Raw genomic sequence first — 124,015 nt, 5'->3', positions numbered from 1 at the left:
AGACAGACATACGCAGCATTTACCGTGAATGCAGTCTCCGCGACAGCGGGAACGTTGCCTTTAATTGTCAATCACGCTACGGATTGAATAGAGCCCTAAGGAATGCTTAGCGAGCTCAGAATGAAGAGCTGGTTCTCTGTTGTTCCATCTTGTTGTTAACAAGCTATTGTTTACAGCTTACCAGGGGGCATGGATAAAGAAGAGAGGAGAGGAGAACCTAGTTGAACCTGGGAGGGTGTTTTGGACATGGCTGGAGTCATGAGCCCCGGGAATGGAGAAGTGGAAAAAGTGATGGAATGATCACGTTTTTCTTAGTGCAGTGTTCCAACTGAGTTCTATTAACGCCATCTGGAATTCTTAAAACATCTGAGCCTCCAGCCCCAACCCAGCAGGAGGGAGGGAGGGAGGGAGGGAGAGTATACGTTCATTTAAGAGTGAGGTGTCCAGTAAAGCTGAAATGATACGAAACATTTTCTAAAACGTATACTAAGAAACAGTCTAAACTTGTTACCACCCTCCCCCTCTCCCTTCCACTCTCTCTCACACCCCTATCCCTCCCTCTCTCACCCCTAGCATTTCCTCCTCCGCTCTCTCTCTCTCTCTCAGCCATATTTCCTCACCCACTGCAAAGTAGTTATTTTGATGAGGTCTCTAACAGAAACCATTCTTTCTCCTCCTCCACCACCCCTCACCAAGTATCTCTGCTCTGTTCTCTCCTCTCTTCCCATTCCCCCATCCCCTTTCTCTATTTCTCCTCTCTTCTTTCTCCACATCCTTTAACTGTTTATGTGCCCTCTTGCAGGAGATTCTTCAGAATCTAGCTCTGTTTGGATTGGAATCCATTCAACAGACATTTCTGATCTCTCTAACTTTACAAAATGTAATCATTTTCGCTCCATTAAACACTTGTTCATAACTTTCTCAAGCTTCACTCTAGTGGCTTCTAATGTGGATCTTCTTTCGGACTTTCCATTCCCTCGCTCTCCCTCGTCCCACATCTGTTCCTCTCTTCTCCATGTCACCTGGTATTTCCATCTCATACTGTAACTCATTTCTCCCACTAGGCAGTATTACAAACATTTATCTTCTCAAAATGATTTCCATTCCGACACTCCATCTGTATCTATTAGTATCTATCCTGCTTCCTAGTCATTTTATCCCTACCTATATCTACATATTTACTTCAATTACATCATACTGCACATCGACTCAGCTATATACACAGGGTACCAGTACTGAGTCAATGATAACTAAGCTATTTACACGGGGTACCAGTACTGAGTCAACAATAACTTAGCTATATACACAGTGTACCAGTACTGACTGAGTCAACGATAACTTAGCTATATACACAGTGTACCAGTACTGAGTCAACGATAACTTAGCTATATACACAGTGTACCAGTACTGAGTCAACAATAACTTAGCTATATACACAGTGTACCAGTACTGAGTCAACGATAACTTAGCTATATACACAGTGTACCAGTACCGAGTCAATGATAACTTAGCTATATACACAGTGAACCAGTACCGAGTCAATGATAACTTAGCTATATACACAGTGTACCAGTACCGAGTCAACGATAACTTAGCTATATACACAGTGTACCAGTACCGAGTCAATGATAACTTGACTCGGTACTGAATAATAAGCTATATACAAGGGGTACCAGTACTAAGTTATCATTGACTCAGTACTGGTACCCCGTGTATATAGCCAAGTTATCGCTACGCATTGTGTTAATATTTCTCTATTACAACAACAAAAATCTCTCTCTGCATTGTTGGGAAGGGCCCATAAGTAAGCATTTCACTGTTATTCTACACCTGCTGTTCACCAAGCATGTAAAATACAGTGGCTGGGATGAACAGATAAGAGAAGAGGGAGAATGTATGGTAAACATATGACAAAGGGCTCAGAGAGGAGGAATGTTTAGTGACGGGAGAGCATCTCACACACGCTCATATAGATTTGTGCTCCGGAGAAATAGAGCAGGCAGCGATGTTAGTCAGCCTAGATGGGCGCCCCGCCCCAACAACATTCAGACCTCAGCCTCAGCACTCCTAACCCAGCCAGGAAGTGGGCTGGCCAGCTGCTTGCAATTCAACCTTTGGGTAACCTACATTGAGGCACACTCTAAAGTATCTCTCTCACACACACACACAAGTACGGACTAACACACATGAACACACATACACACACACACCCAAAGACACAGCCATGGAAGTTTGTATGGCAGAAAGGGGGAGAAGAACATTCCTTTGCAGTCTGAGTGTCTGTTTATCCCATCTGGAAAAACAAGAAGTGGAAAACCACAACCTCTCCAGTATATCGAGCACAGCACTATCAACAGGACAGTTGGCTGACAAGTACAACAGCGAGAGACTGAGATTTCATGTAACTCAACTCAGAGGTCACACACTTGTCAGGAGGTGACACCCTCACCAGGACTTGCTGAATCAGGCCCTCCACAAACCACAACCCACCTCTCAATCCACACAGGCTCCCTCACCCTGGCCCAGTCATATCTGTCAGGAAACCTCTCTGCTTCGTCTCAAGCCTGTGGGCATAGGGCCGCAGTAACTTTTTAGCTGAATCTAAAACACTACCCCACCACATCAGGGGGATGAGAACTCTTGACCCTCTTCTCCTCCTTGCTCGTCTTTTCCTTCATCCATTCTTTCCTCTCTACCACCGTGTGCTGCTGTTCACTACAGCAGACTGACCTCACCCCACCTCCTCTCCCCCTCAGTGACTTCTGCACAATAAGCAACATCTGGTTCTCATTTCCCAAACAACACGAGTATGGGAGGAGAGAGAGGTATGAGTGGAGAGGAGGGGAAGTTGGAGAACAGGGGGAGAACAGAGGGAGAAGAGAAATACAGTAAGAAGTAGAAGTGAGAATAGAGGAATCAAGAGGAAAAGAGTTCTACTTTTTCCTCTCCAGAAGACACGTCCTGGCTGTTTCACACACACCTCTGGGTTCTTCCAAAGGACATGTTAAGTTGGATTAAATGTGTAGTAGAACAATGTGAATACGGGTGTGAAGTTCATGCCAAGCCATTGTTCCAATGCTTTACAAATCTCACTTGGGAGGGAGCGAATAAGTGAGAGAATCAGTCTGAGAGACTTTGTATTCGGCAACAAAATACACTTGAGTGTATAAAACATTAAGAACACCTGCTCTTTCCATAACAGACTGACCAGGTGAATCCAGGTGAAAGTTATGATCCCTTATTGGTGTCACTTGTTAAATCCACTTCAATCAGTGTAGATGAAAGGGAGGTGACAGGTTAAAGAAGGATTTTTAAGCCTTGAGACAATTGAGACATGGATTGTGTATGTGTGTTGTTCAGAAAGTGAATGGGCAAGACAAAATATTTCAGTGCCTTTGAACGGGGTATGGTAGTAGGTGCCAGGCGCACCTTTCACGCTCAACAGTTTTGAGACGAATTGAGGCTGTTCTGATGGCAAAAAGGGGATGTGCAACTCAATATTAGGAAGGTGTTCCTCATGTCTGGTATACTCTGTGTACATGGTTCTAACACATTAAAGAACATGTCCTCTGTTATTAATGCTCATTGTTCATCCTACAGAATTTAGAATCGTTCTATTCCAATTCTATTGTTCACCCATTGACACCACAAACAGTTAACACAAAAAACAATAAAAAATCTGCAACTTAGTGGCTAGCACGCCTTAATTACAGTGGTGCTCTGCTGAGATTGGCAAGAAGACCTGAGAGAGGGAGAGAATGAGAGAGAAAGAGAGAGGGAAGGCAAGAGGGAGAGCAAGAAAAAGATAGATGAGGGAGAGATAAAGAGAGATGAAAGGGAGGGAGATGGAGAGAAAAAGAGGGAGGGAGAGGAGAGAATGAGGGAGGAGAGGTAGAAAGGTTGTGTGAGAGAGCGAGAGAGAGACTGGGAGCTTAAGTGCCTTACCTCACTTTGTAAACACAGACTGTTGGTTAGTCAAAGTCACTCTAAATTACAGCTGACGCTACATATACAAAGTGAGCTCAAGGTTAATGAGGGCAGTCTACGGTACCCCTTTAGTACTCAAAATTACCATACGCTTGTGACAGAAAGAGCAAGAAAAAATATGAAATTAGAACTGGACTTCGTATCACTTAGCTTAGTTTAGCCTAGCTTCTAGTCTATTGTATAAGAGCAGCATTGGTGGGACGTGAACTGGGAAACTGTGTTAGAGTGGCACACACAAAGCAGAGGTTTAACACCGGGAGATGCCATTGGGATCACTTCAGAGATGGTTAAACTGCCATTTCTTCAGGAACAGCCTCTTAATCATCTTACCAGACAGCAGCATGGCACACAGTCTCATAACACACTTTCCCTGTGTCTAAAGTGTCACCTACAGTAGGCTACACAGGAATGCACACTTTGATTGCAGCCTTACACTGCACTTCATTAGGAGACTGATTCACACCCACAATGGAACTCTTTATAACACCGCCAAGTGGCAAGAGGGCAGTCTGAAGGCAGGCTACCCGAAGTAATACCACATATTCATATTTTAACATTAGTTTCTATCACATTAACCCTAAAACAGTGTATCAACATTAGCTTCTAACACATTAACTCTAAAACGTTGTGTCTAGTTAAACGGAGCAGCCGCTCATAGCTTAGGCCTACATGTGATGTGAAGATACAAAAACACACAGCTGCACAACGTCACGTTTCTGTCTGACAACCCCTTCCTCTTTTCACCAGCCCCCACAGCACTCCCTCTAGACCAGTGGTTCCCAACCCTTTAGTTACTGTACCACCAACTGAATTTTATTCTACCCGGAGTACCCCTGAAGTACCCCCTCATGTGCATTTTACCAGTAGGACTATGGCCTCATGAGTCTTCTCAAGTACCCCCCTTGTGGATAGGCCAAGTACCCCCAGGAGTCCTAGTACCCCTGGTTGGGAACCACTGCTCTAGACTAGAGACTGCTGGAGACAAAATGGCGGCGAAGCACTGCTATTGACCTAAACTGGTAAAATGCTGCATTCTAGTGGGGAAAGGAGGACATGGAGTAGGGAAATAAATATATTACTCAAACTATTGTTAATAACTAAGCCACAGTAATAAGGGAAAGGGCATGTTCCTAATATATTTTCATAAAGAAGTTCAAGAACAAGTAAGACAGTAGATTAACAGTAGGCAGTGGATTTACATTCAAGTTTAATTTCAGAAAACATTGAAAAGGGCTAAATAAGCACAAACATAAATGGAAAGACAATGCCATACACCAACTGCGCAAATCTCCTCCATTTTGTCAATAACTCAAGTGGGCTAGAACAGAAAATGTGATGATTACTTATTTTTCTTCAATAAAAGGTTTCCTTTGGGTTTAAGCAGAAGAGATTTATTGCGTTCCTGCATTCTTTTGGCTTCTTCCTGTTTCTCCCTCCACACCTCCATCCCCTTATCCACCTCCGAGCTGAGATTCACTACACGTCTCTGGAGGAGACCGAGAAAAAGATGAGAAAAGAAGATGAGGAAGTGAAAAGGAGAAGAAATATAAAGGAGGTGGAAAGGACATCATATGTGAACTGTATTGAAATTAAATATTCAACTTTATGGAGGTAATATAAAAGGTTAACATAAGATACTGACTGCTAACGTCTCTCTCTCCTGCTTTCTCCTCAGCTGTCCTTTCAGGGGGGGTGCAGGCCGGCCATCTGTGTGTAAAACACAAATACAAACAATCATATCATGTAGGCCTAAATCATATTCCCAACCCAACCACACACACACATAGGTACCTGACACATTAACCCTTGTGTTGTCTTAAGGGTCAAAAATGACCCACCACTATATTTAACAGCAGAGAAAACCCCCTAAATGATCTCGTTGCTGAAGTCATGAGTGCACGTTTCAGTGCCCAAAAGGTCATAGATCTGATTTTTCAGTTGTCCAAGGAGGAACAAGAGCACAATGATTTAGAAGAGGAATCTGAAGAAGATGGGGAAGAATACAACCCAGAGCACAATGTATTATCTTCAGATAAAGAAATTCCCCCAAGCTGAAAGAGAGACATTTTTGTCAAAGAACAGCAAAATAACATGGTCCTTGCCACCATATGACAACCAGGGCAGGATGGCAGCACAAAATATCTTAAGGACGACCCCAGGACCCACAAGACATGCAGTTGCACAGGACATCACCTCAACATTGTACATGTTCATCACACCAGCCATCGAAAAAAAATCATCCTGGAGATGCACATTTGGAGGTGTCATGACATTGGCCTGGGGGTAGGTTTATGACAGTCCTAAATACCTCTTCCCCCCTTTTTCCTCTCTCTACCCTACTGATGTGAAATTTGAAAAACCCTTGGTTAACATGGAGATTCTGGGAACATCAGAAGGTGGGGGGAAATGAACTATATTCTGGTAATCCGACCAATTGAACATATGCGGTGGTACTTAATGAATATGATGTCAGTTTGTTTGTCATCTGGGACATTCTCATCAATGATAGGATGACAAACTCTACAGTGGAAAGTCTACACATCAGAGTTATCGGATTCACATGGAATTGTTGTTCAATTGAAATGTTTGAATATAAAATTATTGGTGAAGAGATTAAACGTAATTTTAGCTTCCAAATGAGAGATTTGGGTTTTCATAAGGTTAAGGCTCTGCTCAATCAGTGGCCCGCCCCTTTGAAGAGACATGGGTTATAAAACTTTTCAGACACACCCTTCTCGCTCCACTATATAAAGCCTTGACGAAAATGTAAACTCCTGTTCTGAGGAAGTGAGGACGACGTGAGGACGTCAGAATGGTTCAGATAATAACTACAGAACGAAGCCAACATCAGCGTGAGCTTTAGTTGCGAATGGTATGAACTTTGAACTCTTATTCACTACAGCAGTGATACCTCCTAGCCGTTGAGTTAGCAACAGCAGCTGCAAACGAGGGTTAGGAAGGAACAGACAGAGTATCCCGTCTATCACACAACAACGTATTCAATTGACCAGCAGAGACATTCTTCAAAAGGACAAAGGACTCGGTTTGGCAACACGGCCTTCCATCTACCACCAACCTACCGAAGCGCAGCGGTAATTTAGAATGCATAAAATACTGTATTTACGATAGCACAGCTTCTTCCTTTGGTCCTCAGTCTTCCCGCTCTTTCACTCAAACCCAGCCCTTTTCCACCCGCTAGGGACATTTTCCTTTTACTTTATCTTTATTTAACCAGGCAAGTCAGTTAAGAACAAATTCTTATTTTCAATGACGGCCTAGGAACAGTGGGTTAACTGCCTGTTCAGGGGCAGAACGACAGATTTGTACCTTGTCAGCTCAGGGGTTTGAACTTGCAACCTTCCGCCTAACCACTAGGCTACCCTGCCGCCCCTTTATGACATAATTTGTAAACAAGGTATGATTAATTCTGTGTATATGTAATTCTTGTGATTAGTTTGGTATTTAGTAATTAAATAATGAAACTCAATTTTGTATTGCGGATTCAACTTGGTTATCTTCATGAACCCTGGCTAACAAGAATTTACAACTTTCAGATGAGACTGAATTAAGGTGACGATTAATATTGACTTCTATTGATGTAAAATATTATTAGGTCTTTAAGAGTTTATTCGGAAGATAACAGCTCTATAAATATTTGTGGTGGCCCGACTCTCTAGTTAATTACATTTACATGATTAGCTAAATCGGGTAATATTAATTACGGAGAAATTATTTTATAGAATAGCATGTCATATCACTTAATCCGGCATAGCCAAAGACACGACAGAGGGTTTCTGTAAATATGGAGACAACTGGAAAAGGATGGATGAGATTGACCTGCGTGCCAACATAGGGCTGATAATCTTAGCGGGTGTTTACAGGTCCTGAGGCGAGGCTACATGTAGTCTCTGGGATGCAGAGAGTGGAAGGGCGATTTTCCGTGCCACGATGCCACTGAAAGTCTTTCACACTTTCTCAAGAATGCTACGATTTAATAACCGTGAGTCAAGACCTGCAGGACTTGTGAGAGACAAACTGGCTGCCATAAGAGAGGTCTGGGAGAAGTGGGTGGGGCGTCTGCCATACCTCTACAACTCTGGGCCTGAAGTAACAGAGATTGAGCAACTGGTTCCATTCAGAGGTACATTTTTGTTTTCATTTCTGTAATGTAAGTGATTTTCATTTTAATTGTATTATGTATTGCTGTAATATCATTGATTTATGTGATTACTATCAGTATCACAGAAAACAATCTCTTTTGTCAAAAGGTCACGGTCCTTTCTGGCAGTATATGCCCAGCAAGCCAGCAAAGTATGGCATCAAGATATAGTTGGCCTGTGACGCACAATCCAGCTACGCATAGAAGATGCAAGTCTACACAGGGAAGCCGACCAGTGGAGGCCCGGGGAAGAACCAGGGGATACGGGTTGTACTTGATGTGACAGCTGGACTGAGGGGACACAATGTCACGTGTGACAATTTCTTCACCTCTTATGAACTCAGCCAGCAGCTCCTGAAGAGGAAGATCATCATGGTTAACACAGTTACAAAGAACAAGCCTGACCCCCCCCCCCCCCCCTCCCCCCTGCATTCCTCACAACAAGGGGGAGAGAGGCATTCTCATAAAAGTTTGTCTTCACCCCCACCACCACTCTAGTTTCTTACCTCCCAAAGAGGAACAAGAATGTGGTCCTCCTGAGCACACTTCACAAAACGGCTGAGATCGTTGTTCGTGAGGACAGGAAGAGCCATCATCCTGGACTACAACCACATCAAAGGAGGCTTGGACAACCTGGACAAGGCGATTGGAACTTACAGCTGCAGGAGGATGACTGCCCACTGGCCCCTGGTCATCTTCCATAACATCATTGGATGTGTCCTCATACAATGCCTTCGTAATATGGAACAATATCAATCCTACTTGGATGCCTAATAAGCGGAACAAGAGGAGGGTGTGCCTGGAGCAGCTGGGAAAGGCACTTGTAACCCCACACATTCAAGGAAGGGAGCGCCTCCCCCGCACAGCAGCGCTTGTGAAAGTTGTTCAGGGGGCTGAATTTTGTCCAGATCCACCTGAGGCTGCAGCAGGCAAGAGGAGGAGATGCCAATTCTGCTCCCAAAAGAAGGACTGTAAACCAAATACTATCTGCTGTGCATGTGAGAAATACATCTGCAAAGTCCATGCACACATACATGTCCTAATTAAAGTCGATTGATTTATGTCCTTCACATTTTTGGTTTTGTATTGGTCATCTTATTTTATTATTTATACACCTTGTGTGTGCAGGCAATGGTTTAAAAAAAAATGGGAGAAGACTAGTATTTTGAAGTTGAATTCCTCATTGTACAGTATATATCACTATGTTGCCAAAAAAGTTCAAGACTGTTAGTTTCCCTTCAACAAAATGCAATTAAAAACTACTTTCTGCACATTTCGAACTAGTTTCTTAGGCTATACAAGTGCCATCTCTTACGAAAAAAGTAATGTTTACACTTATGCAGTACCTTTAGCAATAATAATCCTCTACTTTAGTAAAGGAAACAATTATGACAGGTGCGTCGTAATAAAAACAAGTGGGGTCCACGGATTTTAAATGCGGGTCATTTTTTACCCTTAGGACAGGGGGAGTATACAGAATGTTAAGACTACACAAGAGGCTGTTTTCGCACTTGGTCCCTTTCAGCCAATTTTGGGGAACTTAGTGTGGTTCGTTAATATTTTTTGGGCAGTGTGAACACTCCAAAGAAACTCGGACCCCTCAGAAGAGCCCCCGAAGTGAGACGATCTTGAGAGGTGGTCTGAATTTGGTTCGCTTGAATTCCGCGGTCCGGTTCCCATTTTTAGGGCAATGTAAACACAAAGCTTCCAAAATTCGCTTGTCATTATTCACACACCACACTACTGCAACACCGTTCGCCCTGCAATAAACCCAAATGTGCCACAAAAAGGAGGAAGATTATGATGTGCATGTTCGTGGAAAAAAAAGTGCTGTTTTGGGATATTGATTAACAATTGTCAAGGATGCATAGAAATTCCAAATATCTGTAGAGTTTTTAGTTCAGATTATTTGTTTGCAATATGTGACTAAGCTAAGAGAGCTTCATAAACTGTTTATTGATTGTGGGGTTTGAATAGTGAGAGAAGACAACATAATGGTGAAAATCACAACATAGGGTACAAAAATCAGTCCTAGCTCTTAAAGGGGCAGTAACGTACATTGGGAGTACAATTTTCAATTAAAGCATTATTTAATCTGCAGTTATTATTCTGCTATTTATTCTGTTACATAACATTAACTTGTAAATATTATTGGCATCATATTTTAACTAAATGCAATCTATTGGCTTCCAAAATGTACTGCATGATTTTGTCTCAACTAGGCACCACTACTGAGCTATTTAAGTACATTGATCAGCTCAGTGATAGCCTCAATTCAACACACCTGGTTTTCCAGGTTGGTTAAATCAAAAACATGAAGTGGCTGCAGCACTCCAGGACCAGGGTTTGCCTACCCCTTTATCTAGATAATAAACCACAGGGGAGCTAAAGTTGATCCTTGAGGCACACCTGAGCGCAGCTCTACGACGTAGGACCATCTGCCTTAACACACTGGGTTCTATTTGACAGTTCACAAACCACTCCAGAGCATGACCAGTAGTCCCAACAAACCTCAATCTCTGCACCAAGACAGTATGATCCAGCATTTGACAATGCCTTTGACAAGTCTGAATACATATACACAATGCCGCTTCCTATCCAGGGCACAGTGAACATCATTCAGTGTTGCTGTGGCTTGACCTGAAAGCCGATTTCATACCACTCAAAATATTGTTTTACTGGAGGTACGACTTAAGCTTCTTACTGACTAGGCACTCCAATACCTTTGTCAGAATAGACAAGTTAGCTATGAGCCTATAGTTAGTTATTCAGTAGAGGGGGATCACCTCCTTTCGAAAGAGGTAGGCCAAATGCTGATTTCCACAACCTGGGACTTTCATTACATTCTAGGGTGATATTAAATATGCATGTTAAATTTAAAGGGAGAGCAATGATGTCTGCATCTAATTGCAGTAGGTGAGGGTCTAGATCATCCAGGGGAATTCTTTCTTTTTTTCATCAATTGCCTTCGGGGAACTACGCACCTGAGCCAGAGAAGGGAAAGAAGGAGAACTCGGGAGTGTCTGGTAATTTCACATGGGGCTCATGTAACCCTATCAAATAATCTGCCTGCATCAAGACATTTTTTATTAAAATAGTTCAGAATAGGGGTTCTCTCATTAGGGAGCTGTGCATTTTTTGGGGCACACTAAACCTTCACTACTTAACCAAATTTGGAAGGATTATTCAGATTACCAGCAGTAGTATATAACCACTGCTGTACACACCTTTTCTATTCATATACTGTCTTTAAAACACTATTATATGTTTGTATACATTATAAGTATACAGTACCAGTCAAAAGTTTGGACAAACCTACTCATTCCAGGTTCTCTTTATATTGACTATTTTCTACATCGTAGAATAGTGAAGATATCAAAACTATGAAATAACACATGTGGAATCATGTGATAACCCAAAAAGTGTTAAACAAATAAATCAAAATATATTTAAATGAGATTCTTCAAAGTAGCCACCCTTTGCCTTGATGACATCTTTGTGCACTCTTGGCATTCTCTCAACCAGCTTCATGAGGTAGTCACCTGGAATGCATGTCAATTAACAGGTGTGCCTTGTTAAAATTTAATTTGTGCAATTTCTTTCCTTAATGCATTTGAGCCCATCAGTTGTGTTGTGACAAGGTAGGGTTGGTATTCAGAAGATAGCCCTACTTGGTAAAAGACCAAGTCCATATTATGTCAGGAAGAGCTCATATAAGCAAAGAGAAATGACAGTCTATCATTACTTTAAGACATGAAGGTCAGTCAATCCGGAACTTTTCAAGAACTTTGAAAGTTTCTTCAAGTGCAGTGGCAAAAGAAAACCATCAAGCTCTATGATGAAACTGGCTCTCATGAGGACCGTCACAGGAAAGGAAGACTCAGAGTTACCTCTGATGCAGAAGATAAGTTCATTAGAGTTACCAGCCTCAGAAATTGCAGCTCAAATAAATGCTTCACAGAGTTCAAGTATCAGACACATCTCAACATCAACTGTTCAGAGGAGACTGCCTGAATCAGTTCTTCATGGTCGAATTGCTGCAAAGAAACCACTAAAGGACACAAATAATAAGAAGAGACTTGCTTGGGCCAAGAAACACGAGCAATGGACATTAGACCGGTGGAAATCTGTCCTTTGGTCTAATGAGTCCAAATTTGAGATTTTTGGTTCCAACCTCCATGTCTTTGTGAGATGCAGAGTAGGTAAACAGATGTGCATGTGTGGTTCCCACCGTGAAGCATGGAGGAGGAGGTGTGATGGTGTGGGGGTGCTTTGCTGGTGACACCATCAGTCATATATTTAGAATTCCAGGCACACTTAACCAGCATGGTTACCACAGCATTCTGCAGCGATACGCCATCCCATCTGGTTTGCGATTAGTGGGTCTATCGTTTGTTTTTCAACAGGACAATGACCCAACACACCTCCAGGCTGTGTAAGGGCTATTTGACCAAGAAGGAGAGTGATGGAGTGCTGCATCAGATGACCTGGCCTCCACAATCCCCCAACATCAACCCAATTGAGAAGGTTTGGGATGGACCACAGTGTTATTTCATAGTTTTGATGTCTTCACTATTATTCTACAATGTAGAAAACAGTAAAAATGAAGAAAAACCCTTAAATGAGTCGGTGTGTCCAAACTTTTGATTGACTGGTACTATGTGTAATATATACACACACTGATCTCTGACATTGCCCGTTCTGATATTATGTGTGTTTTATTGCTAGGTGTTACTGCACTGTTGAAGCTAGAAACCCAAACATTTCGCCGCACCTGCGATAACATCTGCAAATCTGTGTACGTGACCAATAGTTTCATTTGAGTAATTTAGCAGACAATCCCCCCCAAAAAAAGTTTCAAATGTTCTTGTTTGCATACACCTATTTAGCAGATGTTATTACAGGTGTAGTGAAATGCTTGTGTTCCTAGCTTCAACAGTGAAGTAATATCTCACACAACAAAACACACATAATATTAGGATGACCAACGTCGGAGTCCGGAGTGTGTGAGATACATACCCAAAAGTATGTACACCGGCTTGTCGAACATCTCACTCCAAAATTATGGGCATTAATTTGGAGTTGGTCCCCCCTTTGCTGCTATAACAGCTAACACTCTTCTGGGAAAGCTTTCCACTAGATGTTGAAACATTGCAACGGGGCCTTGCTTCCATTCAGTCACAAGAGCATTAGTGAGGTCGGGCACTGATGTTGGAGGATCAGGCCTGACTTGCAATCAGCGTTCCAATTCATCCCAAAGGTGTTCAATGGGGTTGAGGTCAGGGCTCTGTGCAGGCCAGTCATGTTCTTCCACACTAATCTTGACAAATAATTTCTGCATGGACCTCACTTTGTGCAAGGGGTCATTGTCATGCTGAAACAGGAAGGGACATCCCCAAACTGTTGCCACAAAGTTGAAAGCACACAATCGCCTAGAAAGTCATTGTTTGCTGTACCATTCAGATTTCCCCTCACTGGAACTAAGGGGCCTAGTCCGAATCATGAAAAACAGCACCAGACCATTATTCCTCTTCCACCAAACATTAGTTGCTACAGTGGTAGCGTTTTCCTGGCATCTGCCAAACCCAGATTCCTCCGCCAGATGGTGAAGCGTTTTGTTGCGCCTTTTCATCACACTGTTTGTGTGGGTGGACCATTTCAGATTGTCAGGGATGTGTATGTCGAGGAACTTGAAGCTTTTCACCTTCTCCACTCCGGCCTTGTTAATGTGGATGCAGGCGTGCGCTCTCTGCTGTCTCCAGAGCGATGGGGGGGGTGCTCTCTCTGCTGTCTCCAGAGCGACTTAAAGGAGCATTTGACTTGCAAGTATCTAGCGGTCCGATAACACGTTCTGCTGAGAATGGCTTGTCCTTAACTTTGTAATAACCCAGAGTGCATTGAGTGAATGTTGCAAAAATATTGTGGTTCCTTTCTAAACATAGCAACTTGAATGCAAAGAGGACTAGGACCACAAAGTGAAGTGAACTGCCAAAATAGTTGAGTCCTCATTCAAAAGGCAAGGGCAGTGTGAATACAAAAGATACGTTATTGTTGTTGTTTTTTTTTTCTTCTAGGAGTTCACTTTAAAGAGGACTGAGAGCAGTTATTTTAAATAGGACAATATGTGAAAACAACCTAAAAATGCATGCTCCTACATGTGAACTTGCCTGCAAAGGACCAGTCAGGGAGATCTGTCATGGGGCCATACTCTGTTCCACTGCGGGCCAGACCATTTCTATGGAAAAACCCATGTGAAATTGTAAAAAACAAAGCATATCAAAATAGAGCTGTAATAGCTACAATTGTGTGTGTCTCATTTTGTTCTGACAGTTGTTTGTCTGTGTCGTTTAGAACTTACTCGGTCCTCCACTTGATTCCAGCCTGTGTCCCACACGTCGTAGTAAAACAACGACTGGAATGCCTCAAAGCTGAAAACAGACCATCAGGAATTCAGTTCATTTAGGCTCTCTAGTTTTTTTTTGCTTTGCTAGCTAACGTTAGCTAGTTGCCTAAACATTTTATCAAACCTAGCGATCTGTCTAGCTCAATATATATATATTTTTTTAAAGATTGTAAACTGGGAGCCGACTGATATTCATATTTACAGCAGAAAATTACCATTAGATCTTATGAAAATGATAAGTAATTGACTTGTAAATAACCTCACCTGTACAGCACAATGTCCTTAAGGGCGCCGCCATTTTGGATTTTTATGTAAGAACTATATATACCACTAGATGGTGGTCAAAATACGCCAAATAAATTGTGGAGTTGAAACCAAGTAGCAACATGCAGCAACGTGTGTTATATTGTAACACTGTTAATTAATCACGTTATGTTACAGTAGCCAATGATGAGCTGGACTTCAGGTTATAATGATGATACATTTACAAAATACAATTTAGCCAGATAAGGGTTTGAAGTATGAATTGGTTGTGGTGTAGTCTTATTTTATCATCGTAAAATTACACACTTTCTTAAAATGTTACTATCCCCCCCCAAAAAGTAGTTAAATGTATGTAGTACACTTGAATTATTTTTAAAGTATTAATTACACACACAAACACACATACACCATTTGAGTTTGTCATCATATAACGTTTTGTCCCACAAAGTTGATAAGCCATGATTTTGAACCATCTTCTCCCATGCTCCAGCTGCTCTTTCTATACTGAGTAAGCCATGAAGTATTTTTTCTGTTAAACTTTACAGACAAGTCCTCACTCGCATTCAGTGAATGCTCCAGTCAACTCAAGGGAGCATAGCGGGGAGGGGAGAGGCAGCCAGGCACACACCGACGGTCGCGCGTTTCATTTTAGGCTACCGTTAAGGGCAATGAAAGACTAGGGAGCGAGCAGGGGGGCTTCGGGGTAGGCTAAATGAGCCTACCCGAAGTACAAAAAAATGGTTTCATAAATATTTGATTCATGTTAGGGTTAACGTCACCAAAACGAAACAGAGTGCATTGAAGCGTATGGCTGTAGCAAGCAAAAAGGCACTGAAATAATAGCGAGATATTTACTTTGTATCGTCCTTGGAGAACACATACACTCCGGAAAAATCTCAGAACCGTGTCACTAGAGAATGTTCTTCCACACATTCCACAGACTGGGAGCATAATAAAGTAGTCCCCTAAATAGGTCTACTGCCATTTGAACCATGTTATTCTAGGCACGTAGGCCTGCCAAAACCATATTTCAACTGTGTCAGGAATTGGAAACAAGCAACGGACCCTTTGATATAGCTTTCAGCCTTAGGGCACAACATATAGGTGTGCTGTTGATAAGGCCTGGGGCAATTAACATACCTGAGACTGGGAGGTATTTAAGAGAGGTCATAATTGTGTAATAAATCAGTACCCACCCATGTGAAAAATGTGAGAACACAATGATGTACGTCCTACGTAAAGATTGTACTTGAGTATAACATATATGCTCTTTATCCACAATCCCACATGTATTCATATTTTATAAGCACCTAATTGAATAAAAAGTATACCCTCTAATTCGTTTTACAGATCATAATTAAGAAAAATACAGTTTATGTCTTTTGGTGTCTCCCCAAACTAGTGGACTGCGTATGAATTACGAGATGTGGTGGGATGTTATCCATCCGCGATTGCTGTCAGAAAGGTGTTCCGGCGTTAAGGAAAAGCAACGAGCCAGTGGCTGATAAAGGAACGAGAGGGGGAGGTAAGGCATTTTGGGGAAGAAAGAAACCAAGTTGGTGGAGCTATGTGATACATTCACGGAGTGGATTAATTGTAGACTTTTTTTTCTCCTGTGAACATGGTTTGGCAATGGTCAGTAGAGTTAACGGCACCATGCGTCCCGTTCTCAAATGTGTTCGCTGAATTTTTGGAGTAAAATGATTTAAAAACGGGAATGATAGCGTAACGCATTCTCGAAACATCGAATGGTTTATGTTTTCTTTCAGTCCGCTTTTTGATCATCTGTTTTTTTTAATTTTCTTCTCCCTTTTCAATATCGTTTTAATGTCATAAAAAAAAGTGAATAGAAAAGTTTAGACAGGCAACATTTACTACAAAAACGGACTTATTTTCCTCCTTCCACTGGACCCCACGAGCGCGACGAGTGATTTTTCAAAAAAGCTTTTGCTCTGGAACATCCTGAAGAAAGGATAACTTCACACACTGGACTACATTTGCCTTTAAAAAACATTGTAACGGGGAATATATATCACAAACAAGAGTAGAAAAGTTATACTGGTGCCAGCTGCGTGCGAAACAACACATAGCAGAAACGCAACTCGTCTTTACGTGACCGCTAGGCAACAAGTCTACCCTAATGTAAAGGACCATTCGTTCACACTAATGCAGGTGTGGAGCCACCTAGAATCATACGAGACCAACAACTTCAACTTATTGAACCTGTCCTAATTAGCCCTATTTCTTTGTTTTTATTTTCAACATTAGAAGTATTCCACTTCTAACTCGATGGATTCACATGCGTTACCATCTACCTGTCTGCCTGTAGTCTCCACAGCCAAGACAAGATGACTGTGAACACCGTTGTTCAAACATGAATACGTCGTCATGTGATCCTCCCAAAATGTCTTAATCGTCTTATTTAACGTCTGTTTTTATTTATTGTCTGTGTACATATAGCCTGTCTGTCTGTCTGTTGGTTGTTCTCATTTGGGGCTTATTTGTTGGTTTTTGCAATAATATTGCAGGGTCTCTGTCATTCAACTACTGTAGTTCAACTGTACTGTAGACATACTTGAGACTTAATTTGTTTCCAACTCACACGCTGTATTTATTGAGAACGTTAACTTATACCATAGTGGTTCATTAACAGCATTTCTTTTTACTTGATTATTCAGAGTTTTAGACGACCAGGTTAGACATTACGATGGACCGACTTGGAACTAAGTTATTGGAGAAGTTGAAACTGACTGACTCAGGAAGTGTGAAATTTGCCAGTTCTAAAAAGAAAAATGAGTTGGTCAACAACAGCAACAGCAATGGGAACAACAGTAGTGGACTACCACCAAGCCAGAACACTGCCACTTCCTCACCTTCAAGACCTGGTCAGTTCTCTCTCACCTCTCCAACTTCAACGGAGGCGTGTGGGCTGGCTAGTAGCGGGAAGGGATTGGGAGAAAGAGTCTCCTCTACCCAGCACCTCTCAACCTCCATCATCCCCCAACCTACTGACTGCGAACATCAACCCTACTCTCCCTCGACTCTCGCCCCCCTACGGCGCCGGTCGACCCAGCAGCGTGCCTCCTACTACCTGGGGGAGGGCGTTGACATCCAGATGAGGCGTGAGTCAGGCCTGGGGGACTGTGATCCAGCTGGGTCCAAGGCCTCTCTGAACCAGCGCCGCTACTCTCTGGAGCTCCAGCAGCTGGTCCGACGCCAGCAGCTCCTCTCCCAGCCTCCTCTGTCCCACTCCTCTGGCCCCCCTCCGGCGTACCCCGTCCCCTCCTCGGGTTATGGCTCTGCTCCCCGCAGTGGGGCCATGGCTGAGCAACACTACCTTCCCGAGCCTGAGCGTCACAAACGCCTCTCCCTGCAGGAGGCGATGTTCTACAAGAGGCTGAGCACGGGAGGGGAACTCTGGGAGAGCACCAGACCGGCCTCGCTCTCTCACTCCCCACACCGGCCCTCTGAGATGGGTGGAGGAGGAGGGTTCTTCTTCCCCCCAGGCCCAGCACTGAGCCCCTGCTCCTCCTTCAGCCTACAGGAGTCGGTGCTGGTCAGTCCCAGGTCCAGCTTTGCCTCCAGTACAGCCAGCGGTGGAGGGGGAGGGAGCCCTATGGGCAGCCGCTGTAGCAGCAACCGCACCAGTGGAATCAGCCTGGGCTATGACACGCGCTACTCAGCCTCCTCCACCATGGCACAGCAGCTGCAGTTCTCCCTGCACACAGGGGGCTCCACCAGCGGACAGGGATACACAGTCTCAAGCAGGGCCGGGACGCCCTCTGGGGCTGGAGGCTGGCAGGACTACCTGGACGGGGTCTTCTCACCTGGAGGAGCAGGGGTTCAGGATGGCCGGCACTCCTACCCACCTGCGTTGGGGAGCCCGGCGGCTGCCTGTTACCGGGCTGGGCCCGAGTGGTGGGATGAGAAGGGAGCAGGGGCAGCCCAAGGAGAAGAGACTGGCATGAGTGCTGCCGGGGAGCGGACGCGTTACTCTGACCTCCCGGGTACTCACTACCAGGAGGAGCTGACACGCCTGTTGCTAAGAGATGCAGCGCTGGAGGGTGAGGGGCTACACATGGGTGGGCTGATGCTCAAAGAACAGGTCAATCCTCCAATCAATGCCCTCGCCAAGCTGGCAACACTCATCAATACGGCTACGGCTTCCAGACCAATCAAAGCCCAGGAGGAGCCGGGAACAGGGAGGGAGCCGTCGTCCGAGAATCGGCAGGAGTTCTTTGGTGAGATCATCAAACCTCTTCATCGCTGTCATCTTTATCACTTTGTTTTGTTAGTGTCGCGTGCATGTCTTTTTACATTTTTTATGAAAGGATTGGATGGGTGAATAGATGGATAGTCAGATTTTGATAGATGAAAGAGAGAAAATTGGATGGATCGTGTCTCGAGACCTGCATGAACTTGTAGGGCGGCCTAGCTATCACACAAGCAAAGGGAAAGAGAAACGTTTGGCCCTCAGGGAGCTAGCTAAGTCAGAGGCCTATCCAGACAAGTAGAGCTGCTAGGCTGGGCACATCAGACAGAAAGGAGAAGAGAGACGCAGAGAAAAACAAATGAGGAGGAATTATCATAGCTGACATGCATTTATACACGCACCAAAGAGTCTCTGTGCAACAAAGTCACTCAGCCACAACTTAGAGCACTGAATCACATTCTCCAAGAGACTCTTGGTATAGAACAGTTTTAGGCTGGGTTAAGCACAGACCAAGACGTTGCACATAGAGGGCTGATGAAAGGTAGCTATGCATACACTGAACTGCAAACCTTAGCTCAGCTGTAGTGTTCAGACACAAATGACATGTTAGTGATGAACACAGCACTGACCATTAGTATGAGTCATCGAGAAGATTACAGCTTTGGACCAGCACTGTGTGTATATGTCTTGCGTATGTGTGTAGTGTGGCAGGATGTGTGTGTGTATTGTGTGGCAGGGTGTTTGTGTGTTCGGAGTGACTCCAGGCCATAATAATATAGTGGGTGTGTGCAGGGCCGGACTACCCCATTTGGGGCACCTATTTCCAGGGCCCCCCAAAATATAATTATTATAGCTTATAGTTTCTTTAAAAAATATAACTTCCTGCAGTTCAACATATTTTATGAGGCGCAGAGAAAAATTAGCAGTTTTATAGTGCTATTCTACACATTTAGTGATGAGGCTGAGAGAAAAATCAGTTTTAAAGCAAATTTCATGCAATTCTACACATTTTGTCGTAGCATATGAACACGTCATAAGCAATCTGTTTTTTGGGGGGTTGGGGGCCCAAGGGCATGTGTAAGCCGGCCCTGGGTGTGTCTGTAGGGCGTGAGTCATGCGTGTGCTGGTTTGTGTCACCCTGCCTTGGCGTGTGCAGGGGCGGTGTGCTGCAGCCTGTTTTTCTTCTGCCCAGGTATGTGAGCCCTCGGGGGATGGGAACTGTGTCAACTCGGCTAGGCTCAGAGCTGTTAACACTACAAAGAACTCCTCCTTTACAGGAGCTCAGACAGAGGCTGTGAAAATACTGTGTTTTTAGTAGGACCAGGAGTTGCCTAATAAGTCAGACTAGCTAGGTTTCCGTTCAGTTGCCGACAGATGTAATGTGAATATTCTAAAATCTGCATAAAAACAATGTGCACATTTCCCACCAGATATGTTTCCATCAAATTGACTTGTTGCGGATAATTGAGTCTGATATGACGTAGTGCACATGAAAAAATAACTTTTGCAGTTAAATTCCCATGTACCCAAGAAAACTAGTTAAATGGGTTTCCATTGCATTTTCAACTCCACTGATGGTTTTGTCACCAAAAAATTGTTAATGTGTTTATACGCATGTGATCTAGCCAACAGCTGGCAGATGCAGTGAGGGTAGGCTACCTACATGATGAGATTATTATGGACAAAAACTAGATTAATGTTATTAGTCAAACGGCAGTATCGCTCATCATGGAACCAGAATCGTTCTTTTATTTAACTAGGCACCAGAATGAGAGACCCTCCATATTTATTGGAAGGGAGGATCAAGTTCGTCACCTTGTACTTTCACCACCCTGTGAAGTTCAACTTATTTCATCTGTAGTCTAATAAACTTGTTCCCCGAGTCGTAGTGGGAGGACCACACAACATGTCACCGCGTGACTCCCAAGTTTACTTTGATATGACGGTTATTATATCAATATTTGCCCATAAAGGTGTTTCCACCTCCAGTCATTGTACAGACACAAAAAGATCCAACCTTGTCTAGTGTATTTTGTTTGGTCAATCTTTGCTGTTTCCATCACACCTGTCGTTACATTTTTTATCAGATATGTACTGGACTCGCATAGAAAGGTTGGATGGAAAGCTGGTTAGTGATCAATTTATTGGATACAGTCTGAAACGAAGCACTGCAACAACTTGGAATGTTGGAATAAAATACCAGTTGAACTTACTCTACCAGTTGTCAGTGCGGTTGGTCCTTCAGTGGGACAAAATAACCACAGGAAAGTATAATATACCTGACTTTTAGAGTTCCTGTACTGCCATTGAAATTGAATTTACCTGGCACATGTGCAAAACCATGTAAACACCTGCAAGACTGTGGTTAATATGTATGCATCACGTGCATGTACGTCTCGTCCATGTAAATGCCACACACGGAGACCCGTGTTTTGAAGTCTGTTTAATAATACCTTCCTGTGGATATTTTGCCTCAAATTTCGACCCACTGAAGGACCAACTCCATGGACAATCGGCAGAGAAGTTCAAGTATATACTGAAACAAAAGTACACAGCTCAAAAAAATAAAGGGAACACTAAAATAACACATCCTAGATCTGAATGAATGAAATATTCTTATTAAATACTTTTTTCTTTACATAGTTGAATGTGCTGACAACAAAATCACACAAAAATGATCAATGGAAATCAAATTTATCAACCCATGGAGGTCTGGATTTGGAGTCACACTCAAAATTAAAGTGGAAAACCACACTACAGGCTGATCCAACTTTGATGTAATGTCCCTAAAACAAGTCAAAATGAGGCTCAGTAGTGTGTGTGGCCTCCACGTGCCTGTATGACCTCCCTCCAACGCCTGGGCATGCTACTGATGAGGTGGCGGATGGTCTCCTGAGGGATCTCCTCCCAGACCTGGACTAAAGCATCCGCCAACTCCTGGACAGTCTGTGGTGCAACGTGGCGTTGGTGGATGGAGCGAGACATGATGTCCCAGATGTGCTCAATTGGATTCAGGTCTGGGGAACGGGCGGGCCAGTCCATAGCATCAATGCCTTCCTCTTGCAGGAACTGCTGACACACTCCAGCCACATGAGGTCTAGCATTGTCTTGCATTAGGAGGAACCCAGGGCCAACCGCACCAGCATATGGTCTCACAAGGGGTCTGAGGATCTCATCTCGGTACCTAATGGCAGTCAGGCTACCTCTGCCGAGCACATGGAGGGCTGTGCGGCCCCCCAAAGAAATGCCACCCCACACCATGACTGACCCACCGCCAAACCGGTCATGCTGGAGGATGTTGCAGGCAGCAGAACGTTCTCCACGGCGTCTCCAGACTGTCATGTCTGTCACATGTGCTCAGTGTGAACCTGCTTTAATCTGTGAAGAGCACAGGGCGCCAGTGGCAAATTTGCCAATCTTGGTGTTCTCTGACAAATGCCGTCCCCCACCTGTGGACGTCGGGCCACATACCACCCCCATGGAGTCTGTTTCTGACCGTTTGAGCAGACCCATGCACATTTGTGGCCTGCTTGAGGTCATTTTGCAGGGCTCTGGCAGTGCTCCTCCTGATCCTCCTTGCACAAAGGCGGAGGTAGCGGTCCTGCTGCTGGGTTGTTGCCCTCCTGATGTACTGGCCTGTTTACTGGTAGGGCCTCCATGCTCTGGACACTACGCTGACAGACACAGCAAACCTTCTTGCCACAGCTCGCATTGATGTGCCATCCTGGATGAGCTGCACTACCTGAGCCACTTGTGTGGGTTGTAGACTCCGTCTCATGCTACCACTAGAGTGAAAGCACCGCCAGCATTCAAAAGTGACCAAAACATCAGCCAGGAAGCATAGGAACTGAGAAGTGGTCTGTGGTTATCACCTGCAGAACCACTCCTTTATTGGGGGTGTCTTGCTAATTGCCTAAAATTTCCACCTGTTGTCTATTCCATTTGCACAACAGCATGTGAAATGTATTGTCAATCAGTGTTGCTTCCTAAGTGGACAGTTGGATTTCACAGAAGTGTGATTGACTTGGAGTTACATTGTGTTGTTTAAGTGTTCCCTTTATTTTTTTGAGCAGTGTATAAAGCAACATGTAAAGTTTTGGTTTCATGAGCTGAAATAAAAGATCACAGACATTTTCCATATGCACAAAAAGCTTATTTCTCTAAAATGTTGTGCACACATTTTGTTTTCATTCCTGTTAGTGAGCATTTCTCCTTTTCCAAGATAATTGATACACCTAACGGGTGTAGAATATCAAGAAGCTGATTAAACAGCACGATCATTACACAGGTGCATCTTGTGCTGAGGACAATGAAAGGCCACTCTAAAATGTGCAGTTTTTTCACACAATGCCACAGATGGCTCAAGTCTTGAGGGAGCTTGCAATTGGCATGCTGACTGCAGGAATGTCCACCGGAGCTATTTTCAGAGGATTGAATGTTCATTTCTCTGCCATAAGCCGCCTGCAACGTTGTTTTAGATAATTTGGCAGTACGTCCAACTGGCCTCACAACCACAGACCACATGTAACCACACCAGCCCAGGACCTCCGCATCTGGCATCTTCGCCTGTGAGATCGTCTGAGACCAGCCACCCGGGCAGCTAATTAAACTGGGTTTGCACAATCAACTCTATGCAAAGGAAATGGTTCCCTAGTGCATGAGGAAAATGGTGGTCACATGGTTTTCTGATCCATTCGTAGTCCTGGGCCTGTATTCACAAAGCATCTCGGAGTAGGAGTACTGATCTAGGATCAGGTTCCCTCTGTCCATGTAATCTTATTCATTATGATCTAAAAGGCCTAATGATATGTTCTAAGTAGTTAGGTTTGTCAAATGTACCTGACCAGGAAAAAGTACCAGGCATTTTTTGTTGTTGACTTTGGCTTGTGCTGTTTGACTCGGCAGACCAAGACATGTTCTTGATGAAGTGACCTCATCCGGAAGGAATCTGGGCTCATGTCTTGTTGAGTAATGGTTGTTGATTGTGTTGATTGTATTGCAGGTACATGTGTGAAGTGTAGGAAAGGTGTGTATGGCTCGGATAATGCTTGCCAGGCTCTGGACAGCCTCTATCACACACGCTGCTTCACCTGTGTGTCCTGTGGTGAGTTGAACACACACACACACTGCGTCAATACACTATATGCAGTTTATAGTCAGGAAAACAGCTCTATCAACTTAGCGTGACTGTCCTGGGATTGTCTGTCCATCTGTCCCAGGTCGCACTCTGAGAAACAAGGACTTCTACAACGTCAATGGCTCTGTGTACTGTAAAGAGGATTACATGGTAAGAGGTCGAGGTCTTTATCTCACTCAGTGGCATTCTTTGTGTCTTTTTAAATATAACCTTTAACTAGGCAAGTCAGTTGAGAACAAACTCTTATTTACAGTGACGGCCTACCAAAAGGCAAAAGGCCTCCTGCGGGGACGGGGGCTGGGATTAAAAATATAGGACAAAACACACATCACAAAAAATACACAACACTACATAAAGAGATAATTCCTAGACATCAGTGCCTTACATTTTTAATCAATTCCTTACTGGAGTTTTACATATTGCTCTTCAGGGTTGGGGTCAATTAAGGAAGTACACTGACATTCCAATTCTCTTCAATGCTTTTCGATTAGGAGCATGTGGAATTGGAATTTGGTTTACTTTCTGAATTGACCCCAACCCTGGTGCTTTCTATGGTATGATGTAAAACTATGTTCTCTCTTCTCTCCATACTCAGTTCTCAGGCTTCCAGGCTGCAGCAGAGAAATGCAGTGTGTGTGGCCACCTTATCCTGGAACAGGTGTGTGTGTGTTTAAATGGTTTTGGGGGGTCCTTGTATGTCCAATGTTTCATTTGTGAATCTAAATGTGTGTGCGTTAAATATAATTTATTTTAATGTCAAGGGACCTTCCCTTATCTACTGTTTGGTCCTGTTTGTCCAGCAGATCCTCCAGGCGATGGGGAACTCCTACCACCCTGGCTGTTTCCGCTGTGTGGTGTGTTCCAAAGCCCTGGACGGAGTCTCCTTCACTGTCGACCACCTCAGCAACATCTACTGTGTTTCCGACTACAATAGGTGAGACGGGGTGTCCAGTAGGCCAGACTGGGGCTTTGATATACTACAGACGGGGTGTCCAGTAGGCCAGACTGGGTCTTTGATATAATACAGACGGGGTGTCCAGTAGGCCAGACGGAGGCTTTGATATACTACAGACGGGGTGTCCAGTAGGCCAGACTGGGGCTTTGATATAATACAGACGGGGTGTCCTGTAGGCCAGACTGGGTCTTTGATATAATACAGACGGGGTGTCCTGTAGGCCAGACTGGGTCTTTGATATAATACAGACGGGGTGTCCTGTAGGCCAGACTGGGGCTTTGATATAATACAGACGGGGTGTCCAGTAGGCCAGACTGAGGCTTTGATATACTACAGACGGGGTGTCCTGTAGGCCAGACTGGGGCTTTGATATAATACAGACGGGGTGTCCAGTAGGCCAGACTGGGTCTTTGATATACTACAGACGGGGTGTCCAGTAGGCCAGACGGAGGCTTTGATATACTACAGACGGGGTGTCCTGTAGGCCAGACTGGGTCTTTGATATACTACAGACGGGGTGTCCTGTAGGCCAGACTGGGGCTTTGATATACTACAGACGGGGTGTCCTGTAGGCCAGACGGAGGCTTTGATATACTACAGACGGGGTGTCCTGTAGGCCAGACGGAGGCTTTGATATACTACAGACGGGGTGTCCTGTAGGCCAGACTGGGGCTTTGATATACTACAGACGGGGTGTCCTGTAGGCCAGACTGGGGCTTTGATATAATACAGACGGGGTGTCCAGTAGGCCAGACGGAGGCTTTGATATACTACAGACGGGGTGTCCTGTAGGCCAGACTGGGTCTTTGATATACTACAGACGGGGTGTCCTGTAGGCCAGACTGGGGCTTTGATATAATACAGACGGGGTGTCCAGTAGGCCAGACTGAGGCTTTGATATACTACAGACGGGGTGTCCTGTAGGCCAGACTGGGTCTTTGATATACTACAGACGGGGTGTCCTGTAGGCCAGACTGGGGCTTTGATATAATACAGACGGGGTGTCCAGTAGGCCAGACGGAGGCTTTGATATACTACAGACGGGGTGTCCAGTAGGCCAGACGGAGGCTTTGATATACTACAGACGGGGTGTCCAGTAGGCCAGACTGAGGCTTTGATATACTACAGACGGGGTGTCCTGTAGGCCAGACTGGGGCTTTGATATAATACAGACGGGGTGTCCAGTAGGCCAGACTGAGGCTTTGATATAATACAGACGGGGTGTCCTGTAGGCCAGACGGAGGCTTTGATATACTACAGACGGGGTGTCCTGTAGGCCAGACGGGGTGTCCTGTAGGCCAGACTGAGGCTTTGATATAATACAGACGGGGTGTCCAGTAGGCCAGACTGGGGCTTTGATATAATACAGACGGGGTGTCCAGTAGGCCAGACGGAGGCTTTGATATACTACAGACGGGGTGTCCAGTAGGCCAGACTGAGGCTTTGATATACTACAGACGGGGTGTCCAGTAGGCCAGACTGAGGCTTTGATATACTACAGACGGGGTGTCCAGTAGGCCAGACTGAGGCTTTGATATACTACAGACGGGGGTGTCCAGTATGCCAGACTGAGGCTTTGATATACTAGACGGGGTGTCCAGTAGGCCAGACTGGGGCTTTGATATACTATAGATGGGGTGTCCGGTAGGCCAGACTGAGGCTTTGATATACTACAGACGGGGTGTCCAGTATGCCAGACTGAGGCTTTGATATACTAAAGACAGGGTGTCCAGTAGGCCAGACTGAGGCTTTGATATACTACAGATGGGGTGTCCAGTATGCCAGACTGAGGCTTTGATATACTACAGACAGGGTGTCCAGTAGGCCAGACTGAGGCTTTGATATACTACAGAGTAGACTGTAATTAATTGTCAAGCTATTTAGGGTCAGAGGATACAATTCAGTTGACCAGTTTGTACATTACTAGGGCACTACATTACTAGGGCTATATGTAGTTATATTCTAATATTGGAACTCTTGTTGTCCTGTAGAACGTTCGCTCCTAAATGTGCTGCCTGTTTTCAACCCATCTTACCTGCTGAGGTGAGTCTCATTGTGTTTCCTTTGCTCTGTGTGTGTTAACCTATATCGAGACATAACTCAATGCCGCTCTGACCAACTTCATACCGCTACGTGATTGTAATGCACTGACTAATCTCACTGCTGCTGTTTTGGGTTACAGGACAGCGAGGAGATACTCAGGGTGGTGTCTATGAACAAAGATTATCACTTTGAGTGCTACCACTGTGAGGTTAGGATGGCCTTCATCTAATAATAGCGGCTAACAACTATGTAATGTGGTCGGTCTGTACCCGGGTTCTTAAATCAGGCTGAGCAGGCATTTGTTCCTACCCAGCACTAACACACATGGTTCAACCACAGTAATCAAGGGGCATCATTGGTTGAATCAGGTGTGTTAGTACTGGGCGGAAACAAAACCCTGCAAGTCGCCAGGACCATAAATGAAGAAGTGACTCACTGCTTGTACTGTATTTATTTTAATAAGCATTAAACCTGAACTCGAATCAGATTTAATGTTCTCTCTGTGTCCGTTTGATTCCTCAGGATTGTGGGAAGCAGCTCTCGGATCAGCCGGGTTCCCAGTGCTTCCCTCTGGACTCTCATCTCCTCTGTCACTCATGTCACATGATGCAGGTGTGCGCCTCGCATAACATTCCCCCTCACAGCACGAACTGAGGAAGAAACTATGCAGCAAACATTGATACCCTTTCAACATTCCTTCTTTCCGCCACCCTTTCTCACTCCTGCACACCCAGATCATATGGGTTGCTGTTTACTTTTACTTTACTTTTAAAATTCTACTCAGACCAGCTCTCACACAAAAATGCTGGTAAAGGCTTTCAACACAGAACAGGTGAATTTACTGTATGGTCCAGAGTTTGAACACCTGTCTGTGACCTGGGCCAAGTTCATTAGGGCACACTGTATCAGAACGTTTTGCAACAGAAAATGAAAGCCAGCATTTTATTGGACAAGTACAGATAGTACCTCCTGGAACATGTCCATTTAGTGGCTACTGAACAGCACCCAGGTGCAACAGAAGTCCTGCTGTTCTACGATCACTGTACCGTAACATTCTCATAGGGAGAATATAGCCTGTTCCCAGATCAGTTTGTGCTTTCTTGCCAACACCTATGGTCATTGGCAAGCCATTATTTGACAGATCTGGAGCCAGGCTAGGAATACAAAACTACTGCTTTCTTATTATTCCGACCATGTCGACTGTTTGCTTATAGACCAGAGGTATTTCAACTCTTACCCTACGAGGTCTGAAGCCTGCTGGTTTTCTGTTCTACCTGATAATTAATTGCACCCACCTGGTGTCCCAGGTCTAAATCAGTTCCTGATTAGAGGGGAACAATGACACTGGCTTCAAGGCCATAGAAGGGATTTATCGATCTGCTTAACTCTTTTTTTGTATTTATCTATCACTAGCAAACAATTTGCACTTAAAATTGGACATGTTTCCCTTAAGAGATTAAGTGTTTCTTGTAAAAGTTTTTAAAAACATTCCTGTATCTGTTGTAATTAATAAATATTTTCCTTTTTGTGTGTTTGACTAAGTGGTCTTTTCTATTGCAGTTACAATTTGTCCAGGTGGCACTCAAACGTAGCATTCAGGATAGCATGCTTACACGTATACTACACAGGGAAAATACATGCGCTAATCTGACAGATAATCCATGGTTGACTCAACAGTACTGCCTGACAAAGACCATGTGATAAAGAATGGACTAACACTTAACTTTGCATATATTTTAATTTGTACATTCAGCACTTACAGGAGACAAACAAAAGTTTCAAACTAAAATCATAAAATTAATATTAAAACGGTAGATAATTAAGTTTCACTCTCATCCAATGATGAATGACTGGATAAAGACAAATGGGACAGTTATGTCATTCCAGTGCCACACGGATTCTTTCAGTGCTTTTGGTTACCCTCCCCACCCAAACCACCCATGACAGTATGCATGCCAAGTGTGCGTCTATGAAATCAGTCCCCCACCTCACACAAATGTCCCTACCCATCTGACAAGGCAAAAGGACAGTTTCGTAGTGTGATTTCAGTGTAATGACATCACCGGCTGTAACCTTATTGTGTGGAGAGGGATATCAGACCACCACACACTAGAACACCCATCCAAGGCTGAGATGAACGAGATTCATCATAAAACATCAAAGGAGAAAATATAACCTTCACATGAACCTACAAAGGGCATTGGTACGGGTAGTAGAAAAAAATTACTTCAGAGGATTTTGGAATAGTAAAATTGTTTGTAGGCTGGTCTGCTATTTTTAAATGGATTATTACTTTGTTCCAAGCCTCAAGAGTGCCGCACACATAAGCTAGAGGGAGCCAAACCCCCACCCTTTGTTTCCATCTCTGGTTAAAATGTAGGACTATTTACAGAGCTCAGCATAGGCCTCTCAACTGCTTCGTATGAGGAAGACCCACATACACCCAATACGTGGGCAGACAGACAGACGACGGAGGAAGAGAGAATGTCCATTCCCAATACTGTCAACGAGGGCCTGCATACAGGAGATAGGGTACCATTTAGGAGCCCTTTTCACTTCACTAACAATCAACATGTGACCAGGTAGTTTATACATGTAAATGTGAGGAGGGCTTTTCTAAACTGGAGTCTCCCTGGCCTAAAGGACAGTCGACTAGTAAGGAGGAACAGACCATTACCATGGAGATAATGGAAGTGTTTTAAGGTGAAAGGAGGGGGACATGATTGCATCCTTCATTTTTCCCCCCGTCCCTGCCTCCGTCTCTCCGTCACTGTGACCCCGCTCAGCGGCGTCTGTCTCGGAGGTTGCTACGGCTACGGGAGTGTCGGAACCCCGACAAGGGTTTAACATCGGGACCTTTGGGTTTGAAACCACCAATGTCCTTCCTCTTGTCCCCGTCCCTCCCTCGCTCCCCCTCTCTGTCCCTCCCTCGCTCCCCCTCTCTATCCCTCCCTCGCTCCCCCTCTCTATCCCTCCCTCGCTCCCCCTCTCTGTCCCTGTCTCCCTCAGATCCCCGGACACTCCCACCCCCAGTGCTGACCGCAGCGCCTCCCTCCTCTCTACTTTTCATTCTCTCCTTCTTCTCCTCCTCTCGCTTCTTGTCCTCCTCCTCCTGCTGTTCTTTCCGCCTCCTCTCTCGTTCTTTCTGTCGCTCTTCCCGTTCCTTCCCCCTCTGGTTTGCCTGGAGATACCAACAAAGGTAATTAATGACAACACACACACACACCTATCAAGTTGTTGCATTATGACTGAGTGTGTGTGTCTCAAACCTGTTCCTCAGTGAGGGGAAGCCAGTATATACAGGGAGCTGCTTTGGTCTTATTGAAGAGGTCGTCTAGTAGTTTGACAGGAGGTTCATCTGTTGGAACAGCTCAAAATGGAGGACGGGGGAAGAGAGTGAGCGTCTGAGCATCATATCTATAGGCTACGAACACAGCTAGGACATTATGAGGTGTTCACTAGCATGATGTAGTAAAAATACAGACTTTCAAATGTCTGTTTTAATGTGCTATCAGACAGCAGGAGCTCCTGCAAGGCATAAAACCCCCTCTTCTCTCACCCTTTTTGTCGGTCTTCTTCTCCTTCCCTTCCCTCTCCTTTCGCCTCCTCTCTCTATCCAGGGAGCGAGATCTCCTCCCTCTCTCCCTCTCCTCTCCTGGTTTGCCTCCGAAGTCTCGCACCTTGTCCCGGTCCCACTCGCGTTCCGCCCTGGTCCTCTCCCGGCGTTCCATCTCCCTCTCTCTCTCCGCCCACTGGTCCCGCACCCCTCCGACAGCCCCGCGGTCCGCACGCCCGTCCCGTTCAGGCATCAGAGGGGGCAGCCCCGCCGGTCGGACTTTGGGACCTCCAGGACCCACGGCAGGCTGGGGCCGGTGCTCCTCTCTGGGGTCCACGGTCAGCAGACCTCTGTGGAAGTCCAGCTAGAGAAGGGAGAGAACCAGGGGTAGAAAGGATGAATTAGAGGAAAATAGGGGGGAGAAGAGAGGAGAGGTTAATTTCTACATGGGCAGCAGTGTTGCCCAGGGTTTGGTTGAATGTGTGTTAAAATATATGATTTACTCTCTTTATACACGTGATCTACACACCATAAACCGAGGTATTCATTCTGTTGGCCTATATTCCTTTAGTCCTAAGTGAAGCGCCAGCCAGGTCTTTCCCAAGCTACTTTATAATGATCCCCATCAGTTCATCAGGGCTATTCCTGGGATCATAGTGTTTACTAGTACTATCCGGTTGTTCCCTGTTGGGTGCGAGAGGGTAGAGTAGAATTACCTCGTTCTGCTCACAGAAGTCCACACTGAGGACCTTAGGGTTGCTCTGGGGCCACTTCACCCTGTGTAGAGCAGCTCGTGTGGCCACAGCCTCCTCTGTGCTGGAGTACTGTGGGGGGGGGGAGAGACAGGTCAACAAACAATGGACAATTCTTTGAGAAACAATGGTGTGGTCTTTCAAAGCCATCAGGACTCAATTAAGTCATTTGGGAATAAATGATCTGACAAGACTTGATTCTCAGACAAGACAATAATAACTGGTATGAGAGAGAGCGAGAGAGACCGTGTGAGAGAAAGAGTGAGAGCCCGGGTGAGAGAGAGAGCCCGGCTGAGAGAGAGAGCGAGAGAGAGAGCCACTCACAGTGACGTAGCAGTGAGATTTGATCTTGTCGATCCAAAAGCCCTCCTCCACCACAGAGCCTGTCCTGTTCAGCAGCTCCTTCAGCTGGCCCAGGGTGAAAGGTCGCACCAGGTTACAGACGTGGACGATGTTGGAGACTTTGCCTCTGGGAGGAGAGGGCAGTTTGTCTGTGCGGACTGGATCGTCGATGGTAACAGACACACCAGACTTCTGCTGACTGATGGAGCGACGCACCAGAGTATCACTGGGAGTGACTGAGGGTGACAGAACGAGAGGAAGGAAAAGAGAGAGCAAAATGAAAAGGGGAAAAAAAGAGAGAAGTGGGAAATTAGGAAAGAAAAGTGGTTAAGAAGTTTGTCACATACACTACATGACCAAAAGTATGTGGACACCTGCTCGTCAAACATCTCATTCTAAAATCATGGGCATTAATATGGAGTTGGTCCCTCCTTTGCTGCTATAACAGCCTCCACTCTTCTGGGAAGGATTTCCACTAGATGTTGGAGCGGGGACCTGCTTCCATTCAGCCAATTCATTCATTCATTCAATGCAAATTAAGTACTTTAAAAAATCATACAATGTGATTTTCTGGATTTTTGTTTTAGATTCCGTCTCTCACAGTTGAAGTGTACCTATGATAAAAATTACAGACCTCTACATGCTTTGTAAGTAGGAAAACCTGCAAAATCGGCAGTGTATCAAGTACTTGTTCTCCCCACTGTAGGTAGTGTATTTGCCTGAGAGGCTTGGGAGATTGTGTTACACTTCAGAACTGCTGTGTGGTAATTCAGGGTTGGTGTCAAATCCATTTCAATTCCAGTCAATTCAGAAATACACTGACATTCCAATTCTCCTCAGTGCTTTTCAATGAGGAAAATGTCAAATTGGAATTTGTTTTACTTTCTGAATTTAAACGGTATTGACCTCAACCCTGTGGTTTGTTACCTTTCTTGGCGTTGGCGTCGTGTGTTGTGGAGGACTGACACACCATGCCATCTTCTGAGTAGCTGTTCTTTCGCTTCTCTTTGTGTGTCCTCTCACGCTCCCGTTTATTCTCCTCCTCTTCCTCCTCTCGTTCTCCCTGGCCATTCTCATGGCTTTCACCTGGGACTACCTGCGAATAAAGGAGAGAAAACTAATCACTACAGCGGATTGCAGGACGATACTAATAATACCACAGTGGCTTTCTGCATGTACTCCCCACCTGTGTGACGGTGCGTCTGATCTTAAGGTCTTTGTCCAGGCCCTGGTCCTCCCTGGTGGTGGAGGTGTCCTCGTCCCCAGACAGCTGGCTGTCGTCTGGGTGGAGATCCATCACAGCCTCCTGACTGGGCTTGATGTCTGGGATCAGAGACTGATGGGGGGGGGGCAAAAAAAGGACAATCACTTTGAATGTAACTTTGAACTTATGTTCTTTCCGAAGTGAAACGTAGTGTTTTTATTCATCTTCAATGTGTTGCTGTTTGTCCAGAAGTCAGTGGAGGGTCAGAATGCATGTCCCTCCAGTACCTTCAGAGAGTCTGTGGTGATGCTGATGGAGGGTTTCTTGGTGGTGACGGCCGTGCAGGATCCCCACCTCCTCTTCCTCCCCGCGGCGGTCCCAGACTCTGCCTCTCCTGCTCCCTCTGGAGACGTCTTACTGCCTGCTGGGAGAAACAACAGGTTAGTATCACAGATTGTATGACGGTGATAACGTGAGGGGGAACTTTAACCCTTTTTGATGGTCAATTACAGATTGAAGACATAAAATTCCATGTTCACTGAGGTGAGAATCTGTAACAAGGTAAAATGGTAATACTCACTGGTTAAAGAGATGTTGCGTGTGGCCAAAGCTTTAGGAGTGGTGCTCTGGAACGACAGAGACATAACACATACCCCAGGGGTGTGGGGAGAGATCAGACCCACATACTGGGACTAAACAGACTGAACAGAGAGAGGAGAGGCGGGGGGTCGGAAAAAGGCGGGGAGAGACAGAGGAGAGGCGGGGGGATAGAGAGAGAGGAGGGGCGGGGGGACAGAGAGGAGAGATGAGGGGGGATAGACAGAGGAGAGATGAGGGGGGATAGACAGAGGAGAGATGAGGGGGGATAGACAGAGGAGAGATGAGGGGGGATAGACAGAGGAGAGATGAGGGGGGATAGACAGAGGAGAGATGAGGGGGGATAGACAGAGGAGAGATGAGGGGGGATAGACAGAGGAGAGATGAGGGGGGATAGACAAAGGAGAGATGAGGGGGGATAGACAGAGGAGAGATGAGGGGGGGATGGACAGAGGAGAGATGAAGGGGGGGAGATAAAAATGTAAAAACAACTTTATTTAACTAGGCAAGTCCGTTAAGAACAAATTCTTATTTTCAATGACTGTCTTGTTCAGGGACAGAACGACAAATTTTTACCATGTCAACTCAGGGATTTGAACTTGCAACCTTTTGGTTACTAGTCCAACGCTCTAACCTCTAGGCTACTCTGCCACCCCGATGAGGGGGGATAGAGAGAAATGGTTGACAGACTCCTATTAAACCACATAAGGAGAAGATGGGGGGGGGGCTTGGTCGATACAGAGAGACTCCAGACACGTTCGCCTCCACCTTCGTTCAAAGAACACAGGGAGGTGATCACTAGAGAAGGACTGAATATACTCCTGCTGTGTGTTGGTGTGGCTGTAGCACTAAGAAATCACTAGACAACTAATGTACACCCCTCCTTGTGCGCATTAGTTATAACTCCTACTGTGTTACTGTGGGGGTAGCTAGACTAATCACTAGACAACTCCTACTGTGGGGGTAGCTAGACTAATCACTAGACAACTCCTACTGTGGGGGTAGCTAGACTAATCACTAGACAACTCCTACTGTGTTACTGTGGGGGTAGCTAGACTAATCACTAGACAACTCCTACTGTGTTACTGTGGGGGTAGCTAGACTAATCACTAGACAACTCCTACTGTGTTACTGTGGGGGTAGCTAGACTAATCACTAGACAACTCCTACTGTGTTACTGTGGGGGTAGCTAGACTAATCACTAGACAACTCCTACTGTGTTACTGTGGGGGTAGCTAGACTAATCACTAGACAACTCCTACTGTGGGGGTAGCTAGACTAATCACTAGACAACTCCTACTGTGGGGGTAGCTAGACTAATCACTAGACAACTCCTACTGTGTTACTGTGGGGGTAGCTAGACTAATCACTAGACAACTCCTACTGTGGGGGTAGCTAGACTAATCACTGGACAACTCCTACTGTGTTACTGTGGGGGTAGCTAGACTAATCACTAGACAACTCCTACTGTGGGGGTAGCTAGACTAATCACTAGACAACTCCTACTGTGGGGGTAGCTAGACTAATCACTGGACAACTCCTACTGTGTTACTGTGGGGGTAGCTAGACTAATCACTAGACAACTCCTACTGTGGGGGTAGCTAGACTAATCACTAGACAACTCCTACTGTGTGTGTTGGTGCGTTCCTGTAGACACGGTGGTAATTCACGGAATATAATCCTGTGGTGTGGGTGTCGTGCACAAACCGAACACATAGAAATGAATACGTGAAGGGGTCTAATTGAAGGCCTCAAGTAGCTTTCCTCTGCTACACTGATCCCAGACCTCAGCTGGTTGAGTAGAAGACTGACGTTGACTAATACCGTTCAGCTCCAAGTGGAGTGACACCGGGCGTTGTGTTAACGCATCTTCATGGGCCCTGGGAGGTTAACGCTCAGACCAGCAGACGAGAGGAGGACACCCTGGAGCTGATCGTTAATAATGACTTGAGTGTCTGGCTCTTCCTGTATGTGTTAAAGCAGAGACCGGCTATACTAAACTTCATTATGGCAGTTACATGTCGTTGTCCTTACGTTTGGCATTTACAAAAGGCCTGTGTTGGCGGCTGAAAATGTACATGAAATATTAAAGGAACTAATGTAGCGAGTCGCTGTTTGGGTCGCAACTGTGTTCGATGTCACAGAGGTGGAGGGGTGCCGGAGACCTCGTCTGTCAGACCAGAGACACCTGAACAGGTCTGGGCTGATACTGCAGTTCCAACAGAGTGGACGGTGATCTTGCAGGAAATGTATGCAGACACTTAGGATCGGCTAGATACCTGCTTTAGGAGATCAAATTAGGATGTGTTTTCAATCAAATTGAAAGTGTAGTAATCGTGAGTTTAAAAAAGGGGTTGTACTGAGTTACACATAGCAAAATGAAGTCAATCCTCCGGTCGTAGAAGTAAACGACCAAAAAGACCTGAGAAGAAACTAACTGACATTTCCTGAACAGTTGTAAAAAAAAAAATAATACATAAAAATATACATCTCAAATAGAGAGAAAAATTACAAGTCATTTCCTGGTACCATTGACACCTGATTCCTCACTGGCTTGGCTATGGCTCAACCGCACGGCAGTGTGTACTGTATCTAGGCAACAAGGGTCCAATCAGGGAAGGCAGAGGTGTGAGGGCGGGACTCGATTTGAATGGTGATTAGCAGGCAGGCAGGGATCTTAACCTTGGACTTTTTTGACTGGTGCTTTGCTTGATAGTCATTTTGCCTTTTGCTTGTCAGGCAAGGGGTTCAATAATTGTTGGTTTGTCATTTAATATTGGTAGAAGGGGGACAAAACTTTGGAAGTCCCAATATAAACAAATCGGGTAGCTTGATGTCCATGACAGAACTTGCATGCCCTGTAAACTTGAAAAGTTCCAACTGAAAAAGCTCTGGTTGTGTAATAACCAATAGTCCAATGAGATCACAGATTAAAGTTTAAATCCATAGCGGCTCGTGTAGGGTCAAAGTTCAGTGAGAGGGAAGCCGTAGGGAGATGTTCAATAGGTTCAAAAAATGTAATTACATTTTAAAAAGCTGTGAATTCAGTTTGTAGGCTATAAACACTTATACTGATGACTTATTCTGTGTGTGCACTGCCACCAGTTCTACTAAATTATGTCCTTTTGTCTTTGATGCAAGTGAAAGTTCAAATCAGATCCAGAAGGTTGTAATAGTCTATGATGAGGATTGACCAGCCGATCATGGTCCAGGTTGGCTGCTGGCCTGGCAGGCCAAGCCAATAGGAGCATTCGGAACAAGGGAATGAGCCAATGAAAGGGCCCATAGCTACAAAACAGTTCCATATTTTCTTGCACTCAGAAATGGTATTTTATGAAAAAAAAGGTGGAAGTTCAAAATAATGTTTTAAATCCACTTCAATAATCCATTTGAGTGTCTACATTGAAGACACAGCTGGGAGATGCACAGGAGAAAGTCTATTTGGTGTCGTTTCAGATTACCAGGCCGTGATGATATCTGGGTGGGCCTCAGTGTGTAGGTGGGCCCTGTTCATTCAAGTCCATGAGGCAGAAAGGCACCTGCCTGATTACAGTCCTCTCGCCCAGTAGGGGGCATACTGGCATGGAAACGAGGATTAACAGCAGGAAGTCATCGTGTCTGTGATAAGTCTGTTTTCCACGTTCTTGTTTGCAGGTTGGCAGAATATGCTCCTTCTCTCTCGGTGTGGGCGTTGCGAGTAGCTGTCGCTTTAGTTTCTCCACAAAATGGCGGAAGGGAGGGCGACGACAGCAGACAACGTCCCCCCCCTCCCCCTCTCTCCAGCAGGCAGTCCAGTGAGTGGGATTCCCTCCCCAGGGTTATGTTGCTGGTTGCTGTGACAACAGAAAGCCTCTGGTGTGATGTTATTGTGTTCCTGCTGGCTTGGCTGGCTCAGTGAACGACTGGGCTGGAGGTTAGGGGTGGCTTTGGTTCAACCTCTGGTTCTTTGACTGGCTGAGCTCTGGGCTTTGGTGGGTCGGTGCTGGAAGCTTAGAGGGGAGGCCTTGGTGGGCCAGGCTCTGGGTCTGTGCTGGAGACTTAGAGGGGAGGCCTTGGTGGGCCAGGCTCTGGGTCTGTGCTGGAGGCTTAGAGGGGAGGCCTTGGTGGGCCAGGCTCTGGGTCAGTGCTGGAGGCTTAGAGGGGAGGCCTTGGGTTTCTCTCTGAGGGTAACTCAGTGATACCAGGTGTAGTAGTAGTGGTCACTCTGGGGCCTAGCTCAGGTCCAGCCGAGGCGCTTGGGCATAGCGGGACAGGAGTAGGAGGAGTAGTAGTAGTAGTAGAGGAAGAGGAGGAGGTGGTGGCAGTAGCAGTAGTACGCAGGTACCATTAAGGGCAATGGAAGAGGCATGGGCACCTTCGTAACAAAGCAATCAATGGGGTTTTAAAACAGCAGTCACACCAAAAGAAATAAAGAGATAATGGGAATGAGAGAGCGAGTCAGGAGAGAGCGAGCGAGCGAGCCAGGAGAGAGCAAGCCAGGAGAGAGCAAGCCAGGAGAGAGAGAGACAGAGAGTCAGGAGAGAGAGAGTCAGGAGAGAGAGAGAGAGACAGGAGAGAGAGAGAGACAGGAGAGAGAGTCAGGAGAGAGACAGGAGAGAGAGAGAGACAGGAGAGAGAGTCAGGAGAGAGAGAGACAGGAGAGAGAGAGACAGGAGTCAGGAGAGAGAGAGAGACAGGAGAGAGTCAGGAGAGAGAGAGAGAGAGACAGGAGAGAGAGTCAGGAGAGAGAGAGACAGGAGAGAGAGTCAGGAGAGAGAGAGAGAGACAGGAGAGAGAGTCAGGAGAGAGAGAGAGAGACAGGAGAGAGAGAGAGACAGGAGAGAGAGAGAGACAGGAGAGAGAGAGAGACAGGAGAGAGAGAGAGACAGGAGAGAGAGAGAGACAGGAGAGAGAGAGACAGGAGAGAGAGAGACAGGAGAGAGAGAGACAGGAGAGAGAGTCAGGAGAGAGAGAGAGAGTCAGGAGAGAGAGAGAGAGAGTCAGGAGAGAGAGAGAGAGTCAGGAGAGAGAGAGAGAGTCAGGAGAGAGAGAGTCAGGAGAGAGAGAGAGAGAGAGAGAGAGAGAGTCAGGAGAGAAGTAGAGAGAAAAGGAGGGAAAGCTGAAGAGATATTTGATGCATCTCTCTCTGCACACTGTCAGGGGCTATTACTCATGCAAACCCTGAGGTCACCCCCCCCCCCACACACACACACACACAGTGAGGGTGAGCCCTTTCAAAAGAAATTGCTTCGCTGAATACCAATTACATTAGTTTATAATCAGAAATATGTAAAAGCACAGAATGCTCTGAATTTCTCTCAATGGACTATCGTCAATCAAAATGAGGGGTCCGTTCAGCCACTGAATACTGTTGGTTTACCCTACTGGATCTGACTAACAAGAAGGGAAGGAAGGTTTACGCTCATTTCAAAATGGCCAACCAAATACATTTAACTCCGTTTCCCCTTGATGGCTCTGAACCCAAACCAGCTGCACGCATGCACCATCGTACATACATGTATTCTGTCCCCCAACACCAAACACGATCAAAACACGCAGGTTAAAATATCAAAACAAACTCTGAACCAATTACATTAAATTTGGGGACAGGTCCAAAAGCATTAAATAGTTATGGCAATTTAGCTACCTAGCTTGCACTTGCTAGCTAATTTGTCCTATTTAGCTAGCTTGCTGTTGCTAGCTAATTTGTCCTGGGATATAAACATTGAGTTGTTATTTTACCTGAAATGCACAAGGTCCTCTACTCCGCCAATTAATCCACACATAAAATGGTCAACCGAATCGTTTCTAGTCATCTCTCTTCCAGGCCCTTTCTTCTATTGACTTTATATTGCGATCGGCAACTTCCATAAATTAGATGCATTACCACCACTGATCTCCTTTGTCTTCAGTCACCCACGTGGGTATAACCAATGAGGGTGGTTACGTGGGTACCTGCTTCTACAAACCTATGAGCAGATGGGAGAGGCAGGACTTGCAGCGTGATCTGCGTCAGAAATAGAACTGATTTCTATTTTAGCCCTTGGTGTCGCAGACGCTCGTTGGCGTGCGCGAGCAGTGTGGGTGCAATAATTGAATAACAGGGATTTCTACATTTATTTTTGCAGCGCCTGCGTACACGACGCGAGCTGTGTGGTCAGCCTATTAGGAGACTGTGTATGGTCATTAGAGGATTTGGAAAATGTTAAATGCATATTTATGTGCGTGTGTGTGAGTATTAGTTTAGCTTGTGATAATAATGAGCAATGTGACTGTAGATTAGCCTGACTCATCCCCTCTCTCACACACAAACACCCCCTCGCACACACACGACCCAACGACATCGATGTGGAGCATGCATGTAGTCCGTGTGGAGGTCATGTCTAATTTCACACCCCATTAGAGATGAACCACCTGCAGTCAAGTCGCTAAGGCAACTGCTCTATGAAAACCTCCAGAGTAACGTGTGTGTGGCATGTCAATGTGTGAGTATCTAATCGACATTCAGCTCAAAGAGGTTAGGTTAGTTTGTTAAGTCCCATTTGCGGAGAGAAGATTCTACCTATGGGTATTTGAACTGTATCAAACTAAGCCATAGTAACAGGGGGGTTAGTAGGTTGGTCCACTGTTAACCTGAAACATCCACAACTATCCATCAACGGACGTTTTAACTGTCGCAAACCAGGGTTGTGTCCCCATTGGCATACTATTCCCTATAGTGCACCCTATGGGCTCTGGTCAAAACAGGGTAGTGCACTATGTAGGGAATAGGGTCCCATTTGGGACACATCCTGTACCAGACTAAGCCATAGGACGAGGGGGGTTAGTTCCTGAAACATCCCCCCAGTTATCCCCATGCTCCCAGACCCCCACCTCTCCCTCTCAGCGACCTTACCTCCTCCATGCGGCCCTCACTGTTCTCTGGGTCCCCTTCGGGGGTGGGCTGGGGGGCCCTGGAGTCCTCTGGATCTGGCCTTTCCACCTCCATAGGGCCAGGGCCGGACGGCTCCGACAGGGAAGACTGCTTCTTCTCCCTGGGGGGGGGGGAGAGAGAACGCGCGAGGGGGAAAGAGAGCGAGAATGAGGATAGTAGAGAGATGTATTCTCATACAAAGACCTGAATAAAGAACGTCATCGTAAATGATCTATACATAGATAACAAACAACAGCAAAGAAGCCGGCTCGTCCTACCTACAACCATTAGCCATGAAAGCTAAAAACAAAAAAAAAATCTAGTAGGAAGGAACAAAACTGTGACCATCATCAAAAAGCAGAGAGGATTAGATAGATGAGTCTACCTCTAGTAAAGAGAGTCAGACACACAGAGGACAGATCGAGAGAGAGAAAGAGAGAAGGTTGGTTGAGGCCAGTTATCTGGGACAGTGCAACTATAAATAACTTACTCACACCAGAATACAGCCAACTGACACCCAGCGACCCAGCTACGAGGTCACAAATACTCCTCAAAACAAACTCCTGATTCGGTCAGTCACACACACTGATTGACCAACCAAGACATGCACCGCTGTCTAACCAAAGATCACACGCGTACACACATTGAGATCACTTACAGGGTCATCCTAATGTCACTGACTGATAACCGATTCAGACCCCTAAAGCCTTCCACATCCTCCACACCAAAAAAAAGGCGAAGTCATTGTTCTGCGCATGTCTCTTACGCTCTCCGAAAACACACCTGCCATCTGAGACCTATGAGAGGCCAGGGGACAGATGTCAACTAGACCATCACCCCAGTGGGGCAGCAGTGGAGGAGAACCCGGTCCCTGATGTGATCATTAAGAGTATGTGTTTGTTGGGACGAAACTGCCTCTTTGCTAAAGAGGCCCCCCATCCCCCTTTATATAATTAAACCCTTACTCCACACTGACCACTGGTAGTCCATGTAGTACCCTCAAGAGACAGCCTAGCCAGTTGGAGAATTATGACACACCTTAAGGGCACACACCCCCACAATTGCCAACAGATGTCTTGTGTATTAATGATCTCCCATGGTGACACTTGCTCATTAGCATCATGAGCAGTATTCTTTATCATGGTCACGAGTTAGCAATCTGACACCAGAGTCATATATTTATACATGGATCTGTCTGACACCATCTCCTCTACACGACAATAACTAACCTGACAAAAGAAGCATAAAAGACGACAGAGGTGTTGGACAATGAATCAGTCATACCCACCTCTCAAATGAGACAGAGTCGTTACCTACACTGGATTCATATAGTAAGACAGCCAGTGTATCTACACTTGCACTGGCTTCCCATAGAGAGTGAGACATGCAGTACACCTATACATGCACTGAAGTCATACCGAGTACATTCAGATAGAAAATGTCCCTTAAACATCCATTGGATTCACAGAGTGTAGGTGAGCTTTAGTACGCGCACGCGCACACTCACACACACAGCATAACCTGAAACATGTTAAGACAGTCAAGGAGGAAGGAAATCGTTGTTTAATTCATAAGCTTAAAAGCTTCTGCATGATTCTCAGTATGACGCGTTTGATCCAGCCACGACCAGTTTTATTACTTACTTACTTACCTGCGTATAAGGATTCTCTGGTACTAGTAAACTTGAGTGACTGGAGTTACCCGGTATCTCCCATCCCCTCCCCCCAACCCGAGTCCGATAGATCCACACCCCACGTGGACGCGGAGAGCGACACTCACGTGCACGACGCATGTATGTAATGTAACAATTCGTGTCAGTCTAGTAATTAAAACGCCCACCACTGACAGTTAAAAACGTGTGTGGCGACAGTTAAACGATCATTTAATTAGGACACTAGGCGGGCAGGGTGAACGAGCGGTTGAGACATGACACAATCAGCACTGGCAGCGCCTTAGCTACTACCGGTGAAGCCAATCTAGCAACGTAATGCCTATCCTTTCGCTCTCCATCTTACCCGTTTTCGGTCCCTTCCGACAGCATATTGTCTGGCTGGAACCGCGGACACCTAACGCTCTATCGCAATCGGTTGCTCCACGGATTGAAACTGAGGACGAGAAATCCTTATGCGGCTGCCGGGTTTGTGCACTGCGACGGTATCAGAGTAGCAACATACACGACGGCCATATTGGATAGCGAGCCGAGAGGGGAAACTAGCCGGGATCCTTGGGACCTCCAGCTCTGACGTCAGCCCATTGAAGTTTACATCTCAAAAGATTCGGGTTATTGTTGTAGGGGTTATTAAGGAAAAGACGAAGCGGGAGGATTTACTACCCCCCGACGCTGTATGGAGGTCTGACAGTGTCGAACTACGCGAGGCTTCCTTTTATCGTATAGAAGTTTCGTTATGTTTTAGCCTGTTACAAATGTACTGGTAAGTGGATGGCATTCCGGCTACTTGGAGAAAAACGACAGCTGTGTGCCTGTTGTTCACACGCGTATCTGCCCTCACTGGCTACAACAGTCCCACCCGATCTCCCAGACCTTCAATAATAGAGGACGTGTATTTCTATTGTTAGAGCGGTCACCCTGCTATTTTGTCAATATAATAGATACTATTTGGTTAAATTTAGTGAAGGGACGTCCCAATCTCGAATTGCACTAACCGTCTCTCTTCGGCTGTGGGGTGCCTCATTAAACGCCTAACAATAAATACCACTGCCACTTCCTTTTCTATAACTAGTAGTCGCGAGTAAGCGTTTTGACCGTTCACAATGCTGTCGGTAAGTGTAGGGACGATATTTTTTATTTTATTTTACCTTTATTTAACTAGGCAAGTCAGTTAAGAACAAATTCTCATTTTCAATGACGGCCTAGGAACAGTGGGTTAACTGCCTGTTCAGGGGCAGAACGACAGATTTTTACCTTGTCAGCTCGGTTACTAGTCCAACGCTCTGACCACTAGGCTACCCTGCCGCCCCATATTGTAACAACAAACTTGGCATTTGGCAGTAGTAGAGTAGCTACAATGGATCAAGCTAAAACACTGGTGTTCTGGCCAACTTAATGTGTCATCTCTATATGGAATAAACAGTTAACATTTTCTTTACAATAAATCCATGTGTCATGTCATTCATCAAAACCCATGAAACATACTTCAAGACACTTAATGATAATGGGGCAAGAGTTATTTAACTAGGCGTGTCAATTAAGAAAATTCATAATTTACAATGACTGCCTACACTGGCCAAACCTGAACAATGCTGGGCCAATTGTGCAGCGCCCTATGGCCGGTTGTGATACAGCCTGGCTTTGAACCAGGGTGTCTGTAGTGACACTTCTAGAACTGAGATGCAGTGACCACTGCCCCACTCGGGGGCCCAACGTGGAAAAGTGTTTTCCGACCCATATCTCATGCCGGCTCAAGTGTAATCATGATTGCGTTCTGACCGTACGGGTAGGGTGGGTATCTTCTGGCAAAGGCAAGACACATAAAACATATCTGCACACGCACATAAACACATGTTCTAATGGTGCTTCCTGTTTTTATTATAATCTAAACTCACAATCGCTACATTGAGACGTCCATCCACACCTGGAGTCCAATCATCCATCCACAGATCAATGACCAGGGCCCGGTTTCCTTCCTACAACGGCCAAAGATGTAACATGCTTTTCTCAAAACAACACGCATGTGTCCATACTTATAGTATCGAAAGAAAGGGAGCACTGAACTCTGATCAGTTTTCTCCATTCAAATCTTACCAAACATAATTATTTTTACAATACTGATGACGGATCAGCTCCTATCACCACCTATAGCTGCAAATATTGAGGTGGCTTATTCTAGTTGCTTACCCAATCAACATGCACTAAATCACTGATTTGGCACATCATTGCACACATGTTGGGCTACACATGAAATATAGCGACAAATTAGTATCAAAATAGAAGTCAATTGAACATCAAATGTATTTCATTATGATTACCCCGGGCCCATACTGTTTATTTTAATGCAGTCATCGCAATATTCATTTGAAGCATCTTTTTATATGTTACTTGTTTGTATAAATTGCAAAGACATTGGCTACTTTGTTCTGAAGTTAGAGGTCAGAGAGAGACATAAACCATGGGATTCTATGTTTAGCAGAGATGTGTATAAAGTGACGCGCGGAGGGCAAACATACATCTAATGTCACACTTAGCTGTTCAACGAGTGGTCTGAGTTAGGCGTTAGATTACGAGCAGGTTCAAGTGCGACATTAATAACATTGGTTTTGGGAAATGGTTCAGAAATGTAACAATGCTCCTACGAAGGTTCTCACGATGACTTAGGAAGCTTTTGGGAAACCGGGCCCAGAAGAAAGTGTTAAAAATGTTCAATTCCAAAGAAACATTCACATTACAGACAACTGAGGCAGGGATGATACAGGGGGGATCTATTCATGTCGGCCCGGGCGCACATGTGTGTTTTGGACCAGCTTTTGCACCTTTATAGGGTTAGGGTTCACAAACGCCTATATATATATCTCCATGTTACAGCGCTTGTTTACGGAAGACAGACGGAATCACCTGTGTTAATTAGCAGTATCTTGTGCCAGCAGCATACCACTGCTGGCTTGCTTCTGAAGCTAAGCAGCGTTGATCCTGGTCAGTTCCTGAATGGGAGACCAGATGCTGCTGGAAGTGGTGTTGGAGGACCAGTAGGAGGCACTCTTTCCTCTGGTCTAAAAAAAAATATCCCCATGTGATTCGGGACACTGCCCTGTGTAGGGTGCCGTCTTTCGGATGGGACGTTAAACGGGTGTCCTGACTCTGAGGTCATTAAAGATCCCGTGGCACTTATCGTAAGAGTAGGGGTGTTAACCAGGTGTCCTGGCTAAATTCCCAATCTGGCCCTCAAACCATCACGGTCACCTAATAATCCCCAATTTACAATTGGCTCATTCATCCCCCTCTCCCCTGTAACTATTCCCCAGGTCGTTGCTGCAAATGAGAACGTGTTCTCAGTCAACTTACCTGGTAAAATAATTAGCTACAGTCCATTCGGAAAGTTTTCAGACCCTTTGTCTTTTTTCCACATTTTGTTAAATTACAGCCTTATTCAAAAAAAATTAAACTCAATCTTCACACAATACCCAAACAAAGTGAAAACAGGTTTTTAGGAATTTTTGCTAATTTATATAAAAAAAAAACAGAAATACCTTAGGTAAATAAGTATTCAGACCCTTTGCTATGAGACTCAACATTGAGCTCAGGTGCATCCTGTTTCCATTGATCAACCTTGATGTTTCTACAACTTGGAGTCCACCTGTGGTAAAATAAATTGATTGGGCATGATTTGGAAAGGCACAAACCTGTTTATATAAGGTCCCACAGTTGACAGTGCACGTCAGAGCAAAAGCCAGGCCATGAGGTTGAAGGAGTTGTCTGTAGAGCTTTGACACAGGGTTGTGTTGAGGTACCGATCTGAGGAAGAGTATCAAAACATTTCTGTGGCATTGAAGGTCCCTAAGAACACAGTGGCCTCCATCATGCGTACATGGAAGAAATGTGGAACCACCAACAGAGCTGGCCTCCCAGCCAAACTGAGCAATTGGGGGAGAAAGGCTTTGGTAAGGGAGGTGACCAAGAACCGTTTGGTCACTCTGACAGAGCTCCAGAGTTCCTCTGTGGAGATGGGAGAACCTTCCAGAAGGACAACCATCTCTGCAGCCCTCTACCAATCAGGCCTTTATGGTGGAGTGGCCAGGCGGAAGCCACTCCTCAGTAGAAGGCACATGACAGCCCACTTGGAGTTTGCCAAAACGCACCTAAAGGACTCCCAGACCATGAGAAACAAGATTCTCTGGTCTGAAGAAACGAAGATTGAACTCTTTGGCCTGAATGCCAAGCGTCACATCTGGAAGAAACCTGGCACCATCCCTAAGGTGAAGCATGGTGGTGGCAGCATCATTCTGTGGGGATGTTTTTCAGCGGCAGGGACTGAGAGACTAGTCAGGATCAAGGGAAAGATGAACGGAGCAAAGCTCAGGACCTCAGACTGGGATCACCTTCCAACAGGACAACGACCCTAAGCACACAACCAAGACAACACAGGAGTGGCTTCAGGACAAGTCTCTGAATGTCCTTGAGTGGCCCAGCCAGAGCCCAGACCTGAACATCTCTGGAGAGACCTAAAAATATCTGTGCAGTGACGCTCCCCATTCAACCTGACAGAGCTTGAGAGGTTCTGCAGAGAAGAATTGGATAAACTCCAAATACATGTGTGCCAAGCTTGTAGCGTCATACCCAAGAAGACTTGAGGCTGCCAAAGTCCTTCAACAAAGTACTGAGTAAAAAGGTCTGAATACTTATGTAAATGTCATATTTTAGTTTATTTGTAATCAAATGTGCAACATTTTCTAAAAACCTGTTTTTCCTTTGTCATTATGGGGTATTGTTTGTAGATTGAGGGGGAAAAAAGTGATTTAATCGATTTTAGAATAAGGCTGCAACTTAAAATGTGGAAAAAGTCTAGGGGTCTGAATAGTTCCCTAATGTATCTAGCATGCTCTCTAGCGTGCTCTGAACACCTGTGTGTAAAGTCCTATTCACACAGGATTAGTTTTACTGGGGGAGATAGGGTTATGGAATTATGTGCAAGAGCACAAATCAACATATCCATCATTAAGTCCTGTCTGAATCTGCCACGTCGGTCATTTTACAGTAATAATTCAAGCTGAAAAATACATTAAAAAAAGTCAAGTCCTCTTATAGTACTAATCTAGTGCAAATCGACATCCCTGTGTTTTGAGAGAAATGTCTGAATTTGACAGGTGTGCCTGGCGGTTTGAGAATTAAAATAGGCCTAACTGAATCGATCAATTGATGCTTAAAACGAAGTGCTGCGCATAGCCCATAAAGAGCCTACACGTGTCAACTTTTAGTGAATGCCTTTGTCTATACGTTCTGTCAATGAATTGAACATTGCCAAATGAGTCAGTGAAAAAAAGTGTATTTAATGCAACCCATGCTGTTCATAGATCACAATGCAGCCTTCCAACTAAACTACATTTTTGGAAATGTCAAGTTCACCTTCTCATCCATTGTCTTAAAATGCATCTCAAGTGTAAGTACACTGTTTAGCGCACATGTGCAAGCTAGGGGGCATGTAGGACATCTACTGCAGATCCAAAATAATGATTAGGATCACACATTATGGCGACTCTACACCAAAGATGGCTTGGAATGGTTTAGAAACTTGGGAGCCAAGCTCAAGTTGTCAGTGCAGCCTGTTACTGCCTGGACATGCCTAGAATACAAACCGCCAGGCAAATTCCTTCAGAAGACATTTTTTGAAAAAGCAATAACGGGACATGTCATCCAAAAATGTATACTTTTGACTCATCTGTCCATAGAACATTCTTCCAAGAGTCATCCAGGTGCTTTTTGGCAAACTTGCATAAACTTTTTGGACGAGATGGGTCCCATTATGTCTGGCGAAAACCAAACACTGCATTCCACAGTAAGAACCACATACTAAAGGTCAAGCATGGTGATGGTTTGGGGATGCTTTGCTGCCTCAGGACCTGGACGACTTGCCTTAATAGAAGGAACCATGAATTCTGCTCTGTATTAGAATTCTACAGGAGAATGTCAGGACATCTGTCTGTGAGTTGAAGAGCAGCTAGGTCATGCAGCAAAACACACAAATAAGTCACACTTTTTGGGGTTATTTGTAAACTCAGGTTCCCAGTATCTAATATTAAGTTTCGGTTGAAGATCTGATAAAATTCAGTTTTTAAAAAAATATGCAAAAATCTGAAAGGGGACAAATACTTTTTCACAGCACTGTACAAATCGGTAATGCATTGGAAAATGTATGTGTGCAAATATTAGCAGCTCACCAAGGGTTTGTTTTGTGAAGTGTGTGTGTCAGCGTTTCTGTTCTGAAAATGTGGCGCTGGACATTTGACTGGCAGCATTTTAATTTACCGGTACATTTCTCAGACCCATATGCATTGGGTGCGTAACCTGATTAGGGTGTCTGCCCACGGTGCTCCCAAATTCATACAACCGGTAGGCCTAGGAGACATTGAAAAATATATATATATTTTTTTGAAGGCAATGAGTCTGATGCAAGAGATCAAAACGTTTAGCTTAAAAAATGTTGATAAACTTATTTCTTAACATTATTAGCGCAGCAAAGTTCACAAGTCAGGAGGCCGCGGGCGAATGTGGATTTTGCCAGAGGACAGTGAAAGCAAGTTGAAAACCAATAGAACATGAGAGAAATAGGCTCCTGGTTTCAATGGCATATGGAAGTATTTATATTAAATAATTGCCTCCATGGATAGCGTCGGATTTTGCCTAAGCTACTTTGAAGCAAGCTAAAACATGCCTCATATCTAGTAAAATGTTCAGGTTTCAAACAAACAGGTAAATGCTTTCAAAATGCATACTGCCTCCAGCTCATTACAAAGTGGTGTGTGACACTGATGAAGCCTGCCTTCCTTGCCTATGCATTTAAATGGTTAACGGGAAGCGCGCTTCAATTACCAGTTGAGAAATAAAAAATATGACCTCTTTAATCGTGGCCAAAAAACATTTGAACTCGTGATTGCATTTGGAATTGTGGCGTAATGATTATACAAGTGCTGTCTGATTTTCTTCTAAAAGGGCTCCGAGTCTGTATGCTGTGCGTGTGATAAATAAATAAATATATTTGTACCTTTATTTCACTAGGCAAGTCAGTTAAGAACAAATTCTTATTTTCAATGACGGCCTAGGAACAGTGGGTTAACTGCCTGTTCAGGGGCAGAACGACAGATTTGTACCGTATCAGCTCGGGGATATGAACTTGCAACCTTTTGGTTACTAGTCCAACGCTCTAACCACTAGGCTACGCTGCTGCCCCAGATACATAACCAATACACACACACATCATTTAGTGGAATTAAATTGGCGTAAATTAACCATGACCAGTCAAACTTATTTACATCAACAGGCGACAATTTTATTTATCGCCTTCATTTTTTCAACAGCCAAAATCCAGCTATTACCGGCTAACAGAAACCCTGGTGTGTGTGTGTGTAAAGAACTGCAAGAAGTGTGTGCGTTGTGAGAGAAACTCAAATGGTATTATGGCTGACCTGGAAGGCTGTTTCTTCTCTCCTCCTTTTTCCAGTCTTCTCCTTTCATCCCCTCTTCCTTTTCCCGGGACAGATTTCTGAGAAACAAATAGAATGAGCAAACGACAGACTATATATGACAAAATATCAATGCGCCGTGTTAAGAGACAAAAGCAAGAAGCCACTTCTGTAGCAGTAAAGAATCCCCTTTTTATACGATTAAATTAAAGCATGTCGAGAAAGATTACTGGGATTGTATGAAGGAAGAGGGGTTAGTATTTCAAATTATTCTGTTCCATAATATAAAGAAGCATGTCACAGGTGGTGAAGCATCTTTCACTAGTTCTCCTCAGCCCACACCGACCCAGTCAGTATGAGAAGGTGAGTTTAACTCACTTGCACCCAGAGACACACTGTCAGTCTGGTGCATCAGTATTAGCATGGCGGGATCATCATCGGAGACTAACGTCTACACTGCTCTAGTACTGACGGGTGATGGCAGCTTGTCATTGCAGAGAGAAAGATTTGATTGACACCTGGATTAGCCAGTCACTAACCTTTTTTTTGTCCCGGGAGGAGGTGGAGCCAGAGGAATGTGATGAAGAGGATCCAGAATCCGAGTCAGAGGATGAAGAGTCGCCGCCGCTGGAGGGCGACGACCTCCTGTCGCTCACCCTCTTCCTCTGCCTGCACCGCTCTTCTTCCTTCTTCCTCACATCTTCCTTCCGCTTCTTCTCTTCTTCTCCCTTACCTGGGTAAGAGGGGGGCAGAGCAGGCCCCATGGGCTCAACCTCAACAGCCTCTTCAGGTCCTCTTCTCCTGGTCTCGCCGGCGGCTTTCGGTGTCACCTTTTCTGCCTGGCTGTCACTCTCCTTCTCCATCTTTACAATTTCTCCAGTTTTCCATCCAGGCTTTTCCGCGGATGCCTTGTTCGGTGAGGTGACCTCTATGGTGTTGTCTGTGTCCTGCTGGGCCCCTGAGACGAGGACTTCCTGTTTGAGGGGGGGTTCCCCTGGCGTGGTCACCACCACAGACCCCTGTTGCCCAGGTTTGGGAGGGGGTGCCATGGAGCCGGATGAGGTGTCGGAGAACATGCGGGGCTTCTTGGGGGCGAGAGCAGGCAGGCAGGCGGTTGAGCCGGGAGGGGAGGAGAGGGGTTCGTCCCTGCCGAAGGGTGACTTCTTCGGGCTGTCCCCCTGGTGCACCGCAGGCACCTCTGACCCCCCAGACCCAAACGGCAAGGACACAGACGTCACATCACGACCGTGCTTCCATGGCGGCAGGCAACTCTCACTCTCTACCTGTTTCTCCGTTCTCTTCTGTGCCGTCTCTCCAGATGTACCCTGGGGCTCCACGGTGAGGGTGATGCCTGGGACAGCTGCTCCAGACACCAGAGAGAGAGGATGGAACTGGGCCCCTGATCCAAACATAGACACTGGTGCAGGGACCTCGGGTACAGGGACGGTTCCGGAGTGCTCTGCGCTGCTGCCTCCGATGTGGGTGATAGCAGCCCCAGGGAACAGGACTACCCCAACCCCCGGTCCTGCTCCTGGGACGCTGCTACTGCCATCTGGTCCGGACGACTCCCCACCAGGACCTGTCTGGCCGTCTGAGGCACCCTCACCTCTCTTCCCGAATGCTCCCTCGGAAGCCATCTTGCGGGCGAGCAGGGAGAGGGGTCCGGGCCGCCGCTGGGCCAGGGGCTCTGGGCTGCTGGAGCGGGAGCTGGAGTCAGAGTCGTGCCTCTGGAGGCCACCTGAAGGGGAGCGGACGGCTACCCCAGCCCCTGCTCCTTCTGGCTCCTCATCCATGTCGGGCGGGCTCTGCTTGGGGGTGTCGGGTAGAGGAAAGGAGAGCTCTGGGGGAGGGGAGGGGGGCGGGGTGGGCTGGCGGAGCTGCATGGGGGGCTGGTGTACTACCTGCTGAGGGGGGATGTGTTGCGGAGGCTGGAGCTTGCGTCTGGACCTCTCTCGGCCCACTGGGATGCTGGGGGAAGGCTGCTGGGGCCGAGGGGGAGGGGAACGTCCTCTTCCACCGCCACCGACCCCTCTTCTTGCCCCCGCCGCAGGTCCCCACTCATCTTCGTCCTCCTCACTGCTGTCATCATCATCGCTGTCTTCCTGGACGCGGTTACCCCCGGCACTGGGTGCTGCCCGAGCGGAGCGGCTGAGGTGGAGCACATAGTGGGCGGGTCGGTCGTCATCCGCCGGGGCGGTGCCTTCATTCTCAAGGGCCTGGACGCGGGGGGGCATGGAGGGTGGCAGGCCCTGGCGCTCGGGGTCCCCCAGGACACGCACAGACAGGGAGGCCACAGCGCGGGGTGGTGAGGGGGTGGTGAGCTCCTCGTGGCGGAGGCCAGCGTGGAGTGAGAGACGCTGCTGCGTCCAGGAGCCAGGGATGTCAGGGGACTCCTGGGGCATGGAGCCTGGGCCAAAGTGTGGTCTGCGAGACATCGTCCCTTTGCCCATACCCTGGGACATTATTCCTTGCCCCATCATCATTGTCCCTCCCCCACCTCCTTCCTCAGCCCGGGTCAGTGGGGGCTGAGAGGGTATGGGGCAATGCTGAGGTAGAGAGAGAAATTGAGACTGTTAGCTAGCCTGATATGAACACATGAACAAGAAATTATAGGAGAATAAATATATCTTGGACCGTTCGAATGTAATTGCCTTTTGAGCGCCTTCTGCTCCTGTGTGTGTGTTACTGACCTTGTCAGGATGGTAGGAAGCACTGTCGTTGTCCTGCTCTGTGTCCTCCTCCTCCTCGTCCTCGTCCTCCTCCTCCTCCTCTGGGCCTGTTTCCCCTGAGGGGAAACAGAGGTTAGATGTTAGGGGTCAGAGTTTGGAACTGGGATTTCTGCAGTCTCAGACTCTGCACTACAACTCAATTGGGAATGGAGAGAACAAGAAAGACTACTCATCCAACATACCAAAAATAACCTGGTATATACAAATCATTTAAACTGGACAGCTTTATCGCCATCTCTACATTCAAGACTCAATAGGGGGGCTCCCGGGTGGCGCAGCGGTTTGAGGCACTGCATCTCAGTGCTACAGACCCTGGTTCGATCCTGGGCTGTATCACAACCGGTCGTGGTGGGGAGTCCCATAGGGCGGCGCACAATTGGCCCAGCATCGTCCGGGTTAGGGTTTGGCCATCATTGTAAATAAGAACTTGGTCTTAACTGACTTGCCTTGTAAAATAAAATAAATAGAAATCATGAACACTCTTACGGACACTTGTGGCTGCTTCGTGTGATGCATTATCGCCTTTACTTTCTTGCCCGTGCTGTTATCTGTGCCTAACAATGTTTGTACCATGTTGTCATGTTGTGTTGCTGCCATGATGTGTTGTCTTACATGGCATCCAAACCAGCTGCACGCGTGCACCATCGTGCATAAATGTATGTTTTCCCCCAACACCAAACGTGATCACGACACGCAGGTTAAAATATCAAAGCAAACTCTGAACCAATTACATTAATTTGGGGACAGGTCCAAAAGCATTAAACATTTATGGCAATTTAGCTACCTAGCTTGCTGTTGCTAGCTAATTTGTCCTGGGATATAAACATTGAGTTATTGTTTTACCTGAAATGCACAAGGTCCTCTACTCCGACAATTAATCCACACATAAAACGGTCAACCGAATCATTTCTAGTCATCTCTCCTCCTTCCAGGCCTTTTCATCTTTGAACTTATATGGTGATTGGCATCTAAACTTTCATAGTATTACCACGATGACCATAAATACAGTTTGTCTTTCAATCACCCACGTGGGTACCTGCTTCTATAAACCAATGAGGAGATGGGAGAGGCAGGACTTGCAGAGCGATCTGCGTCACAAATAGTTGTTCTTAACTGACTTGTATAGTTAAATAAAGGTTTAAAAAAAGGTTAAAATAAATAAAGACAAGCTGTTAGTACACCTTCGGGTAAAATAATAAATATATTAAAGTGGTTATTGTGGTTTATTCCTAGTAGTTCTCCTCAGCCCACACTGACCCAGTCAGTATGAGAAGGTGAGTTTAACTCACTTGCAACCAGAGAGACACACTGTCAGTCTGGTGCATCAGTATTAGCATGGCGGGATCATCATCGGAGACAATAAGGACTTGGGGACATTACATGGTGCAAGAGGTCTGAGATTGGCCCACTATCCATATATGCAGATGACAAGGGCACTCAGCTATTAGGCCACTGTTTATATGCAGATGTGAATGGCACTAAGCTAACTGCCCTCCATTCATTCACTGGTATCACTCTACAGCTGTTAACTGCACTAAGCTATAGGGCCGTTGTACATTGTTCAGATAGAACGCAGACTTGAACTACATGTCCAAACTCACATACCACTTACAATGCATGCCCAAAACCTTGCTTCAGTGTGGATATTGGAACAGACTACTATGTTCCAATGTCCACTCAACACTAGCATTCTATGTTAAGTAGTGTGCTAGTGTGGATATTAGAGCCTGGTTGTGTGTCTTACCATCGGCCTCTGCCGCCTCCCGGGCCTCTCTCTCCAGCCTCTGGCGAAGGAGCTCCTGCTGCTGAGCCAGGTACTGCTTTATGAAGCTGTTCTGGCTCATCTCCTCCCCAATCTGAAACATAAGCACATTAGAAAGCAGGGAAGGGAAAGAATAGGCTATCTGTACGTTTTAATGATACAGGACTGATTTTCACCACAATCTAAAACGATAGACACAATCAGTAAAATGATCACCTTTGTGCATTGAACGGTACAGGTTGGATTATTTTCTAATTCACGTGAGGGTAAAAAAATATATATATCTGGTCTGAAACACACAGATGACTGACAATTAAATCAGGTAACCTCCGTAATATTGCCTCTACGTCTAGTACCGACTCTCCAAACAGTAGTGTATTGCTAGGTCTCTTACCTGGGAGTTGGGCTGGAGCCCAATGTGGGAAGTGGAAGTCTTCTTAACATTTTCCAACATCAGAGCCTAAAACAGCGAGCAAACTACTGGTTAAAACACATCAAACACAAACGTAACCATGCTGTTGTGTTTTCACAGAAATGCAGGCTAATAAGAGCTATTGATTTATTCTCCTCAGCCCACACTGACCCAGTCAGTATGCAAAAATGAGTTTAACTCACTTGCACCCAGAGACACATTGTCAGTCTGGTGCATCAGTATTAGCATGGCGGGATCATCATAGGAGAGAATAAGAAAAAAGCAATACAGACAGTACTAAACATTTAACATTTACATTGTAGAAAAACTAACCAAATTATTGGAGGCACATACATGAAATCAGTCAACAAATATAGCATCCTAGACAGGACAACAAGCCCATCTTCCCATTCCAACTCCAGCAGCAAGTGATGCCCAAAACTCGTCAGTGGTCGGAAGCATGGTCTCTGAAACACTCTCTGTCCTGCCCTCTGGAGCTTCTCTTCTAATGAACAGACCCGTTTTAATTCTGTATAGGCTAAATAGGGAACGTAGAAGCGAAATTGATCGTTGGCCTGTTGCATAGGAGGAGGGGCATCATTGGAATGGGTAAATCCAAATCGACTTGGGTCATTGAGTTTCTAGTGCCAAACAGTTTCGATCGCCCTTCCACTGACATTTGCAAACCTTCAGCTTGCATTCTATTGGAAATTCGGAAGAATAGCCCATTTTAACACACAGGATATTGCCCATAATACAAGTATAGGAAACTGCATGGCTGATTGAAAAACGGGTCGTTATAATGTATGACATTATTTGTGATTGCTGAGCATTGTGTGCAATTCTAAGTTAAGACACTTATGAGGCAATTATAATGCAATTGGGAAATGTATTTTTCTAATGATGGTGTCCAAATTAATATTCAGCAGTAACAGTAGTTTGCTGGAAACCTAACGTTTTTCAGTGGTGGTAGTGTTAAGGAACATTTTACTTAGTTAAATAATATAGCTAGCTAATTGAAGAGAAAAATAAAATCAACTTCACGTTAATTATCTAAAACTAAGCTAGCTAATCACGTAGCTAGCGAGTTAATGTTCCTATAAACAGCGCATATGGGCAGGCGCGTACCTAATCACCCTGCCCCCTTTTCCTCTCACAGAGCGCAGGCCCGACGACAGAACTGCTGCTAGATAGTTCGCTAGCATTAACACACGCTCCGAATGGGCCTTCAGTTCGGTCCGTGCAACACATCTCAACTTTGAAGTGTGTTGCACCACAAAAGACAATTATACAATTGGTTCGACTTATTTCAACACACCCACGGATAATTTGCCAGACCTGAAATCCTCCGAACGCGTGCCTAATATTATTGATTCCCGCACCCGAACCACGGCCTATAATTCACTCTCGCCTCCTGCTTAACTTGACCAGCTCGTCGGTAGAAGCAATAACTGGCGCCAAACTTACCCCCTTCAGTCGCTTAATGAGCGCATTTTTTGCCCCGCTTTTAGGGAGGTGTCGATGCTCCAAAGCGGCTTTCAAATCCGCCACACGGAGCGATTGTAGCGATTTACCATCCAGCGTAACATCTTCATCCGCCATTTTGCTTTCCTGCCGCTCTGTCGACTCACGGGAGCTCCAACAGGCGTCGCTACGTCCTCCGAATCCCCGCCAACGTCACGGTTCGGCAGTCCCCGGAGAGGGTGGAGAGACCTTCCTACTGTAGTTACCAGCCGATACAGTGCTAGCCATCTCTACAAATCACAAATCTTCCATCATTTAAATTTGCCTTATCCCATGTGTCTGACGCTTTTTACAGACAGTGCACAGTATAATGTCCTAAAAAACAAGCCACAATTAATAAGTCAGATGCTTCACTAACAAGGTGAAAACTGAAACACCTTTTTAAAATACATATACTCTCATCAGAAATAATCCACACCAAGACAGAATGTAATTGTAAAAATGTATTTGTACATTTTAGAAGGGAACAGAGTCAAATGACTTATTGTAGTGTTCAACTTACATGAACTGTAGACTGGATAGATCCATATGCCTTATATAGCCATTGAGTCAATCCCAACAAATTCACTTTAGTGTAAAAAAAAAAAAACAACATGAAAAGCTTTCAAAAATACATTCTGGTACAAAAAAGGGAAAAATCAAATGTAGCTTAATCAAACTAACTGCTCTTCTCCATTTGTTCTGTTCAAACATTGTAGTAAAATTGAAATCACGGTGTGAAGTGAAAACATCCCTGGTTAAATGTGCATATATAACAAATATAGCAACTTAAAGCCATGCAGATCACAAAGCCACTAGGAAAAATGATAAATACAATTGTTATTAATTATGATGACGCCTTTCTATTATTAGGCCCTCCGGCTATGGATGTGACTTTACTGTGCAGGCAGGCATTCTGTAGAAACCCTGCTACTTTCCACTAGGGGGAGCACAAAGGCAAAACACTAGTGTTTGACAAAGCTACTTCCTACTTTTTTTGGCACAGACGCATATTTGTTCATTTCACCCTCCTATCACTGCTGCAGAGTCAGACAGCAATACTAGGGAGGGTGGCAGCATTGACTTTGCAGGGTGCGATTAGTCTTTCAACAATAGGAAAGCCTAGAAGCCTGCGCCCCAATCATACCTTAGCCCCCTATGCACTTCTTATTAGGATCTGAGAGGATTGGGTAAGAGTAGCCCATGAAGCAATATGGCGATACTTCCACCTAGCCTATCAGAGGCTACAGGGAACTAGATAGGTAGGAGCAATGCTTGGGCACAGAAGATTAGTTTAAGCATTGACTTAAGGAGGGCGATGGTGACAAAGATTAACTTCATGGAGATACACACGCACTACAGAAATACCCCATTTGGCAAGTCTGCAACCCACCTGTCTGCTATGGATGCCTCACTGACAATAGAGTTGAATAGAAAACAGACAGGCAACAGTACACCAGCATGTCTGTCTGGGAGCTACCCGCATAGACAAAAGACAACCCTTTCTTTCTCGTCCTTTGGACAACATGTCGGGGACTGTGTAGGAAAGTGAGGGTGTGTGACGGAAGGTGTAATATGTGTGAGAAAGCGAGAGGAAAGGGAGAAATGAAAAGCGAGACAGGTGTAGACAGGTAAAAGTTGGAATACAGGTTCTTCCCTCTCGATGGCCCAACCGTGGGAAAGGGCATGCCTGACTGAGCCCGCTCTTGCACCACTCCAACAACAGGTTACTTGAAACCAATCTCAGTCCCACATAGAATTCTTAATCTTCTTTCCAATCCCCCTCTTCCAGACTACAAGCTGGGAAACTGAAGGGGTAAAAGAGTAGCCATCTTGTCATCTTGCAAGCTCCTATGGTCAACGTCCTCTGGATAATACAAGTTTTACACAATCTGCAATGCAACACCAGGCAGAAACACACAGTAATGCTGCCACAGCATTTATATACAGACCCACCACCTGCACCTTCATCCAGCTCTCCCTGTTCTCCTCCATCGCAACAAACAGGATGTGGGCACACTTGCTATTTTTGAGAGAGGGGGGGGGGGTGGAGAGTTACTTCAAATAAATAAGGATGCAAAGATAAGAAAACAAATGTCAAAGGAAGAGGAACGTATGGCAACCAACCAGAACTAGGCTGTCTCCCATAATACGGTGGCCCAAAAGGGACACTCAATAATGTCACAAACCTGGTTCAAACATGAGCAAAACCAAACATCCATCAATCAAATAAGTTAGACACACAACGAGACAACTGTGCTTGGCAGTTGGCACTAAGAGCACAGAAGTCAATAAGTATAAAAACAAAGCCCAACCAACACACACAAAATCTAACTCAATGACAAATTTGAGGCACAGATCTCAGTTCTTCTTCAGCACTGATAATCAATGATTCCAAGTCACTTACTTCCAACGTCAAACCATTCAATTAAAAAGACCACACATTGAAACAACTATTAAGGCAGCATTTCCCAAACTCGGTCCTCGGGACCCCAAGGAGTACACGTTTTGGTTTTTGCCCTTGCACTACACAGCTGATTCAAATGATCAAAGCTTGATGATTCATTTATTATTTGAATCAGCTGTGTAGTGCAAGGGCAAAAACCAAAACGTGCCCCCCTTGGGGTCCCGAGGACCGAGTTTGGGAAACCCTGGACTAAGGCATTTCAAGAAGAGAAGTTGAAGAAATATTGTCAAGATATCTCTGCGAGGCGCTTTAGCAGGCTGGAGAATCCTGCGGCATGCTGGGACAGCTCTGCCACGCGGTCCACCATTTCCTGGGTGGCAGAGACCGATGGATAGTTTTGTGCTGCCCCCTTTGTAGCCACGACGACAGCCTTCAGGGCCTGACACAGACGCCCCCCTGAGGTTGTGACCTACGGAGAGAGAAAGACCAAAATAAATCTTACCTAAATGTCCCTATTCCCTTTCACCTTGACCTAAAACTCTAATTAATTCTGCTGCAAGCTCTTCTTTGTTTGACTACCGTATCAAACTCTACATTTGGAATGAAATGCAGGGTCGTGTTCATTAGGCATAGAATGGAAGAAAACTGACTGCAACAGGTAGGGACTACCTAAACTCGTCCTATGAAAAACATTCATTTTCTTTTTCTGTTGTAAAATGTTTTGCTACAGTGTGCCCTCATGAACACGAGTCACGACCGTGTCATTTTGGCATGAAATGTGTGCTGACCTTTGCTCGGAGGTCAGGAGAGGTCAGGAGGCGGGAGAGCGTGTCCCCGATGAACACCAGCTTGTGCGCCGTCACGATCAAACTCTTCCCCCGGGAAACGAAGACGCGGGGAGGCTGGTTCCCCTGCACACTGTTGAAGAGCACGTCGATGGAGTCGGCCAGACAGGAGAGGTGGGACAGGCTCTGAGACGAGTAGAAGGACAGCAGCTCAGAGTCCTCCAGAGAGAGAGAGATGGGCAGAGGAGGGGAGGGGCTCAACTGGGGGGAGGGAGAGAGACAGAGAGAGGAGGGGAGGGGAGGGAGAGAGACAGAGAGGGGAGGGGAGGGGGAGAGACAAAAGGGGGGGAGGGGGGAGAGACAGAGAAGGGGGGGGAGGGGGAGAGACAGGGGAGGGGGGAGAGAGAGAGGGCAGGCAAAGAGGGGAGAAGGAAGAGAAGATAGACAGGGAGAGAGTTAGAGACACAGGGGGAGGGAGAGACAGTGAGATAGGGTCATCATTGTAATGGCAGGGATGAACATTGTCACTTATGGAACTGCCATCTATTGTGCAATGGGCCCCCGTTGTCTATTATGTCAAGTTCTTAGAACCACAGATGACCTCTTGTTGTGTGGCTATGACACAAGTTGACGCAACCTAAGCCTACAAAAATATAGGCTGAGAAAAAATGAGAGAAAGATAAAGAGACATTGAGATTGAGGTAGAGATACTGTAAAGGTAAACAAGTTCAGTTGATCCAGGCAGGTTGAAACTGGATAAAGAAGTACAGAGAGCAGATTTACTGTCAATGTAACCTAAAGTCAGGTAGATCAATGTTGACTCACTGGACTGAAGGACAGAGAAAGCTCATCAGTAAATACACAAGAGAGAATTAATGATTCATCCGAGGCCATAGTTTGTGTATGTGGTGTGAAGATGTGAGAGGATGAGTGTGTGTGCGTGTATGTGCGGGGTGATTGGTGTGAAAACAAAGTGTGTGAGAATGAGACAAGCATATGTGTGACAATTGGAGCATAAGATGTGAGTGTGTGTTACTTACCCTAGGCTCTGTGGTGTGGACAGTCTGGTTTGACACATTCTCCGTCTGGACATCTGAGGGAGGCTCTAGCTTTCCCTGTGGAGGAATGGTGAAAGTACACTACATGACCAAAAGTATGTGGACACCTGCTCGTCGAACATCTCATTCCAAAATCATGGAGATTAATATGGAGTTGGTCCCCCCCTTTGCTGCTATAACAGCCTCCATTATTCTGGGATGGCTTTCCACTAAATGTTATAACATTGCTGTGGGGATTTGCTTCCATTCAGCATTAGTGAGGTTGGGCACTGATGTTAGGTGATTAGGCCTGGCTCACAGTCGGTGATCCAATTCATCCCAAAGGTTTTGGATGGGGTTGAGGTCAGGGCTCTCTGCAGGCCAGTCAAGTTATTACACACTGATCTCGACAAACCATTTCTGTATGGACCTCGCTTTGTGCACAGGGGCATTGTCGTGCTGAAACAGGAAAGGGCCTTCAGCAAACTGTTGCCACAAAGTTGGAAGCACAGAATCGTCTAGAATGTTTGTTTGCTGTAGCATTAAGATTTCCCTTCACTGGAACGAAGGGGCCTAGTATGAACCATGAAAAACAGCCCCAGACCATTATTCCTCCTCCATCAAACTTTACAGTTGGCACTATGCATTGGGGCAGATAGCGTTCTCCTGGCATCCGCCAAACCCAGATTTGTCCGTCAGACTACCTGATGTTGAAGCATGATTCGTCACTCCAGAGAACGCGTTTCCACCACTCCAGCCGACGCTTGCCATTGCGCATAGTGATCATAGGCTTGTGTGTCTGGGCGGCTGCTCGGCCATGGAAACCCTTTTCATGAAGCCCCCAACTTACAGTTCTTGTGCTGACGTTGCTTCCAGAGGCAGTTTGGAACTCGGTAGTGAGTGTTGCTATGCGCGTCAGCACTCGGCGGTCCCATTCTGTGAGCTTGTGTGGCCTACCACTTCCCGGCTGAGCAGTTGTTGCTCCTAGACGTTTCCACTTCATAATAACAGCACTTACAGTTGATCGGGGCAGCTCTAGCAGGGCAGAAATTTGACAAACTGACTTGTTGGAAAGGTGGCATCCTATGACTGTGCCACATTGAAAGTCGCTGAGCTCTTCAGAAAGGCCATTTGCCTGCCAATGTTGGTCTATGGAGATTGCATGGCTGTGTGCTCAATTTTGTACACCTGTCAGCAACAGGTGTGGCTGAAATGGAGGAATTCACTCATTTGAAAGGGTGTCCACATACTTTTGTAAATATAATGTAGATACATCACTTTAGAAACAGCCATGGGCCCACAGAGCAGAAACTGTCCAATAAAACAACTAGAAGAAGAGAGGCAAACATACAAGAGCGATTATTATAAGTCACTCTGGATAAAGGAGTCTGCTTAAAGGGGAAGTATTTTTACAATTTGTAGTGGCTGTTTAAAGATAAGCGGTTTCTTCTGAACCATCTAACCTTAAATTGTAGTATCCTGAAATCCCCCTAAAACACAATGTAAAAAATAACTCAAACACAATGTAAAATGCAGACAAGTGCCAGCAAGGGAGAGGTGAGCGAGAAACAAAAGCCAGCAGATTGAAGACTGACCTGCAGCTTCACGTATCCCACACTGTCTCCAACAGGAAGTGGTGCCGGGGCGGGAGTCAGACCTATCCCAGCGTACTCGTTCCCCATCTCTTCCTCTCCATCGCTCTGCCCTACCGTGATGGACATGGTCATGGAGGGTTGTGCGAGGGGCAGGGGGAACGCTGGCTGCGGGGTCGGGGGTAAGGGCCTTTCCTGGATCCAGCTACTCTTGCGTGGTCCCATACCACTCCCTACGGGTTTGATCTCCGCTACGGGAAGGGCTGGTAGGGGTCTCCGGGACAGGGAGTCCTGGGAAGGGAGGCGGGGCCGCCCCTGCGTCTGTAACAGGATGGTGGAGTCCTCCAGCGCCCGTTGGACCATAGAGAGCAGGGTGTCTGACGGAGGGGCGTGGCCACAGGAAGACAAAGCAGGAAGTAGATCTGAGAGGCGGGCCCAAGCCAGTTGGAGAGAGGGAGGGACCTCGCTGGGTTGACTCAACTTCCAGACGGACAGGATCTCAGCCAATGAGGTAGCCAGGTCCCTTGAGGAGGCGGGTGCACCCGAGGCAGTGCTCAGCACCGATTGGACAAGACTGGAAAGCGAGGATCTCCATTGGATGTCACCAGACCCATTACTGGATACAGATAACCTATGTGTGGAAGACGACGTTGACATCGCCGAAGAGGGCAAGACGTCAAGTGTGAGAGCAGGCATGTTGTAGATGCCACAGTCCGGCTCGGAGGTGGAGCCCAAGTCGCTGCCCTCACCCAGCCCCAGCGGCGCTCTCTTCCCTTGGCCGAGGACAGAGTAGACTTGGCCGTGCTCCGTCTCCTCCAGGGGGATGATGGTGGACATGTCCCCCGGGGCCAGGGGTAAGCCAGGAAGGGAGGGAACGCTGTAAACGTCCTCCTCTGATTCAGCAGTTGTAACAGACGCTTGGACGTTGTAGGTCTGCTGCTGGGGGTCTGATGAAGTGCTCAGTATTATAGTGGGAACATTGTACACCTGAAAGAGAGAAATGGAGATGAAGACAGAAAGGAATGGAAGGAGATGGAGAGAAATGGAGAAAGAAAATTAATAGCTACTTTCCTCAAGGGGATATTGCTCTCTATTTTGCCCAGACACCAATTGCTCAGTTAGACAAAATAATGTCTAAAGCACCAGTGTAAAGGGCACCTAGATCATTCAACAGGACGAGGTGGGTCTATATGGCGCAGAGCAAGTCTTCCTTGACCGTTATTGTTCTTCAAGTCATTCCATTCAGTCATTCTAAGCTCCTAGTCAGTAGTACTGTTTGTTATGTATGTTCTAGAAGAACAGAGGAGGAGATTGGATAGCCTGGTCATTACATTCCCACTGCGGTATAGACAGCTGGGTGTGACTGGGAGAAAATAGCAACAGCAGTATTCAGATCAGACAGACTGGAATGCAGCTGACAGAGAAACAGGTGTGGCAGAGAGAGAGAGAGACAGACGGAGGGAGGGGCTGTGGGAGGAAGGAACAGGTGAAGGAAAGTTGAGCCGAGAGAGAAAGAGGGGGACTGAGAGAAAGAGGGGGACTGAGAGAAAGAGGGGGACTGAGAGAAAGAGGGGGACTGAGAGAAAGAGGGGAGTACTGAGAGAAAGAGAGGGTGAGTGAGGGGCAGAGGGAAGAAGGGAAGAACAGGTGAGGGAAGGTTGAGAGCTGAGGGGGGAGAGGGAGAATCAGACAAAGAAGCGAAAGGAGAGGGAGAAAGAAAGATGAAGTGAGAGTGAGGAGTGAGAAAAAGACAGAGAAAGAAGAGAGCCAGGGAGAGAGAGAGAGAAATGGAGTAGGAGAGGAGAGAGATGGTGTCTGCACTGTGGAGGAAGAATCCTGACTGACCTCTGACTCTAGGTCAGTGTGTGGGGGGAGGGAGCGGGGGGTGTTGTAGATGTTCTCGTCGTCACACAGCACTGCTGGGGCTTGCCGATGCCACCTACTGCTGGGAGGAGTATCATACACCTAGTAGACCAGGCACAACACAACATGTCATAAGACTGTTATATGCTTGTTATAAGCACAAGGTCAACGTCAGATATATAGTTCACATTGGTTAACTAGGGTTGGAGTTTTTCCTGAATGCATGACTTGACGGGGAATAACTCTGGGGCCTAGTCATGACGAGATTGTCGGTCTGTCACCTGTTCATCAAGGTTCTCGTCATCAGGATCTGCATACTCTCTGCCCTCTCCTTTCTTATTCTGCCCATTCTTCTTCTTTTCATCCGATGTCATCCTCCCATCCTTGCTCTCCTGCTGCAAGGGTACAGGAGTCGACTGGGGGGTGGAGATGGCAGGCTTAGAGGTGGACACAGGGGTTCCAGGCTGGGGCAAGTCTTTTCTGGTGACACCCCTCACTGGAGGGGCTGGAGGAGGTGGCTTACGGGCAAAGTTTGGTGACCTGGGCACTCTGCCTTGTCCCTGTCCTGGTCTGGCCAGCAAGGGGGACCCCCTGACGGGGGTAGCCGGAGCTAGCTTCCCCCTGGCGATGGGAGGGGTGGAGGGCACACCACTCTGACCTCTGGGGGTTATTGGGATCACGCCTTTCAGCTGAGGTTTGGGGGATCCCAGTGCAGGGACGGGTGGAGTCCTGAGAATCCCTGCTCCCACATGGGTGGGGGTCTGGTACATCATCCCAGGGGTGCCCTGTGCCAGTTTGGAATGAGGGGTGAGGGGCTTGAGGGGGGCCCCCCTGTCCCCGTTGACCTGTGAAGGGGTGAGGCTCTGAGTCTCCAGGATCCTGGTAGCGATGGGGGTAACCTGGGTCCCCACGGCCACCCCTGCTGCCCCTCCTGTGGGGGTCTGGTAGAACTCCTCGCTGGGCAGTACAGTACCTCTGGGGACCAGGTAACAGCTGTCAGAGTGGCCTGCAGCCGCTACAGTCTCCCTGGGGACAAGGTAGGTGTTGTCCTCTGGCCCTTCTGGAGCTAGACCCACAGCTCGGGGCATCCCACTGGGGGCCAGATAGACATTCTCTGGGCCAGGGACTCCAGTCAGACCCCCTGGTGATCTGTGGTGCTGGGGCCCAAGAAGTGTGGGGGTGGAGGGGGTCTGGTAAAGAGTCCCGGCTGAGTCTACATCTCTGCCTCGGAGGGAAGGCGAGCGCGGGCGCCCCGTCACCCCCCCGTCCCATTCGGGTAGGGGGCGTGTGCCAGAGCTGGAGCGGGAGCGTGGGCGACCCCCTACCTCGGCCTGTCGGAGGACCCCTGGTCTAGAGGCAACAGGCACCGCCCCTGGGCTCTGGTACAGGGCCTCCCCCAGGCTAGGTGGGGTGCGGTAGACGCCGTCTATGTCCTCCGTGGAGACTGCTGTGCGGGCCAGCGGGCCAGGGGAGAGGTACACAGAGTCTTCGCTGGGGGCGCGGCTAGGGGGTTGGGGGTCAGACCCCGGGGTGGTGTGGAGGAGGCGGAGGCGGTTGGCGGGGGCGATGCCCTGGCGCCCATGGAGGGAGCAGAGCCACCAGCCAGGACCCCCTCCCTGCTCCTGTTCTAGAACCATCAGGATGTCCCCCTTCCGGAAGGCCAGCTCCTCAGGGCTCTCTGCTGCATTGTCAAACAGGGCCTTCGCCAGCACCGTCTGAGGAGGGGGGGAAAGAGGGACAGGGAAAACATATATAACACAGAAATAACTCATGAATTTCTCCAAAATAAGAGATCCACAAAACACCCATCACTATCCCAGCGTTAATCCAGAGTTTTTCCTAATGAAGTCACGTGGTCAGGAAAAACTTTGGACACTAGTCATAGGGGGCAGTGATGACAAGAATGCACACACAGAGACAGCCTAACATCACACCCGGAAGCATACTGACAGGACTGCACACAGACAAATGCATTGACTTGATGCCAAGAAAGAGATTGAGAATAGCTGATTGTATAACGGTTTAAGTGAATAGAAGAGCTAAAGAGCAAGAGGGAGGAGCTAAACAAAAACAGTGTGGTGGTGAGAAAGAGAGAGAACACATTCAGTCCCATCAGTCCCATCATGACTAAACACATAATGATATAAGTGCTGAATCCCTATATACTTAGTTACTGCACACAGTACTTTCAGGGTGAGTAAAAAAGAGAGTCAGAGGAGGGAGGAACGATTGAAAAGACAAGAGGAGTAAATGGTCATGAGAAAAGAGAGGGATGGATGGAGGGAGAGAGAGGGAGGGGGGGGAAGGGAGGCAACATCTGTCCCTAGTTTGGGGTTTAATTGCCGTCCCATGGGCCTCCTCTCATCTTCTCCTTTTCAAAACCCTAACCCCCTGGGGATTGGCTATAGAGACAAGCTGAGCCCTGAGCTGCGTTCAGTATGAAGGAAATTTAAATTTTAAAAAATGTAAAAGTCAAAGTGTCCAATCTTGTCTTATTAGAACACAGCATTTTGTTTTCAGTTGAAAAACGTTTTGCACTACTAGCTCTACTCTGAAACGTGCCTGCTGGAAACAGTGGATGGAAGCCAGGGCAATGTTCAATTACTTAAAAACCGCATCCTTCATTCCCTCCCTTCCCCGAATGATGTAATCACTGATTTGAGAGTACTGGATGGGGACAACAAAAAAGTTCACGTCAGCCAATGGCCTTTCACCGATCCAGTTATGTCATATCAGTGATTCTCCCAAAGAAGGATGATACATTTTTAAGTATTCAAACATGGCCCTGGTTTGAAAAATAACTAGTGCCATGTCACCAGTTGGGCTCATTTCATCAGTGGCTGCTTACCCACCATATCTCATACAAAAAGTGCGCACACACACACACGATTGGTACTCACTGAGAGGGACATGTTTACTCTTCCTCAGACAGTGCTCCCGTCAGGACGTTGGGTCAGGCTCACAAACAGACAGAGTCCTCCATCTAGAACCAAGAGGTGAACTGCGGACTGCTGCGGAGTCCAAACACACGATCCGAGTTGTGTTCAAGGGAAACGCCACCAGCCTCCTTCAAGGCTGCGAGATGTCCTGCCTTCTTCACTCACCAACGCCCATAGGGTTCTTCTGTATTGAGGGCATGATTGAACTGCTTCTTCTTGGCTCAGTGTTGTCGATCATTCTTGAGATTAAGATTAGAAAAGCCAGTTCGGCCGGATTGTGATGCAATCGTCATTTCACACTCCTGATTCCACTGAAGGAGAATCCTAGTCAGGGAAACGATGAAATCATTAGTGTTGTTCTCACTTTGTAAACAACATAGTCTAGATCCTTAGAGGATGTCAACATCTACCACTTGTATTTAGAGCCAATTCATAACTTCTGTCTTCTTACCATATCCCATGTTGTGGTCACACATCCATGATTTACAAGACTCACTACTGCATTCGACAAACAACTCCAAGGGTCCATCACAGAGTAAGATCCTTCAGATAAAAAGGCTCAACTGACCGGAATAATTTACCTATAGAAATCAGGGCATTTTAAGAAAGCCTTTTGTCAAATATTAAGAACAAACTGTTTTTAACTAATAGAAACATCACCAATCTTAAGATATTTGTAAATATGTATGTATTATATACACTTAGTTTTATTAGTAGTTGTAGCATTAGTTTTTATTAGTTGTAGGCCCATTAGTAGTTGTACAATAACTTGCTATTCTGTTAATGTACTTTAAAAAATATTATTATTAGACAGTAGTTGGCATATTATTATTGTTACTAAGTATTGTTTGTTTAGTTTTTTCTCCCTTTGAACACTTGAAAACAAGCATCTCAAGAGATTTCATCCTGCAAATGCTACCCCAATGACAGATCTACAGTTAAAATGCAAGCGTTCAAAATATGTAACAAGCGTTATTAGAAAAATGTATATCAAATTATTCTGTAAAAACTTAATTGACAGCATAAAACTCAGAGGTTGCATATCAAGTTACCAGGCAGTTGGATCAGTCAGCCAAGACGAAATTTTAGACCATGACATGGATTGACTCAGATGACGTAAATATTTGCTAACAAACGTTCGCTAGCCCCTTAAAGTTAGCACACAGCTCACCCGATCGCTGATAAAAAATAAAAATGAATATTCAATATTTGGTTAGCTCACTTGGATAATGTGGGCCAAATTGTATCTAAATCGATGGAGCGGAGGTTAGCTTGTTACTGTAACGTAAACCGCTAGCTAGCCTATAGCCAATGGGCAAAACAAAAGGGGGCATGAAATCAGTTCGCTAACAAGCAAACTTCAGTCTGCATTGAAAATGACACTCACATGTTGTTTTGTTCGCTAGCGTACTTACCCTTGATGAAATAGAAACATTTCATGCAATACTCGAGAAAAGAAAGACAGCTATCGAGCGTTCCCTTATTTCAGTTGAGGGAATTCGTGGCAAACGAGGTTTTTCTCGTATGTCTCCCTCCGGAGAAGGACTACGTAATTGGATACGACCCTCTTGCGGTAAAGCGCAACATTTTTGAGGATGGAGAAACCGAAGATTACAGCTCCGCCTTCAGCATTTCACTCGGGAGACTCTGGTGCTTTTACATACACAGATAGTTCAATCTGGGCCATTTTTATCTGGCAAGGAGAGATGCTGTAACCAACTAATTACGTTTAATGTAAGTAGATGGTAAACGCAATAAATTGTTATATGCTATTTGCTTTGCTGCGGGTTTTTGGATTCTGTTTGAATGGAGCACAGGCTGCCGTATAGACGAGAGTACAGGCGCAATGTCAATAGACGCAGTTGTAAACAAAGCAGTACACCCAGGATAGGACTTTTACTTTGGAGAAGTACCGGAAACGTCGTCTTTAAACTCGTGTTTTTATTCCTGTCTTCTGTTACTGGACGTAAAGGACTTTGCACAGAGGTACTTTGAACTTACAATTTGTAAACCAACAGTACGCCAAACCTTGATTATTGGTGTTACATGTAGCCGTTATTGATCAGAAAGTCAAAGGTAAGGTCATATCATTGTATTTTGAATTAAACATAACACTTGTATTCTTGCACAATTCAACCTTCACCTAATTTCTGCTCTTCATAACCGAGGTCTAGACACTGATAGCCACAATAAGGAGGCACATCGTGGATAAAGCAATGTAATAACTAAGGGACCTAGTAACTAAGGCATAATGTTTTGAAAGGGTCACTTGTGGGTTGGCACCTGCATTTGTGTGTCTACTGTATGTGTGTGCACTGAGAAATCTTCTCTCTTTCCAGGTAATGCTGAGGTGTTTTGTTAGCAGGAGCCTTTTGACCAATCCTGTCGCAGGTCAAACAAGAAAGATGTCTGGGGGCAGTCTTGCTGGGTCTCAAAGCAGTCTTGCAGGGAAGGTCGCCATAGTGACTGCCTCAACTGATGGGTAAGGAATAACTGTGCCTACTGTTTTGCTGGGGATGTATTTAATTAGTTTATAGTGAATTGCCCACCTGCTCTATGGTCCTATGATGAGTTTTTCCAGACCGCTTAGCCTGACCTGGAAAAACTATGGGCACCAAGTCAGCCTATAAGCCATAACAAGTGTCTATGGAATAGGGGCCAGAGTTTTTCCTGGTCAGACCACACAGTCAGGGAAAGCTCTAGGCCCTATATATCATCCTTCTCCTACTGACTGTGTCTTCTTCTACTTCTTCTCTTTCAGAATTGGTCTGGCTGCAGCTCAGGCTCTCGGTCAGAGAGGAGCTCACGTTGTGGTGAGCAGCAGACGTCAGTCCAACGTGGACAAGGCCGTGGCACTACTGCAGAGTGAGAAGATACAAGTGACCGGAACGACTTGCAACGTTGGGAAAAGTGAAGACAGAGAAAGACTGGTTAACATGGTAAAGAAAAAGCCAATACATTTTGCTCCTATTCTAGAAGGTGCACACAGAGTAGACATCAGTTGATCATCACGCAACAATATCGTATTGAAATTATACACCTTCAAATTGTGACCACCATCACACTCAACTTCAGCACAGTGACATTCCAGTACATCATCGATACTGTAGTTCCCACTTCTTGACACAGGGTCACAGGCACAGCCATCAGTCACATGCCCTTACAGAATGTCAGTGTTATTATTTTCCATTCTGTTTAGACAGTGGAACATTGTGGAGGTATAGACATCCTGGTCTCGAATGCAGCAGTCAACCCTTTCTTTGGAAACATCATGGACTCCACAGCAGCAGTCTGGGATAAGGTGCGTTATGCGTCCAAGCATCTTACAAATGTTTTGAAAAGCAACTGGACCGAAAATCTGCTCCATATACTGAAGCCTTGATGCAATGAAATATGTTACATGTCTAACAGTGTTTCCCTTAGTTTAATGTAACAAGTTATTTGAAGTATTCAATAAGTTGTGTAATAACTATGTGATAAGTATTCATTGGTTGGTTTAACATACGGTTGAAGTCGGAAGTTTACATACACTTAGGTTGGAGTAATTTAAAACTCGTTTTCAACCATTCCAAAAATGTCTTGTTAACAAACTATAGTTTTGGCAAGTTGGTTAGGACATCTGCTTTGTGCATGACACAAGTAATTTTTCCAACAATTGTTAACAGACAGATTATTTCACTTATAATTCACTGTATCACAATTCCAGTGGGTCAGAAGTTGACTGTGCATTTAAACAGCTTGGAAAATTCCAGAAAATGTCAGGTCTTTAGAAGCTTCTGATAGGCTAATTGACATCATTTGAGTCAATTGGAGGTGTACCTGTGGATGTATTTCAAAGCCTACCTTCAAACTCAGTGCCTCTGCTTAACATCATGGGAAAATCAAAAGAAATTAGCCAAGACCTCAGAAAAAAAAATTGTAGACCTCCACAAGTCTGGTTCATCTTTGGGAGCAATTTCCAAACGCCTGAAGGTACCACGTTCATCTGTACAAACAATAGTACGCAAGTATAAACACCATGGGACCACACAGCCATCATACAGCTCAGGAAGGAGACACGTTCTGTCTCCTAGAGATGAACGTACTTTGGTGCAAAAAGTGTAAATCAATCACAGAACAACAGCAAAGGACCTAGTGAAGATGGAGGAAACAGGTACAAAAGTATCTATATCCACAGTAAAACAAGTCCTATATCGACATAACCTGAAAGGCCGCTCAGCAAGGAAGAAGCCACTGCTCCAAAACTGCCATAAAAAAAGACAGACTACAGTTTGCAACTGCACATGGGGACAAAGATCATACTTTTTGGAGAAATGTCCTCTGGTCTGATGAAACCAAAATAAAACTGTTTGGTCATAATGACCATCGTTATGTTTGGAGGAAAAAAGGGTGAGGCTTGCAAGCCGAAGAACACCATCCCAACCGTGAAGCATGGGGGTGGCAGCATCATGTTGTGGGGGTGCTTTGCTGCAGGAGGGTCTGGTGCACTTCACAAAATTGATGGCATCATGAGGAAGGGAAATTATGTGGATATATTGAAGCAACATCTCAAGACATCAGTCAGGAAGTTAAAGCTTGGTCTCAAATTTGTTTTCCAAATGGACAGTGACCCCAAGCATACTTCCAAAGTCGTGGCAAAATGGCTTAAGGACAACAAAGTCAAGGTATTGGGAGTGGCCATCACAAAGCCCTGACCTCAATCCTATAGAAAATTTGTGTGCAGAACTGAAAAAGCGTGTGCAAACAAGGAGGCCTACAAACCCGACTCAGTTACACCAGCTCTGTCAGGAGGAATGGGCCAAAATTCACCCAACTTATTGTGGGAAGCTTGTGGAAGGCTACCTGAAACGTTTGACCCAAGTTAAACATTTTAAAGGCAATGCTACCGAGTACTAATTGAGTGTATGTAAAAACTTCTGACCCACTGGGAATGAGATGAAAGAAATAAAAGCTGAAATAAATCACTCTACATTATTACAATAAAGTTGTGATCGTAACTGGCCTAAGACAGGGAATTCTTACTAGGATTAAATGTCAGGAATTGTGAAAAACTGAGTTCAAATGTATTTGGCTGAGGTGTATGTAAACATCTGACTTCAACTGTAAATGCTTAAGTATTCATTAGTTGGTTTAACATAGATGCTTAAGTATTCATTAGTTGGTTTAACCAACTATTCATTAGTTGGGCCTCCCGAGTGGCGCAGCGGTCTAAGACACTGCATCTCAGTGCAAGAGACGTCACTGCAGTACCTGGTCCGAATACAGACTGCATCACATCCGGCTGTGATTGGGAGTCCCATAGGACGGCGCACAATTGGCCTAGCGTCGTCCAGGTTTGGCCCGGTGTAGGCCGTCATTGTAAATAAGAATTTGTTCTCAACTGACTTGCCAAGTTAAATAAAGGTTTCACACATTCACATAGATGCTTAGGTATTCATTGGTTGGTTTAACATAGTTGCTTTGTTTACATGATCTAATGCTCTACTTTTCACTTCCATGCAGATCCTGGATGTGAATGTTAAGGCAGCCTTTCTTATGACCCAACTGGTGGTGCCTCACATGGAGAAAAGGGGGTGAGAGAGTGAGATGTAAATAATGAAGTAGGAAGGTGTTATGTGAACTATACCAATTACAATGTATGTGTTCCCCAGGGGCGGGAGTGTTGTGTTTGTGTCCTCTGTCGCTGGCTACCAGCCTATGCAGGTAAGCTCCTCTGATTTTCCCTCTGAATGGCTCTCGGTCGATCATCTCAGAATTTGTTGTGTGTAGTGTTAATTTACATTAGTATGAAGAAATATTTTTTCAACTTGACCTTTGATTCCCCCCAGGCCCTGGGTCCTTACAGTGTGAGTAAGACGGCCCTATTAGGCCTAACCAGAGCCTTGGCCCCTGAACTGGCCCAGAGCCACATCCGTGTCAACTGTGTGGCCCCCGGCATCATCAAGACCCGCTTCAGCCAAGCAGTGAGGATCCCCTCCCTTTCTATCGTCATCTTCACCGGTTTACTCTTTTCATCTTTGCTTACCCTCTATTTCTATCACTGGTTTGGCTGTTGTTTTCCTATCATTCACACAAATAGGAGTTTTTGATCATGCGGTGTTCTTATTCTCTCGCAGTTGTGGCACGACGAAGACGTTCTGGACGAGCTCAAGAAGCAGCTTAGCATTAAAAGGTTGCCTTCAACTTCATTCTTAGGGTACATCGTTTAGTTCAGTGTACATTCTTACCCTCAAGTGTTATTGTTTTTATGTAGTGTGTCCACAAATGTGTCTGACCCATTGTGACTGAATTGGTAGAATTTGCTTGTGTAACATTGAAAGACATGTTGCAGTGTTGACGTCATATCTGTATTTGGCTGTCTTTATGCATGTTCACCGTGGTGGTCTGTTTGATTTGTTACTTGTGTATTATTCTCCCAGGGTTGGGGAGCCTGAGGAGATCGGTGGAGTGATCGCTTTCCTGTGCTCTAAGGACGCGTCCTACATCACTGGAGAGACCATCACTGTGACTGGAGGGATGAGCTGCAGGTTGTGAGACTAGTCGGGCTGTAAAGTGTCAATAGAATCTGGCCACGCTGACTGACTGTGACGCTCAAAAGGAAACCATGCTTGTAATGTAAGAATGGACTGTAAGACAGGTAGATTTATTCTACATTGCAGAGAAATGGAATCCTCTAAGACTGTAGTGACATGAGGACACTAAGGCAGGAAGTGGACAGTGTTGACACCACTGCTGAGATTATTACTGACATTCTTGGTATGCTTTTCAGTGGGCTCTATACAGTGTATTGGGTTAATAACAAATGAACACAATGTATTATTACTACACTTCAAAGACTGTCATAGCACTCTAAAGCATTTGAGCTCACAAGCAGGGTCCAAATGTCTGTTTTCGCTCTGTCCCACCATCAAGCCCTTAGGAACTATAACTACATTGCCTTAATAAACAAGAGTTAACGCTGTCATACGTGTTTGATTATTGGACTTCATAAATATAGATACAGGAACTAGTAAATACAACATTTATTATACTATACACAATTAAATTGTAGTTTTCACACTAAGACATTGGATGTGTGAAAAATAACTTATTTGGCAGATGCATACATTTCTCTTTGATTCATTATTTGCTTTTTGAAGATCCTGCATCTGGTTATTAGAAAAGGACAATTGAACTATAATTATATATAAGTCAAACTAATTAGCAAAACTCTTCTCAATTTGTGCAAGTTTTTTCCTCAGTTATCAATATGTCAAGATATTCCTATTACCCCTAAAAGAAAATGTGTTGGCCAATTGAACTGACAAGTATTACAGCACACAGGTAGTGCAGTTTTGGTGACAGGTCAATCCTTTTGACTTCACAATAAAAGTCACCCAGGTTTTTTAAAATGCTTATTCCAAAGTGATTCAGATACAAAGAATCGTAAAACTCTGCTAGTCAGTCACTATTAAATATTTTCTTACAGTGGATGGTGAAATGATTTTGCCATGTCTAATAAACAAACCATATAATTTGGCATAACAGCACAAACAGATCTGGGACCAGGAGAAATGATTTTGCCGTAGACCTGTGAATTATTGAGTGTCATCTGTGTCCGTTGCCGTGAGACAGCAGGTGGTGTCGGGTCATGCCGGGCTTAAAGAACTCCCTGAGGGTTGGGCACTTGTGTCGTGCTTAGACCTGTAGTAACAACTGGGGGAGACAGAGAGCACATTAGACTGCAGTGGTTTCAGGAACCATAGACGCACGAGGGCAAGCAAGGTTAATAATAAAAGTTGCTTCCCAAGGCTCTACTTACACTGCCTTTGAAACTCTTTGTCGCTTCATCCTCTGAATATCCAATGACATCCTGTGTCACCGGTTACTGGAGAAGTTAACATTCCATTAGATGGAAACGAGATGGGAGAAACGTAAGGCTTGGAATAACACTGTAATGGCTAGGCAACGATAACTGCACTGAAATAACGTACTCACTTAACCATAGAATTGAGAGTACATGCAGAAATCAATGCACAGTTCCTGGAGGTGTAAACAGTGGAGTAAAAGTCCTACACTTCTGCTAATACTGGACATTTACAATATCAATGTGATGACACTATGTATTTTTTGATTATCCCCCCCCCCCCCCCCCCAGTCGCTTCGGTGCAATTTTCACAAGTTTGTGATCACAACTTAGTACAAACCTCAACAGATCAAAACGGCAGTTTTCAAATCTCTAAGCACATTTTCAATTGCCTTAAGTACAACACACAATTATAGGTCACTATTTTACCAAACACTGTTTCAGCTAGAAATACATGTTCCACATTGCAATATATGTTTATATAAAGCAATTGCCTTTCACAATGTCCACACTACTTTTAATATGATTCTCTTTTGTTAAAATACATTTTACTCTTACTCTTAATCAGACTGCTCTTAATTGATAATCGCTTAACCGTTTGGTAAACCTACAGGTTTGTCTACTACAGATTGAGAACTACATAATGAAAATATATGTTTGTGAAGAAGAAACTTAGTGTACAAAACATTAGGAACACCTTCCCAATATTGAGTTGCACCCCTTATTGCCCTCAGACCAGCTTCTGTTTGTCAGGGCATGGACTACAATGTGTCACAAGCATTCCTGATACACATGGAAAACTGTTCAGTGTGAAAAACCCAGCAGCGTTGCAGTTCTTGACACAAGAGCACCTGGCACCTACTACCATACCCTGTTCAAAAGCACCTACACATTTTCTGAATGGCACACATACACAATCCATGGCTCAATTGTCTCAAGGCTTAAAAATGCGTCTTTAACCTGCCTTCTCCCCTTCATCTACACTGATTGAATTGACATCAAAAGGGGATCAAAGCTTCACCTGGATTCACCTGGTATGACGATCATGAAAATAGGTGTTTGTAACATTTTGTACACATTAGGAACACATCCCCATGAGCGTGCCACCATCCTTCAGGCCATGGATGAGGTGTGCAATGACATTAATCCAGACCTACAGAATGTCAGGCTTGGATTCACCATATCAAAAGGTTTATCCCCAGGTGCATGAACAATGAGGACAGTTACTGTGATGTCAATAAGAACCTAAAGTATGACCAATGGGGACATTTACTGTAATGTTAATGAATACCTAAGGTATGCCCAATGAGGATATTCACTGTGATGTCAATGAAAACCTAAAGTATGACCAAAATTCTCAAGTCAGGCTTGATGCAAACTAGTGGTATGCTAAACATTGTTTCTTCCATGTGATTACAGTAGTACTTTTCAGGGTATTTTATTCGGATCCTCATTAGCTACTACTAAAGCAGCAGCTACTCTTCCTGGGGTCCACACAAAAGACACAGAACATTAATAGACAAGTGCATCACAAGGACAGAATTACATACACTTTCATAATCATGTGCAAACCATGAAAACAAAAATACAATAATAAGGTGCGTTGCAAATAGGCTGATACTTTTTGATAAATTTCCCTGACGTGAATAACGCTACCTTGTTTCTATAGCACCTCTTGTAATGGGTATCCTGGGGTAAAGTATAGACGTTTTACAGTTACTACCCGCAATGGGTTTCTTATGGTAACATGTCATCTCTTAAACTTGTAGGCCTTTTGTTAGTTACCATTAGGTAAAATGAAACATTCCAAGACAGTTACACTTATGTCCGTTCATACAGGGCTCCTCCACCTATTGTCCTTCACCCCAGAAAATAAAATGAACTAAACAGACATACAGGCTTCACTTCGCTTCCGTCACCCCTGCTCAGAATGAGCTACATTCCTTGAGCCTTGTTAGTCTACCGCCCATGAAGGGTCATCTGAGGTACAGTGTACCGCCCATGAAGGGTTATCTGAGGTACAGTCTACCGCCCATGAAGGGTTATCTGAGGTACAGTCTACCGCCCATGAAGGGTTATCCTGAGGTACAGTGTACCGCCCATGAAGGGTTATCCTGAGGTACAGTGTACCGCCCATGAAGGGTTGAGGTACAGTGTAACGTGTTACAGTCTACCGCCCATGAAGGGTTATCTGAGGTATTTACAAGGCCTTGGACCTGCTCATGAAATGAACAAGATCCCTGTGAATCAGATGGAGCCGCCAGGCTCCTGCTCATATAAACTGAACCAGATGGGAGTTTCACCTAAGGTCCTTGGCTCCCACTGAGGCTTTCACCTCAGCCACCGTGCCCTGGGGACAAAAATGTAATCAAAACAACACATCAGGCTATTTTAACAAGTTATAATAGCTCATTAAAGCAATTGCACACTTAGTTTTAAACTGCCCTATCGATCCCAGGCTCTCACACAACCGGATCGTGAAAATAATTGAAATTTGGAGAAAAATTTGGTAAAATACAAGAGACAAGTGGGACCTCAAAGAATTAACCAACCAAGGTCCTGCCGACCTTCTGATACAGGATGCAGTGATGAGTATTAAAAAAGCCTCACCTGTAATAAAGCGAAGGGCGCTATGGTAGACTGCATTCGATGGTTTAAGAGTAGTGGCTGCTGCATTCTGGTAAATGGTGTCACCATAGTCAAGAACTGGCAGAGACTGTACAATATGCAATTTCTAAAAAGAAGCCCCTTTAAATCTTAGCTCTTTGTGTAGCGCATCTATACGTTTTTTTAAAATGTATTTTTAAACGTTAAAGATATTTATCAATCCAGACGCTCAGATATTTATCAATCCAGACGCTCAGATATTTATCAACCCAGACGCTCAGATATTTATCAATCCAGACGCTCAGATATTTATCAATCCAGACGCTCAGATATTTATCAATCCAGACGCTCAGATATTTATCAATCCAGACGCTCAGATATTTATCAACCCAGACGCTCAGATATTTATCAATCCAGACGCTCAGATATTTATCAATCCAGACGCTCAGATATTTATCAATCCAGACGCTCAGATATTTATCAATCCAGACGCTCAGATATTTATCAATCCAGACGCTCAGATATTTATCAATCCAGACGCTCAGATATTTATCAATCCAGACGCTCAGATATTTATCAATCCAGACGCTCAGATATTTATCAATCCAGACGCTCAGATATTTATCAACCCAGACGCTCAGATATTTATCAACCCAGACGCTCAGATATTTATCAATCCAGACGCTCAGATATTTATCAACCCAGACGCTCAGATATTTATCAATCCAGACGCTCAGATATTTATCAATCCAGACGCTCAGATATTTATCAACCCAGACGCTCAGATATTTATCAATCCAGACGCTCAGATATTTATCAACCCAGACGCTCAGATATTTATCAATCCAGACGCTCAGATATTTATCAACCCAGACGCTCAGATATTTATCAACCCAGACGCTCAGATATTTATCAATCCAGACGCTCAGATATTTATCAATCCAGACGCTCAGATATTTATCAATCCAGACGCTCAGATATTTATCAATCCAGACGCTCAGATATTTATCAACCCAGACGCTCAGATATTTATCAATCCAGACGCTCAGATATTTATCAATCCAGACGCTCAGATATTTATCAATCCAGACGCTCAGATATTTATCAATCCAGACGCTCAGATATTTATCAATCCAGACGCTCAGATATTTATCAACCCAGACGCTCAGATATTTATCAATCCAGACGCTCAGATATTTATCAATCCAGACGCTCAGATATTTATCAATCCAGACGCTCAGATATTTATCAATCCAGACGCTCAGATATTTATCAATCCAGACGCTCAGATATTTATCAATCCAGACGCTCAGATATTTATCAACCCAGACGCTCAGATATTTATCAATCCAGACGCTCAGATATTTATCAATCCAGACGCTCAGATATTTATCAATCCAGACGCTCAGATATTTATCAACCCAGACGCTCAGATATTTATCAATCCAGACGCTCAGATATTTATCAATCCAGACGCTCAGATATTTATCAATTCAGACGCTCAGATATTTATCAATCCAGACGCTCAGATATTTATCAATTCAGACGCTCAGATATTTATCAATCCAGACGCTCAGATATTTATCAATCCAGACGCTCAGATATTTATCAATCCAGACGCTCAGATATTTATCAATCCAGACGCTCAGATATTTATCAATCCAGACGCTCAGATATTTATCAATCCAGACGCTCAGATATTTATCAATCCAGACGCTCAGATATTTATCAACCCAGACGCTCAGATATTTATCAACCCAGACGCTCAGATATTTATCAATCCAGACGCTCAGATATTTATCAATCCAGACGCTCAGATATTTATCAATCCAGACGCTCAGATATTTATCAATCCAGACGCTCAGATATTTATCAACCCAGACGCTCAGATATTTATCAACCCAGACGCTCAGATATTTATCAATCCAGACGCTCAGATATTTATCAACCCAGACGCTCAGATATTTATCAACCCAGACGCTCAGATATTTATCAATCCAGACGCTCAGATATTTATCAATCCAGACGCTCAGATATTTATCAATCCAGACGCTCAGATATTTATCAACCCAGACGCTCAGATATTTATCAATCCAGACGCTCAGATATTTATCAACCCAGACGCTCAGATATTTATCAACCCAGACGCTCAGATATTTATCAATCCAGACGCTCAGATATTTATCAACCCAGACGCTCAGATATTTATCAACCCAGACGCTCAGATATTTATCAACCCAGACGCTCAGATATTTATCAATCCAGACGCTCAGATATTTATCAATCCAGACGCTCAGATATTTATCAATCCAGACGCTCAGATATTTATCAACCCAGACGCTCAGATATTTATCAATCCAGACGCTCAGATATTTATCAATCCAGACGCTCAGATATTTATCAACCCAGACGCTCAGATATTTATCAATCCAGACGCTCAGATATTTATCAACCCAGACGCTCAGATATTTATCAACCCAGACGCTCAGATATTTATCAATCCAGACGCTCAGATATTTATCAATCCAGACGCTCAGATATTTATCAATCCAGACGCTCAGATATTTATCAATCCAGACGCTCAGATATTTATCAATCCAGACGCTCAGATATTTATCAATCCAGACGCTCAGATATTTATCAATCCAGACGCTCAGATATTTATCAATCCAGACGCTCAGATATTTATCAATTCAGACGCTCAGATATTTATCAATCCAGACGCTCAGATATTTATCAATCCAGACGCTCAGATATTTATCAATCCAGACGCTCAGATATTTATAGGCGGGAACCCACTTGATGATACGAGCCATCCAAAGAGTGAATATGTAGACCATCAGAAATGTATCAGTGAATTAAAGAACAGATTTCATTTGGCCCGCATTAAGTCCAAGTTTTAAATCAACAAGGGCTTTCTGTAATGCAACAAAATCAGAATGCAGCTCTATCATAGCTTGATACAAGTCAGTGCAATGGCGTACATAACCGTATGAACTGTATGAATATGACAGGATTTAATACATAGACCAATATTATTTATATAAACGAGTAAACAGAACAGGTCCCTTTACCGACCCTGCGGCAATAGAGGAAACTGCAGTCCTTACTCTACTGAGGCTTTGCTTTACCATTGCTTTCTCTAAGCAGGTCCCAATATCCTAATGCCAAGGACACATCTTATCTTTACCCCAAGCACCAGAGGTGCTCGGAAGGGAGATGCTACCAGCTATTTAGGTCAGAGGCAGTGTGCAGTTTTATTCTTTTTTTTTTAAAGCAAATTTTGCAGCTTGCTTGAGTGATTAGAGATGGCAGGGAGTTCCATGCTATCATGGCTCTATATACAGTACTACTGGGCATTGCTTTGAGTTCGTTTTGACTTTAGGGACAGTGAAGAGAGCTCTGGTTGAATGTCTTGTGGAATATGAATGTTTGTCAGAGCTGTATGTTAGTTGATTGAATAGACAGTTTGGAGTTCAACACGTTAATATTTCTAACAAAACGAGAAATGGTGCAGAAAATCGCTCCTCTACTTTAAGCCAGTAAAGCACAACATGCATTTTGTTGACACTAGCACTGTTGTACACCTATGTTGTAATGAGATCTGAACAATACATCCGTTTTTTTTTCATCAACGGTCGTGAAAGACATCTTCAATCACACTTGTAGCATATTACATTCAAAGGTCAATTTTCAAACATGTGTCTTGCAGTTTCTGATATTGGATTAACTGGTAGTTAAAATAACTCAATTGAGAAGAGATCATAGTGTTGCGTTTTGGCAATGTTCATGGTACTTCACAATAAATGTATATTTTGGAGTCCATAATATATCTGCAGTAATGGTGGAATGACAGTGTTTCTCAGTACTACTTACCCGCCAGTGTTGTGATTGGCTGTGATATTCGCCTTTTGATTTCTCCCGAAGCAGCATCTGTTATCAAAATGGGAAAGCCGTTTTGACTTTGTGGCTGTTATATAGTGGAAATCTGGTCAAGGGGCCAATGTAGAAATCAATTCAATTCCAGTTTATGTGAGAAAACAAGCAGCGAATAGTTTAGGGAATCATTGTACCATCTAAATCACTGACATTTTCAATAACAAAACATATATATATATATATATATATACACATATATTTATTTTTGTACAGCTGTTTGAAGCTGGTGGGCCAAAACCAAGATTAAAAGGTTCAAGTGAGAGTCTCCGCCATGTCAAGGGAAAAATGGGATGAGGTGGGGGAGAGAAATTCAAGGTGTATCACCTTGTGTGGTGAAAGTTTTCTTCAAAATGAACGTAGAATGAAGTTTTGAATATGAGACTTTCTGCGTTACAAGTGTTACCAGTTCGAAGTTTTGTACGAAGCCTTTCGAAAATTCACCACATACTTGTGAAAATAGCATAAAAGCAATTTAAAAACTAAAAAAACTGTAGTACTAGTGGGTATTTGACTAGCCTGATTGCTCGATCCGTTGCTGATTTAAACAATTACAGTTGTGTGCCATCATTCCACTTACATGTATGAGATGATGAACGTATGGAACGATGAATGAACAACATCATTTTACAAAAGAAAGCACAGCCAGATCTGGCAACCAGGCTAGTATAGGAAAGTATCCTTGGTTGTTTAAATCAGCACCTGTATTTCTCTTACTCTTTGTCAGCTGATGCTGGAAGCCCCATATCTAGGGTCAATGACCTGTCACTCAACTTCCGTTGCCAGGTCGAAGGAAGCTGACATGCCGTTATCGCCGGCAACTTGGGCCTCTGTCCCCATTGAGAGCTCCCTACCCCTGCTGTTGGTGTCCCGTTGCTCAGGAAGGAGGTTGTGACTTCAAAAGAGCAGGGATGTCTGTTGAAGTCAGTCGGGGGATGAGCACCCTGGGTTTGTTGAGGAGACAGGCTGTGATGTAAGAATAGAGGCGATGGTCTTCCGGAACCTTGAGGTTTGCGATCCCCAACTGGACCAAACAGTCCCTAAGAAGGTCTCTCTCAGTCTCTCCATCTCTACCGCTCGTCATATCCTCCTCTCCATCTCTAACAAACTCCCCCCCACGCCCTCTCCTGAGCACTCTTTCACTCCCTCTGTCTCTCACACTCCTCCTCTTCCTCCCTCTTCTCATGACCATGATCTCCTCGTCCTCTTCGGATTCCTCTTCTCTGCTTTTGACCCATGTATATTTGGACCTCTCCGTTGACTCAGCGTCCTCCTCCACATCTCTTGAAACCGATTGGATAACAACGTCTTCCTGGAAAGTTCTTGCCCTCTTATTGGCTGAAGCCATGACTGGAAGGTCTTCGTTAAAAATCCCGCCAATCACAGGTGCGACGGGCAATGACAAGTTCGTTTGTCTGTAATCGGTTAATGGGGTTAAAGACAGAGGGCTTGGGGTGGAAACCAAGGCAGGCTTAGATCTTGATTTGACGCTTTGCTGCACTCTTCCAGAGGGAGGGAGGGAGAGTGATGAGAGGAGGTAGTCGCCCATACACGGAGAGAGAGAAGCTGATAGGAGGTAACAAAAGAAATGAGGTTAGTCGATATGTTAAAAATCTATCCCAGGCGTTGTGAAATCTGGCTCGCGACTGCAATGTAGTCGGCCTGGAACGCACCCTATGTAGACCCACCTGCAGAATCCAGGTGTCCCAGGCAGATCTGGTGCTGGAGCAGGGTCCTCAGGAGCTGGGGTTGGGAGGCAGCCTGCGCACACTCCTCCAGGACAGGAGGGGCAGCAGTGAGCCACGACACCGTCTGAGCCAGGTTGGGCACAGGGAGAAGCTGGTCCAGTCGGAGCAGGAACTCCCACAGCAGTTTCTCCAGCTCCTGGTCAAACTGAGGCCCATACTCTGACAGAAACTCCACCTGTATGGGGTAGACGAGATTGGGACAGAGAATTTGAGATTTCCTCAGTGGATGTAGCCTCGTACGACCATAGCGAAACAGAATGTAAGCTTGCGAGACCAGGATGGTAGTATGAGGCTACAGTGACTGTCTCTAATTAAGATAAAGTTATTGTTCAATTACGCACAAGGTCCAACCAAAATATTACTTCCTGTTTCAACCCAACCCCCCTAAAAGACACACATACAGTGCCTTGCGAAAGTATTCGGCCCCCTTGAACTTTGCGAATACAATACAATCCACCTGTGTGTAATCAAGTCTCCGTATAAATGCACCTGCACTGTGATAGTCTCAGAGGTCCGTTAAAAGTGCAGAGAGCATCATGAAGAACAAGGAACACACCAGGCAGGTCCGAGATACTGTTGTGAAAGTTTAAAAGTTTAAAGCCGGATTAAAGCCGGATTTGGATACAAAAAGATTTCCCAAGCTTTAAACATCCCAAGGAGCACTGTGCAAGCAATAATATTGAAATGGAAGAAGTATCAGACCACTGCAAATCTACCAAGACCTGGCCGTCCCTCTAAACTTTCAGCTCATACAAGGAGAAGACTGATCAGAGATGCAGCCAAGAGGCCCATGATCACTCTGGATGAACTGCAGAGATCTACAGCTGAGGTGGGAGACTCTGTCCATAGGACAACAATCAGTCGTATATTGCACAAATCTGGCCTTTATGGAAGAGTGGCAAGAAGAAAGCCATTTCTTAAAGATATCCATAAAAAGTGTTGTTTAAAGTTTGCCACAAGCCACCTGGGAGACACACCAAACATGTGGAAGAAGGTGCTCTGGTCAGATGAAACCAAAATTGAAATTTTTGGCAACAATGCAAAACGTTATGTTTGGCGTAAAAGCAACACAGCTCATCACCCTGAACACACCATCTCCACTGTCAAACATGGTGGTGGCAGCATCATGGTTTGGGCCTGCTTTTCTTCAGCAGGGACAGGGAAGATGGTTACAATTGATGGGAAGATGGATGGAGCCAAATACAGGACCATTCTGGAAGAACCTGATGGAGTCTGCAAATGACCTGACACTGGGACGGAGATTTGTCTTCCAACAAGACAATGATCCAAAACATAAAGCAAAATCTACAATGGAATGGTTCAAAAATAAACATATCCAGGTGTTAGAATGGCCAAGTCAAAGTCCAGACCTGAATCCAATCGAGAATCTGTGGAAAGAACTGAAAACTGCTGTTCACAAATGCTCTCCATCCAACCTCACTGAGCTCGAGCTGTTTTGCAAGGAGGAATGGGAAAAAATGTCAGTCTCTCGATGTGCAAAACTGATAGAGACATACCCCAAGCGACTTACAGCTGTAATCGCAGCAAAAGGTGGCGCTACAAAGTATTAACTTAAGGGGGCTGAATAATTTTGCACGCCCAATTTTTCAGTTTTTGATTTGTTAAAAAAGTTTGAAATATCCAAGAAATGTCGTTCCACTTCATGATTGTGTCCCACTTGTTGTTGATTCTTCACAAAAAAATACAGTTTTATATCTTTATGTTTGAAGCCTGAAATGTGGCAAAAGGTCGCAAAGTTCAAGGGGGCCGAATACTTTCGCAAGGCACTGTACATAGTGTTTTGGGTGGAGAGGTGTGGGGGGCTGCCACACTGGGTGCCCGGGGAGCTGTTGTTGTGGGGGGGTTAAGTGGCTTGCTCAAGGGCACAACAGTAGACAATGCAATCTAGGATTTGATACCAGCAACCCTCCGGTTGGCCAGCTCACTTCATGACTGATATTTTCGGTCGGCCCCGGGATTCGACAGGACAGCCCACCTGTTGCTGGCTTGCCTCTCTAACAGCTGGGCTACCTGCCGCCCCGAAAAGCTGCTGAGTCAAACAAAACAAAGCCAGTCTGACCTTGTAGAATAGTTCTCTCTCTGTGGGGTCTTTCAGAAAGCTTTCAACCAGGTCCCGGAGGTTGGTCACTGCTGTTTCAATCTTCACATCCTTTTTCTGCAACATAGGCATGCAGAGACATCACTTACAGCAAACATACTGTATTTCTCACAAAATCATTCCTAGGGTACAAAGCAGTGAAGTGATGAAAGACCATTCAAATACCACACCCATCTTGCAGTACAGAGAACTGACTGTCACTCACCAGGGCAGAGGACGGGTTGGGAGCACGGATCCTTTCCAGCTGGGTAAGGATAACCGTTGGATCTGGTGGGTCTGAGCCATTGCACAGCTCTAAGATCAGCTACAAATGGCCAGAGACATGATAATTAAGGACTGAACAGTCTGACAGTGGAAGCACATACAGGGTGATATTCATTAAGTCGCAACGGAAAACAAAATTGAGCTTTTCTTATTGGACAAGTTCAGGTTTTCAACCATTTGGTGCCAAATGAATGCAACCCATTTTTACTACAACAGAACTGTCTAAAGACTTATGGCCATGGGTCAACAATATCATCCTCCACACACACACCCGTGATCTCAGCCCCAGAGCCAGCTTGGCCTGGTGTCTAGATGTGAGCAGGCCAGGGACAGCCTCACAGCAGGATGTCACAAACTCCTCCAGCGTCCCATAATGCATTACATCGCGTTGCTTCATCACCTTCCACATGGCAGCAGAAACCAGCCGGATGGGAGGGGCCAGGAGGGGTAGGGGGGAGAAGGAAAGGAAGATGTCTGAGGGGATAGAGAGGGGAGAGTAACGCGGAGCAAATAGTGCCTTTTGAGGTCAGTTGGTTTGATAAAATAATCTTTAAATTAAAGTCCCATGACGGTAGTGACATCCCATTACTGCCTATCACTTATTCATTCTTATTTCAGGTGTTGTATATATTATAGAGGTCGACCGATTAATCAGAATGGCCGATTAATTAGGGCCGATTTCAAGTTTTCAAAACAATCGGAAATCGGTATTTTTGGACACCATATTAAAAAAATAAAAAATGTACACCTTTATTTAATCTTTATTTAACTAGGCAAGTTAGTTAAGAACACATTCTTATTTTCAATGACGGCCTAGGAACGGTGGGTTAACTGCCTCGTTCAGGGGCAGAAGGACAGATTTTTACCTTGTCAGCTCGGGGGATTCAATCTTGCAACCTTACAGTTAACTAGTCCAATGCTCTAACCACCTGATTACATTGCACTCCACGAGGAGACTGCCTGTTAAGCGAATGCAGTAAGCCAAGGTAAGTTGCTAGCTAGCATTAAACTTATCTTATAAAAAAACAATCACATCAATCATAATCACTAGTTAACTACACATGCTGGGGCGGCAGGGTAGCCTAGTGGTTAGAGCGTTGGACTATTAACCGGAAGGTTGCGAGTTCAAACCCCTGAGCTGACAAGGTACAAATCTGTCGTTCTGCAAATCTGTCGTTCTGTCGTTCTGCCCCTGAACAGGCAGTCACATAGCCACTGTTCCCAGGCCGTCATTGAAAATAAGAATTTGTTCTTAACTGACTTGCCTGGTTAAATAAAGGTAAAAAAAATAAAATAAAAAAAAATAAAAAAATGCTTGATGATATTACTAGTTTATCTAGCGTGTCCTGCATTGCATATAATCGATGCGGTGCGTATCGTTGCTCCAACGTGTACCTAAACATCAATGCCTTTCTTAAAATCAATACACAGAAGTATATATTTTTAAACCTGCATATTTAGCCAAAATAAATCCAGATTAGCAGGCAATATTAACCAGGTGAAATTGAGTTCATTGAACGCAGAGTCAGTGTGTATGCAACAGTTTGGGCCGCCTAATTTGCCAGAACTTTACGTAATTATGACATAACATTGAAGGTTGTACAATGTAACAGGAATATTTAGACTTATGGTTGTCACCTGTTAGATAAAATACGGAACGGTTCCGTATTTCACTGAAAGAATAAACGTCTTGTTTTCGAGATGATGGTTTCCGGATTCGACCATATTAACCGTATTTCTGTGTGTTATCATGTTATAACTAAGCCTATGATTTGATAGAGCAGTCTGACTGAGTGATGGTAGGCAGCAGCAGGCTCGTAAGCATTCATTCAAACAGCACTTTCGTGCGTTTGCCAGCAGCTGTTTATGACTTCAAGCCTATCAACTCCCGAGATTAGGCTGGTGTAACCAATGTGAAATGGCTAGCTAGTTAGCGGGGTGCGTGCTAATAGCATTTCAAACGTCACCCGCTCTGAGACTTGGAGTTGTTATTCCCCTTGCTCTGCATGGGTAACGCTGCTTCGAGGGTGGCCGTCATCTCTATAGAGCTGCCGCCTATGCAGTCTGACAAAAATCACTATTTTAGTAGTTCTTCAAAGTAAATAAGGCCAAGATCATGCATTTCCAGGTAAAGATACCTCGAAGCAACTGCTCTCTTATTCCTCTCGATCGCACATTCTGTCTCTTCTCTGCCCCACACTAACCTAACGTAGCAGGCATAAAAGAGAAACATACCGGAGTAGGCGTGCAAGGGATTGTGTCATTGTAGTTAATGACCACATTTTCTGCATTAAATTATGTAGAATATTGGCCAGTTGGGAACTACAACTCCCCACTACATCGCATAGTTCAGGCTTGATCTGATTTATCTCTACAGAAACTGCAATGTGCACATTGAGCTCACAGAAAAAGAAAAAACAATTATAATAATTGAACTGAAGTCAGTCAATTAGATGTTTAAAAAACAAAAAATATACATTTCGGTTAATCGCTCAGTACTAGAAGAGTGACTGGCTGTTAGCCTTTTTTGAGCGTCATGTTTAAATCATATAAGTGACTTTGTTGAGCTTCACAATCAATTTTAGATCATCTTGGATGATTTGGACATGATGCACAAAAAAAAAGCTAATATTGGACCCATGACTATCGGCACCGCAAAAAAGTCAAGTAAACAACACTTTCCTGTGGATACCCTATCTCCACCTCCTACCGCCAAAAGCACCAGCATGTACAACCGGTAAAGTAAGTGTAAATATCATTTTATTCAACATTCTGGATTTTAGAGACTATTGCGTCTTTTTTAGGGTGGATTCCCTCATACTGAAAATCCATGGAGTAACCATAGTAACGGTGCTGTTTTAAAGGGGAAGTAACCATTGGGTATTTTTTGTAATTTGGGTGAACTATCCCTTTAAGATAGTTAGGGTGTAATTAATTACTACTTTACTTCAAATTCAAGTAGTTGTAAGCAGCCATTTTCTATAAGCCCTTATTATATAATGGTTGATAAAGACACCCGCATGTATTGACTGGCTGCAAAACTGTTAGGAAACTGTCAATGTCACTTTGCTTTTACTAACATTGTGACTATCCGTCTTGTTTTAGGAGACTATTTGGCTACTGTACTGATATAGCTAGCTAGGGGCAACCATCAGGTTGTTTGTTTAGGTCTGGCTAACCGGCAATAGCTTCCTACTGCTTCTTTGCAGTTAATGATTGCTACTCCTAGTGTTAGCTCACGAGCTGTAAGTGCAAAGAGAAAACTGTTGGAAACCAAAGACTAAAGTAATTACCCATTTCAGATGGCTTCTTAGTTGCCATATTGTCCCGTCCGAATTTAGGTCGATTTTTATACTTAGAATGGCTAGCTAGCTTTAGCTCACTTCCCAAGCCAACTTTGTAGACAACTTTGTAGCTAGCTAGGCTAACAAAGCGTATCTTCTGAGATTGCTGGATAAGTTAACGACAAGGTTACAATAACAAGTGATTATCTAGCAATACAAACAGAAAACATGCAACGCTCGAGGTTGCTATTCTGTATCTATTACACTGACTTTGGTCATAAGAGTTTGTTAATTTTAGGCATAAAAACACGCTGGGTTCTCCTGCTTTCTCTTCTTCAGGATTGGGTTGGCGGATCGCATCCAACTTTCAAGGTGCATACATCGCCACCTACTGTACTGGGAGTGTAAGGCCAGTCACGGCCTAACTACATTAAATTGTCCTCATTAGTCCTGTTCCTCTAAGAAAGTGAAATAGAGCCCTAAAACTCCCACTTCCTTCTTTCAAATCTCCATATTTCCCTTCTCAGACTCTAGGACCTGAGAGGGTGATATGGCTGGTGACAATACTCCATGCAACTCCTCCGCCGAGAAGTCTTTCAGTTCAGTCCCGGGAACCGCTCTGCCGCATCCACAATGATATCTATTTTCTGGAATTTCCTCTCCACCTTGGTAGTGCCATTAATCACCATAGCTATGAAGGCCACACAGTCCACCTTCTTAACATATAGGTCCTGTTGGTGAAAGGCAACCCCTGCAGCAAAGGCCTATCCACCACCATGACACCATGGAGTCTTTAGGAGTACCATTCGAACACTTAACAGCCGCTGCATATGAAATGCTTTGGGAAACCCGGATTTTGGCCAAATTCTCTTCTACCCTGGTCGGGCATTCAAAAGAAGCTTCATGGTTCCCACTACAATTGCAACATGTGGAAATTGTTTTAGAAGTGATGAAAATGTAACATCTCCCCTTCTGCAAACACTTGATTGAAACATGTTCAAAAGCTTTACAGTGATCACACTGCATTGGTCTTGGGGGTAAATGCTCGGCCCTGTAGTTTAAATACCCCAACTGCACTTGAGTAGGGAAGAGACTCCATATAAAAAAAATACAGAGACTTTACGAGCCCCCCCACACACACACACCCACACCCACGATTCATCCGACGTGCTTCAATCACTCCAGGAATATTTTTCAACTCTGTAACAGACTTCCCACGAGACGCCAGGTATTATCCCCTTAACGGGGCCGTGTTCCGAAGACACGTCAAACTTTTCAATTCGGGTAAGACTACGTTCTTTCTGATCCTCAGAAATACATTAAATCTAAACAAACATGCCTCTCGTAATTCTCACAGCCTTCAATTTACCCAGCACTTTCTCCACCAATTTGGATATCTCAAATGGGTTCTTCAAGATTGGTAATCCGATCCGCTTCTCCTCATTAATAACCCATAGTGCTACAAGATAAGGAACATTCTCAGCACTGTACGCTACTCCCTGATTCAAGATCCACATCAGCTTCCGCCATCTCTTTCTCCAAAACCACATTTCCCCCGCCTTCTCTACTTGCTGGATGTGACGTCTGAATTAATGTATAATCAAAGATTGTATAACTAAATGAAGATAGACCACCGTCTGTTGTTTCCAATGGGAACAGATGAGTCATAGTGGGCAGAACAAGCAAGGAGGTGGACAGAGTCAAACACGAGCTAGCGAGATCCTATTGGCCCGTTATAGCCAACATCTGCATATTTCCGTTAGGGAACGCCTACTTTGCGCTCCTAAACAACGCCATTTTTAAAAACTTTGGCAAAGTCTAAAGTCTACAAAACGTAGTCCACTCTGTTCATAACAGATTCTAGTTTTGGGAACAGAAAAAAACTGTATTGAGATCAAATGTTTCATCGATGACAATATTTGTAGCATGTAGGCCAAAATCGATCTCGTTCCATCTTCTCCCACTGCACCAGTGGGATTCCTCTCACTACCTTATTTGCTAATGAGTGGAAACTCCAAGCGGAGGCTTCATATTTATACATCCAGTGAAATATCTGTCTCATTGTTCTGTGAAATAATCTTCATGATTACCTTAACTTCACTGATAAATTAAATCAAAAGTATGTGCTGATATCATGTAAAAAATGTTCCAAGTGTAGATGTAATGCCATGGTGAAGTCAATGATATAGGCCAGTGTTATTCTCTCTCTCTCTCTCTCTCTCTCTCTCTCTCTTTCTCCCTCTGTCTCAATGAAATTCAATTTCATTTCAATTCTCACTCGCTCTCTCTCACACACGCATGTACACACACAGACAGAGAACTTTGCCCTATGTGTCTTGTATCTGATTCATCAGGGCAAAGTCTGTCCTAAAGAATTAGCTGGGTCAGACACATTCAGAATCAGAGTCGACATAGCACCAACGCTACCAAAACAACACAAGGAAAAATAGGAGGTAAAGAAGAGAGAGAAGGAAAGAAAGAGAGTGGGATATGGAGTCAACATCATCATTAATAAAGCAAGTACATTTACTTCCTAATAGCTGTGTCTGGATAATGTTTCCCCCACACATTTTGTGTACATTTTTCAATCAATTGTTCTATATCTGAGTTTTCTGAGTTTTCTAATAATACTCTATCACTGTACTTGTAAAGGTGTACGCTGTTGAGTGCCAAGAGATTTGTCAAGAAGGCACAATGGCAACAAACCACTGGAAAACGTATATCATTGAGGGCTTTAATTGAAGTTGGACTGGCAGTTAGAATAGTAATGGTTTTCTATACTTGTTTCAACCCTCTGTTGTCAAACAGACACTGTCTCCACCAGATGAAGCTAGGATTGATCTGTCTTTGTCTTCCAATCAGTCTCAATCTCTTTTTGTATCCCTCTCAGCCCACACGGGCCCTTATTAAAGCACATTATACCTCAGCTAATCTCGGTTAACCAAGAACTCAAATCTTGGCAATTTAGTCAGATCCTGAATGACGTAGTCTGTCCACGAGATACTATACCTCAGCAGCAGTAGTAAATATTACAGAACGCATTAGAAAAACATAGCAACATATCTAGTTAACATCTAAACATATAGATACAGTTGTATCACTGTATCTGTTCTGCACTATAATCTTATGGTAGCTTTCCTAGGCCAAATGAAATTATGTGCAGTACAAATGTGTTATCTGTGTATCTATGGACTAGGGAATAGGTAGAAGTTGTCCCAAACCACTGATACAGGGTCAGGTTGTATATCCTCTTCATGGTTCAGGTTAAGATTGGTGTGTGGGGTAAACTGATCCAAGAACAGGGCAACTTCTAGCTTGATTCAGATCTGTTAGCGTGAAAAATGTCAATGACTGTAGGCATTGGTTAGAGAGCATAAACAGAACTCGGACCAGGTTAGGCAAATTCTACCTCAAGCTGGCAGTATTTGGCCTTGTGAACATCTTCTTCCTCCTTTTCCTCCACAGGTCTGTGACGAGGCGGGTGTGGTCGTTGGCCCCGGCCCCCCAGAGACCATTCAGGGTGTGTTCCCATGACAGGGGCACCAGGAAGGGTGTCACAGCAGCTACCCTGGAGGAGCTGAGAGAGAGGGTGAGAGAAAGACAGACATGTTGATTTAAAAAAAAATGAAATAAGCTAAATAAAAAGGGTGGGGGGTATTATGAGTAAGGGGGCGTTTATAACTTTATGGCTGTGGTAATTAGTGACGACCCAAGCAAGGCCAGATCTGGGACAATAATAGATGTCATTTAGCAGACACTTTATTCCAAAGCAACTTACAGTCATGCATGCACTTATTTTACCTATGGGTGGTCCCAGGAATCAAACCCACTACCCAGGCGTTAGACGTGCCATGCTCTACCGACTGAGCTACAAAGAACCATGGAGTGAATGCCAAAGGAGAATGTAATTGTGCCTACAAAATACCCACATGGTGTCTGTCTGTCCTCTGAACATGTCTCTCTGTGCTGCTTCCCCAGGTGTGTCAGGCCCTGATGCTGTGCCTGTCCAGTCTGGCTGTAGTGCTAGTGTGTGAGGAGGACGGGACAGTGGTAGACTCTGAAGACTTCCTGATGTATCTGCCCGACAACACTGTCCTCATGGCCCTGGAACCTGGACAGACATGGAAACCTCCTCCGGTGGGTTTGACACTGTCTGTCTCTGTCGTGATCTGGACATTATCATTTGTTTCGTCTGACCTGTGTTAGTGATTGGACAGTATGTGCAGGTATATACACTCATGTCTGCTGCCAAGTGAGATGAGTAGGGCCCTGAGTTTTTCCTCTAGGCCTATCACGTGACCTGAGCCCGTATCCACAAAGCATCTCAGAGTAGTAGTGCTGATCTAGGATCTGTCCATATAATCTTATTCATTCTGATCTGAAAGGCAAAGCTCATCCTGGATCAGCCCTTCTACTCTGAGTCACTATGTGGATATGGGCCCTGTTCAGGAAAATATTAAATGCCCAGAGTTTTTCCTGTTTCGGTTACACGGTGACACCGACCATGTCGCTGTCTCTCACCTTGCCCCATATCTTACTCTAACCCCACAGGGTGCAGTGCTCTCCAAAGGCCAGGACCCTAACCAGTCGCGGACAGGAAAAGACATAGCCCGGGTGACCTTTGACCTGTACCGGCAGAACCCCAAGGACGTGTTTGGCTCCCTGAATGTGAAGGGCACCTTCTCAGGCCGGTACTCCGTCAGCGCTGACTTCCAATGTCTGGGGCCCAAAAAAGTCCTCAGGTAAGTGGAGAGGAAGGGGATGGGAGGACGTCTCCAGCCTGCTGAGATGTACAGTGCATTTGGAAAGTATTCAGACCACTTGACTTCGTACACATTTTGTTACCATACAGCCTTATTCTAAAATTGTTTGTTTTTTAATCCTCATTAATCTACACACAATACCCCATAACGACAAAACAAAAAACGTTTTTTTGAAATTAGCAAATTGATTAAAAATAAAAAACAGAAATACCTTATTTACACCCTTTGCTATTTAGACCCTTTGCTATGCGACTCGAAGGTGCATCCTGTTTCCATTGATCATCCTTGAGATGTTTCTACAACTTGATTGGAGCACCTGTGGTAAATTCAATTGATTGGACATGATTTGGAAAGGCTAACACCTGTCTATATGCATGTCAGAGAAAGAACCAAGCCATGAGGTCGAAGGAATTGTCCGTTGAGCTCCGAGACAGGACTGTGTCGAGGCACAGATCTGGGGAAGTGTACTAAAACATTTCTGCAGCATTGAAGGTCCCCAACAACTCAGTGGCCTCCATCATTCTTAAATGGCAGAAGTTTGGAACAACCAAGACTCTTCATAGAGCTGGCCATCTGGCCAAACTGAGCAATCGGGGGAGAAGGGCCTTGGTCAGGGAAGTGACCAAGAACCCGATGGTCACTCTGACAGAGCCCCAGAGTTCCTTTGTGGAGATGGGAGAACCTTCCAGAAAGACAACCATTTCTGCAACACTCCACCAATCAGGCCTTTATGGTAGAGTGGTCAGACGGAAGCCACTCCTCAGTAAAAGGCACATGACATCCCGCTTGGAGTTTGCCAAAAGGCACCTAAAGGACTCTCAGATGAGAAACAAGATTCTCTGGTCTGATGAATCCAAGATTGAACTCTTTGGCCTGAATGCCAAGCATCACATCTGGGGGAAACCTGGCACCATCCCTACAGTGAAGCATGGTGGTGGCAACGTCATGCTGTGGGTATGTTTTTCAGCGGCAGGAACTGGGAGAAAAGATGAACGGAGAAAAGTACAGAGAGGTCCTTGATGAAAATCTGCTCCAGAGTGCTCAAGACCTTAGACTGGGGCAAATGTTCACATTCCAACAGGACAACAACTCTAAGCACACAGCCCAGACAACACAGGAGTGGCTTCGGGACAAGTCTCTGAATATTCTTGAGTGGCCCAGCCAGACTTGAACCCGATCAAACATCTCTGGAAAGACCTGAAAATAGCTGTGCAGCAACACTCCCCATCCAACCTGACAGAGCTTGAGAGGATCTGCAGAGAAGAATGGGAGAAACTCCCCAAATGTAGGTGTGCCAAACTTGTAGCGTCTTACCCAAGAAGACTTGAGGCAAGCGTAGCCTATTGGCAGCGTAGCCTAGTGGTTAGAGTGTTGGACTCATAACCAAAAGGTTGCAAGATCAAATCTCTGAGCTGACAAGGTACAAAATCTGTTGTGCTGTGAAATTAATGTACATGTTGAAACTTGAAAGCCTATCTTAACCTGATACCTGTTTGAGGTGACGATCTCTCTCTCTTTCCCACTTCCCGTCTGTCTGTCTCTCTCTCTCTCTCTCTCTCTCTCTCTCTCAGAGAGGCCCTCCGCATGGCCTCCACCCTCCTCCAGATGGCAGGTCACATGTTGATCACCTCAGCCAATCTGATCAAGCGGATAATCGAGGGAGCAGAGTTCTGGCAGCCTCAGAGGGTGGAGGCCACAGAGTACTGGAACTAAGGCAGGACTGGGACCGACCGCTCTCTAATGACCAAATCAATCCTAACTTGAGTGTATGTTTATGATTGAGTTATGCAAGGTTGTGTGTTGTGATCAAACAGGAGGATAATTACACGTTGTTTAGATTTTTTATAAGGTTAGTTGTAAAATAGGACTTATCTTTCTCTAACAATTCTGAGAATGTACCACGAAGTCCACAAATAGAAGCAATGAATTTTTAAAAACTGAGTATGCATTATTTGTCACTTTCTTTGTGGTTTCTAATCACTGTCTCATCTTGTGTTTAATGAATGCTTTCAGTTGCTACATCCACTCAGTCCACTGTCAGAGACACCCACTTCCAGAACAAGGAGAAACAGTTCTGTTCATTCATAGAAGGGTATGAGGAAACCTGACCAGCACTTGAGGAACCAATACGATTTAACATGAGCCTTTTGTTGCTGTACCTTTAATTAGGCTATATATAAGTTAATTACTTTCTTACTCATGACCACACAAGATCTGCCAAAAGGCAAGGACACAGACTGCATAAGCACAGTATGAGGTCAGATAGTGAATATACTGAGTAACATTACCAACAACATTATCAAATATTAAACTGGTACCAGCCGGTTACTCAACCCTCCACCTTAGAGGCTGTTGCCCTATATACATAGACATGGAATCACTGGTCACTTAAATGATGGAACACTGCTAACTTTAATAATGTTTACATACTGCTTTACTCATTTTTACTCATTTCATATGTATTTCATATGTATTCTATTCTAATGTATTTTAATCAATGCCACTCCGATATTGCTCGTCCTAATATTTATATATTTCCTAATTCCATTCTTTTACTTTTAGATGTGTCTATTGTTGTGAATTGTTAGATATTACTGCACTGTTGGAGCTAAGAACACAAGCATTTCGCTACACCCGCCATAACATCTTCTAAATATGTGTATGTGACCAAATAAAATTTGATTTGATTTGTTCAGTTCTGTTTAAACAATGGTTGCATCCCAATAATCTTTCTCCCGAAGTGAGAACTTGTTCACTTCCCTTCATGGATTTGAAAGAAAATGACTGGCACTCCAAGTACATCAATCCAATGCTTTACATTTCGTGGGGAGTAGCGAACGCTTCAGGAGGAAGGAGAGATTATTGGAACGCACTCATGGACATATGCTGTCGCTAGTTTCCCCAATTCTTTACACGCTGAACATATCAAACAAGGGACATCAATGCAATGACATAGTTAGAAACTTCCAAGCACAAACCTGTGATAGAGCTTGAAACATAAATTGACATTTGAATTAGGAACCATGTGAACAGGAAGTTAGTAGTGCTAAAATGACAGCAGACTGTAGAACTTCATCATTAACATAATCAGCAGCTTGTAACATACAACAGAATGCTGTCTTATTCGTGACAACTCCTAACATGTAGCCTAACAGTCCATTTTCAGCACCCTCCAGGCCTCTCCAGTAAAATTATAGCAGGGGAGTGTCTCAATACTCATGGCTCCCTTTTCCATCGTCGCCGCAAACAGGTAAAAGGAAAAGAGACATAGGCTTTAAAGTTTCAACTTACTAGCCCGTGTCATCTCCGTTCCAGTACAATGGCTGTATGGTTCTCACATCGTCTCTCCCTATTAAGATAATATATGACCGAGCCAAGGCCAGCTTGTGTAGATAAGCCTTCTAGCCAGTTTGGCTATAAGTTCATTCATTTCTACCATGGTACAGACAGTCATTGTTCTAATTCTTGATTATATTTACACACATTATATTCAGTACTAGGATTAAAAAGAAAATTCATACATATACAGTAACATAATAGTATTCTGATTAGTACATATACAGTAACATAATAGTATTCTGATTAGTCAGTCCTGATTAAAATGTATACATAATTAGTCATCATTGATAAAAATTCCCTTAACAGTTCTGTCTCAGGAGCTCCAGCTGGGCCATGGTCTTGTTCTTCGGCCACGGGCCCATTTTGAAAGCTTGTTCCTCTCCGTGGGTTGTTTATGAATGTTGTGATCCCCACCCCTTTCCGCTCCTCCTTCAGTTTGCAGAATTCTTGCCTTTCTCTTTGCATCGCTTAACTCCAGATCTGGTCTTGTGTTTTCTTATTTTTCTTCTTCTGTACTTCAGGTGGTTCTATTTCTACTTCCTTCCCCTCCAAGCTTGACTTAATCTGGTGGGTGGTGTTAGCAGGGTTGTCATGGTTACCATTGCAGGTGCAGTTTATGATCTCGACATCATCTGCCTGAGAAACCATTGTCTTCTTCGGTGGTGGTCTGTCCATGCTGTCACGTTGTGGTGGCAGTGGTGGTGTCAGATGCTGAATGAGCTGTCTGTGACGACAGGAGACCATTGGGCTGTGACCCAGTGGAAAGCGCGAGCGAAAAGCATTGGTTACAGAACCACTTGCGGATGTACTTCATGTGGAGCCTGGTGAGGGCCCGCAGACGATGGAGCTCCTTCTTCAAAGGCTTTTTGTTACGATCGAAGCTCCACCACAGCAGAGATCTGATAGAGCATGTGGGGTTTGACATTGTTTTCATGGGCTTTGTCTCGGGTTTCTAGGTGTTGCCCTGTGGCTGTGGGGGGTGCCACTGAGTGCGGAGGAAGTGGAGGGCTTTGGGGCCCTGCAAGAAAAGAGACGGGTGAATGTTCCCTCCTGTTACTCCCGTCATCCTCCTTACTGAGGCGAGGCACCTCCAATACCTTCTCCTCTTTCTCCTTTTTGTCTTTCTCCTGCGTCTGGTTTGGTCTGCAAATCTTTCTGCGTGCCTCGCAGATCTCCTCTGTATCCCAGCTGATCCCGTAGCACAGCCGCTGAACCATGAACCACACCCTGACCTCAGATATAGACAAGAAAATATTCTATTGGTTGTTTTCACCAAAATGTGCATTGTGTTATTAAAACTTGTCAATGAAACTAATTACAGGACAGCACATACAAAAACACACAGAATATATAGAGGAGTGGTTGCCCTGATACATGGCTGCTGACCCCTAATGGCTGCTGTAAAAAGCTGCTAATGGAAAGATGCTGAGCAAGGACAACGCATTGGTAGTTTTCCCACGCTATCTCGAAGTCAACTCGGAGTGAATGCCCTACTCGCTTCCCACAGCAGGCCCTGAGGGAGGGAAGGGATCTGGGCCAGGGAGGGAGGCAGTGCATGGTGGTGTTGGCATTGGGGTGGCAGGTAGCCTAGTGGTTAGAGCGTTGGACTAGTAACCAAAAGGTTGCAAGGTCAAATCCCTGAGCTGTCAAGGTAAAAATCTGTCGTTCTACCCCTGAACAAGGCAGGGGCAGAACTGTTCCTAGGCTGTCCTTGAAAAGAAGAACTTGTTCTTAACTGACTTGCCAAGTTAAATTATAAATCAATTAGGTTGGCTGATCTGTATGTTAGGAGAGCTAACTCAGTCTTCTCTTGGTCATCACCGATCTCCTACTATGATGAATATAAAATGTAATATAGGCTACTGTCGGATGTACAATAAACAATGAAGGTGTCATTAGGGGTTCAGGAGTGAAGCTGGTGAAAACCTGTTGTATTTGTTCTGGTTCATTATTATTATTATACCGGTTCCGCCAATTTATTGAAATCATTCAAATTCCTGTGAGATAATAAGGCCTGGAGGGACCCAAATGTGCATGATGGTAAATGTAACCTTTATTTAACTAGGCAAGTCACTTAAAACACTACTCCTCTGGAACCCAATGACCAAACTTAACAAGTGGCATCTACAGACCAAGGTCTCTCAGCGCTATCTTTTCCAGGCTTGTACCAAAAACAACATTGACCTAAAACATTCACGTGGTCTCGCACACAAATCCCTATAAATCAGTTAAAATCAAATCAAATTGTATTTGTCACATGAGCCGAATACAACCTTACAGTGAAATGCTCACTTACAAGCCCCTAACCATCAATGCAGTTTAAAAAAAGATGAATAAGAATAAGAAATAAAAGTAACAAGTAATTAAAGAGCAGCAGTAAATAACAATAGAGAGACTACAGTGCCTTGCGAAAGTATTCGCCCCCCTTGAACTTTGCGACCTTTTGCCACATTTCAGGCTTCAAACATAAAGATATAAAACTGTATTTGTTTGTGAAGAATCAACAACAAGTGGGACACAATCATGAAGTGGAACGACATTTATTGGATATTTCAAACTTTTTTAACAAATCAAAAACTGAAAAATTGGGCGTGCAAAATTATTCAGCCCCTTTACTTTCAGTGCAGCAAACTCTCTCCAGAAGTTCAGTGAGGATCTCTGAATGATCCAATGTTGACCTAAATGACTAATGATGATAATTACAATCCACCTGTGTGTAATCAAGTCTCCGTATAAATGCACCTGCACTGTGATAGTCTCAGAGGTCCGTTAACAGCGCAGAGAGCATCATGAAGAACAAGGAACACACCAGGCAGGTCCGAGATACTGTTGTGAAGAAGTTTAAAGCCGGATTTGGATACAAAAAGATTTCCCAAGCTTTAAACATCCCAAGGAGCACTGTGCAAGCAATAATATTGAAATGGAAGGAGTATCAGACCACTGCAAATCTACCAAGACCTGGCCGTCCCTCTAAACTTTCAGCTCATACAAGGAGAAGACTGATCAGAGATGCAGCCAAGAGGCCCATGATCACTCTGGATGAACTGCAGAGATCTACAGCTGAGGTGGGAGACTCTGTCCATAGGACAACAATCAGTCGTATATTGCACAAATCTGGCCTTTATGGAAGAGTGGCAAGAAGAAAGCCATTTCTTAAAGATATCCATAAAAAGTGTTGTTTAAAGTTTGCCACAAGCCACCTGGGAGACACACCAAACATGTGGAAGAAGGTGCTCTGGTCAGATGAAACCAAAATTGAACTTTTTGGCAACAATGCAAAACGTTATGTTTGGCGTAAAAGCAACACAGCTGAACACACCATCCCCACTGTCAAACATGGTGGTGGCAGCATCATGGTTTGGGCCTGCTTTTCTTCAGCAGAGACAGGGAAGATGGTTAAAATGGATGGGAAGATGGATGGAGCCAAATACAGGACCATTCTGGAAGAACCTGATGGAGTCTGCAAATGACCTGACACTGGGATGGAGATTTGTCTTCCAACAAGACAATGATCCAAAACATAAAGCAAAATCTACAATGGAATGGTTCAAAAATAAACATATCCAGGTGTTAGAATGGCCAAGTCAAAGTCCAGACCTGAATCCAATCGAGAATCTGTGGAAAGAACTGAAAACTGCTGTTCACAAATGCTCTCCATCCATCCAACCTCACTGAGCTCGAGCTGTTTTGCAAGGAGGAATGGGAAAAAATGTCAGTCTCTCGATGTGCAAAACTGATAGAGACATACCCCAAGCGACTTACAGCTGTAATCGCAGCAAAAGGTGGCGCTACAAAGTATTAACTTAAGGGGGCTGAATAATTTTGCACGCCCAATCTTTCAGTTTTTGATTTGTTAAAAAAGTTTGAAATATCCAATAAATGTCGTTCCACTTCATGATTGTGTCCCACTTGTTGTTGATTCTTCACAAAAAAATACAGTTTTATATCTTTATGTTTGAAGCCTGAAATGTGGCAAAAGGTCGCAAAGTTCAAGGGGGCCGACTACTTTCGCAAGGCACTGTATATGCAAGGGGTACCGGCACAGAGTCAATGTGCGGGGGCACCAGTTAATCAAGGTAATTGAAGTAATATGTACATGTAGCTAGTGTTATTAAAGTGACTATGCACAGATAATAACAGAGAGTAGCAGCGGTATAAAAAGGGGGGGGGGGGGTAGCGGCAATGCAAATACTCTGGGTAGCCATTTGATTAGATGTTCATTAGTCTTATGGCTTGGGAGTAAAAGCTGTTCAGAAGCCTCTTGGAGCTCGACTTGACGCTCCAGTACAACTTTCTGTGTGGTAGCAGAGAGAACAGTCTATGACTAGGGTGGCTGGAGTCGTTGACCATTTTTAGGGCCTTCCTCTGATACCGCTTGGTATAGAGGTCCTGGATGGCAGGAAGCTTGTCCCCAGTGATGTACTGGTGTAGCTGTAGAACCTTTTGAGGATCTGAAGACCCATGCTAAATCTTTTCAGTCTCCTAAGGGGATATGGGTTTTGTCGTGCCCCCTTCACGACTGTCTCGGTGTGCTTGGAACATGTTATATTGTTGGTGATGTGGACACCAAGGAACTTGAAGCTCTCAACCTGCTCCACTATAGCCCCATCGATGAGAATGTGGGTGAGCTCGGTCCTCCTTTTCCTGTAGTCCACAGTCATCTTATTTGTCTTGATCACGTTGAGGGAGAGGCTGTTGTCCTGGCACCACATGGCCAAGTCTCTGACCTCCTCCCTATAGGCTGTCTGTGATCAGGCCTACCACTGTTATGTCATCTGCAAACTTAATGATGGTGTAGGAGTTGTGTAGGAGTTGTGCCTGGCCGTGCAGTCATGAGTGAACAGGGAGCACAGGAAGGGACTGAGCACACACCCCTGAGGGGCCCCTGTGTTGAGGATCAGCATTGCGGATGTGTTGTTACCTACCCTTACCACCTGGGGGCGGCCAGTCAGGAAGTCCAGGACCCAGTTTCAGAGGGAGGTGTTTAGTCCCAGGGTTCTTAGCTTATTGATGAGCTTTGAGGTCACTATGGTGTTGAACGCTGAGCTGTAGTCAATGAATAGCATTTTCACATGGGTGTTCCTTTTGTCCAGGTGTGAAAGGGCAGTGTGGAGCACAATAGAGATTGCGCTCCACACTGGAGATTGCGCTCCACACGTCATCTGTGGATCTGTTAGGGCGGTATGCAAATTGGAGTGGGTCTAGGATTTCTTGGATAATGGTGTTGATGTGAGCCATGACCAGCCTTTCAAAGCACTTCATGGCTTCAGACGTGAGTGCTATGGGTCGGTAGTCATTTAGGCAGGTTACCTTCGTGTTCTTGGGTACATGGACTATGGTGGTCTGCTTATAACATGTTGGTATTACAGACTCGGACAGGGAGAGATTGAAAATGTCAGTGAAGAAACTTGCTGGTAATCCGTCTGGCCCTGCGGCCTTGTGAATGTTGACCTGTTTAAAGGTCTTATTCACATCGGCTACAGAGAGCGTGATCACACCGTCTTCCAGAACAGCTGGCATGCATGTTTAACTGCATATTGCATGATCCATTTTATTTTAAGATCTGATATTTGCCAAGTGTGGTAAACAGTACAGAAGTAATTAGTCCTAGGTCAATGTGTCAAATTTTTCCTGGTGGTGGCACAGTGGCCCCTTAGCTGAACCCCAGCATTGCTGTTTGCAGCTATATTTCCATGTTTGTTTCCAGTGCTTGACTGGGAAGGAAATAGGTGCTGGTACTCATTTTGGGTGCCTGTACTGTTTATATTTAGGTGCAAGAACTCCACAATACTTTTAGCCAATATTTTATAAGACGTGCAGGATCTTATGCAGTAGAAAATAAGAGTTGATGGTACAGAGTATCAGTGAGCTCCTGCCCAAGTCAGGCACTGTTGCAAAAGTGCATTGGGAGGGTATAGGCCCACCCACTTGGGAGCCAGGCCCAGGCGATCAGAATGCATTTTCCCCCACAAAACAGCTTTATTACAGACAGAAATACTTATGTTTCATCAGCTCTCCGGGTGGCTGGTCTCAGAAGATCCCATGGGTAAAGATGTCGGATGTGGAGGTCCTGGGCTGGCGTGGTTACACGTGGTCTGCGGTTGTGAGGCTAGTTGGACATACTTCTAAATTCCCTAAAACGATGTTGGAGGCTGCTTCGTACAGTGGCAAGAAAAGGTATGTGAACCCTTGGAATTATTAACTGGTGTACCCTCCTTTGGCAGCAATAACCTCAACCAAACATTTTCTGTAGTTGCGGATCAGACCTGCACAACGGTCAGGAGGAATTTTGGACAATTCATCTTTACAAAACTTTTTCAGTTCAGCAATATTCTTGGGATGTCTGGTGTGAACCGCACTCTTGAGGTCATGCCACAGCATCTCAATCGGGTTGAGGTGAGGACTCTATTATAGTGAGGACTCTATTTTAGTGAGGCCGTTCTGTTGTTGATTTACTTCTGTGTTTTGGGTCCTTGTCCTTTTGCATCACACAACTTCTGTTGAGCTTCAATTGGCAGAAAGATAGCCTTACATTCTCCTGAAAAATGTCTTGATAAATGTGGGAATTCATATTTCATTGATGATAGCAAGCTGTCCAGGCCCTGAGGCAGCAAATCAGCCCCAAACCATGATGCTCCCTCCACCATACTTTATAGTTGGGAAGAGGTTTTGATGTTGATGTGCTGTGCCTTTTTTTATCTTCACACATAGTGTTGTGTGTTCCTTCCAAACAACTCAACTGTAGTTTCATCTGTCCACAGAATATTTTGCCAGTAGCGCTGTGAAACATCCAGGTGCTCTTTTGCGAACTTCAGACGTGCAGCAATGTTTTTTTTTGGACAGCAGTGGCTTCTTCCGTGGTGTCCTCCCACGAACACCATTTTGTTTAGTGTTTTACGTATCGTAAACCCGTCAACAGAGATGTTAGCATGTTCCAGAGAATTCCGTAAGTCTTTAGCTGACACTCTAGGATTCTTCTTAACCTCATTGAGCATTCTGCGCTGTGCTCTTGCAGTCATCTTTGCAGGACGGCCACTCCTAGGGAGAGTAGCAACAGTGCTGAACTTTCTCCATTTATAGACCATTTGTCTTACCATGGACTGATGTACATCAAGACTGTTAGAGATACTTTTGTAACCCTTTCCAGCTTTATGCAAGTCAACAATTGGTAATCCTAGGTCTTTTGAGATCTATTTTGTTTGAGACATGGTTCCCATCAGGAAAGACTTCTTGTGAATAGCAAACTCAATTTTTGTGAGTGTTTTTTATAGATCAGGCCAGTTCTAACTGACATCTCTAATCTCGTCTCATTGATTGGACTCCAGGTTAGCTGACCCCTGACTCCAATTAGCTTTTGGAGAAGTCTTGGAGTTCACATAATTTTTCCAACCTACATCGTGAATGATTAAATTATGTGTTCAATTTAGACAAGAAAAATGCAATAATTTGTGTGTTATTAGTTTAAGCACACCGTGTTTGTCTGTTGTTGTGATTTAGATGAAGATCAGATCAAGTTATATGAACAATTTATGCAGAAATACAGGAAATTCCAAAGAGTTCACATACTTTTTCTTGCCACTGTAGGTGGTTTGAAATGTGGCTTGAAATATCCCATTCCATGTGCTTTTTGGCTGTTCAGACTGAAGGGAAAAGAACAGATTCTAATTGGATATGCAAAAGGTCTGTATTTGAGTCGCTTCAAACTGTGTCTGACTCCCCTGTTGATTTCAATCAGTAGTTGCGCACAAGCCGACTGCATTAGCCTAACTACTCGAACACACCCATTCCCAGTCACCAGTCATGACCAAATGTACATAGCAAGGCAGATTTTTGAGCGACACGACCAAATGTACATAGAAATGTTAAGTATAGACCTCCCATACTCATTGACAGTAAGTCTAAGAAGCGATAGATCCGTTCTATGTACCCTATATCTAAATTTTCCCTTAAATTGTGTTTTTTTTCATCTTGTTACTTTCGGTTTTGTACAACGGCATCTGACAGCTGAAAATACAATACTTTATTGAAAGGATATTTCACAATGCTTTATATCGTACAATGATTAGCTTGTTTTGTTACATGAACTGAAATCAGGAGAATCATTATAATTTTAGCAACCAGGAACTTTTGGTGGACTGACGCATATCTTGCACGAGGTGGCCTCAAACGTAGATCAGACCAAAGCAAACGAATCAACAGGTAAAAAGTTGAGATTAGAAGCATTATAGGGGCTACGAGGCTAGAGGTATTTTAGCATGCGAAGGTCAAGGACAACGCAAAGCACCCGATTCCCACCACCATTTGCTGTGGCAGCTTCAACTGATCCAGGGCTCACAGAAGACATGTCTGAGGGGTGCCAGGCTCTGCCGCTGCCGGACAGCCAGGCCATTGTTTGTGACTTATGTACAGAAGACAGGAAGCCAGCACGGAAGACTTGCATCAAATGTGAAATGTCCATGTGTGTCCAGCACTTGGAGCCACACCTTTCAGTCCCATTTCTGCTGCAGACACATACCCTGACTGAACCCATAGCACCGGGGGCTGGCGGAGTTGGGTTGGCCACCAAATGCCCCCACCACGGTAAGATTCTCGAGTACTACTGCTTGGACGACCTAACCAGTGTGTGCATGTCCTGCGCCATCGAGGACCAGCATCGCATCCACAACATGAAGACCCTGCCTAAGGCACACAAAGAGCTGAGAGAAAAGTTGAAGGAGAAGCAAAAAGGCTTTGGCCAAGAGAGAGAACCAAAGCCTGAAACTAAGGAGGTGGGACAAGGAGCAGAGGGAGAGGTTGGCTAGCTCCAGTATCCGGCTCATTGAGGGAGTATCCGCCCTGCGCGACATCACCCTGAAGAGGAAGAGTGTCCAGAGTTCCGTCTCAGCTCGTGTAAAATCCATCACGACCTCTAAGAGGACCATGCAGGCTGCCCTGTCCGAGGGGGACTCCTTCCGCTTCCTCCAGGGTTATGCAGGGGTGCACCAGGCTGTGGAGAAGGCCCGTGCCGTGGGTCTGAGGAAGGGACTGGAGCCCGGGGCCGACCGGGACAAGCTGGTCCAGGAGCTACAGCAGAGCGGAGGAAACCTCCTGGAGCAGACGACACAGCTGTGGAGTTCTCTGCTGGCTCTGGTCGACCCCGAGAACCACCAGGAGAAACAGGGTTCCCCAGGGTGCCCTCCCACCACCACATTGACCTTTGACCCCAAGAGCTTGGGAAGGGGCATGTCTCTGTCCCAGGACCACAGGAAAGTGTTCTACACCCCCCTTGCCAAACTCACCACCCATACTCTTCTGTGCCAGGATAGCTGCTCTGATGCAAACCCTAGGTGGGTGGTCAAATTCTCTGAGGACTGTGATTGGACCGTTGGCGTATGTGACAAGGAGGCTGCTGGGAATTTCAATAATGGCCATGTCTATGCTCTGCGCTGGCAGAAGGACCAACTGAGCTCTGTTTGCACTCAGTACTATGACAGTATTAGGCGTAGTGACGGGATGACCTATACAGATAAACCTCCACAGACACACGTCGATTCTCAGTTTATCTATCTTCCTGGTCAAAATGAAGCTCTACCTGAAACAATATCCCATCCCATAGAATTAGAAGTGTTCTGGGACAAAACCTCCCCACCATCTCTGTCCTTCTACAGCAGGGGCAGATATCATTAGAGGACGGAACTGCACAGAATGGAGATGGAGCATCATCAGGGTGACCTAACTCCCTTTGTCACCCTGGGAACAGGAAGTAGCCCAGTCAGTGCCAGACAGTATAGAGAGTACAGTCAACCAGAGCAGCAGTGGAGGTGCCCATGTGGAGAGGTCCATCAGATTCAGCAGCAGTCTTCCTACCACCAGCATGGGTCTTACCAGGCTTCTGAGTGCAAGTGTGAGAGGGTTATCGGTATGCCGAATATAGAGGTGTTTTGTCAGCTTGTGTAATGTAGGCTATGTCTTAAGTGTATTGAGTTCAGTTTGGATCTCCACTAGTGTGTTGTTGTTGTTGGTACAGTAGGATTCTTATGTGTGTTGGACTCACTGGTTGGATTTGAGTTTACATGCAAGGCAGGACTTTGTCTCCCCCTGTAACTCAAGTCAGCCACCTATCACAACGTTGTCCCAATGTTCCAAGAACTTTCACTTTTTCATGTCCCTTAATCACATTTTTCTGACCTCATTATTGTACAATAAATAATGTAAATGCTGATGTTTCTGTTCAGATATTTTCAACTGGGTCATTTACAAACATGTCTGAGAAGTACATTCTGATTTTCTTAACAGTTTGACATTTTAACAAACTGTAAAATTAATATCTGTGCTGTATGTTGTATATATGGGTGGGTCTTTAATGGGCATGTTTAGATTTAATGCTAAAAGGAAAAATAAACAATGAACTCTAGAATACAAATCATACAGATTTCTCTTTATTGGTTAGAACTGACAAGACTGTAACAACAAAACAGAACCGTTACAAAATGCATAACACGTTTTACTAAAAGCAAAATATATAAAATGGAATTATCCTCCAAAACACTATGAAGTAAAGTAAATATTCCACCCTAGTGAAAACTAGTCAGTTACACACCTTAACATAATAATGCAGAGACAACATTCTCGCAAGGTAACTCTATACAGAGGGATACTGACATGTTGCAAGTTAGGAAGGTGGACTTCGTAGCGTTTGTTGCGTTGGTTGTCTGCTGCGCAGCTCAAGCGAGAAAGTTGTAGAGGATGGGCAGGCATCGTTGTGATCGCGGCTGAATGTGTTTAGGGACCCAGGATTTTTGCGGCGGGGTTATTGCAGGGAGTCCTGTCGCCTGTCAGTGGGTGCCCCGTCCTCTTTGGCCCCTGAGCCTGTGTCGGGATGTGATTTGAACTGTGACTGAAGGAGTGGGATGATTTTTGATTTATTTATTTGTTGTTGATTGATTTATTTGTTATTTGTCTTTTTTTTTCTCTCAAAGTTGACGGGATGCCACGTGTCCTACTTATTTCAGTACACTCGTAACAACTTTATAATTACGAAACGTGTATTCGATCAAATTAACCTCACGTAGCAAATAAGCCATACATTTTTTAGTTGATCAAATTCGAAACTCTCATTTACCTCCATATAAATATTTACTTTAAAAACAAATTTCTTGGTAGGCGAAACAACAAAAAGACCCCAACTGCTGGAGGGAGAAAGATTTTCCGTTGAGTTGGGCCTCTCTCTTCCTCTCTGGCAATTTGGGCTGCCCGACCAAATTCCTAAATGAATAGTGAATTATAGATCTGTCATTCTCGTTCAAAAGAAGCCAGAGAAGTGGAAGACCGATCTATGTGCGCAATAACTATGCTTCTTCCCGTTCTCGTATTTTTACTTTCGTTTTTGTACACGAGCTTCAAACATTAGAAAATACGATATTTTTGCTTATACATTTTTTTTATTTATGTAAAAAAAAAAAAAAGATTGTACAATGCTTATCTACACTATTCATTGTTTGTTGTCACTTAAACTGAAATTAGAATATTATCAACCAGGAAATGGTGGAGAAATGTCACCATTAAAGGGGAATCAGCAGTTGCTACATTAATTTTTGGACATAAATTAATGCTATGTATGTACCATTTATTATTGAAGAATATAACTTATAAATGCCTCATGAGCTTAATTCAACTGACCAACCTCATTAGAATGCAAAATATCAGAACCCAAATCAGAACCCAAAATAAGCTTTTTTATTCCAATGTTTGTAAATAGATCGAATAATTATAAACAGACCCTGTATAGCCTCAAAACATGATTTAAACTGTAATATGTCAATTGATGGCCATCCATAGCCCTGTCTATGAATTTGAGTGATTACATTTCTGTACCCAACTCGTATTTACGACTTCACAATTGGTAATTACCACCTTCCCACCTGGTTGTGAATGCAGCAATATTGCATGAGATGAATCTAGGAGTGGCCTCAAACGCAGAACATATCAGAGACAGAAAGCAAGCAAAAGCAAACAGACCGACAAGTAAAACGCTTAAAACGCTCTGTAAGATTGAGAGAGGTTACTAAGAGGTATTTTTAACATTCGAAAGACCCGATTCCCACCACCATTCGTTGAGATAGCTTCAACTGCACCAGGGATCCCAGAAGTGAAAATGATTGAGGTGTACCAGGTTCTGCCGGAGATCCAGGCTGTTGTTTGTGACATGTGTGTGGATGAAAAAAAGCCAGCATTGAAGACTTGCATCAAATGTGAGATGTCCATGTGTGCCCAGCACTTGGAACCACACCTGACAGTGCCATTGCTGCTGCAGACACATACCCTGACTGAACCCATAGCACCGGGGGCTGGGGGAGTTGGGGCAGCCACCAAATGCCCCCAACATGGTAAGATTCTTGAGTACTACTGCTTGGACGACCTAACCAGTGTGTGCATGTCCTGCGCCATCGAGGACCAGCACCGTGTCCACAACATGAAAACCCTGCCTAAGGCACACAAAGAGCTGGGAGAGAAGCTGAAGGAAGAGCAGAAGAAGTTGGCCCAGAGAGAGAGACAGATTCAGGATCTAGAGAGGTGGGATAAGGAGCAGAGGGAGAGGTTGTCTAGCTCCAGTGTCCGGCTCATCGAGGGAGTGTCCGTCCTGTGCGACAGCGCCCTAACCAGCGTCAAGACCTCCGTCTCAGCTCGCATAGTGTCCATAAATACCTCCAAGAAGACCATGCAGGCTGCCCTGTCTGATGGGGACTCCTTCCGCTTCCTCCAGGGTTATGCAGGGGTGCACCAGGCTGTGGAGAATGCCCGTGCTGTGGATCTGAGGAAGGGGCTGGAGCCTGGGGCCAACCAGGACAGGCTGGTCCAGGAGCTACAGCAGAGTGGAGGAAAGCTCGTGGAGCAGATGACACAGCTTTGGAGTTCTCTGCTGGCTCTGGTCGACCCCGAGAACCACCAGAAAGCACAGGGTTCCACCACAATGACCTTTGACCCCAAGAGCTTGGGAAGGGGAATGTCTCTTTCCCAGGACCACAGGAAAGTGTTCTACACCCCGCTTGCCAAACTCACCACCCATACTCTTCTGTGCCAGGATAGCGGCTCTGATGCCAATCCTAGGTGGGTGGTCAAACTATCTGAGGACTGTGATTGGACCATTGGCTTATGTGTCAACATTTCTTCTTCTGGGAATGCCAACGTGTTTGCTCTGCGCTGGCAGAAGGGCCAACTGAGTTCACAGGCAGACTTAAAGTCTCAGTTACTCTATCTTCCTGGGAAAACTGCAGCTCAACCTGAAACAATACCCCGTCCCATAGAATTAGAAGTGTTCTGGGACAAAACCTCCAACCCACCATCCCTGTCCTTCTACAGCAGGGGCAGATATCACCAGAGGACGGAACTGCACAGAATGGAGATCGAGCATCATCAGGGTGACCTAACTCCCTTCGTCAGCCTGGGAACAGGAAGTAGCCCAGCCAAAGCCAGACAATCTAGTGCCCAATTCCTTGGAGGTTTCAGTCAGTTAAATGACTTTGGAGGGTACGGTCTCTATGGAGCGAACATTCAGCCAGAGCAGCAGTGGGGGTGCCCATGTGGAGTGGTCCACGAACATCCCAAGATTCAGCAGCGGCAGTCTTTCTACCACCTGCATGTGTCTCAACAGGGTCCCATGTGCACATGTGGGAAGGTTATCGGTACGCCGTATATGGGGGTGTTCTGTGAACTGGTGTAATGTCTACACTCTTAGAAAAAAAGTTGATATTCAAAACCTTAAAAAGGTTCTTTGTCTGAAGAACCTTTGAAGAACCAGTTTTGGTTGCAGGTAGAACTCTTTGGGGCTCCATGTAGAAGTTTGGATCCTGGCTAGTGTTAAAAAATAATTGTGGGAAACTTTTTGTTGTTTTTTTCCAGTGAGGGGCTCAGATTACAGACAGGTGTGTAAACAGAAAGACATTAAAAAAATACATAATAAAGAATTGAAAGACAGTAGAACATAAGAACAAGATTACTAGCCAAAACACCAAACTAAAACAAATGCTTAATTAGTTCAAATTAATTAATTCATTAAGGAGTCTGTAATTCTTCTGTAAATTATTTTCTTATAGCTTACAACATTTTTATACATTGTCAATTATGAAATGACATGAGATAGTACACAACAGAGTACGGTTGATATATTATTGTACAATAAATCATGTAAATAGTCAGTTGATTTAATGTTGATGCTGATGTTTCTGTTCAGATATTTTCAACTGGGTAATTAACAGGTCAAACAGGTCTAATTACATCCTGAATTTCTTAACAGTTTGACATTTTAACAAACAGTACAATTAATATCTGTACTGTATTTTGTATAAATGGGTGGATCTTTAATTTTCATGTTGAGATTTAATGTTAAAATTATGAAAAATAAACAATGAACTCTAAAGCACAAATCATATGGAATGCTCTTTATTGGTCAGAAGTGAGAAGACTGAAGAAAAGTGCCATAAAACCTGCATAACACGTTTGGCTAAAACCAGATAGATATAAAATGGAATTATCTTCCAAAACACAGTGAAGTAAAGTAAATATACCGCCATATGGAAAACTAGTCAGTTACAAGTACAGAATAATGCATAGACCGAAACAACATTCTCGCAAAGTAATTGAATACACAGTTGTGTTGGAAATTCAACACCAGGGACACCTGAAGTCAATATGAAATGAATCACTCTTTTTTTTATCAGTTAACTGGAGAAGTTACAACAAACACATACAAACTACAAGTCTGCCACAAGTTCCTCCAGGGTGGTCCCTTCAGTTCTCTTATTTTCTGCTACACAAAAAAAGCTACGTAGGCATGGTTCATAGGGTTGGTTCCTGCAGGTGACTGGCTGTTATTGCGCAGGCTCAGTTTCCTAAGAAACTGAACATGTCTCCTATCTTAACTTCCAGAACATATTCTGGGCATTTGGTCTGAGGAGGTGGTCATAGTCATCTGCACGAACCAAGATAGAGTGAGAGGACAGTCATAATGTACAATTCAAGGCTATCTCTTCTGACCATAAAATGTTCCCTTACACAGTCAAGTACACTAATGTGAAATGCTGATTGCATGGACATTTTATATAGTCTCTGACTACATAAAATATTGAGAAAAGTGTGAAGTCAAGGTAACACTCAAAGCTGTCCTGTCTCCCTCACCTCTTTTGCCTATTTTAAGAACATACTTTGAACACATTCTGTATTCCACCAACAGTTTCCTGCCCCTCTGACCTTTTCATACAATTGGTTTTGAGAAGTAGAGCGGACTGGAGGAACCAAGGACTGCAACTGACATTCTCCCACAGTGTGTCATTTGATTGACAGGGGTACTAGTGGCAAATCATTAAAGGCAATATATAATTATTAAGGGTGAGTTTGAAAAGGATTAATTTAAATAACCAGAAATATTTTAACATAAAAATCTTCAATATTGCTCATTATAATGAATATTTTGATCTGTTGAATCTATCTAAAATAATACAAATTGATGGTTTTAATTCGGGATCAGCTTGACCTGTAGCACCCTCCAGACATTTCCAGTAACATTATAGCAGGGGAGTGTCTCAATACTCAAGGCTTCTATTTCCATCATCACCGCAAACAGATAAAAGGTTAAGATAGGCTTTCAAGTTTCAACATGTCTTTTCACCTGTTAGGTCATGCCAGATCAGTGCTCGCAAAGGAGAGAACAAAACAAGGAGAGGAAAGATCTTTACACTTTTGAGATGTACCCCAAGTCAGCCCCAGGGGTCACTTCTGCCTCACGACATTCACAAGTTTCCACCCCTCTGCTCCCTCCTCCATACCAGCCACCCCATCAGCACCACGAGTCACGGAACACAACATCAGCATGGTGGACTCTGATGGATCTGTCTCCAGTCATCAACTGGTCCCTCTCCCGGAGCCTCTGCTTCTCCCTGATCTGTGCCAGGACTTTCAGGCCCTCCTCCCCACTCATCCAATGCTCCATGTCCTGCCTGAGGTGGAAACGGGTGTCTCATGCAGTCCCTATTGGTGGGCCACTGGCAGGTCAAGAAGAAGTGTCTCAGGAGCTCCAGCTGGGCCATGGTCTTGTTCTTCGGCCGCGGGCCCATTTTCAAGTGGGTGGGCCTGGGAGGGTATTGGCCTGGGAGGGTATTGGCCTGGGAGGGTATTGGCCCACCCCAGTTTTTCCCCACAAAAGAGCTTTATTACAGACAGAAATACTCCTCAGTTTCATCAGCTCTCCGGGTGGCTGGTCTCAGACGATTCCATGGGTGAAGAAGCCGGATGTGGAGGTTCTGGGCTGGCGTGGTTATTCGTGGTCTGCGGTTGTGAGGCCGGTTGGGCATACTGCGAAATTCTCTAAAACAAAGTTGGAGGTGGCTTTGTAGGTGGTTTGAAATGTGGCTTGAAATATCCCATTTCATATATTCTTATTGGCTGATCAGACTCCAGGAAAAATAACAGATTCAAATTGGATATGGAAAAAATCTGTATTTGACTCGCATCAAACTGTTTCTGACTTTCGGTTGCTGCAGATGCGTCTCCCCTGTTGACTTCAATCAGTATTTGTGTGTAGCCGACTGCATTAGCCTAACTTCTCGAACACACCCATTGCCAGTCATGTACATAGCAAGGCAGATTTTTGGGCGATGTGACCAAATTCACATTGAAATGTTAAGTATAGATCTCTCATACTAATTGAAAATAAGTCTAAGAAGCGATAGATCTGTTCTATGTGCCTTTTTTCTAAAATGTCTGTAAAATTGTGTTTTTTAAATCTTTTTACATTCGGTTTCGTATTGCGACATCTGACAGCTGAAAATACAATATTTTATTGAAAGGATATTTCACAATGCTTTAGATTGTACAACGATTAGCATGTTTTGTTACACAAACTAAAATTAAGTGAACCATTATAATTTTAGCAACCAGGAACTTTTGGTGGACTGATGCATATATTACACGAGGTGGCCTCAAACGTAGATTAGACCAGAGACAGAGCGAACAAAAGCAAACGGACTGACAGGTAAAAAGTTGAGATTAGAAGCATCATAGGGGCTACCAGGGTAGAGGTATTTTAGCATGCGAAGGTCAAGGACAACGCAAAGCACCCGATTCCCACCACCATTTACTGTGGCAGCTTCAACTGATCCAGGGCTCACAAGACATGTCTGAGGTCTGCCAGGCTCTGCCGCTACCGGAGAGCCAGGCCGTTGATTGAGACCTATGTACAGAAGAAAGGAAGCCAGCACTGAAGACATGCATCAAATGTGAAATGTCCATGTGTGCCCAGCATTTGGAGCCACACCTTTCAGTCCCATTTCTGCTGCAGACACATGCTGAACCCATAGCACCGGGGGCTGAGGGAGCTGGGTTGTCCACGAAATTCCCCCACCACGGTAAGATTCTCGAGTACTACTGCTTGGACGACCCAACCAGTGTGTGCCTGTCTTGCGTCATCGAGGACCAGCATTGCGTCGACAACATGAAGACCCTTCCTATAGCACACAAAGGGCTGAGGGAGAAGTTGAAGGAGGAGCAGAAGGCTTTGGCCCAGAGAGAGAGAACCAGAGCCTGAAACTAAGGAGGTGGGACAAGGAGCAGAGGTAGAGGTTGGCTAGCTACAGTGTCCAGCAGGGGCAGATATCACCAGAGGACGGAACTGCACAGAATGGAGATTGAGCATCATCAGGGTGACCTAACTCCCTTTGTCACCCTGGGAATAGGAGGTAGCCCAGCCAGAGCCAGACAGTATGGAGATTACAGTCAATAAAAGCACTATGGAGAGTACGGTCTCTATGGAGCGAACATTCAGCCAGAGCAGCAGTGGGGGTGCCCATGTGGAGCGGTCCATGATCAACCCAAGACTCAGCAGACTCAGCAGTCTTTCTACCACCAGCATGTGTCTCAACAGGATCCAATGTGCACATGTAAGAGAGTTATCGGTACGCCGTATATAGGGGTGTTCTGTGAACTGGTGTAATGTCTACACTCTTAGAAAAAAAGTTGATATTCAAAACCTTTAAAGGTTCTTTGTCTGAAGAACCTTTGAAGAACCAGTTTTGGTTGCAGGTAGAACTCTTTGGGGCTCCATGTAGAAGTTTGGATCCTGGCTAGTGTTAAAAATAATTGTGGGAAACTTTTTTTTTTTTTCTTCCAGTGAGGGGCTCAGATTACAGACAGGTGTGTAAACAGAAAGACATTCAGAAAATACATAATAAAGAATTGAAAGACAGTAGAACATAAGAACAAGATTACTAGCCAGTTGGAGAGCATGGAGCAATCTGACATAGTCACCAAGGTTACAGAACCGACTGACTGGGTAAACGCGTTAGTGGTGGTGGATAAACTGTGTTCTGCCTTTCAACCAGGACAACGGAATGGATCCCAGCCGGCGACCCCAAAAAACGACTCCGTAAAAGAGGGAAACGAGGCGGTCTTCTGGTCAGACTCCGGAGACGGGCACATCGTGCACCACTCCCTAGCATTCTTCTCGCCAATGTCCAGTCTCTTGACAACAAGGTTGATGAAATCCGAGCAAGGGTAGCATTCCAGAGGGACATCAGAGACTGTAACGTTCTTTGCTTCACGGAAACATGGCTCACTGGAGAGACGCTATCGGAGGCAGTGCAGCCAGCGGGTTTCTCCACGCATCGCGCCGACAGAAACAAACATATTTCTGGTAAGAAGAGGGGCGGGGGCGTATGCCTTATGGCTAACGAGACGTGGTGTGATCACAGAAACATACAGGAACTCAAATCCTTCTGTTCACCTGATTTAGAATTCCAATCAAATGTCGACCGCATTATCTACCAAGAGAATTCTCTTCGATTATAATCACAGCCGTATATATTCCCCCCCAAGCAGACACATCGATGGCTCTGAACGAACTTTATTTGACTCTTTGCAAACTGGAATCCATACATCCTGAGGCTGCATTCATTGTAGCTGGGGATTTTAACAAGGCTAATCTGAAAACAAGACTCCCTAAATTGTATCAGCATATCGATTGCGCAACCAGGGCTGGAAAAACCTTGGATCATTGTTATTCTAACTTCCGCAACGCATATAAGGCCCTGCCCTGCCCTCCTTTCGGAAAAGCTGACCACGACTCCATTTTGCTGATCCCTGCCTACAGACAGAAACTAAAACAAGAAGCTCCCACGCTGAGGTCTGTCCAACGCTGGTCCGACCAAGCTGATTCCACACTCCAAGACTGCTTCCATCACGTGGACTGGGATATGTTTCGTATTGCGTCAGATAACAACATTGACGAATACGCTGATTTGGTGTGCGAGTTCATTAGAACGTGCGTTGAAGATGTCGTTCCCATAGCAACGATTAAAACATTCCCTAACCAGAAACCGTGGATTGATGGCAGCATTCGCGTGAAACTGAAAGCGCGAACCACTGCTTTTAATCAGGGCAAGGTGACTGGTAACATGACCGAATACAAACAGTGCAGCTATTCCCTCCGCAATGCTATCAAACAAGCTAAGCGTCAGTATAGATACAAAGTAGAATCTCAATTCAACGACTCAGACACAAGAGGTGGTCTAGAGTCAATCACGGACTACAAGAAGAAAACCAGCCCAGTCACGGACCAGGATGTCTTGCTCCCAGGCAGACTAAATTACTTTTTTGCCCGCTTTGAGGACAATACAGTGCCACTGACACGGCCTGCAACGAAAACATGCGGACTCTCCTTCACTGCAGCCGAGGTGAGTAAAACATTTAAACATGTTAACCCTCGCAGGGCTGCAGGCCCAGACGGCATCCCCAGCCGCGCCCTCAGAGCATGCGCAGACCAGCTGGCCGGTGTGTTTACGGACATATTCAATCAATCCCTATACCAGTCTGCTGTTCCCACATGCTTCAAGAGGGCCACCATTGTTCCTGTTCCCAAGAAAGCTAAGGTAACTGAGCTAAACGACTACCGCCCCGTAGCACTCACTTCCGTCATCATGAAGTGCTTTGAGAGACTAGTCAAGGACCATATCTCCTCCACCCTACCTGACACCCTAGACCCACTCCAATTTGCTTACCGCCCAAATAGGTCCACAGACGATGCAATATCAACCACACTGCACACTGCCCTAACCCATCTGGACAAGAGGAATACCTATGTGAGAATGCTGTTCATTGACTACAGCTCGGCATTCAACACCATAGTACCCTCCAAGCTCGTCATCAAGCTCGAGACCCTGGGTCTCGACCCCGCCCTGTGCAACTGGGTATTGGACTTCCTGACGGGCCGCCCCCAGGTGGTGAGGGTAGGCAACAACATCTCCACCCCGCTGATCCTCAACACTGGGGCCCCACATGGGTGCGTTCTGAGCCCTCTCCTGTACTCCCTGTTCACCCACGACTGCGTGGCCACGCACGCCTCCAACTCAATCATCAAGTTTGCGGACGACACAACAGTGGTAGGCTTGATTACCAACAACGACGAGACGGCCTACAGGGAGGAGGTGAGGGCCCTCGGAGTGTGGTGTCAGGAAAATAACCTCACACTCAACGTCAACAAAACTAAGGAGATGATTGTGGACTTCAGGAAACAGCAGAGGGAACACCCCCCTATCCACATCGATGGAACAGTAGTGGAGAGGGTAGTAAGTTTTAAGTTCCTCGGCATACACATCACAGACAAACTGAATTGGTCCACTCACACAGACAGCATCGTGAAGAAGGCGCAGCAGCACCTCTTCAACCTCAGGAGGCTGAAGAAATTTGGCTTGTCACCAAAAGCACTCACAAACTTCTACAGATGCACAATCGAGAGCATCCTGTCGGGCTGTATCACCGCCTGGTACGGCAACTGCTCCGCCCACAACCGTAAGGCTCTCCAGAGGGTAGTGAGGTCTGCACAACGCATCACCAGGGGAAAACTACCTGCCCTCCAGGACACCTACACCACCCGATGTTACAGGAAGGCCATAAAGATCATCAAGGACAACAACCACCCGAGCCATTGCCTGTTCACCCCGCTAACATCCAGAAGGCGAGGTCAGTACAGGTGCATCAAAGCTGGGACCGAGAGACTGAAAAACAGCTTCTATCTCAAGGCCATCAGACTGTTAAACAGCCACCACTAACATTGAGTGGCTGCTGCCAACACACTGACTCAACTCCAGCCACTTTAATAATGGGAATTGATGGGAAATGATGTAAAATATATCACTAGCCACTTTAAACAATGCTACCTAATATAATGTTTACATACCCTACATTATTCATCTCATATGTCTACGTATATACTGTACTCTATATCATCTACTACATTCCTATGTAATACATGTATCACTAGCCACTTTAACTATGCCACTTTGTTTACATACTCATCTCATATGTATATACTGTACTCGATACCATCTACTGTATCTTGCTATGCTGCTCTGTACCATCACTCATCCATATATCTTTATGTACATATTCTTTATCCCCTTACACTGTGTATAAGACAGTAGTTTTGGAATTGTTAGTTAGATTACTTGTTGGTTATTACTGCATTGTCGGAACTAGAAGCACAAGCATTTCGCTACACTCGCATTAACATCTGCTAACCATGTGTATGTGACAAATACAATTTGATTTGATTTGATTTGATTTAAACCACGCACAGGCAAGCTCAGAGCATGTCTCGACCCAAGAGACTTGAAAAAGGCTATCAAACGCCCCCATTATCCTTTACCGACGCTAGATGGCATCACACACAAGCTAGCAGGAGCACACTACTCCAGTGTCATGGACACTAGATCAGGCTACTGGGTTATCAAGCTCACAGAAGAGTAATCTAAGCTCACAACATTCAACACACCGTTCGGACGCTACAGGTTCCGTCGCCTGCCTTTTGGGATTATCTCAGCCCAAGACTAGTTTCAGCGAAAGATCGACGAAGTGTATGAAGGCCTCGACAGAGTTGTGGCAATTGTGGACGAAATCCTTGTCTATGGTCGAACCAAAGAGGAGCACGACCGAAACCTCCGCGCGATGCTGCAAAGGTCCCACGAGAGAGGAGTCCGGCTCAACCCCGAAAAGAGCACAGTCGGCACTACAGAGGTCAGCTACTTCGGACATCCTCTCACAGCGACTGGAATCAAGCCAGATCCACAGAAGATCTTAGCCATAAAAGAAATGGAGCCACCAAAGAACCGTGCAGAGCTGGAAACTGTGCTTAGCATTGTCAACTACTTAGCCAAGTTTGCACCCAGCCTCTCCAATGCTAATGCACCCCTGCGTCAACTGCTAAAGCAGTCCAGTGAGTTTCTCTGGGACAAGCAACACGACATTGCTTTCCAGAATGTGAAAGACTTAATCACGAGAGAACCAGGACCAATCCTTGCCTACTACAACCCTGACAAAGAGCTCAGACTCCAAGTGGACGCGTCAAAGTATGGACTAGGTGCAGCGCTACTGCAAGAAGGAAAGCCCATCAGCTACGCTTCCAAATCTCTCACAGACTGTGAAATCAACTACGCTCAAATTGAAAAGGAGCTCTACGCCATTCTGTTCGGATGTAAACGGTTCCATCAGTACATATATGGACGACAAGTCATTGTGGAATCCGACCACAAACCCCTTGAGTCAATTATGAGGAAACCACTAACCGCAGCCCGCCAAGGCTACAGAGAATGATCCTTCAACTACAAAAATACAACTTCACAATAACTCACTGTCCAGGCAAAGACATCCCTGTTGCAGACACACTCTCCAGGAAGTTTCTTACCTATAAGGACAGCAGCCTCAGTGAAGTCGTGGACATGCAACTGCACATGGTGTACAGCAACTTACCAGTTAGTGACACAAAACTGAAGGAGATCCAAGCAGAAACAGAAAAGGACTCACAACTCGCACAGCTGAGTAAAGTCATACAGGATGGATGGCCTGAGGAGAGGAGAAAATGCCCTCAGAGCGTCTCAGAATCCTGGAACCATCGTGATGAACTATCACAGATCAACGGAATAATTTTCAAAGGAGAGAAAATCATTATCACTACCAGTCTCAGAGAAGAGATTTTGACAAAGATCCATGCTGTACACATGGGCATGGAAAAGTGCAAACAGAGAGCACGGGACATTTGTTGGTAAATGTGCCATATGTCTTGAACGACGCCCCTCAACGACCCCCCTCAAACACCAAAGAGCCAATGTTACCTCACTGTATCCCAGACCAACCTTGGCAGGTTGTGGCAACCGATCTGTTCACCTGGAAAAACGAGGACTACATCGTAACAGTGGACTACTACAGCAGATACTTCGAACTCGACAAGCTTCACAGCACCACATCTGCAGCTGTGATACACAAGCTGAAAGCAGCCTTTTCCAGGCATGGCATTGTAGAGACTTTGATATCTGATAATGGCCCCTGTTACAAATCAAATGAGTTTGAATCCTTCACAAAAGCATGGGAGTTTACATATGTCACCACAAGCCCACATTACCCTCAAAGTAATGGCCTTGCTGAAAAATCTGTGCAGATTGATAAATCACTCATGGACAAAGCAAAAGCAGACAAGAGACCCCTACCTCAGTCTCCTTGAATACCGCAACACTCCAGTTGACAACTTCAAATCACCTGCCCAGCTGTGACTTCACCAAAGCCGCAGACTTCGCTCAATACTTCCCAGCACCAACCAGCAGCTGCAACCTGAGGTCGTCAGCTACAAGGAAATGCATGGAAAACGTACACAGAGACAACAACAACAAAAGCGATACTACGACAAGTCAGCTAGACCACTGCCACCACTGATCGACATAGAGTCAATTAGAATCCAGGAGTATGGCCTCTGGAAGCCAGCAGTCGTCATCCAGCCAGCTGACACTGAATGTTCATATCACGTCCGCACCGCAGAAGGAGCGGTGTACCGCCGCAATTGTCGTCACCTACTGAACACCAAAGAACAACACACTGATGAGATGAACTGTTCCCCTGAAAGAGAACGTGATGGACTAAACACACACACAGCACAACATACACCATACTTACCTGCAACACCACAAGAGCTGTTGACTGACACAGAAGCATGCTCAGCATCATATCGCACAAGGTCAGGAAGAGAGGTCAGGCCCAGAGCTGTCCTAGACCTGTGAAATGTCAAAGGGTGTAGGCGGATCGCTGCCCTAAAAGAGTTCCAGACTGAAAACGTGTTATTGAAAGTTCACTTGAAATGTTTTGTATTTGTTTGAAATGTTAAGATGTTATTTCTACAGTGAAAGCTGAGTTGCTGAGAATCCCTTGTTTGAAAAGTAACAGTATGTTGGATTATTGTTTGAGTCTGTTGAATCAGTTGGTGTAGTATGCAATATAAATGGTTACCTACCTTGAGATCAAACTACAGAGCATGTATCAAAAGAAACCCTTAGAATATGCAAACATTTTTATTTTGTTTTAAAAGAAGGGGGGTGTAATATTCATATGTGTAAACATACTGAATTGTAATTGGATGCATTTTACCGCCATATCATACTGTGCTATGATTGGTTAAGACCACCCACATGGTTAGGTCATCGGCAGTTGGATCCTGGTTGGCGATACGTGAACATGCCAGTTATAGCTAGCTAATAAAGAGCTACGTTAAGAAATATCCTGTAGTACTGCATTTTATTATTTTGTACAAAGTGTGCAAAACAAGACACATATAAAATGGAATTATCCTCCATTGCGAAAACGAGTCAGTTACAAGTACAGAATAATGCATAGACAGAAACAACATTCTCTCAAAATAACTGACACAGTCAAGTACAATAATGTGAAATGCTGTTTGCATAGACATTTTATATAGTCATTGACTACATAAAATATTGAGAAAAGTGTGAAATCAACAGTAAGTCAAGGTAACACTCAAAGCTGTCCTGTCTCTGTCAGGTGCGTGAATGAGGACCCAAAAGCGAATTAACAAAACAGAGTTTCTTTAATGACGAAACACACGTAGGCTCAGATGGACAGGCAGATTCCGACAGGACAGGACAAGGTTAGCTGAACAGGCAGATTCCGACAGGACAGGACAAGGTTGCAGCAAACATGACGATAGTCTGGTTCAGGCATGAGTAACACAAACGAGAATCCGACAAAGACAGGAACAGGAACAGAGAGAGATATAGAGACCTAATCAGAGGGAAAAAGGGAACAGGTGGGAAAAGGGGTGAACGAGGTAGTTTAGAGAAGACAAGGAACAGCTGGGGGAAAGAGGGGAAGAACAGGTAACCTAATAGGACCAGCAGAGGGAGACGGAGTGAAGAGAAAGGACAGGAACAAGACACAACATGACAATACATGACAGTCTCCCTCACCTCTTTAGCCTATGTTAAGAACATACTTTGAACACATTCTGTATTCCACCAACAGTTTCCTCTCAACATACTGGGTGTAATTTGACTGAGGTACTAGTGTGTCTCTACAGAGCATGAAACAGATGTTTGACAGTAGTTTCACTCTATTTATTACATCCTAGCTTTAATACTTGGTCTGCATGAAAATAACACAACTAACTAGCTATTGGGAAAAAAAGATCAATACAATACCATCTAAAACATTTGCAAATCATTCAACTCACTTATTTAAGGACTAAGAAATATCAATATTGCTAATTGTAAGGAATATTTTCATCTATTGAATATATCTAAAATAATTAAAACAATGTTTTTGGGATAATCTTGACCTGTACTCTTGATATAGTAAATACTTCATAAAGTGAAATACTCTACATCTATTTTTTTGCATATGGCTTTCATATAGCATGACAATGCATAGAAGTGTTAGGAGAAAGAGGGGATGTAGAGAGAGAAAGAGAAAGGCAGCTGGGTCCAGAGAGAGACCAGTGGGTTACTATTCTAAGCAGTTGGATAGTGTGGCGAGAGGTTTGGTGTGTTGTTTGAGGGTGGTGGCTGCGGCTACCGAGGCTGTACTGGCCTGTGCTGACATTGTTGCTATGTGTCAACTAACTGTGCATGTACCACACACTGTTTATGCTCTCACCTCACAGGCTAAGACTACTCATCTGACTCCAGCGAGGTTGCTACACTATCAGAATGTTCTTCAACCATGTCTCATGTGACCCTGAAAAGGTGCACTGTGCTCAATCGAGGACACGACTGCACAGCTCTAGTGGAGCTTGTATCTAAACCAAGGTCAGATTTGACTGATGTCCCTTTCCAGAAGGCTGATTTGGAAATCTTTGTAGATGGCTCTGCTCAGAGGTCTGAGAACATGCTGTAACAACAGTGGCAACCACACTTGAAAGTGCTAAATTGCCATCACAACTCTCAGCGCAGGCTGCATTACTTTTTGCACTCAAAAGAGCTTGTATACTGGTGAAAGATAAGTCAGTTACTATCTACACTGATAACCGGTATGCATTTGGGGTAGTGAATTATTTTGGTACATTGTGGAAACAGTGTGGGTTCCTCACGTCCAGTGGGGAAATTATTTCTCGCTCGAAACTTGTTGATAACCTATTTAAAGCTGTTCTGTATGTAAATGTTTGGCTCATACTAACTATTTTGATCCTGTCTCCAAGGGCAACACAATGGCTGATTTGGCAGCCAAAGCAGCAGTTGTGTCTGCTGATTCTCCTGTGTTGCAGATGGTTTAACTTCCTATTATGAATCTCTTCTCCCCCACTGACATTTCAGACTTGCAATCCTCTGTAGGTCCTGCCCAGTTGAGGAAGTGGAAGAGACTGTGTAAAAAAGACAGTGTGCAGAAACTGTGGGCTCCCAACTCTGCCACATTCTTGTTTTACCTGCCTTGCTAATTTGGCACATGGCCAGTGCCATGTGTCAAAGGGGGAGTGGTCGATTTTGTAAATAATTAAACTTTTTGTTTACCTGGTAAAGTAACGTTAGACGGATAGACAGAGGTAAAGTATAGTAGAGATTGTAGAAGGAAACTAGAGCATTAGACGGAAAGACAGAGGTAGAGTATAGTAAAGATTGTAGAAGGAAATAGTTTGGAAAGTTTGAGGGGAAGAGAAATGTATTGGGTGATGGTGATTGAGAGGGTTTCTGAGTAAAGTAAACAGATATGTAGTTAGTGAAAGTAACAAAGAAAGTGGGAAAGAAAGGAAATGGGAAGTAAGAATTCATATTTTTAGGATGGTGAAACTCATGGCAGAAACCGGCTTCCCCCCGTCACGGTAACGCCACTCGCATTGATGTACATGAGGGGGCGGGCACACAGAACCACTGGGCTGGCCCCCCATAAGATTTTGACGGGTAGACCTATAAGAATGCTAAATACCCCTTTCCCACAGAACAAGCTGACTCTGATGGGCTGCGATGATGATATGGTAAGTTACTGTACTGCTCTAAACATTGTTCTCCTGTTACTTGGGGAGCAGTTTCTTATTTCTGTATTTTCCTCAACAATGTATTATTCTGTATGATTAAACATGTGCAAGTATGTCTTGAGGAATAAAGATTGTAAACTCAGTTTCCTAACGGAGGAATCTTACATGGAAATAAGGTACTC

General features: G+C 44.8%; 7 protein-coding genes and 3 non-coding genes across 29 annotated transcripts; 3 read left to right on the top strand and 7 right to left on the bottom strand.

The window, feature by feature from the left end:
* Positions 1-5,166: 5,166 nt before the first annotated feature.
* Positions 5,167-15,758, bottom strand: LOC110531635 (39S ribosomal protein L52, mitochondrial). 4 transcript variants are annotated; one of them, XM_036987472.1, is made up of 6 exons: positions 15,669-15,687; positions 14,814-14,879; positions 14,505-14,574; positions 14,302-14,381; positions 5,630-5,694; positions 5,167-5,473 (listed from the first exon to the last, which is right to left on the bottom strand). In XM_036987472.1, exons 2-6 carry the CDS (start codon positions 14,845-14,847, stop codon positions 5,327-5,329), a joined length of 396 nt encoding a protein of 131 aa, XP_036843367.1. In that variant the 5' UTR covers positions 14,848-14,879; positions 15,669-15,687; the 3' UTR covers positions 5,167-5,326. The 4 variants fall into 4 exon arrangements, with proteins under 4 accessions (XP_036843367.1, XP_036843368.1, XP_021470621.1 ...); XM_036987473.1 differs by lacking the exon at positions 14,814-14,879 and having other exon boundaries at positions 15,669-15,758; XM_021614946.2 differs by lacking the exon at positions 14,814-14,879 and having other exon boundaries at positions 14,314-14,381; positions 15,669-15,755.
* Positions 15,759-16,240: 482 nt separating this feature from the next.
* LOC110531634 (LIM domain-containing protein ajuba) lies at positions 16,241-28,691 on the top strand. Of its 3 annotated transcripts, none has more exons than XM_036987468.1 (9): positions 16,241-16,338; positions 17,492-19,054; positions 24,029-24,130; positions 24,246-24,313; positions 24,759-24,821; positions 24,964-25,097; positions 27,110-27,161; positions 27,301-27,369; positions 27,684-28,691. In XM_036987468.1, exons 2-9 carry the CDS (start codon positions 17,521-17,523, stop codon positions 27,813-27,815), a joined length of 2,154 nt encoding a protein of 717 aa, XP_036843363.1. In that variant the 5' UTR covers positions 16,241-16,338; positions 17,492-17,520; the 3' UTR covers positions 27,816-28,691. The 3 variants fall into 3 exon arrangements, with proteins under 3 accessions (XP_036843363.1, XP_036843362.1, XP_021470619.2); XM_036987467.1 differs by having other exon boundaries at positions 16,334-16,448; XM_021614944.2 differs by lacking the exon at positions 16,241-16,338 and having other exon boundaries at positions 16,345-19,054; positions 24,967-25,097.
* Positions 28,692-28,880: 189 nt separating this feature from the next.
* acin1b (apoptotic chromatin condensation inducer 1b) lies at positions 28,881-56,252 on the bottom strand. 6 transcript variants are annotated; one of them, XM_036987458.1, is made up of 16 exons: positions 56,004-56,252; positions 54,519-54,584; positions 54,107-54,218; positions 52,324-52,418; positions 50,173-52,179; positions 49,637-49,713; positions 40,487-40,625; positions 33,596-33,641; positions 33,303-33,439; positions 32,998-33,147; positions 32,739-32,907; positions 31,794-32,047; positions 31,434-31,541; positions 30,721-31,081; positions 30,431-30,531; positions 28,881-30,342 (listed from the first exon to the last, which is right to left on the bottom strand). In XM_036987458.1, the coding sequence occupies exons 1-16, from the start codon at positions 56,136-56,138 to the stop codon at positions 29,944-29,946; spliced, it is 4,356 nt and encodes a 1,451-aa protein (XP_036843353.1). In that variant the 5' UTR covers positions 56,139-56,252; the 3' UTR covers positions 28,881-29,943. The 6 variants fall into 6 exon arrangements, with proteins under 6 accessions (XP_036843353.1, XP_036843354.1, XP_036843355.1 ...); XM_036987459.1 differs by having other exon boundaries at positions 30,431-30,528; XM_036987460.1 differs by having other exon boundaries at positions 33,303-33,436.
* Positions 49,960-50,076, bottom strand: LOC118966193. Its single transcript, XR_005053459.1, has one exon. It is a non-coding gene; the product is annotated as a small nucleolar RNA U6-53/MBII-28 (small nucleolar RNA).
* LOC118966194 lies at positions 53,600-53,718 on the bottom strand. Its single transcript, XR_005053460.1, has one exon. It is a non-coding gene; the product is annotated as a small nucleolar RNA U6-53/MBII-28 (small nucleolar RNA).
* On the bottom strand, positions 54,688-54,804 carry LOC118966195. Its single transcript, XR_005053461.1, has one exon. It is a non-coding gene; the product is annotated as a small nucleolar RNA U6-53/MBII-28 (small nucleolar RNA).
* Positions 56,253-56,488: 236 nt separating the features above from the next.
* LOC110531629 (embryonal Fyn-associated substrate) lies at positions 56,489-68,394 on the bottom strand. Of its 2 annotated transcripts, none has more exons than XM_036987465.1 (9): positions 68,078-68,394; positions 66,624-66,986; positions 64,005-65,438; positions 63,706-63,825; positions 61,864-62,847; positions 60,272-60,346; positions 59,235-59,492; positions 58,687-58,915; positions 56,489-58,529 (listed from the first exon to the last, which is right to left on the bottom strand). In XM_036987465.1, exons 2-8 carry the CDS (start codon positions 66,633-66,635, stop codon positions 58,733-58,735), a joined length of 3,066 nt encoding a protein of 1,021 aa, XP_036843360.1. In that variant the 5' UTR covers positions 66,636-66,986; positions 68,078-68,394; the 3' UTR covers positions 56,489-58,529; positions 58,687-58,732. The 2 variants fall into 2 exon arrangements, with proteins under 2 accessions (XP_036843360.1, XP_036843361.1); XM_036987466.1 differs by lacking the exon at positions 56,489-58,529 and adding an exon at positions 67,114-67,243 and having other exon boundaries at positions 58,571-58,915.
* A 121-nt stretch (positions 68,395-68,515) lies between these two features.
* LOC110531631 (dehydrogenase/reductase (SDR family) member 4) lies at positions 68,516-73,626 on the top strand. Of its 4 annotated transcripts, none has more exons than XM_021614937.2 (9): positions 68,516-68,648; positions 69,002-69,144; positions 69,424-69,601; positions 69,862-69,963; positions 72,165-72,235; positions 72,314-72,365; positions 72,491-72,625; positions 72,779-72,858; positions 73,082-73,626. In XM_021614937.2, the coding sequence occupies exons 2-9, from the start codon at positions 69,005-69,007 to the stop codon at positions 73,194-73,196; spliced, it is 873 nt and encodes a 290-aa protein (XP_021470612.1). In that variant the 5' UTR covers positions 68,516-68,648; positions 69,002-69,004; the 3' UTR covers positions 73,197-73,626. The 4 variants fall into 4 exon arrangements, with proteins under 4 accessions (XP_021470612.1, XP_021470613.1, XP_021470614.1 ...); XM_021614938.2 differs by having other exon boundaries at positions 68,517-68,648; positions 72,779-72,834; XM_021614939.2 differs by having other exon boundaries at positions 68,585-68,738.
* A 1,160-nt stretch (positions 73,627-74,786) lies between these two features.
* On the bottom strand, positions 74,787-90,121 carry LOC110531630 (TERF1 (TRF1)-interacting nuclear factor 2). 6 transcript variants are annotated; one of them, XR_005053194.1, is made up of 8 exons: positions 89,836-90,121; positions 85,454-85,656; positions 85,124-85,222; positions 84,880-84,975; positions 82,740-82,974; positions 80,992-82,617; positions 75,846-76,858; positions 74,787-75,753 (listed from the first exon to the last, which is right to left on the bottom strand). XR_005053194.1 is itself a non-coding variant. In XM_036987469.1 (6 exons), exons 1-6 carry the CDS (start codon positions 90,014-90,016, stop codon positions 81,929-81,931), a joined length of 1,503 nt encoding a protein of 500 aa, XP_036843364.1. In that variant the 5' UTR covers positions 90,017-90,121; the 3' UTR covers positions 79,752-81,928. The 6 variants fall into 6 exon arrangements, 2 of the variants coding, with proteins under 2 accessions (XP_036843364.1, XP_036843366.1); XR_005053195.1 differs by having other exon boundaries at positions 74,787-76,858; positions 80,992-81,048; positions 81,754-82,617; XR_005053196.1 differs by having other exon boundaries at positions 74,787-76,858; positions 80,992-81,048; positions 81,769-82,617.
* A 632-nt stretch (positions 90,122-90,753) lies between these two features.
* LOC110531628 (cell death inducing DFFA like effector b) lies at positions 90,754-95,936 on the top strand. Its single transcript, XM_021614929.2, has 5 exons — positions 90,754-90,982; positions 91,932-92,055; positions 92,445-92,603; positions 93,018-93,208; positions 94,801-95,936. The coding sequence occupies exons 1-5, from the start codon at positions 90,957-90,959 to the stop codon at positions 94,940-94,942; spliced, it is 642 nt and encodes a 213-aa protein (XP_021470604.1). The 5' UTR covers positions 90,754-90,956; the 3' UTR covers positions 94,943-95,936.
* The last annotated feature ends 28,079 nt before the right edge of the window (positions 95,937-124,015 follow it).

Source organism: Oncorhynchus mykiss, chromosome 9, assembly GCF_013265735.2.
Source record: "Oncorhynchus mykiss isolate Arlee chromosome 9, USDA_OmykA_1.1, whole genome shotgun sequence".
Classification (NCBI taxonomy): Eukaryota; Metazoa; Chordata; class Actinopteri; order Salmoniformes; family Salmonidae; genus Oncorhynchus; species Oncorhynchus mykiss.
The sequence above is the reverse complement of the archived record's forward strand: the minus strand, read 5'-3'. Positions and strand labels throughout refer to the sequence as shown.

Coding starts and splice junctions, on each gene's coding strand:
- LOC110531635 (XM_036987472.1), bottom strand. CDS start 14,847: ATGGCGGCGCCCTTAAGGACATTGTGCTGTACAG. Junction 14,382..14,504: donor GGAATCAAGTGGAGGACCGA/GTAAGTTCTAAA, acceptor GTTTTTCCATAG/AAATGGTCTGGCCCGCAGTG. Junction 5,695..14,301: donor CTTTGCAGGCAAGTTCACAT/GTAGGAGCATGC, acceptor TTTTACACACAG/ATGGCCGGCCTGCACCCCCC.
- LOC110531634 (XM_036987468.1), top strand. CDS start 17,521: ATGGACCGACTTGGAACTAAGTTATTGGAGAAGTTGAAACTGACTGAC. Junction 24,131..24,245: donor CTTCACCTGTGTGTCCTGTG/GTGAGTTGAACA, acceptor CATCTGTCCCAG/GTCGCACTCTGAGAAACAAG. Junction 27,162..27,300: donor AACCCATCTTACCTGCTGAG/GTGAGTCTCATT, acceptor TTTGGGTTACAG/GACAGCGAGGAGATACTCAG.
- acin1b (XM_036987458.1), bottom strand. CDS start 56,138: ATGGCGGATGAAGATGTTACGCTGGATGGTAAATCGCTACAATCGCTC. Junction 52,180..52,323: donor CTTCCTACCATCCTGACAAG/GTCAGTAACACA, acceptor TCTCTACCTCAG/CATTGCCCCATACCCTCTCA. Junction 32,908..32,997: donor TCAGACGCACCGTCACACAG/GTGGGGAGTACA, acceptor CTTTATTCGCAG/GTAGTCCCAGGTGAAAGCCA.
- LOC110531629 (XM_036987465.1), bottom strand. Junction 62,848..63,705: donor ACACTGACCTAGAGTCAGAG/GTCAGTCAGGAT, acceptor TCTCTCTTTCAG/GTGTACAATGTTCCCACTAT. Junction 58,916..59,234: donor CTCCTGACCTCCGAGCAAAG/GTCAGCACACAT, acceptor CTCTCTCCGTAG/GTCACAACCTCAGGGGGGCG.
- LOC110531631 (XM_021614937.2), top strand. CDS start 69,005: ATGCTGAGGTGTTTTGTTAGCAGGAGCCTTTTGACCAATCCTGTCGCA. Junction 69,145..69,423: donor GTGACTGCCTCAACTGATGG/GTAAGGAATAAC, acceptor CTTCTCTTTCAG/AATTGGTCTGGCTGCAGCTC. Junction 72,859..73,081: donor CCTTCAACTTCATTCTTAGG/GTACATCGTTTA, acceptor TTATTCTCCCAG/GGTTGGGGAGCCTGAGGAGA.
- LOC110531630 (XM_036987469.1), bottom strand. CDS start 90,016: ATGTGGTTTTGGAGAAAGAGATGGCGGAAGCTGATGTGGATCTTGAAT. Junction 85,657..89,835: donor ATTGGTGGAGAAAGTGCTGG/GTAAATTGAAGG, acceptor CTATCCCCTCAG/ACATCTTCCTTTCCTTCTCC. Junction 85,223..85,453: donor CTCTGGGGCTGAGATCACGG/GTGTGTGTGTGG, acceptor GGCCATTTGTAG/CTGATCTTAGAGCTGTGCAA.
- LOC110531628 (XM_021614929.2), top strand. CDS start 90,957: ATGGAGTCAACATCATCATTAATAAA. Junction 92,056..92,444: donor TGGAGGAGCTGAGAGAGAGG/GTGAGAGAAAGA, acceptor CTGCTTCCCCAG/GTGTGTCAGGCCCTGATGCT. Junction 93,209..94,800: donor GGGCCCAAAAAAGTCCTCAG/GTAAGTGGAGAG, acceptor TCTCTCTCTCAG/AGAGGCCCTCCGCATGGCCT.